Source organism: Hirundo rustica, chromosome 6 (assembly GCF_015227805.2).
Source record: "Hirundo rustica isolate bHirRus1 chromosome 6, bHirRus1.pri.v3, whole genome shotgun sequence".
Taxonomy (NCBI): Eukaryota; Metazoa; Chordata; class Aves; order Passeriformes; family Hirundinidae; genus Hirundo; species Hirundo rustica.
Genome location: NC_053455.1, coordinates 17,924,273 through 18,052,925, shown reverse-complemented (window position 1 = coordinate 18,052,925; position 128,653 = coordinate 17,924,273). Strand labels below are relative to the sequence as shown.

Genomic DNA, 128,653 nt, shown 5'->3' with positions numbered 1-128,653 from the left:
GGCCCTCCCAGGGCCTCGCAGCCAGTTTCCTGGTTTTGCGCCGCTCTCGGGCTGCCACCACATCCCCGAAGCGTGGGCAGGAAGCGGCGCTCTGAAGGTGAACATTGCAGCGTGCCGTCAGAAGGATCTTCGGTCGCCGCAGGGGATGCGGGGAGCGGCGCCAGGCTCCCACAGGCCCTGCCCGCGGAGGGTGCTGGCAGCCCGCGCCCTTCCCGGGGAATCCCAGTTGGCTCCAGTTAGATCCGCAGCTGCAGGACCCGAGAGAGGGATGCTGAAAGTGGGGTTTAAATCATGATGGGCTGAACGAGCTCGTTTACGCCTTCAGGGGTGCGCTGTAGGGCAGCCGCAACAAAATAAGAGCAGCCGAGGTGGTGCTGAGCCGTACGCCAAAAATTTTCGTGATGATTGCCAGGGTGTTCCCTGAGACTACAGCTCATACGAGCATTCGGCTTGGAGAAAAAGTAACGCAGACATCGCGATCAGCTTGATTATCCTATAAAAATTCATAATGGGGACCTGTCTTGTCTGTTGACCTTAGTATTTCGTAGAGGTGCATCATGTGCTCAAAGGAGGAATAAGGCATGAGGAGATGTAGTGGCTAAAGTCCTGCGTTTTTTAAGAGCTGTGGAAAAGCCCCGGTTTTGGACGTTTCTAACCATAAAGAATGCTGTTATTCGAGCCTCAGTCACTCTTATTGTCATTGTGTCTCTGCCGCTGTCATTGAGGGATCTAATGTCTCAGTGATGACATTATCTGACTGACGCTTCCTGTTTATTTCTTTTTAAATAACAATACCAAGCACTCACAAAACATTTTGCACTTTACAGCAATATCAAGTATTAACTAATGAACCTGCTCACACCCAAATGAGGTATATGATACCATTATTACGTACAGATGGTCAGAGTGACTTCCTCAGGGCTACGGTGAGTCATTGCCAGAGGTAGCATTATGCTCCTGGTCCTATTTCACATTCATTCTAGCAGACTGTACAGCTTTGCACACCTGGAAGGTTTGCAAAACCATTATGAATTATTAATTGATTCATTTTGATTGTTTCATTGATTCTTCCATCAATTTATTTCATGTTAAAGGCTTCAGCTGTGAAATTCAGTCTCTTACTCATAAGATCCTAAAATTGTAAGTTTTCAAATCTTATATTTGCAATCCTATGATGTGCTGAGCGCCCGCCCTTTTTGGTTGGTACAGAAAAACAATCTCAGAATCTGCTTTGATGGAAGGACAAGGATATTTTGGTGTGACTGTCAGCTTTCATTCTTCATCTTGACCTTGTGTTGAACCATGTTTTTTTCTTTATGCTGAAAGGAATGAGAAGGAGGTGTCTTTACAAACAAGCTGTGTCCCTGATGGATATGGAGAGGTGAAAGAAGTGGTGGAGGGAACCCTAAATCCCATAGGAATTACACTAATTGACACAGACTCTCACTCACTCAAGACTGTGCTACATGTCTGGATTTTGAGAGAAAGAACAGAGACACAAGGAAAAAGAAAAACAGTGGGGTTTATGCATTAGAAGAGGGAATTAGTCATTTTGGGAAGTCTGTACCTCTCAAGTACCTCAGCCAGTGGGGAAAAAGAGAGGGTAACGCAGCTGGGAAATTAGGATAAAAAGGAGACTGCATTCCCTAAAAATTTTGGGAGACACCATGGGGAATGCCCCATGACCTCTCCCTTTATTCAAATAAAGTCGCACAACTCCACTGTCTCCTTTTTGGACATAAACCTCTGGTGTTTGTGCAGTATTTTTTCTGACAACACCTTTGTTCATGGATCCTTTGCAAACCCAAATTTAACAAATAAACTTATTGAGGACTTACTCCTTGCTTCTTTTCTAAAGAAGATAGTTTTCCACTGTTAATGCTTTTCTATTTCAGGGTTGGGAGGGTATTTTTCTCAGCACACATGAATAACACCTGTTGTTCCTGGATGACTGATCTACTGTGTATGTCCAGATCTCACAAAAACCCTGGAAAATTGTGCTGCTTACATCAGAAATTAATTTTTTGCATATGGACACACTTAAGAATTCACTTTAACATACTTCCAGCTTTACTTCCAGCATACTTAATTCCAGAATGCGTAAAAGGCATCATCGCCTCTCTTGCTTTCTTTGATCTTGCAATTCTGCTGTCATCACAGCAAAGAACTGTAGAAATGTTTCAACTATATTTCTCTATTTCTGTAAATGATAAGAACTGTTTTTTCTTCAGCAAAGTATAGGAATGCTCAACGAAATACCAGAACCAGCATACTGGAGACTTAGTAGGTACCATGTTAGGAAAAGGCACGTGGAAAGTGATGAAGCAGGTCTTTGTCTAATGACTTTTCTCTCAGTGAAAATGAAAGTGTGACTGAAATTTATTTTAGAAATTTATCTAAGCAAGTGGTCTTCCATTCACAGGAAGGGGCTTTGTTTGAGAATGGCCACAAGTGTTTGATAGTTTAGGCTTCATGTAACAGTCAGATCAGTAAACAACTGCAGATGAAAAAGTCACACTGACTGAAAAAAGGAACCAAGGCTGTATACAGTGGTTAAATATTGTAAAGCTGCCTGGTATTCTCAAGGAAGTCAGTATGCCCTGATTTTAGAACCTTTCTTTTTGTTCTCTTTCATTTCTCCTTAGCATCTGAATCATCAAACCAAACAGTTTTGGTGTTACCCAACAGATGGACATTTCAAGTGAAATTGTACCCACTTTCTTAAAGCAGGATTGTATTGTTCCAAAGAGAATTTAAGGAAAAATACACAAAATAAATTATTCTGATCACAGAGGGGGAAGAAAACTAAGCTCATGTAACAACTTTCCACCAGTCTAATTGTATAGAATTACCTGTTAAAAGAATCACTCTGAAAACTGCATCCAGACTCAGATTTGGTTTATATAAAAATGCACATATGTGCAACCTGTCACAGTGCATAAAATGCTGTTATCCTTTGTTAAGTAGAACTATTCACAAACTTCTCAAAAATTCTGTGAATACTTAATTCTTTTTCCACAAACTCCTAAAGTCATTGTTAAACATTTTTTGACCTCTTCTCAGGTGGATTCCTATTTGATTCTGTGATCAGTTTGTAGGGAAAAGCAGGTGAGGTCCTTCAGTCAACAGAAAACATACACGTTATGAACATATACAAGAAAACACTAAAAAACCACAGCATTTTATTTTTGTCGATTGGTTTCTCTGCAGAATGTAAAGTCTCGTTGATAAGGGGTGTATAATATACTATGCTCATATTTTAAAATTTCAAAATTTTAATGAGAAAATATTTTAAATTAAACTTTTATAAAGTTTATAAAGTCTCTAAAAGTATTCCTATATCTACTGAGGTTGCTTCTATATCTTGTTCAACTTTTTTCTTGTGGATAACCTTAGATTAACAAGGAATTGGGGACAGGGAAAAAAAAAAAAAAAAAAAAAAAAAGGAAGCAAAACCAAGAGATGTATGAACTGCTGCCTGTTTATCTAAGAGCAGCTTCCTGTCTCTATCTGATCAAGCAGAAGCAGATACTTTTCTTAGAAGCAGATACGGGTTACACTGCCAGTGGCACAGCGGGAACGCTGCACGGCGACACGTGGCGCCAAGGTAAGTGCTCAGGATTCCAGGAGCCAGGGACACAACTCCATTCTGGGACAGGTTTCCACCTAGCTCTCCCTAATGGGATGCTGTCTTCCCCTGAAAGAAGGGACACAAAAGGGCTGGAAAAGATTGCTTTGGGGGAAGGATTATGTCAGCCCCAGCAAACCAAAACATGAGGCAAAAGACATCAGAAGACTGAACTAGGAAAGACATGCCTAGGATTAGGAAAGTAAGCTTGATTCATTCATTATTAGTTGTAATGGCATTGCCTTGATAAAATACTGTTGGTTACAAAAAGGGGAAGAATGGAGAAGGACTGTATTTGGAGCTGAATTTTTAACACTCTGAGCTGCCCCATCACTGCAAAAAGTGCCTTGGGCCCCACAGGAGGTTCCAGTAACTCTTCTATTAGGGTTCTTCAGTATTTTCAGACACTGTGAAGATACCAGTGCTATTTATATGAATATGCAGAATGCTTAAAACTTAGCAGAAAAATAAGCTCTGGTAAAAGTAGCTTCTTAGAATGCCAAGTGTCATGAATGTGAAAATATATTGTACATCTTTCTGTATGCATAGGGGAAAACATGATGCACTTAATGATATAACAAAATAACGCTTGCCCGCATTGCCTATATTCTAAAAAACATGGGGGTTTTTTCCTATTTTTTTCCTATGAATGTTTATGCTCAATGAAACAGTCCATAAAATATATCTTAAAGTCTTAAAGTATATCTAAAAATGGCTGAGCTTTTTTAGACCTGTTTGAGTTTCTACAGAATCTCATGGAGACTTGTGGGTGAAATTTAATGTTGCATGAGCAAAAATGCTGTTAATTTTAAGCAAAAAAGGCCTTTCTGAAAGGCATATTTCAACTCTCCTAAACTGTGAAGTTTTTCAGAATTGAGTTTTGAGATCTACTTGTGAGGTAAAAAGAATTAGCTATGGAGTATCTCCTGTACTTGAAGGACTCATCTTGGCAATAGAATTTAATTTGACAACACAAAGCCATCTACTTTGTTGAAATTGCTTAAAGAGAAAAAGGAAAACAATCTGTCTTTCCATCTTATGATTAATATACAATATCACCAGTACAGCAGCTACTGCACTAGCTCACACAGCATTGTTCCTTTCTTCCCTTACGAAGTTTTTTACAGATAAGAGTATGGGATATCCTTTTGTATTTCTGCTTATGGAAGTTTTAACTTCTTTGGGACTTTCAGAATGTCATAACTGAAGAGACCACATAAAGCTCTCTGTGAATCTGAAGAAGATGCTGTAGAAATGTATTGATACAAATACAGTATATAATGACAACTTATTTCTATAAAATCTCACAAGGTTCCTTTACAGGCTTGTTTGCATACAGTACTTGAAGTGCAACTTTTGCTAGTCCATTTCTCTAAATTTTATGTCTTACTGACTCTTCAAAATTCTTGTTCAGTGGGTTTTCTGTAACAAAATGACAGAGGCAGGATTTATGATAATGATTGAATAATGTGTCTAAAATAAAAATTAAAAGTAACTGTTAAGAAATTTTGGGGTTTTTTACTTGAAACATCTGATATGAAAATGGAATTAGTCACAGTAGGTTTGGACCATGAAAGTCAAACCATTAGACCATATCATTAAACCAAAATTCCTTGATGGTTAAAAAAAATATATAGTTGGGGAAAATTGTCAAATATATATATTTTTTAGGATAGCTGTAAGCCAATACCGTCCTCCTAGGCAAAACCAGCAGGTGTGCTCAGTAGCAGAGAGAAAACCTGGGAATGCTGCAGATCATGCATTCAGGTAAGAAAAATCATCTTGCATTGCAAAGTCCTAATTATCAGAAAAACAACTCAGCAAGAAAGTGTGATATGGACTACTTCCTCTGAAATAGGACCCCAGGCAATTTGAGTGAAAAGTGTTGTAATCAGAGCAAAGTAGTGCTTTCTGCTTTTACATTTCTGTGCAAGAAACTGCAGCATGCAGTTTCATTGTGGTGAGCTTCATTTGCTGGCTCTTTGACACATTTAAGTATAGGTCATCAACACATGCCAGAATGACACACTTCTCATTATTCCCATCATTGAAAGCATGTCCTCATGTAAGTACCATCAATGTGTCATCATTCCCCAGGTAATGCTCCACAGCCTCCAGTGCTGTGTTCATAGGAAATAATTAACATACTGGTTAAGTAAAAAACAAGGCAATGGGGTACAGTAACTTGTGAATATGAAGGACAGAAAAAACTTTCTGAGGTGACAGTTTTCATGTGGTCTCAACTCACATTTTGAATTTCATTTTTAATGTCCCAGCCTGCCATTAGACAATTACACCTTCAGATATTAGTTCCCTAAGGCAGATGGCAGAAGAGCAAAGCAAAGTCTTGCCCCAAAGAACATATGCAGATAAAAGCAATGTAAGGACTTATGATCAGTAAGATCAACAGAGCAAAACTCTTAGAAACAATGAGCTAAAATGAAAAGCTGTAAAAACCCCCAAGTGGTATGAGGAAATTTGCATGTTGATCTAAGAACAGATACTAAAGAGGCTGTTGTGAGTAATAAGAGAGAGGATGGGAGCTTAGAAGGATGTTGAGTCTGTAATACAACAAGGTAACTAACAAAAGAGAAAGAGTTTATGGGGGAGGGAAAAGGAATTCCAATTTCTCAGTCACGAGACTAGGAAACACTGCCTCATACACTTGCTGCATTACACACATGCTTCTGAAAGGGCACATTTCACTCTTAGACATGAAGAGACCTGTCATAAGAAAAGAGATGCTAAAGTGTGAGTAGGTAATTAATCTTTGATTCATCTGGTCTGCCTGTGTACATTTGATTTCCTTTTAGTAAGAAGTGGGTCACAAAACCCTAAGATCCAATTTCTAGGGCTAGATTTTTATTTTGTGATACTTGTCTATACTGATAAGCTTATAGCTTATTTATTTATAAGCTTATAACTATTTACTGTGTGGTTTTATGAAACCAAGCTGACATGCAGACATCTTATGTTTGTCTTAGGTATAGGCACTGATTTTTTTTTTTTTTTTTTTTTTTTTTTTTTAAAAAAAAAAACTAGTCATCATGTTGATAAAGTTCCTCAGTGGACAAAACTGGCAAGTCCTTCTCAAGAACTTTCCTTGGCTTTCAAGCTTGTGAATGAGTTTAGCTTTAGCTGAGAAGTTGGGCAACTTGATCAAATAAGGCAGTGGTAGGTAAAATTGAGTATGTGCTTTCTGGGTAGTTTTGTCATTGCTCCTTTTTTTTAATGAATAATAATGAAAGGGGCTTTTTTGTGGACAGGAGATCCATATAATAACCTCTCAGAAAAGGCAATAAACCTGTTTGGGTTTTCTGATAAATCCACAAATACATGAAACCTATAAGGCTGAATTTTTCTTACTGCATGGATAAGTTTCTGCACACAAGATGTATTTCATTGGAGTTCTTTCCCATGTGGGAACAGTTGCAGATGTGCTACCTTGCAACCTACTCATTCTTCACCCTCTTCACCTCCTCTGCTGCAGTCTAGGCTCAAAGCACATGAGCTATCACAGGAGTCTCTCAAGCAGTTAGTGTATTTGGCAGTATAACTGGACTGCAACCAATATTTTCCATTCTTGTATTTCCTGAGCGTAAGAATTAGTTCTCTAGAGAAGGGAACTGCTGAGTATCAGAGCTGTGATACAATCAGTGAGCACCAGCTGTCTCACAGCTATGGTTGTACACCCTTTCTTGCTGAAAGGTCAGCTTTTCTACGTGTTTCTGAGGCTCACACACACAATTCCTCCAGTCCCACTGCTTTAGTCAGGTCTGCCATTTTACTGATATTTTCATGTTGAAGCTGTTGATAACCACAGTCCTGGAAGTGACCAAGAAAAGTTTAATTGCTAATGGCTTTATAAGTTCATGCATCACAGCTGCAGTTTTTAGAGGGAAGAAGGTAAATTAAACACTGTACTCAGTCTCCACCTCACATGTTCAAAGGGAAACCCAGCAGATTGTCATGTGCATGCAGGAACCCACTAGTCTGGGAGGTTTCACAGGAGGGTTTCTGGTATATGCACTAAATCTTGCTGGAACAGCACAGTTGATGGCAAGTTCATTAATGGCAAGTTAATTTGGGATCACATACAGAGGAGAAGAGAGGAAGCAAGGATGTGTGAGGATGCAAAGAATACAAGAGTGATTTGCAGTAGGAAAATATACCACACACACATTTTCCTCTTCTGAGCAGATCCCAACATCCAGCCGTACCTGAATCCCTGTATTTCTATCCTTGTCTCTCCATTGCCTTACTAGGGAGAAGGTTATTTGGGATAAGAAATTCTGCCATATTCATATTCCCAAAACAGTGCTTACCAGAATAACAGAAAGTGCACATCTATTATTTCATTTGTGGTCCACTTTCTGATCTCCTTTGACTCTCCCAACCAGAGACCAGAGAGACCCAGGACTGCAGGACACCACCCCACTCCAAGAAGTGTCTTAACTACTCATCCTTCTTCTGCTGACCTTGACAACCTTAGATTTTGGGTTCCTCTTCCTTTGCATTCCTAACTTCAGGAGCATTAACATCCTCTGATCTCCTACGAACACAGTTTGTTTCTTCTTAAAAAAAAAAAGGAATTCCCTAGAAACAACAGAATGTTATAGCTGACATTTTCCCTTTTTGGTAACAGAAAGTTGGAATCTCGTCAGTCAGGTCCTGAAGAACTAACAGATGACAACCCATCAGACTACAACAGGGGGTTTTATTGCACCCAGGCTGGAATTATCTCAAGGATACTGCTGGGGTGGACAATGAGCAACAACACTCAGTGCCATGATGATCACACCCTGGATAAGTATTTGTTTCCATTTGTGTACAGCATTGTGATGATGATCAGTGTTCCCATCAACTGCATATCCCTCTATGCATCTTGCATTCAGGTGAGAAAAAAGAATGAGTTAGCAGTCTACATCTTTAGCCTGTCCCTGGCTGACCTTTTGTACTCTTTGATTCTGCCTCTGTGGATTGATTATGCCTGGAATGGAGATGACTGGAGGTTCTCTGCCTTGCTTTGTCAGATTTTTGCCTTCCTTATGTACATGAATTTCTACACCAGCACTGCGTTCCTTGCGTGCATCTCTCTTGACAGGTACCTGGCATTAGTTCACCCCTTGAAGCTCCAGTACTTGCGCACAAGAAGATTTTCATTGATTGTCACCATAATTGTTTGGCTTCTGGAAAGCATCTTTAATTCAGTCATATTGGTGTACAAAGAAGTGTTCAATGATCCTTGCAATTTCACTAATCATACGTTATGCTACGATAACTACCCCCTGAAAAGGTGGCAGGCGAACATAAATTTATTCCGGATATGCTCAGGGTACTTGGTCCCTTTGATAATCATTGTGTTTTGCTACCATAAAATCTACCAAGTAGTGAAGTATAACCAAGCCACGGTAGATGAAGAAAAGAAAAAAGTGAGGAAACTTATTCTGAACATCACAGTTAGTTTCATTGTTTGCTTCACTCCTTATCATGTTGTATTGCTCATCCGCAGCATCAAAGAACCTTCCATCTCTGACCCACATCTTTTGTTGTTGATGTATAAGGTTTACAGAATCACACAGGCCTTAACAAGTTTGAATTGCATTGCGGATCCCATTCTGTACTGCTTTGTCAGTGAAAGTGCACGAACAGAGATAGTGAATTTGCTCAGGTGTTGCTTGTGCCTACAAAAGCGTGAGGAAGACCAAGTGAAAGAACATGCTCTGTGCAGTTCTACTACAAAGAACACTGCACCGGTCACCTACAGAACTTCCTGTGAAACACAGTCTCTCAAAAATTCCTGAAAGAGCACATGCAAAGGAAAAATGGATAACCTAAAAAGAAAAGAAAGAAAAATTCTTCTCCAGTCTATACCTAGGAAATGCCCCAAAAGTCAGAGATACCAGTCCAAATAAAACCAGTACCTGGAGCCAGTGAGAACTTACTACAGGGTCAACGAAATCAGTGAAATATCAGCACGTATCTTTAAGTCATGTATGGTATATAAATCAGTGACAACAAACAAATGCACAGTCAAGACGGATGGCTGTGACATGCTGACAGAATTACTGAGGATCCCCCACAGAACTGTCTCCTGTTGCAGCTTTCTAGCCAGCCTGCTGCAATGTACTAAGCTGGAGGAAGGCTGAAGTCCTCTTCATCCTGAATAGCAAAGGCGCAGACAGAGGGAGGGTGGTAAATTTCTCTGTAATTTCATGGTGTTATTTATGCTGCAGTGACGGTTCTTGCATTTCATTAAAGACTCAAATTCTACTTTATCTTACTCCTGAGATCAGACACTTCTTAAAATTGTTTACCTCCTGTGTACGGGCACTTACCTGCCCTTAAGCTTTTGTTTTTCTTGAAAAATGTATGTTCTAGTGTATAACTGTTTGTCATGCAATTTCATTAAATATCAGTGTTGGGTTTCAGATAGTTGAAGGTTCATTAATTCAAGTGCCTATAAAGAAGCAAATTCTAGCCACCAGTGTTTCAAATTGGAGGAAACTTTCCCTGATAACACGCAGGGGAGGAAGAGAAGGATAGACAGGTGAGGTTTCACATCTCAGCAATGTAAAGGGGCAGCCTTCAGAGTTGTTTATTATGACTGAAATCTGGAGTGTGGTTCCATTTTCAGACTCATTAGGGTAAGGTTTGCATCCCATTTACTTAACTGCACATGGAAGCCTCAGCTAGAGGTTCCAGGGGTCTCAGTCTGCCAGTTTCAAAAAATTAAACAAGCCAGCCAGCAATACTGGCAAACCAGCGAAGAACATGAATGTACATGTACCAACAAACAGAAAGAATGGAAACAAAAGAACCCATATTTTGAAAGAGTTCATGCTAGCACAAGTCAGAAGTGCAGCTGTTAATTCAGGAGCTGTTCATGTGCAGGACCCCAGAAGCAGTTGCCTGGTTCCCTGGTTAACTGTCCTGTCCAGACACCTGACCCTCTGAAATGAGTTAAAACATTACATTTTTTTCTCCTCACACAACCTTTTTACTTTTGCTCAATTCCCAGGAAAAATTTTTGGTTATGGTGGTTTTTTTATTTCATAGGGAAAGAATTTTTCTTTCCATCAAAAAAAAAAAAAAAAAAAAAAAAAAAAAAAAAAAAAAAGGCACCACCACGCCCTCTAGAAAATTTGTGCAGTGGAAATATTTTGACCAGCACTTTTCAGCACCCTTTTAGGTCTAACATTATATATGGAGGATATGCATAAAATGGTCACAAGCAATAAGATATTTCTTATGAGAATACCCCTCTATTGTAAATTAAATATTCCTCTATTGTGCAAATTAAAAATTTCTCCATGCAAAGAGCATTTCCATTGTTTTCATGAGTTTCTGTGTGTGTCTAGACTTTCTGTTAATTTTACATTCTGAAATGGGACCTTTCCAGGCTGTGCAAGCTGAGCTTGTTCAGCCTGGAGGAGAGAAGAATTTGGAGGACCTAATGGCAGCTTTGCAATCCTGCAAAGAGGGTATTGAGAGGAAGGGGCCAAGCTCTTCACAAGAGCTCAGAGCAGGAGTGGTTTGTTTTGAGCCTGGCTGGAGATTAGGGCCCACGCAGCCACTCACTCAGCCCCCATCTGTCCCTCCACAGACAGGTGGAATGGAAAGGAGAATCAAAGTAAAACTTGTATGTTGAGATAAGAACGGGTTTATAATCAAAAATAATTTTAGAATGCAACAATAATGGTTAATTATAATAATAACAAAGATAATAATAAGGGAATAAACAAGTGACACACAACACAATTGCTCACCATCCACTGACCAATACCAGACCCCACTTCCTGTACCCAGATCAGCCACCCTTCTGGGTAACTCCCCCCAGCTATAGAGTGGGAATGACATTCTCTTGTGTGGAATATCCATTTGGCCAGTTTGGGTCACCTGTCCCAGCTCTGCCACCTCCCAGTTTCTTTTGCAAACCTCATCACTGGCAGAGCATTAGACAAGAAAAAAGTCCTTTACTTAGGATAAACACTCAACAAAAACCAAAACACATCAGTGTGTTATCAACACCATTCTCATTCTGAATTCAAAACACTGTAACAGCTATTTAAAGGAGCTCTGTAAAACTTGAAGCAAGAAGGGTCAGAGTTGATATAAGGAAGAGTTTCTGAGCTATGAAGAGCTGATAAGCAGTGGAGCAGGTTGCACCAAGATGTTCTGTGTGCTCCATCCTCAGCAGTTTCCAATACCCAGCTCAACAAAGCTTGAGCAGCATCTGGCCTTGTAGCTGACCTTCCCTTTAGCAGAAGGTTGCACTTGAGCTTCCCTGAGATCCATTCAAACCACAGTTATCGTGTGATGCTGTGGGTAGTCACTATTCTGGCTGTTGCCTTCCTCTTTAGAAAATTACATTCCTTATCTTTTTTGTTTCCATTTACTGGATTTTGTTTTGATGTGTGTTTGTGTTTCTGATTTGGGTTTTTTTTTTCCATAGTTCCTTCTTATATATTATGAAGGAAGAATTATGCAAGCAGCAGTGCAAGTTACTTCATCATGAATTTTTTCCACTGCTGACCTATGCATTTTGCAACAGAATGTGAAATTTCACAGTAGCATTGAAATAAAAGCAGAACTAAACTTCACTAACTTCACTGAAAAAAGAACTCAGTGGATCATTTTTAAATCTTTCACATGCCATAAAGGTTAGAAAGTTAATTCTGTTTGGGCTTATAATTTAAAAAATTTAAGAATTAATTTAAAAAATAATGAAAACTGAAGCTAAGCCAAAAAAAAAAAAAAAAAACCCCACAAACTACTGAGTCAGATTTAGCCTCTGTGTCACGGAGTAGTGAGGGCTGGCATCTCCCCAAGGTGCAGTGAGCCAGGAGCTGAGAGTGACAGCCAGGCAGTCTGGGCAGTGTCATCACTGCCCGCCACAGTCGCATGGCATCTTCTGCCAAAGTGGCAGAAGAGCAGGTCTGGCCAACTGTTCTCTGATCACCAGACAAACCTCTGGGGACAAGACAGGTCACAGGTCAAGCTGGGAAGCCGAGGAAGGCAAGGTTAGGATCAGCAAGGTACAAGGCTGGACATGGCAACACCATGTCAGCATCGGCCTGTGCACAGGCAGTCAGTTCCTAATGTAGTATGAGAAGAGACCACAGACTCCATTGATAAAGTGACCCTGAGCCTCTGCAAAAAGCTTAATTTCCACAAAATGTCACCCTGAGATTTTATATTCTTTAATATTCCACCAATGCTCGTGAAAGCCATAGCATGGACCAGCTTACACGGGTATCTGTGGGTGTTTTTCATAGCATCATTTCCTATGGTACCTGCCTGCATTGCTGAAGATTCACTTCAATATAAAGAAAAACCATGACATGACAGTGGCTGGCCCATAGGCTGGGGTTCATGAAAAAGCTCAGATAAGTGCAGGGTTCTATCTCTTTATGATAATAAAAAGTAGGTACCTAATTCCTTAGATTGCACAAAAATGCTCTATATGTTCAAATCACAGGCCTCTGGAGAAGTGAGGAGACATCTTGATGGAAAGACAACAGTGAACTGTACCTCAGTCATTTGTGCATTTCCCTTATTATTCTTACATAGAAAAAAATTTAAAGTTCTTTTCATTCTCTCTCCACATTACTTTGTCCCAGCTGAACCAAATATACTGTATGAATGTAGACATCTATGTTCTTTTTAAAATTGCAGTGTTACAGGAGAGCTACTTTTCACTATGCACAAAGGCATAGGATATGGAAAATGTCATCCAGGTTCCAATCCATGCTATACATTATTATCATTGAATATTCCACTTAGAATTCATGATGGCCCTGCAGGCAAAAGAACAAATGCTAATCTACAGGAACTCTTCCCAAGAAAATGGCATTCGTTGCACAAATGAGTTTAAGAAATTCATGTCTATTTAATAGCAAGAAGAAAGTCATGCATTCAAATTCCATTTTCCTCACGGACAATGCCTACAAACATTAGTGCATTATTTCAGTGAATCACCGTAGTTCCTATCTCACTTCAAATCTATATAATAGGAATGTGGACAGTTAAAAGGGCCGTGATGGTAATTTAATTAATATCCACGGGGTATGAAATATCAGTGCCAAGGAATATTGCTGTCAGCTTAATAGCAGCAGGGGTGAATTTGTCTATCAATAATTCTCTTAAAACAGAATCTGTCTGCCAAAAGTTCAGCAAATATATAGTTCAACTTCATAAGTTGGGGGATTTTCAGATTCTACCTAGGTGGTAGAATTCCAAACATCATGTAAGCTGTTTTTTGTCAGAATCTTAGAATCATTAATGTTGGAAAAGAGCATTAAGATCTTCTAGTCCAACTACCAACCACAACCTGCATCTCTGCAGATCGCTATTCTGTTCTGATGTAGCTACGCATAAGCTTCACTTTGTTAGTGTCAGCTCACAAGGTTGTAGGCTAACAGAGAGAACTGCCTAGCCTGTGGTTATTTTTTTTTTTTTTTTACTGTCTAACACATCTAACTGCAGAACTACTGAAAAAGGTGAAGTATGAATTTGAGTTATAAAGATGTATTCCACTTCCTGTTTCCATTCACAGAGAATGACGCTACTGAAATCATTCTGATGAGTCTAGTGGTAAGTCTTCAGCGATGTCACTCTTGATTAAATGCCAGTAGAGAAGGGAGCAGTTGGGCCTTAGTTTAGGAATGTGCCAATTTCCAAACTAACTACCAGTTTCATCAGTGTCATCATTAAGTCTAGGTCTCTGTTTTCTAAGGTGGTAAAGAACCAAAATATTCATTTGGTCCCACCTCCACACAGCAGAGAGAGAGAACAGGGGTGGGAGTATAAGAGTGCTTGGGACCAGCAGGACCACCTTGGCAGAAAATCAACTTGCCCAGAACAGGGCTGCAGGGAAGGAAAGCGAAGCATGGCACTGGGCTCAGCAGGAGCCAGGGGCAGCTGCTGCATCCACGGGCCACGACAGGGCTCTCCTTCTGCCTCAGCGAGCAGCTCCTGGTGGTCTCCAAGCCCTGCGAGATGGCAGCTTGCCCCTGCCCAAGGCCACCAACTCCTCCGCACCTGCAGGGTCCCCAGTGGGGTTGATCCAAGGTAGCATCTGATAAGTGATGCTCGAGCACTGAAAAGGGGAAAGAGCAAAACACATTGTGCATGTGTTTTTCATAAAGATTTTTTCTTTTATTGATGCACCGCAATGGCTGTGTTACTAACAAATTGCTAGCCTAAGCTGACACAGAAAAGTCACCAAGGAAAAGACTGCATCAGATATGTAAAAAGCCTGATCCAGGTGAATTACTAAGATCCTGCACAAGAGAGTCAGAAAAAAAAAATAGTGGGAAAATAGGTCAATCCCTTTTTTTTGTTTTCTTTTCATAATTAACTTTTTATATTTTGGTGATGGGAGCACAGACTCACAGCTTCTTTAAATGGCATGTGAGAGAAATAGAAAAAATAAAAGATGATGTTTCAACAGCAAAGGTGGCCGTTATTAGCATTTCGAGAAATATTATTGCCATAGCAAATTCTAAAGGTTCAATACAGGGATAAAAGATTCTTTTCTTTTGTTTAATTTTCCTGGTAAAGTCAAGATCTGTTACTGGATGAAAAACAGAGCTGGTGACAGTTTGGGTAAAAGCACTGTACTGGTGCCCAGTCACATATATCCTTTGTGGGGTGCTGGTGGATGAGAGGCTGGACATGACCCAGCCATGTGCACTCACAGCCCAGAGAGCCAAATGTGTCCTATCCTGCATCCAAAGCAGGGTGGCCAGCAGGGCAAGTGAGGGGATTCTGCCCCTCCACTCTGCCCTGGTGAGACCCCACCTGCAGTGCTGCATCCAGCTCTGGAGTTCCCAGCACAGGAAGGACATGGACCTGTTGGAGTGAGTCCAGAGGAAGGTCTCCAAGATGATCAAAGGGATGGAGCAGCTCTCCTATGGAGAAAGGCTGAGAGACTTGGATTTGTTCAGCCTGGTAAAGAGAAGGCTTCAAGGTGACCTAATTGTGCCCTTCCAGTACCTGAAGGAGGCCTATGAGAAAAATGGGGAGGGATGTTTTACGAGAGCATGTACAGATAGGACAAGGGGGGAAGGCTTCAAACTCTCTCTTCAAAGAGGGAAAATAGATTTAGATTAGATACTGGGAAGAAACTCTTTATTGTGAGGATGGTGAAGCACTGGCACGGGTTGCCCAAAGAAGTGGTGGATGCCCCATCCCTGGAGGTGTTCAAGGCCAGGTTGGATGGGGTTTGGAGCAACCTGGTTTGGTGGAAACTTTCCCTGCTCATGACAGGGGGGTTGGAACCAGATGGTCTTTGAGGTGCCTTCCAGACCAAGCCATGATTCAATGATGATTCTGCTGATCATTTAGCTATGGCATGTTGCTTTTCAAATGACTTTACTTAATATAGACAATTACTTGCACAAGTAATATATTAAACTTGCACAGCTTTTTATGAGAGATGGTCCTAATATCCCTAAATTTGTACTATATTTCATACCAGCTGCAGCTTTATTTTGATTTCTTGTGGAGTCTTAGCCTTATCTGACATTTCTCCCTGTTTAAAAAAATTCTTGCTTCCTTTTAACAGCAGGGGAACAAAAGTAATGGCTGTTTTACTGACCCCACATGAAGAACTACACCCAGGAAAAATCTTATTTCAAATTTCTAGCATTTTAGCATGGGGGTTTTTGCATCTCAGTCCTAATCATATCTCAGGCATATATTGAATGATTGGAGAAATTGTCACCCCGGTTTCCTTCATCTGATAGCTGGTACCTTACCAGATGTCCCAACAAGTACTAAATCCAGAAAGTGACATTCTAAAGGAATGTGAAACTGTGTTCTGTTTCACATAATTATATGTCTGACAAAATACTCTGGGGAAAATGCTGTTGATCCTGTAAATCAGAAATTCCTTAGCCTCATATCCTTAGGCTCACATCCTTAAATGAAATGAACTGGTGAGGCTGAGATGAGTATCCTAATTGGAGGTACCAGGTCTCCTATGTGTGAAAAGGTGGTCTGGCTTATGGTAATTCATCTTCTTAGTTACCATTTCACCACAGGAGACCCAAGGACTCTTAAACAAAAAGGGGAAAGGAACTGTTAACTACCGAATACCTACCAAGCAATTCCTGAGATTCATTGTTTTCTCATCATGAGAGCATAAACACATGGCTTCACTGCCTTTTCTTATCCTCAAGCAGCGCAACCCAATAAATAATCCACAGTAAACCAAAGTTCCTGCTCCTTCTCAGAATGTATTGCGGCAGAAAAAAAAAAAAAAAAAAAAAAAAAAGGTCCAACTGTTTTGCAACATAGGACTGCTGATGCATTTGTGGTAACCCCATGCACACATGTGAGCTCTCCTTCCTGGCACGCAGAGAGCAAGCACATGTCACTGTCTGGCAGCTCAGCGTATGTGAAGCTAATAAAGGCTCTGTGGAGCACAACCAACCTTGAAAAAAGCTTCATACTGAAATGTTATGCAGGGAAACAATGCTGCAGTCACATTTGTTACAGAGTTTGTGCCAGAAATGTGTGAATTACAGGATATAATTTCTTGGACACCTGTTCTGATGTGATCAGTGCCAGTCTTCCTTCCCCATCTGATGGCTGTGGGCTCACAATGCAGGGTCTCAACCCCATTCATGTATGACTCGGACCTCATAACATAACATAACATAACATAACATAACATAACATAACATAACATAACATAACATAGGGAGTAAGATACTACAGTGTATTGTGAAGTGTGCTGTGTATTGCCTGTGACTTCACATCTAACTTTGCATCGAATTATGCGGCTGTGAAAATTCCCCATGCTCTGTTTGACAAGACCATTTCATCATGAAGTCTAGTGTTCAAACTTAGAGGATGGTTTACTTCTGTGGAAAGCAGGAAATAAATTTAGGCAGTAGCATTTAGCAATTTTAAAATTAGACCTGTTTGGAGAAGAAAAAAATAAATTCTGAAGGTTTTTTTGATCCCTAGTACACTACTAGTATATTCAGATTTTGATTTTTTTATAAGCCTGGCGTATGCTCTTTCAAAAAGATCTAGAAAAATTCACCAGCAGCAAGCACCATAGCTCTATCTCCGCCAAGGTAAGTCAAGGAAAATAACTTTATCTGAGGGAGAGGAAAAAAAAAAAAAAAAAAAACAAACACCAACCAACCAAAAAAAACCACTGATCCTTCCTTTCTCACTGTTGTTTATACTCATGATTTCTTCAGAATCCTTTCATGTGGTTCTTTGAATGTCACAGCTCTTGTATTTGGAGGTTCTTTTTCTTATGTTTTATGTTCATAACCGTACAATCTTTAAAATGTTAATTTTAAAAGACTAAATGTAGGACAGGAGGACAGGAAAAAAGAATCTTAAATATAGTATATTTAACTGTAATTGATTTTTAAATAAAATCTTGAGTTATTTGCTAGGCATTTTTTTAAACCTTAATTGGCAGTTTATTTCTGCAATGTAACAGAAAACCTATATATGGTGTGTCATGGTGCAAATAATAGAAAAGTGTCTTGATCACTCAGATAAAGCAAAAGGAACCTGCAAAATGGATTTAGCTGGAAGCCTTTCAAAAACTGGTTAATGTGGTCAATATAGGTTTATCTCTTCTTTGTTGGGCATTCACTTCAATCCATTACAGACATAGTAAAAGTGAAACCGCTTCTGGATACTGCTTCTTAGCCAATTATGCAGTCTGTTTATTTTTAGGTATTCATTCAGAGAAACCGGGGTTGAGAACTCAGAGACCTTTTGAAGCACTACCTGTTCAGGAGACATAAGGCACCCAACACAGACATTAAATCTGACTCTTCACTAAAGATTCCTGTAAATACATTCTGAAGACAGTAAGTAAGCACCTTAACAACCGCAGTGAGAGCCGGTAGGAACACCTGTGCTTGGATACATATTATTTTATGGAAAATGCCTGTGTTCCTGTCACTTCAGCAAATACATTTTTCCTTAAATTCTTGGGGTTGGGGTTTTTTTCTTGCAAAATACTGTTTATCATTATCACTCAAATGCAGTGGACTATTACAGTTGTCTCAGTTCCATTTACAAAAGCCTTGTGTAAAAAGGGTGAGCGGAGAGACTATCCTCACTAGGTGGCGATTTTGGTCTGTTCAGGCAGGCTTTTTGGAAGAGCTTTAGAACGTCCCCAGTTTAAAGCGGTGTTTCTGAAACAAGAGAGGGAAGTTTGTGAACGGAGCTGGTCGCTGCTCCCGAGTTCCCGTGAGGCTGCCCAGAGCCGCCGTGGTCCTTTCAAGCCCTGCCCTGAGCTCCAGCGAGCTGCCAGGCTGCCCATCATCAGACCCAGGAGCGAAAACAAGAGGCCCAACAGTGAGCCTTGAGAGCTGTCTACGGTGGTACACCATCAGCTCTCATTTTTCTGGTTCAGTCGTGTGGATCTAAACGTTATATTTAACAAAGAAAAATGTTCAGTGTTCTGCTGTGCCACTCCAACTGGTATGAAGCCTTAGGTTTCTCGCCTTGGTTTTTCATCTGCCTCCATTTCACACTAGTTCCTTTGCTTCTTTTTTCTTTCTCCAGAGTTCATTCTTCTATTTTGCTCCACCCTGGTCCATTATATGTCCTGAAGAATATTTACAGCAAAATCTCTTATCAACTCCTCATATCTTTATTACTAACATAAGCAACGCTGAGCCATGGCACAGTACATGGAACTGTCATGTTTTGGGGAAGGATAAAAAAAGCTCACTGGGTATCGGTATTTTGGCTGGGTCGGAAAGGACATATTTACCGCAATGGCGGCCACAAGCAGGATTCAGGAGAATTTTCTCAGAGCTTAAATGAACTCCAGGGCCAACCACCATGAAGTTTCATATCAATGTGATGGCAAAATAAACGGATGTCATGTCACCCAGGTTCCTTGTTACTGCAATCTTCTGCTTTTCCCCCCTCTTTTTTTTTTTTTTTTTACTTTTATTTGGGCTATTTTTGTCCCTGTTAGTTACTTCTCTGAAGAGCTCTTAATAAGCAACTGAAGTAACCTAGAAAGTGCAGTTTTAAAATTAAAAGTTGTTTACTAGAATAAGCATGATGTCCTTACCTTACTTTATAGTACTATGAGCATGATCTAAATTCATACTGAATTTCAAAAAACTACTACAGACAGATAAATAAGCTCGATCAGAAAAAAAGAAGAAAAAACTTGCTAAGCTCTTACATCATATTAATAATTACGTGCAAATAAAGACAGAATAACTGTGGAGTTCTATGTCGGGCAGGACTAACAATGCTTACTTAAACAAGGTGATTTTTCCTCTTACAATGAAAAGCAGGGAAGAAAGACATTTTCTCCATATTTGCAGATATGAGTAGCAATGGGAAAATATTAAATGTCTTTATTTGCTTTGGTAAGCATTGCAATGAGGTGCTCAAATAATTATATGAACTATACCCATTTAAATGGTCTCCTAGCTATTGACCATGGAGCTTCATACAAGACACACAAAAAGCCTTTCCGTTCTTCCCTTTTGCAACCTTGGAATGGTTATGATGTGCAGAGCTGAATGCAGGGAGGATTCCTGCCCTCACCTAAATCAGCGTTGACTCTGTTGTAGTCCGTAGTTGTCGACAGTGCCAACAATGCTTATCAACAACAAAAGTAGAACTAATTATGTGTCAGGAGGACCAGTGCTCTGTTCAGATGCTGGGAATCCTTGTCAAGAAAACATGATTTCATCTTCAGGCTCTGTAACTTCAAGAATTGTTGAAGTGTTGGAAACAGACTTAGTTTCTAATCTCAGAATATATTTTGGTAATGTTTTCAGTAGCTCCCACCAATATTATTATTATTAAAATCACTATTACTATTGTTAGTAATGATAGTTATTATTATTATTATTATTATTATTTCCCACTTACACAATCTTTTTTCAAGAATAAATGGTTGTGTAATTTACCAAAAGAAAAACACATCCCAATAATTTTCACTCTGTGCCATTCAAGACAACACAAGAAAATACGTGCCCCAAAGCTTTATCAGTAAGGAAGGTATCTGAAACACTTGGTTCTGTGGGAACATTGTCAGGGGCTTTCCCCGACATTCAGGTGATTTCAGGGTCCTTTGCCCCCCTGCACAGCTCCGAGCCAAGCCAAAGGAAGAGACGGAGTTCTCAGGTTTAGAGTTTTCAATGTTGCATACTTCGTTTATTGTTTCTTATCTTACAATTTTCTCAGAGTCCGACAAGATGTTCGCAGCTGCATGGATTCCTCACGTCTCCCCCCGAGCTGGGCTGTCCTTATCTTTTATACTAATTACTACGTATTTCTTATTTACTATTTCTTACTAATGTCTATCACTATTACTAAAAAGGTCATCTTTACTTTGACCCAATCCTCACTAACTACTTTGTGCCACATCACTGCAGAAATGAAGAGAAGGAAGGAGAAGGAGAAGAAGAAGAAGACAACGCCCCAGATTCTCCATCTTGTCCCCATTCACTTCAATGCTAGGAATCTAAAATTACTATTTTTTCACCCTGTGATAAGCTAAACACACTCTTGTGGCCTGTAAACCTTCTCTCAGTGTAGGAAGTTTTTCCCATGGACTGAGATCAAAGCCAGTGTCTCTCTGAGCTCTGGTCCAGGGTCCCAGACCCCCCTGCCTAGGTTCCTGACCCTCCAGGGCAACCAAAGGAATGCCCTGGACTCCAACAGAACATGACCATATGAAGTAGATACTAAAGGAACAGAGGGCCCAGAGAGTGTGCTGAATGTCTGCTCGGCTGGAGTCACTATGCCCACGCTCTCCCCTCTCCTGCCACGCTGCCATCCTGCAATGTTGTTTCACTCTTTTCTGGTGTTGGGCATCACTTCTCTTGAGGGCACAATGCCTACAGTCAGCAGGGGAGCAGTGTGTGTGCAGGTACACACGTGCACACACAGACATCTAAAACTGTTGGAAAATTACTGTAGACAACCACTGTAGCCAAAAAATACCCTTCCCTGAATTATGGGAAGCCATAATCCTGTATTGCATGGCCACTCCTACCTAACCAGTATTATATCATCTTAAAGAACCATCACCAGCACAGTCCCTATTTTCTAATGCATTTAAAAGCAGATATTTAATGGCTGCTATTTTCCAAATACACTTTTTTTTTTTCTTTTTTCCTATATTAACTAATAGCAATTGCCTTAGCAGTGACTGTGCCAGACAGTGAGAAAAGGCTGTGGCTGAGCTGGTCAGCCACCACACCTGGATATAAATCTCCTGCAGCAAAGATATAAAGGAGATCAGAGTCTGAATACAAGTGCAGCTCAGAGTCTGAATACAAGTGCAGCGAGCAGTCCAATTATATATATATGTGTTATATATGTCATGCACATATCAAGTGTGATAAAAAAATGATGCCAAGCAGACAATACAGAGCTCTAAAAATAACTTCTTTGTCCGGAGATAATTGTATTTCTTCCTTGCTGTCAGCTATTTATGGAAAAGTATTAAATTTCATATGAGGTGCTAAACCACAGAGACTTCTATAAAGAGGATATTAAAGAAGTCATCATCTCTGCCCAGAATGGAAGAACCCCCTTGTCTCCAATGTGGGCTGTCATTTTTCTATCTATGGCACTTAGGAATTCACATAAAACATGCAGCTATTAGAAATTAATTGTACATGCTGACTTTTAACTATAGCGTGCACCAAATCAATAAATTAATTCAGCTAAGTGTAAAAATAAAACTGTTTCCCTTGGGTATGGCAACAGTGAAAGAAAGTACCTGTGGCAAGGTATATTTCTTATTTCTCTTTCTCTTCATCTTATCTCACCTCGTTAATATTTTTTCATGCAGCAACTATCTTTCCAAAATCAATGAGTGTACAAAAGGCATAATCTAGCTCCTGTCAGATTGTAAGGAAAGATTCCTGGGGAGTTTAGTGAGCTCCAGGCTATGCTCAATTTAATCAAATGGGTGGCACATGTGATATTAGTAATGGCAAGTTCAAATTTTAAATAGAAAGTAGTAGTTATTCAGTGTGATTCATTTTCCATAACAGTGTCATTGCTAAACATTTCATTTGGTTAGGCTGCTTTTATGGAGCATCAGTATTAATATATTGTTTGAAAACACTATATTGCAAGTGAAACTGTGATCTCTAGCATTACCAAGAACTGCCTCCTTCAATCAAATTCTGGCATTCCTGTACTTATCACCATTTCAGGAGATGGTGTGGTGCAGTGCATTCTGCTCTCAATGTGCTTGTCACCTCGCTCTCACTGACTGGTAACTGTGGGCATTTGGGGAGCCCTGTCAGTCAACCCGGAGTACACTCAGACACTCTCAGCAGTCATACCTGGACACGTTGTGTGGTTTCTCACTCTGGCATTCTATTCTGAAAGCCAAGCGCTGCCCTCGGCTGTTCCCGTGCAGCTGCTGTGCCGGTGCTCGCGCTGGGATCAGCAGCGCCCTGAGCACGCCTGCCTCCTCAGCGGAATTATTTTGGTGTCTGCTGGTGACTGCTACACGTGCACATTGCAGGCTGCTCCTGCTGGCAAGAAATTAGCCCCAGTGCTCTGTCCCAGTGTAAACCAGCGCGTGAGACATGAGCCACACCCAGATCCATCTGCTGGGATCCGTCTCTTCCCATCTGCCACCACGCTCTGTGCTTTCCATAGGACGTTGCCTCGGAATTATGAATCATCCTCTCTAGGCTCTCGATATCCTACTGTAACAGATGGGCATGACATATATTCCATAATAACCATTCTGGATACAGCTGCCCTTTGTTATATTAATGAGTTAAAAAGAAAAGAGCCAGCTAGCTGGCATTACTAAATTACTGACCTTTCAGGTAAAAAAGGCTAAAGTCCAAGTCTGCATTAGTAACCCCAGAGAAGGCACACCTGTGAAATAATGAATCTTTTCTTGGTTTGACTGGAAATCGATACATGAGGTACAATCCAAATCTTTGTTAGCAACACCAGCTATGGCAGAATAATTCCTAGAAAGAGTGAATGCCATCTTATGAGCAGCACTAAGGCTAAATAAATGTAATGTTCAACACTTATGACATTTTGGCAATACATCAGTGAAGAGAAATAAATATTTATTAGGGATGAAGCACACATGAGTCCACAATAGGAGAGAAGCATCTCTCTGCTGGTTGTTTGGTATGAGAAAATCTTACGTGCATGTCAATGTTTAAAAGATGTGAACTGCTTTCTGCTGCACAGTCTAAATTTCACAAAAGAGGATCCAGGGACTAGAAAAACATATTGCTCAAGGATTCAAAATATATGGTCACCCAGGAAGAAAGCTGAGGAGTAATTTGATCACCTTCTTACATGTTTAGACATTGAAAAGGAGTGTGTGACAGGAGGAGCTTATCTGCCTGGCTCTCCAGAAAAGATCACAGGTCCAAGTGGCTTAGAAGGTGCAGTTTGACATGTGGAAAAGGCCATTTCCTTACAACAGTGGTATTTAAACATTGGTAAGCTCCAAGGCAGGAGTGACACTTGGAGTCTCTAAAATGAGGCAAAATGGTTACAAAAAATCTATAATCTGTTTTTTCCCCGTAAATACTCTGCATTCAAAGATGCAGGCTAGATAAGCAGGATAGACTGTGATGACCCATGACTGAATCCTTGCCATTTATCCTGAATGCAAACAGAGATTTTCTACAGTGGCTGAAGAAGCTACAGCTGCCCCTCCTTGTGCACAGCTAGCACAAGAGTGTGCTTTATCTGCTATGTGCAACATGAAGGGGGGAACAGCCTGTGCCTTGAAGTTTTATTCCTGCTGTTCCCTCAGTATTGCAGCTACAGCCACCAGTGCTGAAATCAGTAACTCAATACTGAGGACAGGGACAAAAATGTGCAAGAGCATGAGGCTGTGTGTGCAGTGTGTGATTTAAAACTGTGCATTTATGATAAGAGAGAGAGAGAAACATTGTTTTGTGAGCTGTGGGGTCTTTTTTTCTTCTCTCTCTCTCTCTCTCTGTTTTTTTTTCCTTTTTTTTTTTTTTTTTTTTTTTTTGGTACCACATTATAGGCTAACATACAGAATTGCTGAGGCATTTCAGAATCAAAGAGCACACAAGGATCTTCAGGCCTCTCACTATGAAAATCTCTGTTTCCATTTGTCCAACAACAGTGGCAGGGACTGGTTTCCCCTGGGCTATCAGGTTTTCTCTCAGAGTTATTGTTTCCCCTGGATGTGAGGGATGAGGCATGTGGAGGTCAGATAGTGTTGGAGTCCAGGGCATTCCTTTGGTTGCCCTGGAGGGTCAGGGACCTGGGCAGGGGGGTCTGGGACCCCAGCCCAGAGCCCAGAGCTCAGAGAGACACTGGATTTAATTTCAGTCCATGGGAGAGGCTTCTCGCACTGCAGGAAGCATTGCAGGCCACAAGAGTGTGAAAAATAGTAGTTTAGTATATCACAGGGTGGAAAAAACAGTATATTTGGGGTTCTAGCATTGAAGTGAATGGGGCAAGATGGAGATTTTGGGGCGTTGTCTCCTTCTTCTTCCTTCTTGTTCCCTCACTCCATTTCTGCAGTGACGTTGGCACAAAGTGGTTAGTGAGGATTGGGTCAGAGTAAAGATGACCTTTTTAGTAATAGTGGTAGACATTGGTAAGAAATAGTAAATAAAGAATACGTAGCAATTAGTATAAAAGATAAGGACAGCCCAGAGACAGGAGGAGTCACCAGATGTCCGAGCCGCGGCAAACATCTTTTGGACACTGAGAAAATTGTAAGATAAGAACTAATAAACGAAGCATGTAACCTTGAAGACTCCGTCTTTTCCTGCATTTGGCACAGAGCTTTGCAGAGGGCCAGGACTCTAAAACCACCTGAATTCCGGGGAATTTAAACTCCTGAAAAGGAGCCCCCGACAAGATAGGTCACCAGAATACAGCAAATGGTTTCCAGTTCTGTTGAGGATAAACATTTCTTCAGCTACTTTGTAGATTCTTCACTGGTGATGGGATTTTCATCGACCCCCCAAAACTTCCAGAGAAACAGTTACTGTGTACATGTAATTGGTGCATATGCATATGGCACTTTAGTGGTGAAAGCGACAAAGCCAGGCTGCATTTTACATAAGCACATGATTTTTGAAGACAGTTGCCCATCTAACGTCAGAGGACAGAGGGCATTGCCAAATGAGTAGCTTCCTTGACTTATATCTACTGATGGCATCCCCATGAGAGTCTGCTGTCCTAGGCCCTTGCTTCCAGGCAAGTACAAAGCCAACTTGCTCTTAATATTGAAAACCAACAATAAAATGTGTTTTAGTGCTATGGCTGTGGTAAAACCTAAAGTTAATTTATTTATTACTCTTAATAAGTGACAGAAATCATTCTCATAATTTAGCAGGTTTTAGCTAAATATTTTATTTTGTTTTCAGTAACCTTATATTTGTGTTCAATTCCACAGTGGCTAATTAAGATTTATAAGCAAATCAAAAAATTAGACAAATTCAGCAGAATTAACTGATGTAAGAACCATAATGCATATTATTAAAATGCAGCTTTCTACTTATGAATATCCCTTAGACTATGTAATTCCAGGCTATAAAAAAGTGCTTTCCCTGCATTTATTTAAGAGTTGCACTAATGGCTCTAAGCATGGTATCATCATTAATAACAATAATAATTAGATTCATTAATCATTAAAGGAGTTATTTCTGCAGCATTTCATGCTGTTCTTTCACCTGTAAAAATCTATTTTTCTCTTACATTGCTGAAGGAAGGGCTCTGAATCCCCCTGTGACTTGCTTTTGATGGCCATTAGCAGCGTTTGCAGATAAAGCAAACCCAGTACACAACTTTCGGCTGAGTCACCAGAGGAAATCTGCCCTGAGGTAGGAGCTAGCTAGTGAGAGACTTCCTTTGCTGTGAGATTGTTCTTGATGTCACACTGGCACAGAGAGCAGACATTTTTTTAAAGATACTTCGACACCATATAGGAAAGGGTCATATGTTGGCAAGAAAACATCTCTCCTATATTAATAGCACTTTCTCCTCATAATCCATTAGGACAAAGAAAGAAGCAGCTGATTACTGTGGCTGATATACTAAAAGGAAGAAAAACTGGTTTTTTCACTATTCCCATTGCATGCCATTGCCACTCTCTAAGTGTGTTGCACTTTTGCAGGAGATAATTGACCTTCATCTTGTTTCTAGGGTATAACTTTCAAAGTTTTTCTGGAAACAGTGCTCTCATGATGGATTCATTTATTGAATAACCATGAGACACCTAACATTTCAATTAAAAACAATTCCTCCTTCAACCTGCATTCCTCCATTTTTCTTGAAAATGTGATGAAATACCTTTTGATAGAAATTATGTCGTTTCACACACATATGCACACATCCATCTAACATTTGGTTCAAGGTCACCATCAGTTAAGCTATGTCAGACATCAAAGAAATATAAGAGCCAGTTTCAGACTTGCTGTAATGAGAGGTAAATCCAGATCTTGTTTATTCATGATCTGAACTTTTCTTGATTAGGGCAAGGTACTGTCTTTTTGCAGGATTAATCTGCAGATATCCCACTAAAGGAAAAGTGTTTAAAAATAGGAAAGAGTCAGTTTAAAATTGTGATTTGGAGTCCAGAAAATATTAGCACAAGAGTGTGTATTCCAAGAGAGCTGATGGTAAAGGCATGTGTGAAATTCAGCTGTGGTTTGAAGACAAATCTCACAGCAATAAACACTGCAAGACACTAACACAAGTTTAAAAAGTAACTTCAATCTAACAAAAAGTAATTACTACTTCTGTTCATCCACATTGACAAACACGAGCCAAGTTCAGCCTTATTTTGTGCTATAGACTTCAACATGAACAGATCAAAATCCTTTATGAAAAACAATCAAACTAATGCTTACCACTCAAATCTCATGTGCTGTGGGCAGACGTGAGACTCTTGGGGATGGTGCTGTGCAGGGCCAGGAGCTGGGCTCGGTGATCCCTGTGGGCCCCTTCCAGCTCACCTTATTCCACCATCCTGTGGTTCTGGGACATACTAAGAGTTCAGAACTGCAAAGACTGAGTAGCAGAGTTGTTTGGGGTCCCTCATTCATGATCCATATTTAGAAATGTGATCCACAACTCAGATAGGTAGACTTGCCCTGATACTCTCCAGCAAAGGCAGGGAACGGAGAGCACCCCGCTGCCTCCCCGGGCTCAATTCTGCTGTAATAACCTCTGCAGCTGCACAGCTGTCCCCCAGATCTTCATAAATGCAATGAATTGGTGACATGGTGTGGGTCTGTTGCAAAGTTTTCATAAAATCTGTAAACAAAATCAAAGCTGGCTATTCTGAAAAGTAAATAATTGCCAGATTGAATTGGGAAACAGATTGTTATAATTAATTCACTTGGATGACACTTCAGTCTCTATAAGCATGTCACAAAGCCTCTTCATTCAGGAACACAGATGTGATTGTGTCTTTCAATTCTTTATCTATTCCGCCATAATTGAGCATGAATAATGTGCACTAAAAGCCAAATGTCACCCAAATTAATGCCATTAAGAAGGAACAAACATCTATCTGTTAGCTGAACTGTTGCTGAACCTGCAGGCTTATGTGATTCTTGTCACTAAACATACCATCAGCATTGTATAATGACATGTAAATGAATAGGAATTGTTCTGAATGAAAATGAAATGGTTTGAGAAATAGGAGGCAAAAAAGATTTGCAGTACATATCAAAGTATACGTCTAGAAAGTTCTTCTATTTCTGGTGGGGGTTGTCAGTCAGACCTTTTTGCAATTCACTTCAGATACATTTGCCTCTCTTCTTATTCCCTTCTTTTCCTGCTTAGGCAAGTAATTCCCACCTGTAACTTAACAAAATAGATATACTTAACTTATGTTTTGATAATTATTAGAAAATAATGCCTACTTAGATGAACAAGACTAGCTTAAATATGATAGATCTTTATTTTTTATGTAAACAGAAGAAAATTATAGAAGCTAACAAGAGTACCTGTTCTGCCTGTCCTCCTTTCTGGAAATATGTATTTAAAGGCCAAAAATGCTCCACAGAGGGAATTCATCATTTCCACTCTGAAGAAGGTGAAACCTAAGACACACTGTTCACTTCACATAAAGTTCATATGGTCAATCATACCTTTCACTCATTTTGCACAAGCATCATAAGGTTTAATGTCCAACTCTGAGCCCTATACACAGCCCCAGGGCTCACATTGCCTTTTAATCCACAGTGAGTCTTGTACATATATCCTTTTGTGTTTACACATAAATGTATATTTATACTTCATTTTCTTTCTCTGCCGTGACTGCATGCAAATAATACTTAGGATTAGCCAGAAAACTACAATTTCCACATGAGAAATATTAATTTTTATTAAATATTGAAATGTAAAGTTACAGTAAAATAACTATATAACCTAGACAACAAAAATAGCTCTGAAAAATGCTTCCAGACCCCCTTAAGCCTTTACTACTTATCCTCCTTATCAATAGGTATTGATAATTAATTTTAAAGCTGTCAAAGTGTAGGGCCAAGACATCCTCTTTGCACTAATGGCTCAGAAGACACTGCTAGTATGTTTATAGCCCTTTGCTGAAAATCAAATTATTTCAGCTTCAAACAGCATTCAAGTAAATTACTGGAGGCGCCCTTTGCCACTTAGTGCCTTTCTAATTACCAAATGCCATTAGTTTCAAATACAATGAAATGTTTTGGTACCACGAGGCTAAAGAGAAAACCTATTTGGGAGGAATGAAAGGGCAGAAAATGTCACACGCAGAAACAGAAAGACAGATTGAAGAGTTACAGCAGGAGTCAGAGGTCCAAAGCATAGATGAGCTGGTTCCCCCAGCGTGATTGCTGGCTGTGAATGAAATGGGATATTCACCTGAGATTCAGGAGGCTCTGCACAGTAAAGCATATTGAAGTAGATGCTAAATGTTTTGTGCAGCCTTCTGTGAGGCAGACAAAAGATTTTTGATTTTATGTGACAGTGTGTTTAAAATATATAATAAAAAAGTTTAGTTGAAAGAGCTGTGCTGTCAGGTTAATCTTTATGTATTTCAATAATACCCTTTAAATGTGTGAATATTGTTGAATTTCTTTGTTCCTTTGTCTTTTTTTTTTTTTTTTTTTTGTGAAAGGTCTATGACAGATTTACAAATGTACAGATTTACATTCTGTAATATCAGTACAACAATCTGTAGGTAAGAATTACCTTTAAGGCATTTTGCAGTCTAAACTGAAATAGTTTCAGATTAAAAAGTCTGGAGTCCTGTTTCCATGCGAGGGAGTTTCAGCTTGAAGAATAGATATAAGTTTGGAGCACACAGCAGTTGAATCTACTGCAAAACAATGAAATTATTACATATATGAGAAATATATGTAATATATGGGCTTTATAGGTACGCATATTACCCATCAAGTTGAAGAAACTGCTGACATCAGGAGAGGCTTTCCAAATATGTTCTCCATGATCTGTCCACAATTGTGAGTAATCATTGCATAAGTAACAAACAAAAATCACTAGCAAAATAAAGCATTAACAAAATCTATAGTAGTAAAACAATCTATAGTTGTTCTACTGGCTCTGTAGAACAGCTATAGATTTTATCTTTTGTTATTGTTGTCATTTTCGCTATACTTGGGCCTATTCCCCAGCACTGTCTCCCTTTGTCATTTCATTTTCCTCCAGCTAGTGATTTATGTTTCCCCTTCTGGCTAATAGTGTCTCATTTCAATTACTTCACTTCCTAAGTGCAGTTCCTACAATTACTTGACAAATGGCTGTTCTCTTTATTGCCCAGGGCAGGTTTTTTTACCACAGCATTCTCCATACTATGGTATCCCAGAAAGGCTTGTGCCTGCTATCTAAAGTTGTCTTAGGTGTACATTTCATCATTCACATTCTCTTTTCAGTTTGTATTCTCCCTTTCAAACTCTTGATACCTCATTAAAGACCCTACTTTCAAATAAAGATATCAAAACCTTGCCAGATCACTTAAAAAAATACTAGGACAGTAGAAATGTAAGACTGAAAGTGAACATATGAGCTTCAAAAGCGTGACTGCACAATGGTAGGCACAGCCAGATCCATGGAGTATAGATTCCCCCTACTGCCACACGCTGTAAAACATTTCCCCAAACCTCCCTCACAACCTTAAACCTTTAATAAAATACATACAGGCACAAATAAAAATTTAAAAATGGAGAGAGCAGGTGAACTCAAAGACATTGTTAATGCTCCAGCTTCTTTCCCAGCAGGGAATTGTACAACAAAAGAGATCCACGGGTGCAATGCCATCCTACACCACCATCTCCTACAAAGAGAAAACCATAAAGACATGAAGCACAGACCAGCCAGTTACTGCCACTAGGAGCTGGAGAAAGCTCCAATCATGAGAAGAATTTTTTAATCAGGTGGGGTTTTTTTCCCCAGGTTCACATTATACTTCTAATTGTGTGCGTGAAATTTACTAATAAGAAAACTTCATCAGCTGATGTGATGCATCATATAAAGTCTAATTACCCTGCAATATCTCTGTCATTGAAGGTTTATTTTATTAATATGGAGTTTAAAAGGAGTCTCCTTTGGAAAAAAAACTTTAATCCCTTGGTGTATGTGTGGAAAACTTGCGACCCAGGCTAATTTACTTGACTGAAGGAGTATGTTCAAGTTTTGCTGCAGTGCTGCTTCCCTACAGGGCAAACAGGGCTGCCTTCATTGAGAACTAGTCCAGTTTGCTGAGGTGGTGAAGGTAAGCTGACTTTGAAATCCTTTCACTGTGCATCCCCCATTTTCTCCCTCAATGGCAGCTTCTCCACCTGGTGGCACAACTGCTCATGGGAAAATATTTCATCCCAGGGAAGCAGATAGAAGTACAAAGACATGGTGACTGAGGGATTTAACAGGAGGTATTCAAAGAATGATGTGAGGCCAGTGCAAGCTTTCTCTCCAGTTAAACATGAAAATCCTGCTTACTAATACATCCTTTAACACAGCAGCTAAGAGCTTATTTTTCAAATCTTGCACCCGTGACAATGGCCGTCATAGCTGAAGAAGAAAGGCAAGGAGGGTATTCAATGACTCGAGTGGCTAAAGGAGTGGGAAAAGATTAATATAGGAAGGACCTGGGATGGTTCTCCATTCCAAACACTAACATGTCTGCCATATGTTCCTTCTGAGAGCTGATTGACAGCTCTTGGTGGCCAGCCTGCCAAGCTATGAAGAAATTGGAATAAAAGTACTGCCTTGTTTAAAACTGTCAGATCTATGGGTAAAAAGGGTTAAAACAGGAGTCAAACGTTTCAAAAGCCAAATAATTTGTGTTCATGCTTCCTTTATGTGCCTTTGATAAACTTCCCCAAAAGCCATTTAGCATTTCTAGAGGTAGATACATGTTTCTCTTTAGGTTTGATCAAGCTTTTAGCAGCATAGGGCAGCTAATAATCTGAAACTGTAACTCAGGAAAAATAAAATTAAAAATATAATTATTAACATCATCCTTGCCTTACTAGAAGGAAGAAGAGAGAAAGCCAGTGCTTTCACCTAAACTGTGCATAAATTCTCCTCCTGTACTGCAGCCAAAGGTACTTGTGCAGAAGGCTGAGCTTTGTCCCCCTCAAACCTAAGTCAGTGCTTGTTGTCGTTCATTGGCTGCACACTCAAGAGAGGATCTGGGTGATTAGGGCTGAAGTCCAGAATCAAGCGTGAAGTGATGGCTGTCAATGAGATGCAGAGCTGTTGTTAAGGGCTCCTGAGCTGCCAATCATGCCATCTAACCCACTGCTCCAATTTCCAGCCACTCCTCCTTCCAGAGTGATGTACATCGGGAATACTCTCCTGGAATCGGGTAAACAGCACAAAAGTCAATGCAAGAATAATGGCATAGACAATCAGACCTGTCTTTCAAGGGGCTGCTCTGGAAAGACAGCAGCCCTGAACTGCAGTATGTAAGGTGAAGAAGAACAAAACCTTAACAATAGTAGTGGGAACAAAGTAAACCACAGACAAAGCACATTTATCTCTCCGTAAAATTACCAATTTTCTAAACTGGCTTTAATGTGAAAAAGATATTTTGAAACTACAATTAAAAAAATAAAAAATAAAAAAAAAAAATTAGCAGCACAGCAGGCTTTGCTTTTACCAAAGCCAGTTATTTACTCCAAGTTGATTTTAAGTTGTTTCAAAGTGTCCTCTACAAAAAAATCCAAAAGGACAGGGACAGCTCCTGTAAGTGAACCAGAGCTTTGAACCAAAAATCAAAACCAGAATATATATCAGTTTCCTTATACACACAGTAATCATTAAAAGGAAAAGGGATTTTGATCACAGGAGGACAGCTGATTTTGGTTTTACACAGAATCAATTTTTTCAAAGAGTAAGAACCTTTCCTGTTTGGTAGATCATAAAGATTTGCATATCTTATAAGAGATTTTCTCTGTAACTATTCCAAACCTAAAATACATTGGAGACAGTGCAAATTCCAGAAAAAAAGGTTCAGTATAAATCTCTGAATCTTTTCTTTCCATAATCCCTGTTGATATTTCTGGTTATTGCATACAACAATTTTCTCTAACCTTTGCATAGTTTTTAAACTATTTCAGAATGGTATCATTGCCTCTGTTTTTAATAGGATAGGATAATGTACATGGGGAAACATCACTTTAAGTGACCAGGAAAACAAGTGAACCTAGCTAGCCTTCAGTTAATCAATAGGAGCATAATCTGTAATTGTTGCACAGAAATTCTATTAATTTCCCTTGTTTCTTTCTATCCTTTATGAAGAGGGCAGCTGAACAGTCTGACAAGCCATGAGCATATTGACTGAAGCCCTTGGAAACTGAAGTATCTAATGGCTGTGGTGTGGACAGCTGGAACCATGAGGCCTAATTTTTATACTATATCACACTAAACCTACAATGGGCTTAGTGCCACGTCAACTCATGTCCCTGTGCATCTACCCATACATCAATCACGAGAGCAAAATGGAAATAAAATATCTCATAAGGGTGTATTGAAACTCAATTCATCAGCGTCTATAAAACAATTTGACACCTGCAGATGACAGCTTACACATTAAATGTGTTAAATAGTTACTATTTTTGCAACCACTCTGAAGGACTGATTTCCCACTTTCTCTTCTATTACATTTGTATTTCAGTGGCTTTGGTGTTGGTCCTCAGCAGTTCCCAGGTTCTCATGTGTCCATGAGAGACACTTAAACACTGAACATTTTTCATTTTTCCATTTTCTTGGTGCATCATGTTGCTGCCATGGAGTTAGATATTTAATGTTACTTAGTATTGTCTGTAATATAGACTCAGCCTGTCCTGAGCTTCTTCCACACTTTCTCATGAAGCGCCACAACTGTCGAAATAATGAGACCGAGCTTATTCCATAAGGTATCCCAAAAATTATTTGGGCCTGATTTCTCATCTATTATGGCTCAAAACTGCATTTGAACCAGTGAACTGGAAGACAAATACTTGTTTTCTAGGCATTACTAGTTTTTTGATTCATCTGCCTCCTGGTTTACCATGGAAAATAATTATTCATTGTCATTATAATATTTCTGATCCATAATCAAGGAAAAACAATCCTGGCAGATGGCCTGGGACTGTCTAGGTACAGATAAACACCCCACACAAGATTGTGAAACTGCCTGTGCTGTAACCTTTAGCATTATGAAAGGATTATTCAAAACTGTACAATGCTTTAAATAAGCAAGACCACGTGACTTGCCTACATGTTACCTGCTGCCAAAAGAATATATTAAATATTCTGAGGAGCTCAAGCTTTCTGAAATTACTGAGAAATACTATGTCTTTCTAGACCAGTATCGTTCAGAATAAAAAGGCTAAAGAATCATTTCTTAACACAGCAAAAGCTTATCATGAAAAAAATAGTGTTTGACCAAAAAGATCCTTTTTAGTGTTTATAATTTTGTTTTGTACATGTGCTACCACTTTTTAGGCATCTTATTTGCCTTTCTAAAGAGTAAACAGAAGACGTCTAGTTAAGTTTAAATACAGTCTTCCTTACTTTAGGTCTGAGGCAGAAAGCCAGTAAGAAAAATTGCTGAAGACCAGGATTCCATCAAAACAAAAAATTTATTCATGACTTGTCGAAATTCCAGTCCATTTTTTCATTTCTTTACAAAGTATCATTTTTGCTTAATATTCCTGGGTTTAGTTTGTGATTGATCTTTCAGCATAAAAATCCTGATTTCCAGGAGTGCCCAGGACTCCATCTGGGCTCCAAAGACGCGTGGTATTCATCCGTCTTAGAAAACAAGTGCATAGTTCAATGAGTCGTGTGTCACTGCTTTTGTCATTTCTGAATAACCTAACCTTTGTGGTTAAGCTCTGACACTCTGAAGGCTGCACCCCCATTTTATTGGAGAGGCAATTTGCCCTGGATTAGGAAGAAAAGGTCTCCTGTTTCTCCCGTGCCCCTTCCATCACAACATGTGCTGGCTGTGCAGGGTGCGTGACTGTGGGGGCTGGGGGCTGAGCAGGTGACTGGAAGCTGCTCCAGACCCCAGCCCATGCCAACGGGCAGAAACATGCCAAACATTAGCAAAGAAGCCTCGGCACGTTAAGAGTCTTAGCTTTCTCCTTGCCATTTTGCTGAAAAACTGTATCCATATGTATTTCTGTGGAAAAATTATAAACCAGGCAGGGGAAACAGAAGGGAAAGCAGATACCCTTGTAGCACACTCCAGTGGAAACTCTCAGGCTAGTGTTTCAGCTCCAAATTGAATAATGAAATTAAATGGTTATAACAAAATAGCGGCCTCAAATGCAGAAAAACACCAAGAAAATTATGTTTATTCGACCATTTCTTTTCTCCGCAATGCTACCGCTGGAGCCTGACTGGGATGTGGATAATATGATCAGATATTATAGTGATGAGCATGAGGGGAAATCTGTAATTGGGGGGAAAATGGACTGCAGTGCTCAAAAAAAAAATTTCAGGCAACTCCTGCTTAGTGCAGTGGAAGGTTTTATGGATGCTGAGAGAAGGGCAAGGAGATCTCTGTCCACCTTCAAGCAGATATCCTCATGACAGAGCTCATGGCATCATTCAGTACCATTAAGATCAAGACAAAAGGGCAAACCTTTTATTATTGTAAATATTTCTTCTTCAAAGATAAGGCCTGTGGAAGAAAGCAGATGTCTGTGCTGCCTACCATGTTTACCTGTACACGTCCTGCCTGGATTGTGAGTAGCCAGGAGACCAAGTCTTAGTTCTCAGGTCTGTTGGCTTCTGTATCACCTCCCTTTTAAGATGGAGAAAGCCAGCTTAAAAATTTCTAGATTAAAATGGTCACACGTCTCCTACCTCACTTCTCAAGGGCTGTATACTTGCAGCTCTTACCAAAACCAAGCTTTCAGCAGTCAAGTATTTCTATTTGGATGAATTTTAGCCTTAATCTAATTAAGTATTATTTTCTAGTTTTGCATTTCAAAGACATTGCACTCCGCAAAATGGAGACTTTGAGGAACTTTCAACTCTTTTAAAAGGCACACATTTTGGCTTACAAGAGAAAAGAACTATTGAAATAATTTGAGCTACACAGATTTAATATATCTGCTTAGGTCAAATCATAAATTTTACCTTCACTTTCATCCATGCCTCAGGACTGTTTTTCAATAAATGGGAAATTGACACTCCCTTGGTGAAACATTAAGAGATGGAAATTTCATCCAAAAGCTATTTTCATTATGATAATAATAATGCTGTGGTTACTAATGATGCTCTGAAAACAATTCCTATGATCTATATAGGTATCTGGAAATCTAATTAGCTAACAAATGAAATTATTTAGCAAAATCATCTGATAGGTTTTTCAACTTAAAACCACATCTTTTCCTCTTTGATAGGATGAGAACTTTAAACATTTTTCCTCTTTTACTCTGAAGTGACATCTTCAAAAGATACCTAGCTTGTATGATGTGCAATTAAAGTCTTGATCTAAATCCTGTTAAAATTAATATGCCTTCCTCCTGAATTCAATGAGATTTATCTCTGACCACTAATCTGTAATGATTGTTACTAGCTTATTTTTTACCAGTTCATTTAAAATGATAAATCACAAAGTGTAATGTTGCAAAATATATCATTAAACGCAAAAGAAACTCTATTTCCTGCTGTTACCACCAAAGCCTCCCCATGAGCCAGCAGTCCTTAGACACAATTCTTTCAAATACTCATCTCTGTTTATCACATTCATTGCCTTTAATCAGAGAGAGGTGGAGAGAAGGAGAGACAAGGTTGTGTTTGTGATGTTCTTTCGGCTCTCTGCAAAATCCCTGCTTCCTACACTTCAGTAACTGAGCTCTGTGTTGCAGACCTCATGGAAATCTATTATAGCCCATTAGATATTCTGACATGGGCATGAAATACCATCTGGAATTACACAGCTGTAGGTGAGGATGCTGTTTTCCAGTTGTCTTCAGCTGAGCCCAGAGGTGCTGAAGTCTCTGGGAAACTTGCCATCAGATTCAAGGAGGCAGCTTTGTCCCAGTGTTTCCATAAAGTTCCTTGCAGAAGTAGTGCCTGTTGCAGTTTAACAGGAATAATTTACATGCAGCTAATTTTTAATCATGTGGAAAACTATCTTCTAGCCTGTCAGACGCTTCCTCCCTTAACAGGATTTTCCTCTCATTTTAAATAGAAGCAAATTTAATATTTCATTACCTTTCTTTTCTTATTTAATGACTGCTATTCTTAGGCAAAGAAAACTGAATTTTAGTCTCTGGTGCTCAGACAATTGAATCATCTGACAATTTCAGGAGAAAGAAATGCTGAACTAATGCAATGCTGCAGGTTATTCAGCTGAGTGCATATGTATTTGCAGGTGCCAGCACCACAGAATGTATAGTGAAGCAGTCAGATTTAAAAATTTTTCTTCTCTGGAATGTTACTATAAGAGGGTATATTATTGTTTACTATCAGGCATGTGTCTGTGAATAGTGCCTATTTCCATTTTCCTTGAAACCGATTGTGCTGGCTCATTGCACTGTCAGAGGATAAACATATTCAGAACTTGAATGAAGACAAGAAAGGGGCAGAAAAAAACACTGAGAATGACTCTTCATAGGAAAAATAATTAATTCCTTGTATCTACCAAAATATATTGCTTCTCTTGCTTGCATTACTGTTTCCCATCATCTGAGCTTTAAATTAAAAACATTTTAGCTTTGCCTGATATGTTTTATCATAAACAAGCACTCGATCGCCATGACAACCATGCTACTTATAGCAATGATTTTAACTTCTAGTGATGGGCAGGAAAAGCTTCATTTGCATTCTACAATTTACTTAATTCTTATGCTATTCACTTTCGTAGAGAGTTAATCAAATTTTTGGGGCCCTTTCCATTTTAGTCCATCTCCACTGCAACAACTCTGGTTCTACTGGAAATTATATTTTATCCTTTGTTTTCAAAGTGCAAATCCAAAGCAAAGATATCACAGAGCAGGGAACATAGAGGAGATGTATTCAGTTACTATAAAGTGCTTTTTTTAGTCTATACAAGTAGCCTGGATGCTCCGTCTTTAAGCAGTACTGTGATGCTGTGGCTGTGATTCAGAGCCAGATCTCATGGTGAGCAACGTTGGGATAGGCTCCTGTTTGATGGAGCTCCAAGAAACACCTACATGCTGCAGGAAATGGTGAGTCAGATGTCAGCAGCTTCCCTCTAAAACACCACAAAACAAATGCCTTAGTGTGGTGCAAGACTGATGGAATAAAAATTAAGTTAAAGCTTGAGCTAGATCATTTCAGATGTCACAGCTGCTACAGCCATTGCAGACAGAGGTGATAATCTGTGGTGCTGTAGGCTCTAGTACAGCACCTGGGTCAGTAAGAGGTCACTTCTAGCTGATGATGCCTCCAAAGTCTTTTGGCTGACAGGGGTTTTGTGGGGGAGGGTGTGCGTGGATTTTTTGGGCATGACATGATTAGGTACTAGCCAGTGTGTCATCACCACACTGCTCAGGAATTCAAACCTGAGGTTTATGAAGCTCTGGTGGTGATGGGTATAAGGTGATACTGAGGTGTGAGGGCCTTGGTTTTGACCAAAGTTTTTGGTTTGGTTTGGGGTTTTTTTGTTTGGGGTTTTGTTTGTTTGTTTGTTTGTTTTGTCTTGTTTTGTTTTGGTTTTGTTTTGTTGTTGTTTGGGTTTTTGTTTTTTGTTTTTTGTTTTTTTACCTAATAACTCTTTCATTTTTCACAGAAACATAGGTGTATCTGTGGACATGCCTGTACATTTCATAAGCCAGAATAAGTAGCTCAATGCCTGGAGCAAGCTCCCACTCTGCTGACTGTATAGCTTCTCAGATTCCCCCTTGAAGTAAAAAAATGGTTGTCTCTTTGCTCACATTCTGCCTGGTGTTAGGCTATGTGATTCTTCATAATAACTCAAAAAAAAACCAAACCCAAATCTGAGCATGGGTCCAGAATGAAACTCAGTTGCAGGGTTTTGAGAGACCACATTTCACAGCATCACCTGCCATTACAGACATGAAAGAACCATCAAACTTGATTTCTGCCATGACCTTCATAGACTTCAAAAGTGAGGGTGGCAAGAAATAATATTCATCCATCTGAGAGATAAAGAGGCTCTGATTTCAGGGGTCATTGAGAGTCCAGGAGGATCTGGGCCCCATCCTTGACACATTTCTACTCATATCACCTGCACAATGCAGCCATGTTCACTGGAATGATTTTCTTGCATTCACCAAGGCAGAACATCTCCCCACTCTACTGTAGTTAGGATGAGAAAGAGGAAGACAAAAGAGCATGCTTAAGGGTCTGCAGCAAATAATCCAGCTGTTGTAATTTGCTTGTTTAAGTATTCCTACCATTCCCAAAGACCTTTTGGGGCCAAACCCTCTTTTGGACAGACTGTGTTACATGTTAAAAGATCAGTGTTAGCCCAAGTATTCTCCAAGGAAATATTTCATATATTGCTGCTTTTGCTGGCAGTCAGTGCCAAGATATACTATAAACCTCATGTTATGAATGTAAGGACAGAACATGACTCCCATAACTAAACTCACACAGACAGCTGCTTATTTATTGCACTACATAGAAGTTTCATCCTAAGAATTATTCAGGAAAGAAAATCAAAAATATAATAATTAACAGATCCAAAGCTTTGCAATCTTCCAGTCAACAATTCAGGCAAAATAGAAATCTTCAAATTATTATTTAATGAAACTCCGCTTTCCTCCATTGCATACAGGAATTTTTAGTGTCACACAGCTTTTATGGAGCAGCAGCCTTTTTTATTCCTTACACAGATTCTTCTGTAGCCATTCACTAGGCACCTCTGAAAGCCATTCTCCAAATGCCTGCACAGAAAGTGCTTCTTCTGTACCAATGTTTTGCTCTAAGACTTTGCAAATATAGTCTGGATGTGACTGGAAGGGGTAGATGAGAGTCAAAAACTGAAAAAAACCAGCACATAATAAATATCTAAGTGCCTAATCTTTGTAAATAGGAATTATCTTAAGCCATTTGTTTTCCAGTGGTCTCTTCCATCCAGAAAAGATATTTCATGAAAATATGTATAACCAAAAGAAAAGCTTTTACAGCGTCACCTAACCACAGGTTATGGGTTTTTTGCTTTCTCTGGTGAGAACATGCATGAACAATTTTATGTGTCCGTCACAGGATATTTGTGTCTAATGTAGTGTTGAAACATACTGCATGATTCATTCATAAAGTCAACACATTCATGTGGGCTGTCTTTTGGGTCTTTCCTTACCTGAATCCAGTACATCTGGTCTAAACACAAATGTTGTGTGACACTTCCTTTGAGAACAGCAGGTGAACTCCTGCTTGCTGCACCAAACTCAACTTGAAATAAACATGCCTTTAAAATAAATGTAAATAAACAGAGCCTTGAAATAAACACAGCTTTTATTCACTTCCTCCTGTTCAGGCATGGAGTCTTGGTTTTGGTCTTGGTCTCCATGAGATGCCTGTCTATATCCACTTGTGCACTAGAAGCCAGTAAAGCCTACTGTTCTTTAACTAGATTTAATATTCTTTAAATTATTTTTTAATCAGAATTCTGCTCTACCTCATGTACCATGGCATTAGGATTTTTCATCTGAACCATTCTGTCCAGAGTTCAGTCTCTGAACACCAAGAGAGCACCAAATCTGCTGATTACTATACAAAAAGGGAGAAAACCAAAAGCATCTTAAACTCACATTTAAGAAAAAATGAAATTATGGAAGCCAGAACCAAGGTTTGGTGAAATGAGCAAGAGAAAAAGTGCTTTTTCAACATGCCCATTTGTAGATCAAAATATTCTGAGTTTCCCTTGGATTGATTCTCCAGTTCCCTTTTTGTCCAGCACCCAGTGACTATCTTCAGTCTGGAAGAAGCAAGCCTGTATGGGCTATTTCCACAGCCATCTTCTATAAAATAAATCCTCACAATAATATTCCTATTAGTCAAGATTTAGTTATCTCAGAAGTCATGCAGAACACTCATTGTTCTAGACACCAGACGGGTTACTGATTGCAGACGATATGTGTGGGCAGGATGGGGACAAAACAGCTAGAATAAAACAGAATGAACTTTCAAGCCAGCCATATTTGGTAACTGCACATTTGTGGGTTTAGTATTGGTTAGGAACACATTTCGACCTTCTAATTGTTGGCAGCTTGGTATGTGGAGTCTCACAACAGCCTTAGTCATGACCCAACTGCTTTAGTTGTGCAACAAGTTCAGATTCATGACTTCTGTTGCTCATTTCATTTCCCTTTGACAGCAATGTAAAGAATATATGCAGCTGCAAAGATATCCTTCTCCTCTCACTGCCTGGCTGGCCTTCTACCCTTTTCAGACTGAACTCAGCTGTGGAAAGTGTGCTCTAAACAGTCAAGTGTATTTTTCAGAATTTTGTTGTCACTCCTATCAATGGTTTTGAATTCTTTCTGCGGGAGCCTGTTGAATTTCTTGAAGAGCCAGGTGGAATTAACCCTGCGAGAGTTCAATATCTCTGAGGGTGTCCAGCATCTTACAGAAAATGTCGTAAAATAATTTGTGAGACGGATCTTCGGGGATGTTTTGTAAAGTAAAAAGTTTAATAAAGATAAAATAAGAAACTATATAGAACCAAAACAAAAGCTGAGCACAGATTTCAGAGAAGCCCCTGACACCTTGCTAAAACACCCCCAAAAGCCCAGAGCACCTCTGTACTCAACCACAGAATGATCCAGGAGGGTTCTACTGGCAAACTGCCAATAGAAACAGCTACGAGTTTTGACAAACATTTGTAAAGCCCAACCAGTGCCCCTGGGCTGGCTCTGGGCCAATTACAATGAGAAAGCCATGGAAAGTTCTCGTTTAACTTCCTTACATGTTTAGAGCTAAGCTGAAACTCTTTTCCTTATATAATCATTTGCTTGGGTGCAGAAATGCATTACTACAGGAACCCACAGTTGGGGCAATTGTTCCAGATGTGTAAAATGCTGTATCTGCAGGACAGGTACCTGGCATTAAGCATGACCTACCTCATCCAGACTTTCTGTCTGTGTCTGCATGCTCAACTAGAGAAGAGGCTCCTTTCAGTGGATATTGACAGATTGTCTCCAAATCCAAAACTTTTAAAGGAAAATCTGGACTAAGTCAAAATTCAGGCAGCTACTGGAAGATGAAAGAAATCGCATCCCAGGAAGATACCTGTCCTACCTCCTGGAAGGAAAGGTGGGGTAGAAGCTGAGGAGCTGCAGACCGTGGGGCGTCCCTGTTCCCCCAGGCTGGCCAGTCCATCCCTGTGGGAGGCTGTATCCACCTGCCAGTCATGGCTGCACCGCAGCAGGGATGCGACATGGAACTGGCGTGGTTGACAGCCTGTTCTATCAGGCCTCCTGGAGACAGACAGACAGCTTCCTTCAAAGCAGGCAGATGAGGCATGGCCAAGTGCCAAGAAGAGCACACTGTTAGAAATGCAAGGTTCAGTGTTATAGGCAGCACTAGAATGGGTGGTGGATACAGCAGGTGAACGGCTTGCAAACCCGAGGCAGCATTTCCCAAGGCAGTGTAGACACAGCTCCAACACCATCTAGACTTCAAAGAGTACCTAACCCAAGTGACTTTTGTTATATGTAAATTTTATTCTACTCTGCCATTACTGTTTTTCAAAGCTGCAATTTGATGATTCATCTAGATCAACGGTTACAATAGTAAATCTTTTAAATTAGTGTAGTATCTTTGTACTAAAGAAGTGGGAAGAGTAGTGTGAAGGAACTTACCAGCATATTATGGGATTTTTCCTTCATTCATGCCAATTCAAACAGCTGTATCAGTCCTGTGTTACCCATTAACATTTTAAGTGACAGAAGATATCACTTGCTGACATACAGAAAATATATAATTAAACAGCTGGCTAGTAGAGAAAACAGCTCACTGAAGAACATATTGAAAGTAAACTGCTGAGAAATACATTTGGAAGGATAAAGTAGTATATTAACTCATTTACATGATCCAGAGGGAACTATGATTTGCCTTAATGAGATACCTTTGGGACTTTTAAAGTTTTTTTTTTAATTTACCTGGCACACTACTGCAATCAAATGGCATTAAGTACTTCAGAATGCAAATTCCTGACCAATTGAATGATGTTTAAATCATGAAATTAACCATACTTTTATTAGAGTTCTGTACCAGCACTCCAAGCTGGCAAGACAAAACCATATTCACTTTCATATAGTTTCTGCTGGGAGACTTGGAATATGACTTTTACATATTGCAGGGAGGCATGGGAATTGAAGCCATAATGAAATTCAGCAGTTCATTATGATCAGAGAAGTAAAGATCATCAAATTTTTTACACTGAGGAATAACTTCATGAAATAGCTATTCCATTTGCAGTGTTTTCCATCACATAGTCAGGATTTCCCTTTAAATATTTCCCTACACTTATAAGAGATGCTGTCAGATACTGTAATTACAGAGTAGCATATTATACAGGTAAGCATAATTTTATATTCTGGATAGCTGGAAACAGTTGATGTAGTATTTAACTCTGCAAAATATTAAGTATGAATACTTCCATTTAAAGTTTGTGAAGATGTGAAAACACCTCTGTTCAGCATTGTGCTTTTTCTTAAGTACTGTTAGAAATTGTTTTCCATTGCACAAGTTCTCCACCAGTAAGCCACATCCTCCTTACTGAGAGAGCAAATACACACTGCCAATATAAACAGTTTTGTACTGAAGAGGAAAGTCCTCAACAGACAACCAAAAATGAACATTATTTTCTGCTACAAATGCAGATGATTATTGAAATAATGTCTGAGTATTTCTATAATGTACAGCCAGCTAGAGCAGAACAACATCATGTACCTGAGGTGGCCACTGACACCTGAAACATTGATCATTTCTCAATGATCTTTCTTCACTAAACTATAAGACTGACTTAGGGGCACTTCCCGTTTCCCTGCTCTATCTATCATGGAAAGACCTGCAATACTAAATTTAAATTCAAACTTAGTAATGCTAAGATATTCTTCCTGTGTTCAGTCTATGTTTAAGAATCTGTCCCTGTCAGCTGGCATTTCTAAATCTTACTGACACTTTCTAACAAGCAATCTATTGGATTTCATAAGCTATTTAAATATGAGACATCACTGAAATCTCCTTGATCTTTTATCTTTTTCTGCTAGCTATAGATATTTAAGAATATTTTCCTGTCTTTCCTTCTTTTCCTTCTGCTTGTCACAGAATTAAATCCTTCAAACAAGAACAGCATGACTTGTGCAACAATGATTATTATTCACAAGAAAATTGGCCCATCACACAGTACATATTCATTTTTGATGTGTAAATGGGGAGCTTTTGAGGTTTGAACATCACTGTAGAAAACCAGAAACCTAAGCATCTCTAAACTTGCTGTCCCTGTACCCAAATCCTCTGCAGCTTGGCCCTTGCAGAGGTATTTGCACACACTCAAACTGAGAGCAGACCTGCCTGGTGCTGTCCAGGCAGAGCTCTGAAGCGTGGGGTAGTGAATAACCATGTTTAACACATCTACCACATCAATGCTGTGGTCTGCTGGAATAGCCATCCTTGGACAGCGTCTCAACAAGTGAGAAAAGGTGAAATGTAGGAGAAAATGTCAGAAGCCTTCACTGAAAAGCTAAGCACAGGGAAGATTGCATTCAAAGATGGCACTAATAAAAGTGAGATTCAAATATGCCTGGCCTTAGAGGACATTTGCAATCACTGCTGTGCTACAAAATACACTGCTCAGATTTACCTCACTCTGAGACACATCTTCTCCTGAGTTTCTGCTTCCAATTCAGATGAAAAAGGCTGCTCAAGAAGTCTCTTTAAAATTTGACCAACTGAATTCCATAGCAGAAAACCTGACCTTTCGCAAAATTTACCCTGATTTTACCTTTTATTTAAATGGGATTTTAAAATATTTACTGTAAGACAGTAGTATTCTTTATTGATCTTTAGGGGAATTTTTTAGACTTTTTCAATGTTGACCTAGAATACATGTGAAATAATTTCTAAAGGATAAAACTTATCAGGGCTTGTTAAAAAGCCTCACTCAAATCTGTATGGACAACCTTGCCTGCTATGATGGTGGGTGGAGAAAGATCATAGGCAACCTGCTCCTTTACCCAGTGGAGAGGTTGTGCTAACAGCCTTTTCTTCCCTGCAGCTAAATACAGTTGCTTAGGGAATGAAGCAACAGACCCTGTTCTCAGAAACAGAGCCATTTGTGACCCCAGCAAGTCAATACAAGCAGAGTTTTCACCACCCTCTGTAGTTTTTCAGTTGGCTCCTTTTCCTGTGTAGACAGAAATATCTATAATTCTTGCAGTGTCCTTCTGAATCAACCTTGTGTCAGTACACTGGTGGTCCAGAACTGAAATGGGATTAACCTTTACTCCATTCTGCAACAATATCACTCTCCTCTGCTGGAGTGCAGGCAGAAGCTATTTTTTGTCTGGGTTTTGAACAACTTAACATCATATCATGAGGAGAAGAGAGAAGAAAAGAGATTATATAAAGAAAAATGGGGTAAGAACTATGCTTCTATTTTGGGGTGGGGGGAAAGAAGGAACTGTACAAGCAGCAAAGAGCAAACTTTTTGAAGAAGGAAGAAATAAAAGTATCTGACTTCTAGAAAGCTTTCTTTTAAAGAAGAGAAAAATAGACTTCTTTGGGGAAAAAAAGAACACGTATCCATAAAAATGACACACACTTCAGAGGCGGTTTTCAAGATAGGTTTCATGGTGGTATATGTTTCATTATAACATATACCACTGAAGACAAAGACTCCTTTGCCATATCACCTCAAAATATAAATCTGATGTGGTGCTTTCGATACAGCTAAAAAGCCATGTGTGACACAGAGGAGCATTAGCGAGGTCAGCACCCAAGTGTCTGCACAACACAGTTCCTGTTGCTTCACTCAGACAAGTGTAACCTGTATTTGAGCTCTTACTTCATTCCAGAACTGGCTGGGCCTGTTCTCCCTAAGTTCCTAAATTTGTGAAAATGTCAGCCACAACAACAAATCTGTGGCTTTGCAGCGATGCCAGGAGCACGTGCCCATAACAGGACTTTCCAAATGAATCCTTGGAATGCAGTTCAGCCAGACTTGAACTAAGGGTAGCATATTCCCACAGTCACTCATGTTGAAGTAGGTTTCCCAAAGTAATTTTAATTTAAATTTATATGACTACTACTTAAATACTATGTATATACTTCCTGTGAATTAATTATCAGCTTAGTTGAATTGAAAAATTATTATCTCCATAAAACAATTAATTCCCCCAAAATCTCCCTTTCCTGGTCATTACTGAATGCAGAATAGATCTGCAAAATTCATCAAAGTAAATATTGCAATTAACCACTATTCAGGAAAGCCTTGGGGAGTAAGAGGTTCTTTTGGATTTTGACTGTGGCCTTTTGAACACAATTCATAAGAATCTGGTCAAAACTTTTGTTAGTTTTGCAATAATCATCTTTTTATTCAAGCAGTTGATGAAATTAAGGAGGAAATTATACAAAGGCCTGATTTTGGACATTCCTATAAATACATTAATCAAAAAAATTTAATGTAATTTATTACATAAAAAACATTAGTTCTGCATATATATCTAATGCTGTAGTATTATTATGCAGCCTAACATGAGTCAATCCTTCCTCTCCCTACACTTCAGCTGAACCATATCAGTCACCTGTTTTATTGCACATTTAGTGCTTTTTCTCGTGCTTTAGTTTCAGTAGGCTGGCAGTTTGCATACATTATGAAATCATATTTGATGCTCCATGGTTGAGACTCATGCTGGATGAATTTCATCTGCACAGATACTCCATTAGTTTAAAAAAAAATAATTTTTTTAAAAAATAAATTTTTAGTTCATTACCAAATATGAAAATCTCATTTGGGTAATTTTTAGTTGATAGGCAAAAAAAAGATATCTTTACACTGGGAGGAGTCATTATGAAAACATGAAGAAAAAAACCAAATTGCCCTGTCTGCCTTGAACAGACGACTTCAAGTCTATTATTTAAAAAAAAAGTAATCCTGAAGATTAGAACTAGTCTGCTTATCAACAGTTTGACGGCTTAGTTGCACCCTCTGATCTCTGTAATTTTCAAGTCCCTGTTAGTGGTCAGGCAGTAAGGATGGCTGTGCCCAGGCACAGCACCCCTGTGGCCCCAGCCTCGGGTCAGTCATGCTGGGGCTCCTGCCCTGGCTGCCCCTCAACTCTGCAAGCCCAGCAGCTTGGCTGAGGTTCAGCGCTAGAGGCCCAGACGTATATGGGTATTCCTCAATATTGCAAAACTTGTGAGGCATGCAGATGCTCGTCCCCATGTGTTAAGAGTGTGCACAGTTCTACCCCCAGCATTTCTTAGGTGCAATATTGGTGTTACAGTATTTCAGTTCACTGTTTTCAGATATTAACATTTTCCCATAAATTTGACATGAAATCAGTTCTGTGGGATTTTTGGGAGGAAAAGGCACATTGATTCCTTTCTTTTTGTGTCCCCAGCTCATGTCTGGGATCAGTGCAGTATTTCAACTTTGACAAAGAGAAGACACTTGTAACAGGATTAATAACTGCCTTGGGATTAGAGGAAAAAAAATTAAGTCTAGGTCTTTAAATAAGCTGTTTAGCATCCATGAGACTAAGAAACCACTGGATGTCACAGCTTTGAACATGAATCTGAAAATATAGGCCCATAAATTCCTTTGGGCAAGTTACCTAAACAAAATGAGTGATATGTATGTAACCGCAAGCATGAAAGCTTTTTACTTAAGCGGCCAAAACAAAAACTTTTTATATATATATATATATATATATATATATATATATATACACACACACACACACAAATAACATTCATAATGTTCCTCATATGATTGTATTTTCCTTCCTTGTAATGATCATATTCAAGCAGAAGTCACCTACCCATGGCTGAATTTTTGAGAGTTATGAATTTTTGAGCCATTAAAAGCAAAGCAAACAAAGTTGTGTCATGTCAAGGAATTGCACACAGATTTACCCAGCAAGGCAAGGAATTGCACACGAATTTACCCAGTGCCTTGGCCAATGCACGGTTCTGAGGACTCTCATTTGGCCACTGTAGGCTTTTCAGGCTGGAGTCTGCAGAACACTCAGGTCCTTCAGAGTCTGGGCAAGACCTAACATAAAGAATAAACCAAGAATTTTTAGATGTTTGTGACATTCCAGAGTGATGAAGGCTGAGATTTCAATTGCATTTTATGTTTTTGACATTATCTGGCCTCAGATACGATCTTTGCAATTGGAGACAATTTCCCACAGTGAAGGCAATTTTCATAGAGCAGCACATTTATCTCCTTGTCATTTGTTTCCTTTCCCTAGGAACCAAATGCATCTAACCCTGATAAAATTCTGGCAGAGGAAAAAGAGACATTGAAATTGTCCCCATATGTGTGGGCCTGGTATTTCTGTGTCTAAAGAGATTTTAGCCTGCTAGCAGCTGATAATTTTTCCCAAGGGAAAAGTTCTCAAGAAAGCCTCTTCTCAAAACAATCTTGGTAAACAACTATCCCTTCCCAAAACAGTCTTTCTCCAGGTGGTGTTTTGCTGAATGGAATTTAACCAATGGGATTGGAGAGGTGTTGTTCTGTTCACCAAACATGTTAAGTCTGTATCAGAACACCTTATAGAAGGTGGTAAGAATTAGACAATAAAGTTTTGCTATACTCTTTGCCTTCTGAAATATTTGGAGTCTCTCATCTTTCTTTTGTGTCCTACAAAGACACCATATGTGATTTAAATAAAGAATGACGGAATGTATCTTCAAGCTAGTGTGAGACGTAGATTTGGACCTGCCTGAGCATGTCCACACACAGGAGTGCACGTTCATGGCAGCAGGGATAGGTGTCCTGCTGCTCTCTCCTGGCATCACAGGTAAGAGCAGGTACAGGGACAGTGCAGACACATGCACTCCCACACAGCTTTGCAGGCCGAGCACACTGAGAGTTTCCGTGGCTGGAGATGTTCTCATTGGCACTAGCTGGTGTACATGTTGCAGTCTCCTGTACCTGTAACAGAGCCCTCACCCTCATTTTCTAGGTCTGCTCCTATTTACCCGTCCCAGGTATTATAAAGCTGCTACCTGGAATTGCCTAGCTCTCCTGGAATTGCTTCTAACATATACTTTTAACACTAAAAAGTTCAGTCAATGTGTTATCTTCCAAAGTTCCAGCTCCTGCTACTCGCAGCATCAGAGTAAAAATTTAAATTCTTTTCCTTTGTTTTTTCACTCTAATGCCTTGAGCCATCTGAATGATGAGCATTAATATAAATGATTGCTTCAATTATTAACACTGGTGACCTTTGCTAAAATGCAGCAAGGAGGAGAAAAGTATAGTCAGGGTGCATTGCTAATAGTAATAATCATCAGGAGGTCTCAGTGGGAAAGGTGTAGAGTTATATTATCTGGCAGTTCAAACAAGGAGGAGGAGGAGAAGCAGAAAGCAGGAGGAGAAGGATTTGAAGCATGTTCCACTTCTATCCCATGGTACTGGCATGTAAAATATTGCAGAGAATTTAGTGAGACATGAAGCCAAGAGAGACACTTGGTCTGGCCCAGCACAGCAATGTTCTTACTTGGTTTGAAGAGCTGAAGCATATTTCTAAAATGACCTGAATGCTGTGATTCCCAAACAGACAACTAACTTCTCACGTAGTGCTCTTCAGTTTATTTTCCCTGGGCTGAACCTTTGACGACCACACCCTGTTACAAACCACTTGGGTTTTGCCAAGCTTCTTTCAAGTGTTTGGGTTTATGACAATGCTCAGGCAAGGGACTGAATAGGTAAGCAATCTTCTCCCCATGAGGATGATGGCCTTGGTCTGTGCAATGTGCAGAGTTCCCTGTTTTCTTCTGATTGCAATCCCTGTGCTGAGCAACAGGTAGGGGTGATAGCACAGAGGCGAGAACAGCTGGTCTCCTTCCCATATCCAGCTACTTTCACTCCACTTGAATGCTGTAGCTCTGTCTTAATCTCAGTCAGGGCACAGTTCAAAGAACACTGTGAAAATTAGCAAAATAGGGGCCCAATATGGCAGGATGCTCAGGCAGAGAAGCTGCTCCCCTCCCCAGAGAACTTAGTAATTTTACCATCTGGTTGTTCTCCCGTTCTCAGTCAGTTTCAGCCACACGGTTTCCCCAGGGAATATGGCAGCAATTAATGGTGATTTTCTCCAGTGGAGACATTTCTGTAGTGTTGTCACTCATGCATGAAGTCCTGTGTGCTGGCTGGAGCAGCAGTGGCTTGGGTGATTTCCATGCACTCATCCTGAAGAGTAAAGGCACATCTTTGCTTCACAGTGCATGGAGCCCTGGTAGCTCAAACACTGAACAATGTGAGACCACCAGGATTTTCAACCTATGTTCCAGGACTTCTGGCACAGAATTTTGGTGCAAGACTAGAAGTGTACTGGGTGAAATACAGTAAAGAGTTTAATTAGGGTTTATTTACTGAGTTGTGAAAAAGTCTCTGTTCTCTTGTTGAGTGCATTGGGTTTGTTGCTACCAGTAACATCACTGTTATAAATAGCTGTGCTGAAATAGCCCAGGGCACTTGAGTTTTTTACCACCCACAGTTAGAGCCATCTCGCATCTTTAGTTCCTTCCCCTAGCTTGTTCAAGTCTCTAAACTAAGGAGGAGCACCTTGACCAGCCTGGAGTGTATTAGATGGACCATCCAAGCTAATCCAGGCACAGCAGCTGTAGGGAGAGCAAGTACAGCAGCGCACCCACCACTGGCATGGATGCTCTCTGCTGCTGCAACGGGTCTGAGACACTTGGGAGTAGTTAAATCTCCTCTGCTGAACATTGAGGGTTGGACGTCCCAGACATGAGTTTTTATTAATTCAGTCTCCATAATTTTTATGGACGAATCATGTGACTTGATTTGAAGTGCCAATCCTGCTCCCCCAGCATTAGTTATCTTCTTTGATGGGACAGCTTAAACTGCATTAGGCCCTTTGTTCCTGAGGCAAATAATTAAGAGATGCTCATCACTTGAAAGTCTGTCTGCTCTCTGAAGGACTCCACTAAGCACCTGAGAAAGGCATTTCTCACTTCTTTCCTCTCCTGGAATAGAAAACCTTGGCAATATTGCCTTGTGAGACCAAGGCTCTCCCTCTCCCTGAATTGAACAGGTGGTGACTGTCAGCAGCATGATGGGTTTTACCCAGGAGGATGCCCACAAGCACGTCCTAGCAATGCTCCCTCTCCTTCTAACCCCAGCAGGATCTCTGTCCAGACACCATCTGGGTGTTCAGTGACCTTCCCCAGGACCAGGTGGCTGCTCTCCGCAGCTGCACTTTGTGCAGCACCAGGCTCTGCAATTAGCCGTGATGTAATTAGGAGCAAGAAGCAGAATATACTGTGCAGAGATGGTTTGGGACCCTGAGGCAAAAGGCTTTTGTTTATCAGCTGGTGAGCTTAGTAACTTAGAAGTTCTTAAATAAGTGGTGCTGGGCTCTAGAAAGTATTCAGAGTGTAAGAGAAGGAATTTTTTCTCTGTTTCACCTGAAGGAAAAAAAACAATAAAGGGAGATAATAGGAAGTTCCCAGGGGCTTCTTTTAAAAGAAGTTGATCATAAACAGTGTGAAATAATATCAAAAACTTGTATATAAAAACCAACACAATCTGACCTGTGTTGGCTAGAGATTTTGATAGCAGAATAGTTGAAAAGCGATGTTAAAAGGAGGTAAATAAATACTCTGAAAGGTATGGCCCAAGGACAAATTACCTCACTGCTGTGCTTCTGCTGAGTTCAGACAATGCCTGTGGTTCTCCCCACCCTGAAAGAAGAGGCTTTTTCCAAGTGACTGGAAGAGCATCTGTTATCCTCTCTGTCCTTATTGTGGGAGCCATGAGGACACAGGATGGAAAGGGCGAGTGGGACAGCCTGTGGTGGGGAGGAGCTGCCACCGCAATGTGGGTCAGAGGAACACCCAGGGATGCTCTCACTAAGGGTTAGCAATAAGGCCCAGAACCACTCCAGCACATGGAAAGGCATATTCATGCAAAAATTCTCATCTCACCTCAGGGAGTAGATTCTGTTTTCCTACCATCTGCTTGTTCTATATTTTCTGTACAGTGAAGACTGAAATGCATTAGAATAAGTAAGTAAAAGACCAAGCCAGATGAGTTCCAGAGTCCTTTGAATTAGCTGCAGGCTCATCAGGAATCACTCAGATGTCTAGGTGAGCACTAAGACCTTACCAAGCCAGTGACACTTGCATGGAGATAATTCCTTCTCTCTCTTTCTCCAGTGTATCCCCCAAGTTTAGGAGGAAGCCCAGCATTTATTTCATCAGTACTGAGCAATCCCACACTTCTAGGCCACAGCTCATCAGCACTGAGGACTGAAAGAGGTACCAGAAGCCAGTACTACACTAAGCAATGGAGGGCAGAACAAGTTTGTTATCTCCTTGTTTGCCTAAAACCACTTCACCACAAAGCATCTGAAATGCACAGTAGCATTGCCACAAAGGACAGCAGGTCCCAGGTCCTGTGCCAGGTCTACATTTAACTGGAGACCTCATCCCCTCTCCTGGCTTGTTACCAACTTCACACCTCACTTGCTGGATGCTTTGGTCCTCATGACAGAAAGTCAGCACCTGCCAGGCACAGTGACAGTACAACCCTCTAGATGAAACAGCACAGGCCCCTTTTGAAGTTAATCTTCAGTAAAAATGTATGAAGTCCTGAGAGGGGGAGGGAGACAGGAAACATCTTGGGTCCGTTGAGAAGGGCAGATGTGAATACCTCTAAGTGACAAATGTGAATCTGATTCATTAACAAAGGTCTTTGTTGCCTTTGTACCTGCTTAGGAGACAGCAGAAAGGAGGCATTGCTGTCAGGCCATTATGCTCAGGCAGGAATCCACATTAATCACTCCACACTGGCTGCTGACCATCTCAGACAAAAAGGGGCACACCCCACTTTGAACTAGCATGATGGTTAGAAGCCACTTGCAAATTAGTGCAGATAACCTCAAAAGACTATGGCTGGCTAACACAGATGTGGTGACTCAGAAAATGAAAAAATGAAAGGAGAACATTATCAATAATTCAGAAGATTTCCTGAATGAGATATGATCCAGTGTGCTCCAAACCCTCAGCTCTCATCTATTCTCTTTCTGCTTACAGCTCACTGAAGCAAGTTAAACATTTTTTGCTCCCTTTGATGCATATATAAGCAGATAACTCATTGAAGTGGCATGGTATGATAACATGTATTTATGATACTGGGCATGCACAGCCCTATTTATCTATCACCATTAGCAAGGATCCTCTGAGACTTATTGCCATATTGTAATGAAGTCCCCATTGTAGCCAAGGCCAGTCCCCATCCCTGACAAATGTCACACTGGCTCTCTGGCTCTGCCATGTTCAGTTATCAGCTAAACATGAAAATGCAGCGCATAAAGAAGCCTTTGAAAATGCTGCTTCAATGTCTTTGCAATTTATGGCTGTTAATATTTCCTCATGGGACTGAAGAGTGAACAGTGTTTCCATTCCTCTTTGCTCACAGAGGTTCACAAATGTTTACATTAAATTTAAATTATTTATATAAGAAGTAAAATTCAAAATTTACTCCACTGCTTCCACCACATTTTTCAAAAAGGATAGAAATGTCCTTTAATAACACTATGTCCAAGCCAATTCTTCAATTTGAAATTGAACTAAACATTTACTGTATAGAAATCCATGGAACAATCAGGACTCTTTGAAAAGCTTTATGTTCCATGATTAACAGGCTGCTGAATTCAGAAATAAAGGTTTTCAAAATCTAGTATTTTTGGAGCCGGGCAAAAAGGCTTTTTTTTTTCTTTCGTTCCACATCCTTTCAGTTACTACACTTACAATAGACCTTGAAAAGTTACAGGATGAGCCTTAAATGTTCTGCCCTCTTCATTTTAGGGAATTATATTTTTGCCCTAGAAAAGACCAAGTTGATGCAAAAGTGACTCAATCTCTAAAGCAGCTGGTAAACATTAGGTTGATAGTGTGGTTCTACTCTGACAAGCTGCTATATAAAACTGGTAATTGCACCTATCCATTTTGTGGTGTGTATTCCAAGCCATAGCAAAGCAGTGCCAAAGCTAAATATCTCCTACTTCTCACCCCTGTTAGCCAAACACAATTAATGCAACCAAGGGAGAAGGAACTGCACTAAGGCTTTTCTGCATTTTACTTGGGCATCACTAAGATAATGGAGTGACTCAGCCATGACAGGAAGTTCAGCTGGAAACAGCCTATTAAGGCTGATAGACCTCTAATAAACAGACCTTCAATGAGATACTGAAATAAAGAAATGACTGTGTAGTGTTCCAGATCAAAGACTTCAAGACCTCAGTCTGCCAGAGCCATTTAGAAAAGTAGCTTTTTTTAGTAGAGTTGCCAGAGGATGAACTGGGGCACAATTATGGCCATTTAAAACAAGCAAACAAAAAATCAAATAATCATATAACAAAAGAATAATTAATCAGGCTACAGAAGAATAGATGCACTAAAGAAAAAGCACAGATTGCCACTCTATTTAGAAATAATTATGTACAACTTGAAGGAAATACGGTGAAGTATAAACAAGTGAGGTCAAGCAACAGATTCCCAGTTTCAAAGCAAAATGTGCTGCACTATTTTAAGTTTTTAATGAAGATTACAAATGTGCAAACCAAATACTGTTCCAAATAAAATCTGTAATGAGAATTGATTTGGGAAATAAAAAGATATTTTCCCTGGAACTTCAACACAGTTTTTTTTTCTTCCATTGTAGAATGAAAAAGAAGAAAAGGTAAAAGGTTAAGTCTACCTGAGCTTATAACTATGTACAACAAAAGGAGAAAAAGAAAAGAAGATTGTTGCTCAGAGTTAAGCTGTTTCCATAAGGGTATCTGATCATAAAGGACTTCTCAGGGATGGGTGAAGATGGGTATGGATAGGTCTAGTATATAGGAATGGCTTCCAGAACAGCTTTAAACATCAAGCTTAGAGGAAAATGTTCTACACAGAACATTCTATAGTGTGTATAGAAGGACAGCATGGAGTCAAACATGAGAGCCCCCACTTCCTGCAAGATTGTTCCATAAGCAGCAGAAGGGGCCGTGGGGTGCAGAGCCCACTCCCTGGCTCCTGACAGGCCAGACTGCCTCGGGAGGACACTCCTCATACCCTCCTGTTATTCTCTCTCCTCCCAGAAGCTCCTGTTCTTTTCCCCTGGCCAGGACAACTGACCATATCAAAACTCTTTATCTTCTAAGCATCAGCTTCACCAGATAGCACCAGATGAAAGGACTGATAACATCTGCATTGGTAACATCTGATGTTCACAAGACTCGGGGGAGGGGAAAAAAGGGTACTGCAAAAAACATTGTGCTTGGCAAGAAAAAAGAGAAAAAGTGTTGGAAAAAAGGAGACTGAATGCTGGCATAGTAGGACTCTCTGGAGAAGTGTCCTGTTTCAGGATCTTCCTCACTACTCCCTTGTTTCTCATTAACTGATGGAAGTGGGGACAGAATGTTAAGAAATGTGATGTCTCAGTGCATTGCCCATGTGAAAGACAGTCCCAAAATTGAGCCATTGTTTCCATCTTTGATCAAAGCATTACTCAAAATTCATGAGCAACTCCTGAAATATTTAAGATGGAAAAAAACCCAAAATATGGTGCCTTGTAGTTGCAAAGCCAAAATAAAATTCTGCCTGAACAAGAGGAGTGCAAACTGTGCTATTTCTGAATCAGATTGTCCCGGATGCATGTGGGTGCTCCCTTTAATGCCCTTTTAGAAACCTGGAACCCCATGACTTTCTGGAATACTTCAACTGGGAAATTGCCCTTTTCTTGTATTGAGCTTTTGATTAACTACAAAATGCTATAAGTTTGTGGAAATTTTTGTATTTCTTGTACTACCTACTGCAAAATTAAGATCTTACACGAGGATTTAAATTGAACTGCACACATGAAATATTTTCTGAAACAGCCATGGTCTTATCTATGTACCCTTCACTTTTCTCCACAGCTTGAAAACAAAGCAGCACAAACCCAGGGCACAGAAAGGCTGGCTATTCATAATATATCGCCAAAAGTTCACTCTCTTACCAGGGAAATATTTGCATTATGGTACTGTTTTTCTTTAGCTCTCTATGCTGTATTTCCTTTTTACAGGTGAATTAGTATCTTCATACACTGATATTCCTCTTTTGCCATTGCTCTAACATGGGTCAAGATATGCCAGGCTTTTTATCTGATGATCTTTTCAGAACTTGAAAAGAACTTCAGGACAAACCCAGTAACCTCTTTGGCATCTAAGAGGTTGTTGCTGTAATAGCAAGCATTCTTGATGCCTTACCTAATACTAGCTTCTGTGTTGAATGAAGAAGAGTAAGTCTCAAGTGTCATTCCTCAAGCATTTTGCTTCAATGAGAACACTTCTATCCTTCCAGGATGTGGTATCTGTTAAAAAAACTCTGATACAGAAACTAGAAGAGGTCTCTTGGTTTAGGAAATTAAATGCCTGCATTCTTTCTCCTATATCTCCTTGGAGATGCTGAAGCCATATAACCAAGATTTTCAAACATGATCAGAATCTGTTTCATCCTCAATTTCTGGACATTTACCCCTGAAGCTGTTATACCCCAAGGTGCTACATAGTACTACAGTAAAATCTCAGGTTCCAAATTCCTCAGACTGAACCCATGGTGTTAATGGAAAGATATTTTTGTCCTCCACTCTGCCCTCTGAGCAGAGGAACAGCACTGCCCTACCTCCCTGCAGGGCCCCTGAAGGGTAGTCAGTGCTTGTGAATCATTCCTGATGCGCATGTGATTAACACTACTGAAAAGAACATGAGAAAAGATCAATCTAGATTGTGGGTGGAAGTGCTCTCAGTAAATAAGGCCAGGGTTTATGTGGTGAATGTGAAAGAACAGATAAAGTACTCAATAGCTGATCAGAACACACGTCATGAGACAGTAAACCTATGACAAGTATGAGGTTATGTAAATCAAAGATTGTCCCATAAAGCAGACATAAGAGGAATTAATGTGAATTAATTAATTTGTGAAAGCCTGACTAGAATTTAGCAATGAATTAGAAAAAGAGTACATGGAATACTCTCAAAGTTTAAACTGGCAGTTTATTTATAGGAAAACTGTACTTGAGCCATGGTATAGTCAAGAAAGTATGGCTGGTCAGCTGCTAGGGCACACAGTAACAAGTTAAAGTTAAAACCCTTGCTTGGACACAGGTTTCTGTGTAACCTGAATTATCTAATTCATTTCCTATGCTATAACGTAGGAATAAGAATATTTCCTGAGTATTTAGACAATAATTAATTTTTATTTCCTAGCACATGAGAGCTGGCAAGGAAGTGTTTCACTGGGGAAAAAAAAAAAAGTAAGTCAATATTAATCATCGCATCACTCACTAACAACACTACAAATGTTCTGCACTTCACATTCTCCTATCTTCCTAGTGCTTCATGTAAATTCTCTGACTTCCAAAATACAACACAGTACATTAAATATGAAGCTGAAACAAAAGCCTCAAGGAAGAGAACATCCTCTGTCTAGATTTTAAATTAATACACAGGTAGCACTTAGTATGCTACCAAAGTAATTTAAATTATCGGGAGTTCATACATGCCCTAACCTTAGCATTGGCTACTCAATGGAAAATTGCTTCCTTACATTAAACTCCTAATGAGAAAAGTTTGTTTCCAAAACACGTGCTTGTTTTTTCTAGTGATTTAGTAATCGCGTTCAATGCACAGTTGTGGGAGCAGGCTTAAGAGCTGCCCAGAAATTTAATTGAAACAGGAAAGAACCAGCCTGCTCCTACTTGAGCTATATATGCCTCCTACTGGCTAAACCATCTGATTTCTCATTTGGGTTGATGAACCAAATTCAGTTGAATTATATCTTGGCTATTCATCTGAAATTTAAAAAAAAAAAAAAAAAAAAAGGCTTTTTTTTGCCTTTATAAGCCTTTGTTTGTTTGTTTGTTTGTTTGTTTGTTTGTTTGTTTGTTTGAAGTAATAGATGGCTTCTCTAACTTTCAGGGAGTTCATTTTAAATGGAAATGAGACATTTGCTTTCAGATTGAAACTATAATTAATTCTAATTGAATTTGACTGGAGTTGTTCTACTGCTTTTGTATTTCACTGAGAAGATATTACTACAATTTGCAATTTGGTTTGACCCACAAGTGGTGCTGCCTTTTTTTTTTTTTTTTTTTGGTCTTCCAGAGGTTATCTTTGGACTGAAATATCAGTAATTCTGAGCTCCAGTTTTACCAAGATTCCATCTCTTTTCCAGTCTGTTTTTAGCCCAGGTTTGTCATTATTTTGCTAGTCTTGTGCAATTTTCTATCTAATTGTTTGATCAAATCCCTATTTCAGATCTGATCCAAACATAGTATCCCTTAATTCAGTCCATTCCTATTTTACTTTCCTAAAATACATTTTAAAAAATAAATATTATTATTTGGCAGAGTTTGCTTCTCTGGAAATCTACTCCTAGTACGCATCAAGATACAACAGAATTTTTTGTTACAATTAGATGGTAAGAATTTTGCTGTTACAGTTATTAAAATACTCAGAAACAAAGTGAGAATTTCTGTCTCTAAATGGACCCGAGATGCCAAAGAAGGGCACTGATCACAGTTGAAGTAATCCCGTTTCTGCCTACTCTGCAGCACTCCTCATTTAAAGCTGGCCCTGCAGTGTCCCCACATCCACCCATGTCACAGCGGTAACATGTTCACATCTTTGCCTGGCCCAGGGACCCCGACATATCCAGATTTGTGGCTTGACAGGCTGACATTTCAACCAACATTTTCTGACTTTCTGCACCCCTGACACACGTTGACTGCAACACAAGTTATTGATGATTACATTAATGGATGTGAAAACCTCCTCCAAAGCGTCTTCACTTTCTCCCTATAAGACAGTTTTCCTTTCCAAACCATATAGCACTGTAAAACAAAGTCCCTGAAGAGCCTGAAGACCACAAATATGACGGTTACTATCATATTTATAGAAAGTACCTCCATCTTCTTGGCGTTCACAGCTTGACCTTACACATAAAAAAAACATACTTCAGCAACCCCCTTAGAGAGAACTCAGATTAAATTTACTGTAGGCAAGCCCCTTGCCATGGGTGTTAGTGAAGAGCAGACAAGCAGGAATTAGAAACCCAGGGAGGGATGTGTAACTAATGATGGGCAAGAGAAATGGCCAAGCACAGCCAGAACTGCTTTTGCTGTTGCATTAAATTTGGGAACTGCCAAATGAGAGCTAAGGAGCTCGGTTTGCTTCATACTGGATTGCAAGTAGGCAGGGCTAATTTACTAGTACTCAGCCGGAGGGAGGGAAGTCCATTCTACAGAGAGGGAGCCACCTGCTTTCATAGATTAGTGAAGGCTTAGCAAGGCAAGAAACTTAAGCAATCAAAAGCAGGAATGAAATTATTCATTTAAAGCTCTTGTTAAGCTGTGGAATGTAAAATTGCTTCCTGCTAAAAAGGAAGCCATAGTTGCAGGATAAGAGTAAAAATTTTATTTTCCAGTTTAAGACAAGCCCAGATTTCAGAGAGATTCCTCCTCTTTTCCTTCTCATGAGAAATGCAGTCATACACCTTTCTTCAAACAGCAAGACTTGCTGTTTTTAAGCAACATTATAAATGCTGTTATAAATCATTCTCAGCAGGAAGCTGTGCTGAAGGAATCCAAGGGGAAAAAAGTGACAATTGCAGCCTTTAAGGGTTTATTTGTTGCTGTTTTGTATTTAGTTGGGGTTTTTTGTATTTAGTTGGGGGTTTTTCTTAGCTTGACAAAATATATTTTCTTTGTCAAATTGCGTTACGTCAAAATGAGAAATGTAAATGAAAGAATATAGCTGACTTCACAGCATAGCATGAATTCCCCACAAGACGGACCTGCTCTAGGATAGAGTCTGGGCTGAACACTTAAGTAGGCTGCTGTTTTACAGACACGCATGTTTAGAAGATTAAACGCTTTGGTGTAAATCTGACAGCACAACTTGTACCTAAGGCATACCTGAAATCTTGTTGTTACTCAGGGAGTGCCTATTATTTCCCTTGTTACAAAACACACAGTCATCATTCGTCTGTGCTCAATCTCTCAAACGTCTGCTGCTCTATTCACTGTGGAGGAGTTATCGATTAGCCCCGCGCCAGCCTCTCCACGCTTCAACAGATGTGACAATGATTGCCAGGGCTCTTGTTTTTCCTGCGGCAACATCTTAAAAGCCACTCCCAGGTCTGTAATTTGACATCATAAAAATGATCTCATGAGGTTCCTCTCTGTATTTAATGACTCTTTGTAAAACAGTTTCAGTTTGTCTGCTGTTTTATTTATTTTTCAGTAAGTGTTCCCTGCTCGTGCCCTGGAGCTCACTGTGTGCTTCAAAGGGATGTGCAGGCCCAACCTCTGTCCTTCGTGGAATTTTTTGTTTCTCTTTTCCTGCCGAGATACTCATGCAAGGGGGAAGCAAGTTCTTCATATGCACAACCAAGATTCACATTCACCTCATGCTTTGGAATGTAATACGATCATAATTTACCACTTTATTCTTCCCAGTCATATAATTGTACTTAGAAGGAAATAGTGGCACAGGTCCATTTTGCTAATTGCTTCAAGTCAAACCTATAGTGTCTATCCATCCTGTTTAAAATGCATTCAGTTATGACATTTACATTGCTCTGCTTCAGAAATGACTGTCTGAAGAGTTCTCCATCAAGAAAAACATCAGCACCTTGTGCCATAGTGAAAGAAAAGGACAACGCAGAAGCAGTCTCCTTCAATGGGGAAAGTCTCCAAGGTGCCTCATGGAAATGATCTAAAGCTTTGTTAAAAAATAGTGACCACTGCCAGGCCAAAAAATGTGCTGTGAAATCTCTATGGGATACTCCTTCCTTCACTTTTAGAATGTTATATTAATATTATATACTAATTTATTGTTTTTAAAGCAACTTTAATTGGTTTTCTACCATTTAACAGTTTGTTTCAGAAATAGTTGGTATTATGTAAAATGGCAGACTGTACTGAGAAAATCAGTTTTGACAAAGAATCTTAGTGCAACCCTCAGCATCCTGCATATAGATTTTGGAGAAATAAAATGTATTTCACAATTTGTCACACATCCACCTTTTGTTTTTTGCTGGATTTTCGGGGGTTTGTTCTTTTCTTTGTCTTTCTCAATCACCTCTTGGAACAGTGACTTGGGTCAGTTTGCTAAATAGATCAATTTGCTGGAGGACTCCAGAAACTTAAGTACCATCTCTATATCCCAGGCAACAGGTCATTGCAAAGTCAGAGCAAACAGTTGTAGCTTGATAAAGTCTGGACCTGGAAATCAAGTGAAGCAGAATGTGTGCAAACTAGAAAATGGAAATAACCATGTTTGCATGAAAATTAAGAATTATACAGAGTAGCTAAAGTAGGTCTAATTAAGAGACTCATGCTTATAAGGGAAGAGAGAGAGAATTTTGGAGACTGAGATGGGCTTTGGAGAAATATGTATTGGCATGTACAGTTAATACATAACAAGTAGCAAGAATCAGTATGGACTGAGTAGCACAAGCAGCATATAAAAAGTATCACAAATACAAGGGAGATTTTTTTGCTCAGTCCAGAGAAGGTTTTTTCTTTTTCTCAAAGTCAAGCCAAGACTTGGCCATGAGGGGTCTCTATACACATTCTGCAGAACTATGAACCATGGTTCAAGAATTTGCACTCTCTGTGAGTGGACTGGCCTGTGTTGCAATTTCCCAAGTTAAAAGAAAAACAAGACATGAGGGAATCAGAGGCCCAGCATAGAAAGTAGTCAACACAGAAACATCAAAAAAGCTGCAAAAAGATAAAAGAATTCACAGTGAAAGACAAGCCCAACCTTGTATGTGCTTCCCAAGGTCAAAAATATTCACCTCATCTCTCTATCCATAACTTCTTTGAGTCATCCTGGCAAATAATTTTTATGTAAAGAAAGTTTTGATTTCTTGCTTCCCTATTGACTGGCCACTAAATGCAGAAATAGCTATGTATGAGTAGAAGTATGGCTGGAAATTTGTATGTCTCTTTTGAAACTAGCCCAGCCCCATGGCTTCCCAAATTAAACACCCAGGAAATATGGAAATCTGGATAATCAACCAGGGAGAAAAGGTAGAAGGGACAAAAACAATCTCAAGGGTCCAGCAAAAGTGATATTACCAGCAATGCACAGTTTTCTAGAGATATACAAAAGAGGTTAATTATGGTTCCTCTCCCCTTTCTGGATGATAAGACAACAACAACAACAAGAAGAAAACTACAGGAGATGTTTTCATTTGGATGGTTCTTAGTGGCGTTTTTTTTTTTTTTAAACCTTTTAATATGTTACATCATAAAATAAATACAATTGCAGCAAAACTTATCAAGTTGGTACAAGCACATTCTGCTCTGCACCCTGGTAATGACAGTTCTGAAACTTTCATTTTTCTGAGAATGCCTTTCTAAAGCACCATTGAATCCTACAGAAAGAGTGATAGAGGGACCGAGACAAGAAAGTAGATAGAATATCCTTGCAAGTGGTTTAACTGATTGTTTATAGTATAATTTAAAGTTGATCAGGAAAAAATAGTAGAACAGCATCCCAAAAATGTTCCCCCAAATTTTAAGAAACTTCTTTTCTAAACACAAAGCTGAAAATTACTAATAGTGGATTTTCAGTACTGTCCAAGGTCCAGACCAAGTTCTATTAGAATCTGGGAAAAAAATCACTCTAAAACTACATTGATACACTGCCCTGGATAAATTTAAATTGTTGGGAAGATATGATCTAGACACAAACTCTGCTTTTTTCTATTTGAAATTACTGTAGGAATCCAGGATCTGAGAAACTGCTAAATTATAGGCTGAAAGCTGGTGTGTTTGGCTTATATCTCACAACAGGCACCGTAAGCATTTGTCTTGAGAGCATCTAACTCTCACAATAAAAAGGGCTTTGGGAATAGAATGTATTTGGGAGACAAAATAATCCTCTCCCATATGCCAAGTATCACTTGCATTTGCTTTGATCTCAAGATCAGCGAGGGAAAAGAGATCCGCTTTTCCTCAAAAGGCTAAATTCCAGAAAATAGAAATATGCACTTTCCCCCAGAAGCAGCAGCCCTGCTTATTTCCTGATAAGTCCTGATCAGACTTAGTTCAGATATGACCTGGAACCAGAGAGGAAGGAGCACAAGAAGTTCACATCTACCTGCATGGAGCGAGGAGGCATCACCAGTAAATCTGTGTGCAAGAACCAGTTACGTGTGCCACGTGAGGGGTGTTAGCATGGGGCCATTCTTCATCTGGTTCCTGAGAACTCACCAGTGTGGCAGATAAGGTTTGCCTTTAGAGTGACCCTCCCATCCCACCATGATCCAGCTCACAGGCTATGCACTGGCTACATCAGGGCAACTCCAAATTTGCTTTTGCAACTGCTTCCTCGGTGATTTCAACAGCACAAGTCAACAGAGACTAACAGTGTTATGAACTGCAGCTGCAGTGACAGGAGGGAAAATACAGTCCAGTTTAGAAATAGTATTAAGGAGAGAAACTGTTACTGATAGCAAAGAAGCTGGAGACCTTGGGAAAAATTCAGCAACCCAAAGGGATTTTCAGATCTACACTTTTTGGTGATACATTTCATCCAACCAGTTCCATACATTGGTCTACAAGCCTTTATTTGAGTTCTGCAGATTTGTGATAATTTGCCTTGTGTTTTCATTCATAATTAAATGCTTAGGGAACTGTTTCTGAAGCTGAGCTTATTTGTGTTTTGTATTGATATAATGCCATTCCAGTAAGTATAAATTGCACAGTAGAGATGAGTTATAACAGCAGGCCTTTGCTATAAAAAGCTTAAAAATAACAAGCAAGCTTCACTTTACTGTACAGACTTACAGTGGCAGATTTTGGTCTAGATTAGACAAAAACATAGAACAAGTAAATGTACAGGGAGGACTGAAACAGTCCCCAGTTACCTTTCAAATTCATATCTGTTTAGTAGGACATAACATTTTGCTTGGTCTTTACCTGTAATTTATTTCTAGTGGACAATGGGAAAAATGAGAGTAGCAGACATCATGCAACCTGGTAACACAAATAAACCCCTGAGAAAACCAAAGCTGGCAAACAAACAGCCCATGTCCAGCATAAATATAAATACTTCAGAAAAATGAAGGGCTTTTAAGGACAAGGTCTTAATAACCTGAACTCAGACATAATTTCATTTATTATGGGTTAGAGATTTTTGCAGAAAGTCTCTGGTGTAGTCCCTTAATGGCTTTGGAGGAAGCAGACTGGTACTAGACACATCCTAAAGCCAGGCAGCAGAAGCTCAGGTGATTTATAATTTCACGGCCACAATCCAAATCAAGTTTCATATATATAAATCACTGTGGGGGGGGATTATTGTATTTTATTTACTATTATTTCTAGGATTTATTAGAAATAATGTTCCCTATTAAGTGGTAAAGAAATTACAGATCTTTTGAAAACCAGTATCTGCAAAAGTTCATCAATGCTTATGATGGTTAATGGTTCAGGAAGATTCCAAAAGTGGCATAGCAAAATTCTCCTGCACAAGGCAATGGAAAATGGAACTGCAGAGCTGAAAGCTGTAGGGATGCAGCAGCTGAGTCATTCTCTATGTGTGAGGGCTGCAGCTACAGAAAAGCCATGTTTCCTTTGTTCTTTCAGGTCCCAAATCCCATGTCAAGTGATGTTATGCTCAGGGCAGGATCGGAGTTAAAGTCAGTAACCCACCCTTTTGTTGGACTTCTTATTTTCAGGCTGCTGGGAAAAGGCCTAATTTAGAGAAAGAAGTTTTGCATATGGTTCAGACTATTTTTGCTAAAACTTTTCTATAATAGTGGAACAGCCTCACTAGAAATAACATGACAAGTTTTTTACAGGTGTTACTAAATGCCTGAGTATGAGAATTTTAGCCATAAAAACACTTGATGTTTAAACTGAGATTCTCTCTCAAGCTGTTGCAGACAATTAAAACCAAGGGATCCCTTGAAAAGGGGAAAAGCAATTTAGCTCATTAAAATTTCATTTTAGGTGTTGAGATGTTTCTCTCTGGCCCCCTATGAAATACAGCATTTGCACTTCCCATATTATAATAAAAATTATGTATATTGAGGTATTTAATAAGCAGTCATCTAGCAGAAAATATTTACTCCTGCAATAGCCTGGCAACATTCTCAGCAAGTTTCACAGACACAGAAATGGAAAGGAATGAAAGAGCATTTTGCTTTCATATAAAAGGTCATCAAATGCTCTGGTCAGTATCTCACTGAGAGTTTATTAAGCATCACCTTTTGTCCCTGAACTATTATATCCCAAACCACAGGATGCTGAAGAAACAGCTGATAAAATGTCATCCAGGGGCTCCTGCATGGCATGGCCACACAGAAACTAGAGTGAGATATGCACACACCATCACCTAGAATCTGGACAGGGGACAGACTGAGAACTCAGAAAGTTAAGATTAAAACTATGCCAAGACATCATTGTCCTTCTCTTGCATCAGAGAAAACAGTTCTGAATTTGCCCAACAAATTTTGCCTCCTCACATCTCCATGTTGACTTGTTTTCTGTGATTTGCCTGTTGTTCAACTCCCTGCTCACACAGGCAATTCCTACAAGACAGACTTTACTTTCCCTGACCCTAATCAGAAGAAATGCCCTTGCTATGGCTAAACTTTATATTTCGCTTACAGAAAATGCTTCTCCCATATCCTTACAGATGTCTGTGTGACTATGCAGAACTTTTCTATTGCAAGCAAGTGTTTCTTGTGAGAAGAACTCATCTGAAGAACAGATGATGCTGCATGCGTGATGTTGATCTTGGCATTTGGCAACCAAGGAAAATTATTTGCAAAACCGAATGTATTGCATGCTTTCAGAGTCAGATGAGATGCTTTGGGGTGCCAGATCTTTCACAGATATAAAGGATGTAAGGAATTACTTCAATTCTCAGACCAAAGTTGTATGTTTCAGCAGTTCTGAACCTTTTCTGGAATTCAAAGGCAAATCTAAAATGTAGCTCTCACTCCTAACCTCCTACCAATAAAGCATCAGCTCTGAACAGCCTTGGTGCATCTAGATATGCTTCATCCACCTGGCAATACAGAATTTGTGATGCTCATGGATGAAACTTCAGAACATTTGCTCATATGTGGCAGTCAAGGCCTGCCCAGAACCAGCAGTAACAGGCAGGGTAAAGAGCTCCAGTGCTTGAGGAGACATGCACCTTGCTAGTGTCTGCCTGGGGCTTGAGGAGGATGGGATGTGAGGGTGGTCACAAGCCACCATCTGCGTGTTTGTGCAGCCAAGCATAGGGTAGTCTGGCACAAAAGTCTCCAGAAGCCACGGCAGTTCTGGCATTAAGTGGAACCTTCCCCAGGGTCTGAGCTTACTGCCCTGTCTCTGGTAAGGTGAAGCCAGAGTGCAGCCCTGCACTGCAAAAGATTCACTGATCAAGTAAGCAGAATTCAATTTCTCTCGGATCTTATTGGGTTAGAGCAATCCCAAATGACCTGACATTTTTCAAACATTTTTCATCCTTGATTTTCAGACAGGTAATGAAATTAGAAAGATGATAAGACATTTCAAGAGAAGTGAACCAGCAGAGAAACATACTAAGAACATCTTTCCTCCTCTGCACTAGTGGAATTTGGCTCACCCCTGCAAATCCAACAGTCATTAGATATGCAAATATGTATATCAAAATTTGCATTCACACTGCCATGCTTCCATTCATAGCCATGGCAATCTTGAATTCTGGTGGCTAGTTTGATTTGGAGTTGTCTTATTGTGCATAAAATCTCAGAAAGTATCAGGGAATGATACATGCATTTTTGAATGCATAGACATCAGCATGCAATTCCCAAAGTCCGTGTCTGCAGGACCTGTGGATGTCTGCATGTTTGACTAGCTTTCAACTCTCTGCAATCAATATCCATGCTTGCCTTACCTATAAGCCTACAGTTTGAATTGCAAGAATATTTAGGATTTTGTGAAAGCTCAGGAAAAGCATCGCTGGTACAATCATGTATCTCATTTCCAGCATGCAAAATCTCCTATCTGCAATGGCCCACCCCGTAGCCCACAGGCTGACACCATAAAAAAATTTAGTATATTTTGTAACTCCCATTAATTATTTTGCAGCATTTTCTTGGAAATTTTACTGTGAAGTCTAGACACAATTCTATTTTTCATATCCTTATGCCCTGATAGCACAAAGGATTTTTTCAAAATCCTTTTAAAAATCCAAAGTTTAGTTATATTTCAATTTAGTCTAGAAATGCAGAGAGCTCATGTTTAGTTTTTATCAATAAAAGGGAGAGCAAATTTCCAACAAAGATAGTATTTGAAAGGAAATAAACCAAGTAATTCAAAATACTTGTTTAAGAAGTTACAAAATAGGACATTAATGGCACTTAAAGCTATAAGCACTTAAAAGGTTACCACAATATTTTTTTTAATTTCTTTTTTCTTTTTCTTTTTCTGAGATTATTACAGCAGCTTATGTCTAAACCAAACCCAGCAAAAGGGAGCAGAGAGCCCTGAGATTCTATGGTAGCCCTGGCCCTCATTTGAATCAGGTATATGCTCTTATGTTTATCTTTAAAAATTCAGATTCAGCTAGAGAACAGCAGTTTGCTGACATGCAAAAGCGATAGCTTCCCCTCTGTCCTTATAGTTTTACAGCACTAAAATAGAAGGGGGTTTCAGTAGTAGAAATTTTGAATAAGAAATCCTTTCAAAACAAAGCTGGCCTGCTGTTTTTCACTTTTAGCCAAATATCATTAAATAGAAGTTTATCTTCTTTTAAACAAGATAGCATGAGATGTTGTATTTTCTTCATGTGCACTTTCTTGCTGTGACTTTACATTGAATTTTCCTACATGAGAAAAAAAATCCACATTTCTTTTCTTTTTTTTTTGTTTTTTTTTTCATTGCTTAAGATAAATACCCACAGAATTTTGTTTTTTGTTTTGTTTTTTTCTTTTTTTTTCTTTTTTTTTTTTTTTTAATGAAAAGATCAATCCAACCCTTACTTATGTCTGTGTTGATTTTCCAACCAGCACCCAGCTGCTGGCTGTGTCCATGGACATTCTTTTGGCATTTAGAAAGATAATGCATCTGACTCAAATATAGGAAAAAAAAAAAAAAATCTAGCTTGGATCACGTGCCAAAACGTAAACTAAGCTTTACTGAAAGTTTCTAGTTCACTCCAATCATTTCTCCTCTTTTTAATCACCAGGGGAAGGCTTTATGGATGCATACTCCATTATGAAGATAAACTGTTTTCAATCCCTTTCATAGGCTCTTCTTGCATAGCTGCCCTTTGTCTAATATCACACCATGGTAGGAGCCTTCTGGTGGTACTGCCATGGTTCAATCCCTTCCTCTATGTCTCGCCCTGGTAATCATGTACAGGCTGAAATTTCCATGTGCGTAGCTTTCTGTTGCCATTCTGCAGTGCTGTGTTCCTGATTTGTTTTGGCAGAGCAAGCTTGAGTCTTTATGGCACAGTGAAATATTCTTCGATGCTATATAATTCAGACTGAATAAGGAGTCTGTATAAGGCACGTGTCTCAATATATATGTATATAAAAACACCAACATTGTTAATTCAAGTCAAGCATCTTTTACATTTAACTTCTGTCTTAAAGTAACACTTTGTTTTTATGCTCCCTTTCTTTGGCTTCATTGGGAATCACTCCATTTTCCAGGTCTGAGTGCTGCTGGATGCAGCTGGTCAGAACTGCAGTGTTAGAAGTGTTCTTGGAATTACACATCTTCTCTTTCTCCTCTTCCTTTTTTTCTTCATCCAAGGAATAGTTTCTGAAGGTCTCATAAATTTTATGCATATCCTCAGGCATGGTTTTTTTGAGGTCTTTGTTTTTTCTTTTGGTCATCTTAGCGGATGATCCGAATTTGTTAATGATGTTGTCCTCAGATGCCCCCTGCCCATGCTTGTTGAGCTTATCTGACCCTTTAAGGCGCAGGTTGTTAGGCCTGTTGTTGATGCTTTCCTGAGAGGAGGCCTTGAAGCGTCCTGTTTCCAAGGTAGCAAAGACGGAGCGCTTCTCAGGAGAGAGCATGTCTAAGGAGTGGGCTCGCTGGTCCAGGCCCAGGCGCCTGCGCTCCATGCTCCGGATGGTGGCTGCCCGTTGAAGTTTGTCATGGATCTCCACGCTGAGACGCCTCCGTGTCTCTCTGAACTCAGCTGTCACATTTGCTTTCCATTCTGCTGCATGGGCTTTTATTTCTCCAACCTTTACAACATGAAGAAAGAGAAATTAATTTAAAAATAAAAAAAGGAAAATCTTTCCTGTAGAGCAGTAGCACAAACACTTTCTTCTCTGGCATGAAACTGGGGACTGTCCCATCTCCACTGCATCCATCTGGACCCAAACTTCTGTAGCAAAGGACTTACACTGTGCAAACTCTAAACACACCAGCCGATGGCTTTGGTGACATAGAACTCATCTGCCTGTGTCACTTTGCCACCCCACAGATTTTATAGCTGTGTTACGTGATGGGACATGTTCATGCTAATCCATTCTTCATTAAGAACAAAATCCCTGACTCATAATGTCAGCAGTAAATGGTCAAGAGTGGGCAAAGTTAATCACTTATAGTTAAACCAATATACTTCAGAACAGCACAACAATCAGTGCAGCAGTACAGGAATGTGTTTTCCTGTATTGCTCATGATGCAGCTTCAGTCCCACTGAAGGTTCTGTTCAGAGCCACAGTCACAAAGCAGTTAATGTTAAATACCACTAGATGATTTCAGTGGCCCTCTGACTCCTCCAGTCTAGGGTTCATTTTCAGGGATAAATGTAGCTGTCTTTAATGGAAGTTTGCAACACACAACTGTCCAAATACCCCACTGTCAAGCCATCAGGAGGAGTTTTCAACACATTCTGTATGGGCACTATGAGCATATCCTTGAATGTCCTACTGTCTTTCTCTGGTTTACTCCTTTGCACTGGAGGCTGGAATAATGGCTAAGAATAAAGCACCAAGTGATGGCTGTATTCAATAAATACACCTTCCAAAATGAGAAAAATCAAGATAAATGACCAAGCAATATTTCAGGTAGACCAGGGCTTTCTCAATGTTCAGCTAAAGAAGAACGGATTCAGGAGTACAGTGTCTGCAGGAGCCCACCACAGTCAATGATTTGCTTGTGCTGCTGCAGGCTGAACTCAAATTTTTGTATCCAATAACCCTGAAGGAGTAATCTTGTTTTCTGCAGGCCAGATGTGCAGGTGTCCCTTTAACACTGTGACAGAAGGCACCTTGCATCTATGTGGGGGACCAGATTCCCCATTACAGGTGCCTGGTAATAAATGAAACAGTCACACTCTCTGCAGTGCCCTTTATTAATGGAGATGCATGGGGGAGGCCTTAGGTGGTGCAGATTCCTTCAAAAATTAGAAACAGCACTGCCCCCCTGCCAAATTTTGACTGCTCTGGTTAACTCTGCCAGGTAAGCTTTGCTAGTAAAGCAGGAGGAGATTACCTTAAAATTTGAAATTATATTACTAACATTCTCCACCACAGGCTTCAGCTCTAGAGTCATGGCAATTGCCTTTCTATTTTCCACAGTTATTTGAGTGCAGCATTAGCAGTATCCTCTTTGAATCATGGAGGTTTCTTTGCGAATTTAGTCATGTTCTCCTTGATGCTGACTACTCAGTTTCTTCAATTTTTAAAAATAGAGTACACAGTAAGGGACCTGAATTTAAACTTCTAGTCAGAACCATACTCCCTGGCATAGAAAAGACAGGAAAATCTCCTCATTTTTAAGGAGAGGACGCTGAAATTTTTAGTACAATTTCATAGCTGGTTTCCGAGTAAAACTAGACTGGTGTCTCATTCCATAATTGCATTCCTACTGATGTGTTCTGTGTATTTTTGAGTACTGATAGAGTTGTAACAACCTTGGTTGCTTTCATTGCTTTTTTTCTCTTCCTTTGTGAAGGAGCTAAAGATCAGAGCTAACTGTATACCAAAAACAGACAGTGAAGTAAACCACAGGGCATATTGAGCATTGCTCATGTAAGCAGCATCCTTATTTAGACAATCAGGAATCAGGCACTTAAATTTCTCTTGTAAAATGACAAACCACTGAGAAATTACTGATCATACCTCTTCTTGTGTCTTCTTGGACAGGACTCTTAACCAGTCTCCAATCATACTCAGGACGGCAGCAAAGTAGGCAAGGCCAACAAGAATCCAGAACCACACTAAGGGTTTATACCACTCCATGTATTTGATGTCAGCATTTCCTCCTGAAATAAGTATATACTTATGCTTACAAATCATGAGGTGCCAAAATTATTACAAGATATCTGCAATTCTGAAAAATGCCTAGAAGTATTTATTAACTCTTGTCAACAGCACTGTACTTCTGATAATAAGACAAGAAGCCTGTCAGATGGGAGGAACCCAGTCTGTTTTAATTTAAAAGTCTTCAAAATTTCCTATTGTTCTGCTGCTATGTGGCCTGCCAGAGCACCCAGTACTTTTCTTTGTACTGCTTATATGCTGGAGCAGCTCTCAAATTCTACTTTGATAGTACTTGCAACAGCACAAACACATGCCCAACAAAAAAATTTAATACAGCTAGTCTTCCTCATTCTAAACTGCCTGCAGCCTCATAGTTGAGAAAATTTACAGATCAACCCCCTTAAGTTATAGAGGTTCCAGACTTTTTTGGTTTTAGCTACAGGATTGAGAGATCTGTGTGCAGAAAAAAGAAATGTAGCTTTGTCTTCCAAATCAGGGTATCTGACAGGAAGCCAAGCATGCATTAGCCCTGAAAATAAGGCTATACATTTTGTTTGGGTACCATTCAGATAGAGGCATTCTCTGGCCAGTGACTTCATAAGAGATAAGGATCAAACCAAGCAACAAATATACTATATTGTTCTTCATGTAAGTCTGTGGATGAACTGGAAAAATAAGAAGTGAAGCATTTGGCAAACCTAATGGACTGCAAAAACCCTCAGATAACTGTGGGAGCGGCCAGATTGCTGCCTACTGCAGAGTAAAATACAGAATTTTTTACAAAACAAAGCAACCATAACCTCACTTTCAAATCTCTCAGTCCCAGCACAGTGCTATGTGCACTGCAAGAATGAAAGCCAGTGAGAGGCAGGCAGAGACCTGAGTGGAAGAGAGTGAGCAGCAAAGAGTCTGCAGAACCCCATGGGCACCACCATAGCCCTCAATGCAATCACCTTGGTGGTACCTGTGTAAATTCCTGCCTGAAGAGTAAGCCTACCAGGAGACCCAGGCAGATGTCTACATATTTCCTGGACTCCAGCCTTGGTTAGAAAGAGGTAGACACCTATGCCTCTGTATGACCGCAGAGAGATTTTAGGGGTTTTCCCTGTTAAAATCCCCAGACAACACATTTTCCCTTTTGCTTTTTGCAATCTGAGACATTTCTATGACTCTTTAATTTTATCAAGTTCTATATAAGTGTAGTTACAGTGTTTGAACACCCACGTGAAAGGTCAGACATTTGAGAATTGGCAGGGACCCAAATATTGGTTTTGATGTTAATCTCTCCCCACAGACTGCATGAATCACACTCTTTTTTTCCCCAGTCTTTAACAGTCTGAAACAATGGGACTGCTGTTGCTATGGTACAAGAAGCCTCTTCTGATCACACACGTCCCTGAGGAAGCTCACTAGGAAACAGATTGTCTAGATCTATCTTGCAGAGTAGTCAGGTGACTGAGAAAGTATGAGACCACTTTTTTCAGCCTATCAGATACTCTGTTTTTTCAGGCTCCATGCAGAATTTTATTTCCAACTGTAGTACAAAACCCTTCCAGTTTCCCAAGAGCTGGGATTTGTTCTAAGTGGAATAAGCCAGCATAGCTCCTTTGACTCTCTTTTAACCACTAAGATATAGTATTTTTGATTTGCTGTTGAAGGAACAGAGATACTGAGAGATTAAAGTGGCAGAAAATAAAAGGGGCAGAAAATCTCTCCCAAAACCAGCAATAAACCCCAAATCTCCTGGTGATCACCTGCCTTATACTCTTATCATGAAAATGCCTCTGAAGTTTTCTTGTTCAGGGTCTTCCATATGATTTTTGAAAAATCCTGCTTGTTACTAGCCACCCAGCTGTGGGTTATATTCTCCTAATCATGTGGATATATAACAATTTAATATTCAGAGCTTTTTTTACTATCACATTATTAAACAATACTTAAATGTGTTACTATTAAGAAAAATACTATAAATTATTTTTATTTCACATTGTGACACCTCAAAGAATATCAGTGAATTGCTTTACATGTCTAAGTGGTTAAAATGGACAAAGCCCACACAATGACTTCTGTAACTGAATGCTTGTAAAACTTGCTTTTTTATATCTGTGTCTTTCTTTGTTCAGTGACTTTTTTTCTCAATAATTCATGTATTCTATGCCAGTTTGTCATAAAAATGAGGATTAGAGTCTTCTCCACAAAAAAAAAGACTTGTCTACTATTCTTCAGCAAAGAAATTTTTGTAGTTTTATTTGATGTTTTTAACTCATTCCGTTTATAGGGACTAAGAAGCACAATATGACTGTTTTTTAACACAGGCAACTTAATACCTTTAATTAGGATCACTAACAGGAATGAGAAGCAGAGGTCATGCACTGATAGAAAAATAGCCACTTATTTTAACCACCATTTTGTTAGCAATGCAGTTGTGTGAAAAAAATATATGTCTCTCATCTCTCCAGCCAACTGTCTCAATTCCCTCTTTGGAAATTGTATATGGGTAGATATTTATAGTTCCTGCTCATACTGTGTTAATCTTGGAGAGTCTCCTCCAAGCATTGAGGTACATACCCCATTAGTCCTTCTCTCCTACAAGAGTTTTCTTTAACAGGGCAACTACAATGTCAAATTTTTTGCCAAGGTTAGGAAACAGAATGCAGGTTTTGAAATGCTGCAGCTCCTGTAGTAGCAGCCCACTACTACATTTGACCAGAGAATTCTACAGACCTATGGCTCAGTCATCCTTTGTAAAAGCTTCCTCCATTCATCATCTGGGCTACTTGCTTCTGCAGTCAGCCTCAGATTGAGAGCTAATGGACTAATACAAATCTTTAATTCAATGGGAAAGTAATTTTACTTTTGCATAATTCATTGTGTGATAAAGGGTAATTAGGACTTTCCAGGCTCCCGTTATCTACACTGCTGAAGGCCCACAATCTACAAAGGGCAAGGCACCTGGACCTTAAATCAGCCTGGTGTCGTACTGCACAGTAATCCCAACAGAAACACCCAGCATCATTTCACTGAAATATACTGTGAAGAGCCTCCTCTCTATCCCAGAAAACAAATTCTAAGAGCCGGTCCTTGTGCTCAGCACCTGGGCTCAAAACTGCTCACCTGCTACGAAGTCACCGAAGCCAACAGTGGTTAGAGTAACAACTACAAAGTAAATGGACTCCAAGGCTGTCCATCCCTCGATGTATTTGAAGATAAATGCAGGAATGGTCACAAAGACGATGCAGCCTGCCAGGATGAAGACGATGGTGGAGATCACTCGGATCTTTGTTTGACTCACTTGTTTATTCTAGAAAAAGGAAATAGCAGAAAAAAAAAAAAATTAAAAAATGGAGCTTCAGTGGGTTTCTGGAACTGTGTTCTTCGTGAATGTGTGAATGACACACTGATTGTGCTGGTGTCACCTGGTATGTCTCCTTCTGCCTTTTGTGAGCTTGTTGGGTGGAATACAATCCTCTCTCCCTGACAGTGAGAGTCCTGCCCAGGTAATATTAAACCCTCATGTCTGGCCCTAGTTTATCATGATTCCCATTTTCTATGCACTATGAAGTGACTAATCTACTCCAAACACCACCTGAAAAACATTCCCGAGCTTCAGAAAGGCATCAACATGCTCCATATCAGGTTCAATGTGTAAGAAAAAGTGGACATTCACACCTCCATACAAGTATGTGTACACTCACATTGCCTCACCAGCACCAGGCATTCAACAAACAGGATCAAGTTTAAAATGAAAATAAACCCCTTGTCCCTCACTGAAAAGCTGCAATTTTGTGTAGAAATAATTCATGCTTTGGGTTTTCTAGGATCAGGATTTACAGCTTTCATTCACAAATATGAAGGTTAAATCTCTTTTTCAAAAATAGAAAGTGGTATTTTTGGTTTACTTCAGGAAAAAAAAAGGATTTATGTCAAATATGAAACAGCCTGATATAGAATTACCTACATAAATTCACACTGGAAAGCTCTTGAACAAAGAGTATGTGTTACTGGTTTCTATAAACTGAATTCAAATATAGTCAGTGTAATTGTAAGATTTTACATTCCTAAATCATATAAACTCTCAATATATTTGATATATACTTAGACTTTGTTTCTATTAATATTGATGCAAGCCTGGATTAACACAATTGACTCTGGCAGATTTATTTCAGATTTTCTCTGCTCTGAATAAACTCAGCATCCAATAAAGTTTCATGACAAACTTGCAAATTACTAGAAACCTTACTGTGGATTAATTTCAGTGGCAGTGCAAATTCTCTGTTTATCCTGGAAAAACGATGTGGTGGTCACTGTAAGTCATATTTCCAAATTAGTTTTTCAAATCAAGCAGCTCCCTTAACCCAGAAATGAGATCTCATTTCAGATTAAGGCATTGCCTAGACAGGAAATAAAATCTCAGAAGTTATCTTTGTAATATATAGAAGGGATATTGCCTGAACAGGTTAATATCTAACCAGTTTGTGAGCAATACTGTGCTTCCCCTAATAACAGGAGGATTTCTTTTAGAGGTGCAGTGTCAGAACTTTGTTAAGTACTCCTCTGATCTGAGATGCAATCAGAACCAGGTAGCATAAAAATACCATGTTTCATAGATACTTTTAGTTCTGAAACTCTTTAAAATGATCCCTACACTTAATATTTTATTTGTGTGTGTGCACTATTTTCTGTATGTGGATGAATAGAAATAGTTCAATAAGATTAGTAATATAATGCCAAATATAAGACATGGAAGAAACTGCCCAGTACCAAGGGGAAAAACAACACAAAAATATAAAACCTGAATTCATTCCTTATTGTCTCTTTTTCCAAAGAGCTCTTTTGAGTATTTTGTAAAATGCCAAAGGACTATCTGTCTTCTTTGAGAGGTAGGTGTAGAAAATGCCTCTTGCTGCTGAGGACTCCAGGATGGTGTAGATGAATGTAGACAAGAGATCTCTGAAGTTAGGTTTTAGAAGAAGAGCTTTTTTGTATGGGATCTGAGGCCTTGCTCAGAGCCGCCAGGCGCAGCTGTAGCATGGCCTTGGAAGGTGGGGGTAGTGAGAGATAAGGAAATTCCAAGAGGCAAGAGAGAAGAAAACAAAGAGACAAGAGGAGAGAAGAAACAGAAGGAACAGAAGGGAGGCCCACTCTCGCAGCCCCCTGACAAGGGGTCTCGAGGTGGGCTGTAACAGGGTTGTGCCAATGGGGTTACAGATACCTGATACTTCAGGGGGGGGTTAGATGTGTGGGATAAATCATACATTGGGGGTTGCTTTCCTAGGCATCCAGCAGCTAGGACATCTCAAACATCAAAACTTACTTTCAATTCTATCTCAGTTACAGGTTTCACATTCTCAGAATCTAAGCAATCATATTTGTAGGGCTTTCTGGCTTCATCCTTCCCAACAGGTAGGGAACACACATTCACAGTGGCAGGATTTCAGACTTATTGAATGAGTAGTGAAATGAAGATAACAGATCACATGGATCAAGTTACATAGTGTCCTACATTGGCACTCTTGTCTTTTGTCATTGAGAATGAGGATTTAACCAAATTGATGTTTATTTTCTAGTTTGACCAAGGCAACTTGTTTACTTCTACTAAATGCTTCAGTTTCCCAATATGTAAAAATGAAATGTCAGAAACCTTGCCTTGTGGAAGTTAGGAGACAAGTGCCTCTTGGGAATCCTTGAACAAAAAGTAAGCCCAGCATCAAAGTTATGAGTAGTAGTTCCTCCTCCAGTCCCCACATATCAAAAATTAAAATGCATTTCAGTATGTGTCAGAATCGTCTCATGAAAGACACAGCAATGAGAAGAATGGCCTTCAAATCAGTAACAAATGTTCAGGAGATTCCCTTGTTCATGAGCGATAAACTCAGCCGAAGGTTGTTGGTTTTTTTAAGTAAAAATGGTAACAATGTTAATGAAAGGATCTGTAAAAGGCCTGACTCATGGTTATTGTGTACCTTTGTCACTCACACAAAAGCAGAGCAGCTGAGGGCACAAATGAAGGCAGATAGCAATGGTGCATCAGGCACAGCATTTGTAGCGCTGCTGAAAAGAGCACAAAAGCAGGACTCAGAAAAAGAATTACTTAATGAGCAGTAACACATGAAATGCAGGATGGACATGAAAAGGGGGGGGGGGGGGGGGGGGAGGATCTTTTTATAGCTGGGTATGCATTCAGAGGAAATTCACAGTAGAGTCCAACTGCTACAGATTTAAAAAATGCTAAGGCATAATTGTATTTACTAATCAAATATGTACATTGTAAAAAGTACATACTATGAAAATGTAAACTACTGCAGTGTTACATCAAGCCATTATTAAAATAAATAACCAAATAAATAAATAATCACTCTATATAACACCAAAGGCTGAGAATTCTGAATAAGTTCGGACAAATTTCTCTTTTAAACAGTGTTTTGCGCTTGGAGCCAAACACTGTCAAATAACTGAACAACTTCTGCCAGGCTAAGAAATCATCTGAACCCATTTTGTGGCATGAATACAGAATTTTCTGTAGGTGTCAAAAAGAAATAATAACAAACCTTTTCCTCCAGGAAAGGCAGCTAATCTTATAGCTATTTAAGTAAAATTAAAACACTTTTTAAAGAGAAGTTTTCCACTCTTTTTCTTTTTAAGTTTGTTTACCCACAAGTTCTTTCCACAGCGATGAAGCAGGTGATTTGTAAGACATTCTTCAAATACAAATAAATTAGTGCCTGGTAATGAGACCAGTTTAAATCCACCTAGAACTAATCTGGAAAACATCTAAGAATCTAAGAACTGAAGAGTTTTCTGTGTACCCATCAGGGTCATTTCCATTTTCCAATGACAGTGCTGATTTTATTATAAAGGGGGCTAAGTGCTAAACTGGCAATATTACTAATATCATCTTGCTTACATGAATTCAAACAACCTACTGTCAATCTGCTCTAGTGCCAAGAGGAGTAAGGACAGAGAGAGTAATAAAAACACCCTTATGAATGGAATTTAGTTCTTATCCATCTTTTCCATCAATAACTGCAGCTTTTCTTTTTCCTAATTTTCTATTATATATACAGGGGGGTTGGTAGTTTTGTGTGGTGGTGTGCGTTTGTTTTATCTGTTTAATGTAATTTATATTGAGTTTTCTGTAATGGTTTGTTCCTTGTACCCCCCTGTTTTTAGTATTGGTTGTAACCTGTCTGCCCGGAGTTAGAGAAAGTCCGTTATATGTCAGTCATCTCTTCCGCCTTTTATACCTAATTGTCAATCTCCTCTCTCTCCCCTTGGGCGCCCTGTCTGTCACCCCAGGACCCTTCCCTGGATCCTAGAAAGCTCCAGGGAGGGGGTCGAGTGATAGGCTGGGGCCCTGGCAATCCCCTCTCTTCGTTTTTTGGTTGGCCCCCAGTTATTAGGTTTACACCCCCGGTTATACCCCTCGTTATTGTAATTGGCTGACCGGTTGTCGCCACCCTGGTCCCCTCCCCTGTTTTTAAGCTCGTGCACACCTGCTCCCGGGGCTCTTCTGGGCAGGGGGTCAGAGAGTGCCGAGCTCCGTGCTCCCCCTCCCTGCAATAAACACCGTTATACCCTGCCTAGAGGAGTCGCCCTTTCTTCGGCCGCCGCGGTTGCGTTCTCCATCGATCCGCTCGTCGCCGGCGTGGGGGAATTGAGGACCCACGGGGAGGAGGCGGCTCGCCCGACTTGCTGCCCCGACCCATCCACGTTGCTGCAGTGCATAAACTGAGCTGGCCTGTGGCCACGCTGGCAAGCGCGAGGACAGACACTGCATCAGTTTTGGTCTTACCTAATAAACTCAAGAGTTAAAATGAACCCTGAGTTTTTTAATTTCTTTTTTCTCTCTGTCCCAATAAATCAAAGCCAGTGTAGTGGATTATTTTATGTCTCCTGCTTTCTTCAGATGAATTAACTGAGGTACAATTTTTCTGACCTGATGGTTGGCAATAAAAACACCAAACAGTGTTTTTAAGTTTGCAGACTGAGACTGTGGAGTTGATATATATTGCTATGAAAAAGGAGCATGAGGCATTAAGTAGGGGATAAGAAGAAGCTACAGTCATTTATCAGACTAGACTAAATGCTAGATATGTGGAACATATACATTTCCATGAACAGCATGTTTCATATAAGCTTATTCCAAGATTCTGTAGTGTCACCTCTCCTTTCAGAGAATGCTCCCCCAGTATACAGTACTACTAAACCAAAAATAGCACTGGAACACTTGCTGCTTCACAGTGAGCTCAGATGGTTTTTCCATCTTCCAAACTTTTCCTTTGCTGAATTCCTGACAAATCTCCCCAAGGCTCCAGGCAAGCTGGCTAACTTTTTGGCTAGATGACCAATGGCACAGTTTTAGAGATAATGTAATATATCTGCATGGAAAATTCTGTCCTCATCTAACCAAAAGGCTCTATATTTTGGAGCAGAGAAAACACATTTCAAACAAAACACATTTCTTTATTATTTCTTTTGTTCCCTTCACTTACTCTTAACTCTGTGCCCTTCTCCATGCTGCCAACTATTCTCAGAACAGATTGTCTCTGCCTGTGTACTAATTAAAACAGCTTGTCTTCTAAATCATTTTCTCCAGACCAAAATATTTTAACACTAGGAATGACAGTCTTTGTACTTAAGCCATAAACCAGAATATCACCTTTATCATCTCACAGACATTTGATATGTCCTTAGTCAAAATACATTTGCAAAGCTAGTGTAGATGGTGCAGTCATAGGTTCACACTGCTTGTCTTTCAGCTAAACCAAATGAAAGCCAGTCCTGGTCCAGAGCCTGGCACACACCTCAGTAGGTGTGATTCCCTTCGCTCCAGGCTATGTGGAAAGACTGGCACAGCATCAGCTCATAGAGCTCCGTGGTCACCAGTGATTTGGTCACATCAACCTCTTTGCTGCCTGTAACAGTCACTGTGGATGTCATTATAACTTGTCCTAGCTCCTTCACGTTCAAAATGAGACTGAAACTAAATGTATTTTAAATATCACTGACTTGGACATAACACCTAAGAGCAATACAACAATATTTTGTTCTTCTCTATTCTCTGACACTGCTGGTTCCTGCCAGCTCCGACAAACCCACCTCAGGGCACTGCTGAGCCACTGAGATGACGTGGTGGCACCTGTGGCAAAGTGTGTTTGAGAAAGGGCAGGAAGTCTGGACAGGCAGAAGACAATGGAACTGAGGAGAGACCAAGGGAAAAACAAGGTCAGGTGAGTGGGAGCTTCTCCATGGCAACACAGGTAGTGCAGCCCATGGAGGACCAGCAAAGTTCTCCCATGGAGGACTACAAAGGAAAAGAGTTAAGAACAGCAGAGAAACCACTGTGTTCTGACCCCAACCCTTGTGCCATTTGCTGCTGCACCAGAGGGACTAAATGTGACCCCCATGGGTGGAGGTGAGGTGTCTGGAGTGAAGTGAGCCTAGGAGTGAAGCTGAGCTTGAAAAATGGGGAAGAAAGGCATTTTGAATGTTTGTGGGAATTTTGTTTCCAAACATTAAACTCAGTAATTTTTTATGCTAAATTTCAATAAATTAATTTGAATTCCACAAGTCAAGTTTGTTTTGCCTGTGAGAATGTGTGGTAAGTGACTTTGCTGTCCTTAATTTGACCCATGAGGTTTCTCAGAGAACATTCTATTGTTCTTCCCATGTTCTCTCCATCATTGTAGGTGAGTGAGCAAATGGCTGTGTGGGTGCTTGCTGCCAGCCAGGACCTACTCACCACAGCAGTGAAGAAGACAACACTCCTTGAAAACAAGCAGCAGAATTATAATATATATTAAAATATAGATGATGTTTCAGACACCTCTGTGGGTCATGAAAAGGGGGTTGAACCATTCTACTGGATATGGGCTTCCCTTATACTCTAGCCTCTTGGTGCCTCAGTTTTATTTTAGTTCCCATGTTTTATAAAGGATGCTGCTATAAGAAGGTGCAGAATCCATCCTCTGCTTTTTAACTGTAATAAGTACCAGAAAGAAGACAGATATTAAACGCTATAAGCAGTCACATTTATTACTAAGCTTAAGAGAGACAATCCTGAGCTCAAACAAGACACAGGTCAGAGTAAAGAAGGGTTTCTTTTTGTTTTTACATAATTTTTTCCCCATTAAACCACATTTCTGTGGGGTGTTATTCTAGACCCAGATGGAATATGCAACAATCTTCTCAGAGCAGCAGTTTTCTCTAATGTCATTTTTGTAAATCTCTGTGCATGGATCTTGCTGCAGTCATGATGTGAGTACTGCACATGAACATACAGAAACACTGGCTCAGACATTTTCTAGTCTTGTTATACCCCTTTCCAATCTTCTTTCTCTCGCTTGAAAGCACACCTAAGGTTTTCTGATATGTACCCACTAATTTCTGCATGTTGCTTATTACAAAAATTAAAATTATGGTCCCAAACGTCTGTTATGGCTGATCTGTATTCAGCCCAAGGGAAAAGGGAAGAAGCAAAAAACCAAATTGAATAAGAGGAATCCATGTATACATACGCTTTTCTCAAACACTGGAGCAGAGAAAGGACAACAGAGGTTGATGTCATAGACGTAAGCAATTTTACAGAGGTGGGATTGGTAATGTATTGCTCCTCCCTTCCCTCCTTCAACTCACATCTGAGTTACACCTATATTCCCCCACCCAGAAAGTGCAAGAATGGGTTAATAATGATTGTTCCACAGAGCTTCCCTGTACCTGAATGGATTTGATCTTGCTATCCCTTGTTTAACATCCTCACCATCAAAGACCAGAGGATAAGAACAAAATTAGCAAAATGTCTTGTGGTGGTGCAGAACTGTTTTATTAGGTTTATATAAGAAGTTTATGTTATGGTTCATTTCACTGTATCCCCAATTCTGTAACCCTTTTATGTTGTCTGTATAATAAGGTGTTTTGTGTCAGTCCTCCCACTCCTCACCTGACTTGTTACATCCCCTCTGCCCCAACCCCCCTCTCTGGGGCAGCTGTCTATCACTTTGAGGAGCCCTCCCAGGTTGCAAAATCTCAGGGAGAGGGCTTCAGGTGATAGGCCCCCTGGGGGGAATTCCTTTAGCTTTGGATTTTAGTGGTCCGAGGCTTGGGGGTGGGCACACCTTGTTACCCCCTGAATCCCCTGATTTGTTGTCTTGTTGTACCCCCCCTGGAACCACTCCCCCGCTTATGAGGTGGCAGAAGAACTCTCTCAGCCTCTCAGCTGCTCAGCTCAGAGCTCTGAGCCTCTCTGCTCCTCAGCTCTTGAGCTAATAAACATCTTTTAACCTGCTAAGCTGAGAGCCAGCCTTTTCTCTTCTGCCGCTGTTGCTGTCACGACACTATTGGTCCAGCTGCTGAGAAGCCGACCAGCAGGTAAATAGCCTGCGTGCCCATCCGAACTGGGAACTTCTGTGGCTGTGTTGACTTGAGCTAGCCGGAGGTCAGCTCCCGCCCAGTGCTGGACGGAACCAGACACAATGTCTGCTACACTTAAGTTGCTTTCTTTAAAGGGAAATTCCTGTAAGCACCACTAACTAAATTAAATACCCAGTTAGAGGGCCTATAATGTCAAAATCTGGGATCCATAGATGTTCTAATTAGAATTTTAGTACCAGCTTACTAGTACTTAGAAAAAAGTACTAGTAAGTACCTTTTTGTGTAGCTCAAATATAATAGAGGGGGTAAGCGATCCAAAGAATAAACCAAACATACTCAAGACAGTGGTTTAACATAAAACAGAATTCAGAGACAAATTTGTCACTAGTTTATGAGGAGTCACCACCTGAAATGAAGTCACACCGTCACCACCAAGCCTACAAGCACCCCTATTTTAACTCTGCTCAGGGAAATGTGACTCTTAGAAGGATCTTTAAGGTGTAACAGGCAAAAGAACTGATTATGAGCTGAGATTGTTTACACGCATTTGTTCTGGGTTGTAAATCACCTCTGATCACTGATTTTTGTTTTGGTGGAAATGACTCAGCAAATTGTTAGGCTGAGGTCTGAACCCTGAACTTTCAGCTCATAAACCTTGTATAATTTTGGAATAATACTGTGAATGTGCAACAGTAGGTTGAATTTCACACCCTGACCTGACAGCTCTGTCCAGAGACAGGATGCCAGCAGATGGCAGATGGATCACTACATCAGACAGTTACTCTGTGGAAGTTGTTAAGCAAATATATATATTTAATTTCATTTTTTTTCCTTACAGAAAATCACAGTAAATAACACTATATTTATTTATTTATTTATTTATTTATTTATTTATTTATTTATTTATTTATTTATATTTATTTATTTATTTTTATTTATTTATTTATATGGATATATATAAAGTTAATATCCTCAGTGTGTTGTTTTTAGCAGCTGATGTAATAAAACACTGATGCTGGCTAGTAATGTGATGTAATTAAGCAAAATAAAAGAGATTGTCTTGAACAAAGCAAATTCATGAACAGAGGGGAGACTATGAAAAAAGACTGTATTTTTGAGTGTTCCTCCTCTACACAGTTACTGTCTCATACTAAGTTTTTTTCCCAGATTCTGTTTTCCATTCATTTTCAGGGAAGGAATTCCTGTCACTTTTGCAGTAAGACATCAGAGAAGTCAAAAATATCTAAAAAGGAGTTGAATCTTTAAGTGAAAGAGTAGCTAGGGTTGATCAGATGTATTCAGAAAGGCAGACAATAATGTTTAGGAAAGGTTGACTTTGACAGGTGCTAAAATAAAGCTTTCCACCAGCTCAGTGGGACTACCCTTACTGCCACCCCATCCCTATCTGCCAGCTACTTTTCCTAGGACAATTCCAAGATTAGGTAATGTGCACTGCTGTCTTTCAGAAAAATAGTAAGTGTAGATCACTTTCACAGCAAGTCTCTGAAAACTAGAGTAAAACATGTTCTCTAAGCTGAAAACCTGAAAGACAGGTAGCAGTTGTGTCTGTACTGACAAGTCCCTGGTTCAGTGATGCACAAGTTGCTTACAGAGGCATTGCCTCTCTGCACAAAGCAGTCTATTATCAGTGATGCAACCTTGCCACCCCTGATGTCTCTGGCTGCTTGCTCACATCCCAGTATTGCAATTCACAGTCTACCAGCTGTGCAGCCAGACCTGTCTTCTGTGTCCTGCTGAAAAGCAGAGGAGTGAAAACAGCAACCAAGCTCAGGAACTGCTCACATTGGCTTCACCTCAGAAGACAGAAAATCCTGGAGTGCTCTCAGAAACGCATTGGGCCCAGGCTGAATTCCTGCATCTGTACTAAACTGCAAGATAAGGGAAGATCATTCAGGTTATGCTAAACCCATCTACTTCTGGTGAGAATCTAAACACTCATTCAAGGTTTGAAAAAAGACTATCCGAATTGGCCTATATTTAACTCATGGCAATAGCAGCTGCTGCGTTCTGTAACAGTGTACTCTGCCTATGGAGTGCTTTCTATCTTTAGATGCTTGCAGACACTGTGTGTACAAAGCAAGCCAAAAGAATGGGGCTTTGTTCTACTGTTTATTATAGAAACATTCACAGGTTGTTCATAAGATCCCTCATCTATGTAAGCTAAAAAGACTATGTTTATGGCATTATGTCACCTTGAAATGCTTTTTTCATTTCTGTTGTGTCTGGAAAGTTTCACTGGGTGAAAATCTATTAATAAAAATTATCAATTTTTAAAACAATTTTGAGTGTATATGTGCTTATATGTGGTCTGGGAGGGCTGATTCATCACCGGACCCAGAAATTGGATGCTTGTGACCAGTGTATATAGTGAATCTGGTTGCCTTGTACATATTCGTTCCCTGAGGAATCACACTTGCATGCATGTGAAAACAGACTGAGACCCAGATTCTGCCCTAGATTATTGAAGATGGAACATGCAGGAATAATCGGAAGCTGAGAATACAGAGCTTTTGTGTGGGGGAAGTTTTGGTTTACATCTCTGACCTGGTTGATGCTTATTTACTTGTATCAAATATAATCATTCCAGTCAGACAGATGGCATAAACTATTCAATATGTGGTGTTTGGGACAGCATCATCCTGCCAGTGCCTCCATTTCCTAAAATGGTACATGAAAAGTTCCATTTTTTAGAAATAGAAACTATTATTTTGTAATGAAATATCTCCAGCCCTACCTACTCATACATGAGTAGTTGTTTTCCTGGCTAGTTACACATTGAAATAATGATAACATTTTGGATTAGATGAGTGGTGGCATGTGCCCAGCTCCTCTGCTGAAATATTCTGTCAATACTGTTGGGGTAGTGTGTAGTTGATAAGAGCAGAATTTTTTCTCACTTTATGTAGTTCAAATTGTTCTTAAAATTCCCACAGAATGCGTGGGCTAGTTACTGCAGTAGCTACATGTGGGATTCCTAGGCTCTAATTTGTGAAGTTAATTAAGGTAGGGTTGGTGGGGCTCTGCACAGGTCATGTCAGAAGGCAGCAGAAATGCACTAGTACAAGTCCTCGGGGAGGAATCCTCCTTCCATCTTTCCAGATATGTCAAGGAATACCAGAGGCAAGCTGTCCCTAATGTGGCATGGGCTCCATGCTCACAGATACACTGTTGGATGGAGCAAGAGACCTGTTAGGGAAATGCTTTGGGTGAGAGGACTGCGGTGACAACAGAAAATTCTTCCTCTCCTTCCCACCTGCCAGTGTGTGCATACTGCATCTTATCTAGCTTCAAAAATTATCCCAACCACAATGTAAGATCAAGTTGCCTTCAAGTCCCTTCCACCTGTACAGGTAATGACAAAGTTGCAAGGATTTCCAGAACTCTCTGCTGCCCTGACACCAGAGTGCAACATTCGTAAGAGTGAACAGCATTTAAAAAGGCAACTGGATACATACAGAAGAAAGAGTGCTGAGGCATATGAACATGGAAATTTGATGCATTATACACATGATAAGTTTCTTCCCATTCTTTTCACAGGAAACTGGATTGTTCCATATTGCCTCCAATTTGTGAGGACAAATAATTCAGGTAGCTAGTTTGCGCTCTCCCTAGAGTGTTGATGCACTAAATGACTCAGCCAGCTACCTCCAGAAGATTTGTCAGGCACACCACCCAAAGTTTTATTAAGTTTTTCAGTGGTTTTTTAGCCCATGTTTGTTCCTTTTAGTTAAGTAGTAGTTTAACTACTTTCCTAATTTTTCTGTCCTCTCTTTAAAGGTGATAACAGATTGTTTTACACCCACGAACATGCTGAATATCCGTTCATTAAGGAGATGGTTACAAAATAAGAAACAAGAGTTACACATTGAATTAAACTTTGCTGAGTGCTCAGGATTAAATCAAGAACTGTTATTCTACAGGAGGCTTCATCTGATTAGGTCCAGATATTTATGATGCCAAACAGTGTAAATATAATGTGATAATAAATTACATAATTACTAAAATGATAATGATTATATCCTGCATATGCCAAATGCCATGTAAATAATCACTTAAAATTAAACCACTGGTATTAAGACTAGTTACTGAGATGCAGGTAAATTCTAAACTCTATCAGAAATATTTCAAACAGCTGAAACTCATTACTAAGAGTAACAAAAGAAATTGTGTATAACCCTGCTCACCAATTCACAAAATAATAGATGTAATGAAATGTAATGAATTTATGACAATCAAAATAAAAGGAATAAACACACATCTTGGCTAAACAAGAAGACCACAATCTCTAAATTCCTTTGGAAGCTGACAAAATACCAAGGAGGAAAACAAATACTTTGGATGGCTATAAGCAACAAGCAACTGCATAAACTCAAGAAAATGTAGGAATATTTTGAATACTGAAAGAACTCACATGATGTGCCAAAGGGCTATATTCTGTATGAAACATTAGTATCAGCAAACATCCGTGAATCCTAAAATACTTCAAGTAAAGCATGTATTATGCTTTAGCAGGGAAGCTGGACTAGATGATCTCAAGACATCCCTTCCAGCCCCAGTTATTCTGTGATTCTCTGATTATTTTAATAATAAACTATCATACCAACAGTTTAATGGTCTTGTCCATGTCACTCAGAAATACAATACTCAGCTGACAATTAATCAAAGACTTTCTGACTCTCAATCCATATCATTACTTCAAGATTGTCATCTTTCTTGGACAGAAGCAGGCTGGAATGTTCAGAGATTCCATTGAAGTGAAGCAGGTGTAATAAAAAGACAAAAAATAAACTAGAGATCTTAGCTGTATTTTTGCCAAACTGAACTGAGACACTTTTCAAAAACATTATTTTCCTTAAATGAAAATATAAGCCTTTTGAAGTGCTCTCCAGACAGGCATGTACATGCTTACTCACCCATAATCACTAGTCACCTTTTCCTACATTTATTCTGATATACTATTTATGTCTGGTCTGGGACACCTAAAAGTCATTTAATAAAAATGGAAAGTGCTCATTCTTCAGTCTAATACTTAATTACTTCCTTTCAAAAACAGTTACAACTAATTTGCTCTCACCTGTGGGAATGCTTTAGAAAGAGATGTCTATGAAACTAACCAGCTTGACAGCTTTTCATCCACTCCATCCCTGGAAAGACTTACCTTCAGTATGCCACTTCCAAAGGAAGTATCACAGAGGTCACCTCTAGAAGTTGTGCCTCAAAGAGAGAATCCCTGAAGTGAACCACTAGCAAGTTAGCAAAAGAGCATTTGCCAGGTCTGTGGCACTGCTTGTGAAAGAACTGCTTACAGCAATTCAGACTCAAAAGCAGAGGGTACTGGCAACATAAAGGGAAATTACATATGAGGAAGTCTAAAATTTAGGGTGGGGTGTCTTCATGGCAGGCAGGGCAGAGAATGATCATGATTTCAGCTAGTGGGATTACAGCAGTTTTTGCAGTAGAGCTGCAGATCTACTCCAACATCTGGTGCCCTGCACTGAAGGCATATCACTCAACAATCTCTCTTCCCAGGTTCACATTCACAACAGCAATCCTGCTTTCCAAGTCTTTAAGCCTGTATCAGTAACACAGTCAGAACCTACTCCACATCCCTGTTCCTTCAGGGAGCCATTACCTTCTCTCCATTTCCAACTAATAGATGTACATATCTAAAGCAACTTGTGTTGTTTTGAAGACAGTTCTACAACAATTCCTTGTAAGGAAACTAACTTTGGAGATACATTCCCTAGCAATACCCTCAATAAGGAATTTCAGACTCAGATCTATAACCCCTGCATCATCATCTAGAGAAGTCTTTTTCTCTCCACTGAATACAGAGATCGTTACAGACATTAACTATCACCTCAGCTAAACATGTAAATGTTTCATGGTGTCCAACATGTAAAAAATGCCACAGGCAATAGCAACAAAATTAAGAGCAGGCTATACAACACAAGCAAAAAAACTGTCAGTGAACTTACTCTGAAAACCTTTTCCACCCTTGCAATACCCTTCCCAAAGATGGTTCCAAGTTGATCTCCAATCCCAGCAAGCAAGAAGCCAAACAGTGGAATCCCAAATAGGGCATACAAGATGCAGAAAACCTTGCCACCAACAGTGCTTGGGGCCATCTTCCCATACCCTGAGGAGAAAAACAGTTGTCAGACTCTCAGAACTGTATACACAGTTTTTTAAAAAACAAACTAGTAAGTTTTTAAAATGGCTCTTCCTGCAGGCATACCTTTGTTCCACCTACAACTCCTATTTATAGACTTTCAATGACATGATGCCACTTCCTGGCCAAGCCACCCTCTGTTATTCCATTTTTCTTGAAGCCTCAGTTACCCATCTTTTCTGTAGATTCAGTCTGTCTGCAATTGCTGTTTGCTTCATTGATCTAGCTGATGTCACAGCACAAAAATCCCTCCATGCTGGCCTGGTGCGTGCATTCTGTTGCTCCTCTTGCCCTGTGCCAATGGTTTTCTGACAGGAGTGTGATCCACCTGACAAGGCTCATTTTCAGTGGCTGGCTCATACTTTCCTCAGCCCCTCATCATACTTACTAGTTGCAGCCTCCAAACTGTACCAACACTATGCAAATCTGCCCTTGAATTTTATTTTTTTTTTTTCACTGAAGCACTTTGACTCCAGTAGGCATGGTATTTCTGTTAAAAATGTTAAAGAGAAAAAAACAACAAGAATTGTGACAGTAATAATTGCACCTTTTTTTTTAAGATCTGGTATTTTAATTGAAACTTCATAGAGATTTTGATTTTAACAATGCATAATTACTTAAATATTAAAAATTATCACACAATCACAAATCACTGATGCAAAAAGCATCCAGAGAGGAGGAAATCTATGAAAGTGTCAGGTCCTATTCCTGTTGGGTAAGTGACACTGGCACCAGACATATGTCTCTGTCATGGGATAGTTCTGAAAGAACTATGCTGACATACAATAATGCATGTCCCATAACCTACTGTCCTTTTCACAGGTGCGTCCATCATCCCAGATTTCTCCTAAAATTCCATGGAAGTCTAGGTTCCATGGGCCAATGGATTGAGATTAACCAGGTAATCTGCTGAGTTTCTGCCTAAGAGGAGCCCTAACAGGCCTCTGGTGAATAAACTAAAACCATTTTCATGGCCTGAAAAAATACACAGAATTTAGGCAGCCTATAAAAATCTTATTCATGGAGAATTTAAAACAAATATGGGCAAAAATACAAGGTCTTTTCAATAAGTTATTTAAATAGCAGATGCCAATGAATATGCCTGCATAAACTATGCCTACATAGTGGCATTTATTTAAAGAGTAATTCAAAAGCTTCTCACTTGGGTCTATTGAGTAAACAAATATTAAAGGAGGGTTTTCTTACGTATGAATCAGAAATGTTTTCTTTCTTGCTGCCCGCTGGTTTTATGCTACCATCAAAAATACACAGTAATGTAGCTTAATATAGAGGAACACAGATTGTACACTCTATACAATCACTCCTTCCCCCTCACTTTAGCAGCAAAGAAAAGGCAGAGCCAAAGGCACAGACTCTACTGTTAGAGATGAACACCACAGCAAGATTTTCAACAGCCACAGGAGTTTTTTGTTGTTTTTATTGTATCATCTCCATAAAAAACCTACAGAACTTAGTCAGATTGTCACACTTTATTGAAGGGTCATGTGATTAGCAAGTTATTTGTCTGTACAATCACCAGTGTGTCCATCACAGCTGTAATGTGGAGAAGCACTTTATACAATATTCAAAGTAGAATAATGCTCATAGAAAATGTAAACAAAAATCAACAATTTCCCAGTGATTTCCAAATAATTGGATCTCTTGATTTGATTATTATGACAGCACTGAAATCAAGCTTAAAATTATAAAACTACTGTATAATTGTCAGCAGATTAACTTTATCAACGTTATTGGTTTATTCTCTTTTTCCTTCGGACCATCTTCTGAAACCCAAGCTTGTTGAACATTCTTCAAGAGAAGAACTGGCTCAGAGAGGAGAAATTAAAAACCTTGGCTTGTCTAAGGTCAACATTCAGAGATCAAATACTAAATACATTGAACACAATACATGGGGAGAGAGATGATAAGGGCCTGAATACTGATCTTATTGAAATTAGTAGTTCAAGAAAAGTGAATGGAGCAGTTCAGTATACTCTTCATCTAATACATAGAAATGTGTTAATAGTCAAGGCCATGAATTTTAGAAAGAAAAAAACATAGTGTTGTTTTTTTTTGGTTGGGGTTTTTTTACACGATGTATCATTTGTGGAAATCCTTCCAATTGTTAGTATGAAAGCAAATAAGAATTTTACAAAGGATGTAATAGTTAGGAGAATACATTTCCACTTACGAGGAGTAGGGTATGAGAATAAATTCTTCTATCAAACTTCAGAGCATAAGCCAAAATTAATTGATGTACTTAGGAAGAAAGTTACATTTCTGGGCAAATTCATCTATAATATTAAAATCCAAATTCCCAACAGCCATAAAATATTTGGTACAGCTTCATGATCTTTTTAATGAAAATTGAGACCAACTACACCTACATCAAGAGCAGGGTTATAAAGCTTGCATGAGTGTTACCTGTTTTCAGCTCAGAATTACTATTTTATTCTAATTTTGTAAACAGCTTCTAATGCTTATCCAAAGACTCAGTGCCCTTGAAACATGCTGGAGTCATGTCTTCGGCTAACAGAGGAATACAATTCAGCTACTTTATTTCTTTGTTGTCTACCTTCCTCAAATTTATTTCATTATCCATGTCTCAGCATGACTATGTATTTAAAAAAATAAATAATAAATATACCTATAGTTGTGATGACTGTTCCAGCAAAGAAAAAGGCACCTCCAAGGTCCCAGTGACTGCTGCTGTTAGAGGAATTTCCGATGGGACTGACTCCTGCGTTATCAGCATCAACAGCATGCTGCAAAGAAAATACAAAAAAACAGCATTATGCATGCTTATCATAGGCTATGCAAGCTGGTATAGGCTCCAGGGGGACCATGGAAACAGCTTCAATTTAGGTTTTTAATATGTGCTCAACGTATAGTAGCCACTTCTGTACACATAAGTTGAATTTATGACTGAATTGAATATGCATTAAGGTGGAAGAAAGATACAATTCATATACAAATGACAAAAGATACAAAGCAATTGAGAAGCAGAGGATCAACACCACAAATTCATCCATAAATATCATTCTTGTAGCAACTACTGCCAAAGGAAAATTTGCTCAATAGGAATAGCTCATGTTAGAAGTAGCTAAAAAGGTGGAAAATACAAATAATGTTTGTTAAGTCAAGTGAAGCTAGTCAACCAAGTATTTAAATTCCCAGACAATCAGTAATTTATTAAGTCATATATATTTTATACTAGCTAAAGAAAAAAATATGGTACATACATATAACCTCTTTGAAAAGAATAAGATACCTATTTATATCCATCATAAAAAAACTCTGTGACCAGCTCAAGCTTCCCAGTTGCCATACTTCACATCATCTCATGTCCACAAATGTAGCATGATACAGATACTCCCAGACAGTGCTTGAATGAAGTATAATCTGAATGGAAGCTGAGGTAGCTATACTGCTTCCTGGTCATGGTCCTGTGTCCCACATAGTACTGAATCAAATCAGGCAGACACATCAGCCTCCTGAATGTTTGTTGGGAATTTCTAAAATGCACCATATTTTATCATGGGGCATACATATTCACTTTTCATTGCAGCCTTACAGTCCAAAGGAAGACAGAGTTGAATATATCAGCCTACAAAGCACATAAATAAATCTCTCATCAGCATCTGGTATATTCACCTGAATTGCTCTAAGCTGAATTTTGAGATGCCCTTCAGCATGTATTTTCAAGCTGCTCTTAGTTCTCTTGCAAGCTATTCTTCCTTATAGAGAAATTCAGACCTCACTCTAGAACAGCAGCCGAAATTACTGCCTTTCTGCTTTCCAAATGTTCCCAATGAGTCTAATTTCCATAAAACCACTGCAGAGGAACCAAGATTCTCTTTTTCTGCCTCTGAAAATTTCCAGCTCTTTGCTTTTCTCCCATTCTGCTCCAACCTCACTTCCTGTTGCTGTTACCAGCTGCTCACACTACTGCCAGACCTTCTCCTTCTCTTTCTTTAATTTGCTCCTCCTCCTAAATATTGCCATCAATCTTTAGCCTTGGTAGTTTTAGTGAACTTATTGCTGGGCTCAACAAGTGAAGAAAAGTGCATCCTCTTTTTCTTTGGCTTTGTTCAACACAGAACTCCTACCTATCAGCACAGGTTTGACTTTTCTTATTCCATTTCTTTAACTAGTTCTCTTTGCCTCTGATTTATGATCTATGAATTTTCATGGCAGTTTTCTATTTCACCTTTTCCTATACAGTCCATGTGCAAAGCAAGGTTAGCCATTCTATTTTATCATTGCCTCGCTTCTTACCTGATCATGTCTTTGAATTCTCTCTTGAGCTTCTCTATAACCTCATGTTCTCTTGTGGGTTTAACACTGACTTTTAAACACATCCATTTAACATTGCTTCTCTCCCTAGCCTTCATGATACTTTTCTCTTCGTTAATCTCTTTCCACCAATGCCTTATTTACCACATTTTTTCTTTTCTTCCATTTTCTCACTCATTTTTTTGCCTATATTTCCAACTGACTTCATGGTCATAAATGCTCCTCTACTGCTTTTTTAGTCTGGGTAAGCTTCAGCTAATCTGCTTCCCAGCTTTTAGTTATTCATCACATTGTCTCACAAAAAGGGAAAGGAGTGGGAGGGGAGGCATATGGTCAAGAACAGAGACAGCTACATCTAGAGAGATCAGTATGGGACAGGCTTTTTTAAAAGCAGAGCTACTACATGCCAGGCTAAGCTGATTGTGAAACTATAGCATGAGCAAGCTCCAGGCTGGACTGGTTTCATTCCATGTGGGCAGAAAACCAGGGCTCCTCAGCACATGTCCATACCTTAAGAAATAGCAATATAGAGAACAAATGTGTTTCAGACCAAACCCTTTGGAAGGGGTTCTGTACCAGTTCCTGGCATGTTGCAGGTGGTGTGAAAGCAGAGATCATTTGTTGGTTTATGCAGAATAGCATAAATCAGCCTAACAGACAGGTTGCCCGTTTAAATAGGCCATGACACACTGTCAGCTACCCTGGTTGCTTCTGCCAAGGAATGCAGTCTGCCCTCCCCTTGAGTGTATGAATGTCAGCAAGCTAATTACATTTAAATCACACTTGAGTTTACACAGTTTAGCAAGTCTTTCAGGGCCAAGCACTAACCCCTGAAGTGAAGGAGTATCCTGTTGCCTTAGATAGCATTGAGATTCTCAGGCTCCCTTCTCATCCAGAACAAATTCATTTTTCTTTAAAGTTTCACTGACATCATTCATTTATAAATATCCAACTATTCCAATGCTGTCTTTTAATACACAGTATTTGCATACAGCGATGGAGGACAAAAAGAGAGCAGCAAAACAAAAGCAGCCAGCAGCCTGCACCTAATAGCACTTAAACAACCAATTTCAGCTCATGCATGAGAAAAGGATGCCTTACTACTGCCACTACAAGTCCACCTACTCAGAACTATCCTGCTAGATGAAAACTGACAAAATTCAAACGACGATACTGTTACTGGCAGGACTCTCTCAGTTCACACAGATCACGAAATTTTACAAGTTTCCCATCTGGAACTTCAGACTGACTTTGTAGCAATGACCTGAAGAGCTGCATCCTCAGGTTATCTCAGAGTAGGAAAAAACTAATTTCCAGAGTGCTAAACACTACGTTAACAAGTTTCACATATTTAAGATATTTTAAACCAGTAGTTTCAGCTATTTTTATAGTTGAAATATTGTTGAAAGTAGCAGGTCATGAAAGTACTAAAAGCTGCTTCACACTTGCTGCTTTTCTGATCCCTTTTTCCTTCTCCAGAGGAGCTACAAGCACAGTATACTAGAACACAGTATTTTTTCAGTACAGTCTATGAATTGAAAGTACAATCTTTACTGAATAACTAACGACCTATGACATTGTTTTCTTTTGAAATGCCACCCATTCCAGGGAAGGCAATAATTCAAAGTACCTCAAAGGGCTGAAATTGTCTTTCTGAATGTTCAAGTAATGGATGTATGCTAAAGTCAACAGGCGGGCAGGAGTGAAGAGAATGACAAAGTTACTGAAGTAAATAAAAGTACTTGATATTATTTGTTTTTAAAAACATGCATTTCTGATCACAGCTTTCTGTTTTGCTCCCTATCATTCCATAGATGTGTGTTTCATTCTCAGCCCTTTTGGTATCAGCACAGTACAGTCCTTCTGTAACAAAAAAAACATGGCCTGGTGACATGGTCTGCATGGGACCAAAGGCAAATCCCAGAGCAGAAGCCCAGCATTTGTGGTGATACTGGGACAATTGAGTCCTGTATTCCCAAGGAAAGTGAAACCAAACTGCATCTCAGTACACTTCATCAATTCCACTTGCATAAGCAACAAGATAGCTGGAAGCCAATGGAGCTGATGAGGAGAGAGGAGCAAAACAGACTACTGATCTCTCCATGAAGGTTTTCATCTGGTTCATTTGTTGATGTTTCTGTATTTTCTCCAGTTAGATCCCAAGTATGAGGAAGGCAAATCTTCTTCAAGGACAAGTGTAATATTCACTCAAGTGATGAGGCAATCAAAGATGTACCTACCCTTGTTAGTGAGGATAGGAATTTGATAGGAAAAGAAACTTCTTGTCCTTTTTTTGCCTAGCTCTATTAATTCCTCTCACAGATCCTTTTAATCCAATAATAATTATCTCCCTCTACAATTCTTTTTCCAAGCAGATTCCTATCAATATACAAAGAGTTGCTTCAATTGCCTTTCATGCTCTGGTATTTCTCTATTAGGATTATTAGGATGTTTCTCATTAGCAATCAGCTTTTAATAACTTTTTTCTATACTCCTTAACTCTCTACTTATTCTCACCACCCCTTATACAGTGATTAGGGACCATCATTATAAATTCACATTTATTCAATTTATTCTCACCACCCCTTATACAGTGATTAGGGACCATCATTATAAATTCACATTTATTCACTTTTCCATAGCAGCATTTTCTAAGGACCAAGGACAGCAATTTTTTTTCGGGTTGAATCAGAAGCAACAAGCTTTCAAAGCCTATTCTTTAAATATTTCTGCCTATCCCACGAAGGACTTTAGGAACCAATCAGCCAGAGAGTGATCTACTTACACTTAAAGTGATTTGATAGTCATGCATACGCTGTGTCTGAGGGTAACCTACAGCATTCAACAAGGACTATGCACAGAGAAGTAAGTCCAAAAGGTTTAGCTCCCTGTAAAGATGTCAGCTAAGTTCTGGAAGCAGCATAGCTACAGGACAGCTGCAGATTTGTGAAGCATCTTGGGCTCAGTCTGTCTCCTACACAGCTGGAGCAGCTCTGGGCTGATGTTACAAATCAGTGTGCCTGCACCAACTAGGACATGACCCAGGACATCTGAATCCTTTTTGCCTATCCTTTTAGGAGGAATAGGGTAAAAAAAATATAGGGGCAGAAGGGAAGTTGGGACAAGATGACCTCCAGAGGCACAGGTAGAAGGGTCAATAATCAGATACCACTGTTTTTCCTCACAGTTCTAAGAGTCTTTTCTTGTCTTCAGCAACATGCAAGTCTTCTCCATAGTTAATTCAAAGCACTATTTTTTGTCTGCTCTGTCTAGAATTTTCTTCCAGAGTTTGAAAATTCTTTTCCTTTGACATGGAAGCAGTCTGGAAAGAAAAGCTGGCTTATGACACTAATGAATCGAGCAAACAGCAGCAAAATGAAACATCTCCACAGGATGTCCCTTTTCTTACTTACCTTCAGAGCAAAACTGGTTCAGAACACTAATCCAAAGTGCCTATCCAAAATATTAATTCTTACTAACATAATTAGGGAAGTAAAGCCTGACTAGCTTATTTTCAGCTCTACTTCCTTTTCAGCTGGCAGTCTAGCTCTAACAGGTTGCTGTAGGCATTAGTGGACATTAATAATATGACTTAGTTACCAGGTGGGTGATTATTTTTTAATATACCTATATACTGTAATGTTACCCTGGTTTTTCTGAGCCTTTTGATTTTCTTAAATGGAGTCAGATCTTTTTAGTTATTGTACAATATTAAGAGCAGTTTTCTACCTTTTCCCACAGAAGTAACATAAACAAATCCTTTGTTTTTCATTCTCTGTCCTTTGTTTGCATATTTCTAACCTGAAAACAATTGTAACTGACAACTGGTCTGGCCACTGAGGCTGAGGGGTGGAAACCCCAAAAAGCCAATCTTCTGCTGGACCCACAAATGTATAAAAAGTAAGAAATAAACAAAGGGTTCTCTTCTCTCGGCTCTCTCAGCTGTGAGCGGGAATCGGAAGGACCTCTGCCTTGTGAAAATCTCTTGTCTGCGTGTGACTGCTTTGTGTGTCTCGGTGACGCTGTAATCACTCACACTCCTAAATAATACCCTGATGGATAAGGAAGAAGAAAGCAGCCTGACAATAACGTAAGTTCTTAAGTAGCAAGCCACCCTATCTTGCATAATTTTGCAGGGTTCATTGTGAAAGCAGGGCTCATTACACAAGTTTTTACTCATATACAGTGCACAGAATATATAGAAAGAGTATGAATGCCCTTATCAGGTCCATAGGAATTATTTTGCTAAAACACAAAGATGGTCTTTCTGTGACTGGGATACACAAATCAATCACACGGAGTCAAGAAGATTTTCACAGGGCAGAAGGTTCCTCCAAGAGAGCCAAGGCCAAGCCAAGGCGGAGAACAAGGCGGAGAGCCCTCTGCCTGTTTATTTCTTACTTTTTATACATTTGTGGGTCTGGCTGAAGATTGGCCTTTGGAGTTTTCACCTCTCAGCCAACTGGCCAAACCAGCCATCAGTTACAATTGTCTTCAAGTTAGAAATATGCAAACAAAGGACAGAAAATAAAAAACAAAGGATTTGTTTATGTTACATATGTGGGAAAAAGGTGGAAACTGCTCCTAATATTGTACAGTAGCTAAAAGGTCTGACTCCATTTTTATGAACAATCAAAAAACTTTAAAAAACTCAGAAAAACCAGGGTGACAGTCTTTCTATCTCTCCTAATGACAGATAAAACCTGATCTTTCTGAGAAATGTAACCTCCCTGTTATACACTCTACGTGTGCCTTATTAAAGGCAACATGACTTTGTAATAATGCAGTTAAATAATGTGTTTTGAACCCAGCTATTAAGATTATTTTATAACACATAATAACAAAAAGAAAATGTTTGCAGTATGTTAGCAGATGTATCTACCAATGTTATTTTTCTCTTCAACTCTATGTCCAGTCACCTAAGTCCTGTCATCTTCTGCTCTTTGATCTAATAGGTAGAACGCAGCAAAATGTACTTGAAGAACCTGAAGTTTCATTGTCTCTTAGCATGTTCTAGGTTTCATTTTCTCTAACTCTGAAAACTCAAAATTGTTGAGATAGAACACACAATGTTTTCATTTTCTTAACCTGGTATTCACTATTTTGCCAAGCTATAGGTCACCTACAGCCTTGAACAGTGTACTGGCTTCACCACAACAAATATCTTCAGATGCAGAAATGGGCTTTGAAAATTTGCAGTTAAGACCTTCCACTTGAGGTGGCTTTAGAAAATTTGGACTGCACTATGAAACACTTAACATTGTTATGAAAAAAATTACCTGTCATTGTGTTAGTATTAGATAGACCTGAACAAAAATCCCACAGTCAAATACAAATTTAAAATTTGAATCTTACTAAGAATTCGCACTGCTTTCATCACTGTATTTCTTCTGAAGTCTATGAATGAACTTCCAAGTCTGGACTCAGGAATTCACATTTGTGCTACCAGTGCTAGTATTTGCAATGAGTTTTTGGAGATAAATATGAAAAGGATATCTTATTCCCACAAAATTTTAACAGCTTCCTCATACAGTGCTATACATCTTCCTTACATGTTTTCCAAAGCAGAATCCCTTGAAAGATTATAATTTAGGAAAAGGTATACATTTCTCAATCATTAGTCTTGTAAGGACCATAATACTACTCTGGTCTTCTTAAAAGGTTGTTCCAGAGCCATTCCCACAGTAAAATAATACAAGTTAGTTCTAAGGTTTCCCTCTTTGTATTTTTCCACATTCTCCAAAGCACAGAGGTGAATCACCACAGTCATTCTGCAGAGTATGACCTGTGTTCATCTCAAGCTTTCAGGTAGTGAAATAACATTAATTATGAATAGATCCTTTAGTGGTACACTGCACATGGCACAGCAGCTAGGACCCGTGGAGGTTGCCACATCAGCCTGAACTCACAGCCGTAAAGGCAGTTGCAGCATTTGGTGAAATGCAGAAATGTGTTGGGCCAGCCAGGGGGATGTCACTTCTGAGATCATTGACATGAAGTTGTGTAAGCCCAGTGTTAACTCCAACATTATCTTCACGCAAGTTCATTCACTACTCTTCTGCACAAGTCAGTTACAATCAGTTTTCTGGTTAAGCATACCCAACTATATTCCTGGAGCCAGTTTCACCCCCAGACATACAGAAGAATCCAAAGACACTTTGGACAAAACTATTTCAATATTTCAAATCACTTGGCCTTAAGACATTCACATTCTAAGCTGCTAAACCCATTTTAATTTACTTTTGTACAATGACTTCCAGTTACCCTCAGTAATGCCTGAGGACATACTGAAATCTCGGAAGACTATAAGATTTGTCCAGAATATCTGTCTTCTAATGACAAAGTATGTGTGTTCTTTATTTTAGTATCACCACTTCTGAGATGAAAGAAGAAAAATATTGTGTAAAATAAAGAATTGGTGTTGGTCCATAACTTAGACTAGAGAATAAGGGCTGTTACTACTGCTGTTGGTATGCAGAACTCCACAATCTGCTGAGGTGCTTTGCTTGTTGTACCTTATATGAGTTCTGCTTTCTGGTGGGAAAGCATGTATTTTGCATATCTTTTACTGCTGAAAATCCCACCAAGGGAATAAAAGCTTCTTGGTTTTAGTGTTTTGAAAACATCTTTTAATCATTATTCCTAAGGAGTAGAGGGAAATACAGATCTCTGCAACACTACCAAGAGAAACACATCTGGACATATCCCTGCATCCTGCCAACCTAACATGTTCACCTGTCTTTTGCAGACAGGATCAAAGATGTGATCCAAGCCATCCTTGATCCGAGCAATACTACTTCTTGCTAAAGCAGATTTGTCTTGTTAGTTGTAGCACCAGGCTGCCCAAAGGTACAGGTACACAGTTTTTGACTTAGAACTGACCTGTCTCCTGTGAAAACAGAGCACAAGGAGAGACCACATCTATTTGCAAAGAAGTTTAGGCTGAAAAGTAGGAGAAGGCCTTTTCTATCACATCACTGAGATATTGGAACATCTTATTAAAAGAAATAAGCTTATAAATTTGATTCACCTGTAGAAAGGCATTTTTAACACAGCTGACTTGATGGACACAAGAATTCAGGGGATAGCTCCATGTTCTTTCAAACAGACTGAAATCAACAACAGAGCTCTGGTGCAACACCCCAAAGGGAAACACCATGCTCTTGGAAGGCTGGCACAAATTCAGATCTGAAATATGAGGCTGAAGTTTGAATACATTCCTTAGGTATGTCAAATTTTTTATCTAATCTTTGTTTTTGCTGGGCTAACTGACAGGCTTCCACATGGAATCCCAGAAGATACTCTACAGAAGTATCATAAGATGCAAAATACTTTCCTTGTCTAGAATTTTAATCAATGACAGATAAATCTATCCTTGATAGACCTTTCTTGCATGCTATTAAATTTTCTGCTTACCCTTGCGCACTTGATAATCATTTCCTTCAAAACTGATTCTAAAACTTTTCATACTACATCAGACTAAAAATTCCAATGCTTTTAAATAACAGTTACTTTCTATTTTGATTTGTATACTTCATCATCCTTCATTTATTTAAAAATTACAACAGCAAGCCTATAGGTTCAGAATTCTTGGCTGAATATTTATTTCAAAAATCCCACCTATCATATTCTATGTGCCCTCCTGGTTGCTGTGTTTAATTTTGAAGAAAGAACTAAGAACTTAAGACCACTTGAAAATTTGTAGAGATGAGGGTATAGGTCTTGCAAATCTGTTACCTCTCTCAAATCTTTTTTCCAGATATTAGGTTCTACTTTTCTTCTCACACACCTTTCATTATTCTAGTGAAATCAAGTGCCAATCTCTTCATTCTCATGACCAGTGACAGGACTCAAGGAATGGCCTGAATCTGAGTTGGGTGAGATCTAGGCTGGATATCAGGAGAAATCTTTTCACCCAGAGGGTGTTTGCAACTGGAACAGGATCCTCAGAGAAGTGGTTACAGCCCCAAGCCAGCCAGAGTCCAAGAAGCATTTGGATAATACTCTCAGGCACATGGTGTGACCCTTAGGGTGTCCTGCATAGGGTCAGGAGTTTGACTCAATGATCCTGATGGGTCCCTTCCAACTCAAGCTTATTCTATGATTCTACATTTACAATATTCTGGAGGCATAGTTTCTGCTTCTCGGACTGTAAAATGACTGGGAAAGAGCCTATGCTCCATTTTGCCCATTCCAAGGCCTCTGTGAACAATTTTGTTCCCCAACAACTCAGCTGGTCAATAAAGCTATTTCTCCTGGCCACTGAGCTGTTTCTCCTAACTTCCAAGAAGTACCATCTTCTTCACATGGCCTACCTGAATCAATTTCTCCAGCTCTAGCTCAGTTACACAAACGTGCTCCCGAAGGAAGTCAGCCTTCTCTGTCGCGATTGTGTTCTTCTGCCTGCTTTCAAAGGGCTGCTCCAGGGCACGGAAGACAAGTCCTCCAGCCACTAGGTAAACTACCACCACAATAAAGATGGCCATCACTGCTCTCCAATCCATGACTTTCTGCCGGCCTTGAGAGGGGGCTTCCATGGCAGCAACAAGAGTGGTTCGGGAGGAAACGGAGAATTGTGGAGGTGGGTAATGTCCGTTAGTTTTGGGCTCGGGCTCAGGCTCACAAGCCGGCACTGGTGAGGGAACAGCCACTGAAACACAAAGCAAAAAAACTTATTCAAAATCAAATCTCTTAGGGTATGACTTGATTTTCATTAAAACTTTCCTAAATAACATTTTCAAGCATTTACATAAATCAGGTTCTTCACACACAGATATGGTTCTTCTCATCTGGAAGGGTCCATGTCTGCTTTGTCCATCCATACACAAGGGTTTGTTTTGCCCATTACCTCTAGAACTTCACCCCTTACCTCTAGAACTGGACATGCCAGTTACATGTGCAAAAAGTTCAGAAATATGCACAAAACCATTTATGCAAAATGAACATGAAAATTCTGACCAGCTAAATCACACATAGTGGTGTTTGATGAAGGACCCTGGCAGTGATTTACATCCTTAAATCATAATACTAATAGTATTAATAGTGCTAAGAAATTGAACTGTTAATGAACACTGATCATGCCTGACATGGTATTGACAGAAACAGAAAATGCTTTGCAAACCACAGTGCTATTTGGCTCGCTAACATAAACTGGCCCATACTATTTACCTGGATTCACAAAACCATCACTCATGAAAACGTCCTTATAGCCTGTAAGCTTCACAAAGTTTATCATAAATCATGTGTCAGCCAGCATATACAAGATGTCTGAGGTCAAATTTGCACACCAAGTACAACTGTGGACCTCTCACCTTGGGACTGAGACACTCTGTAGCCCAGATGACCTTTACAATACATCAGAGCTAACAAGTCCCGACCTCCAGTTGGACTTAATAGCCTGACCACTGTGTCAAGCTACCAAGGCATGTAAATCAAAGCTGAGTCACCTCCAAATAATTCAGGTGTCCCATCATCAGACTTCCCCACTCTCTGTTGCTAGTGTTAGCAATGGAAAGATGAGATCAAGTTCATCAACATCCACTGCCATAATTGTACCATGGAGAATTTGATAGGATTTGAAGATGCTGGATTCATTTTAAAAAAAATTCCTGTGTAGTCTTACCATGGTGCAACTGCCACTGGCCTGTAATTTCTTTGAAACAGATTAATGTTTTTTGTATATAAGACCTAAATCAGATTACAGTTAAAATAGAGCTACTTTAGCTGCATTCTCTGAACTTATTCACAATGTGTCCTTGCTGTTTTGCTTAGAAATTAAAGCAGAAATATTTTAACATCCCATCAGAGTGGAATTATAACCCCATTCTCTAAAATTTAAAAATACAACATCATTATACCTTGAGTCTGAAGAGGGCCACAACTCTTTCCCAACAGAAACCATTTAATGATACTGAATAATTTAAGAACTCAGGTGTTTACTGCAGTCATGTTTTCCTACAAGCAATACAACTCTGAAGTATTGCATGGAGGATAGAGCTCCCAGCTTACCTGATAATCAATAAACTACAGAAATCTGTAGTTGCTTTACACTTAAAGTTAATATTTTGCTTCATATATGATTTAGAAGTTCCAGATTCCAAATAAATTAGAAAGGATCCAGGAGCAGAGCCAAAGCCTTCGTGGTTGATTCCTATTTTTTTTGTTTGCAACCCCATGTGGCAAAGCTATTCAGTTTGACCATTAAAAGACCTTTGTGGTTCCTAATACTTATTAACCATGATGGGGTGACATCAAACTCAAAAGGACATTTTCTCTTACCTCCAAATATTTCATGTAACTATTAAGAACTTTGTGTGACAATAAGAAGAAGAGTGACAGTATTAGAAAGAAGTCACACTTTTTGTAAGATATCAGTATATTTCAGTTTCCTGACAGTATTATTGTAATAAATACAGTGAAATTCAGCAGGAACCACCAGAACAGTATGCAGAAGAAACATAAAACATTGAGGTTGTATGAAGAAGTTAGAACTTCCCTTTCTCTATAGGCAAGTACTTTAAACCTGAGTCACAACATCGCCTTACTGAACTAAATTTGAGTACTCACAGAAATGGCTCAGATGATGTAACCCACTGTAACATAGCTTCCATAGATTCCATAGAAATCATACAATTTGAATTAGTTAGAGCCCATTAACTACTGTGAATACTGTAAACCAACACAAAATCTGTAAACTTGGGGGCTGACTTTTCACACTTCAAATTACTCAGCATCAGGATCCAAGGCTCACATGGTAAGAAGAGTAAGAATTCATGTGACAGGATGTTATAATTTTTTGAAAGTGGTATCCACCTTACCACAACTGGCATAGTCTAGTGTAGACTGAGTGAGCCTCTCAGTGGAAAACAATGCCTGCCTTTGATATGACACAAATAAGTCAAGAAGATGGAAGTCAAGAGCTGGTATCATTAAAACAGCATTTGTGAGTTTTCTTTTCCTGTCTGCTAGTATAAATGTTTTTTTCTTATTCAAATAATGTTTCTGGTAAAGAGTTAGTAACAGCTTTACAGTAAAATCATTGCCTGTTTGATTCTGTTTTCAAAGAAAAATGTGTTGTACTGATTTAAGAACAAGATGGGACATTCACAGTAGAGAACATAAAATGTTCTTATAAATATTTTGTCACTTAAACAGCTCAGTGGATTACTGTGCTCAGCTTGCTTATCTCTAAAAAGAAGAGAACTGTCTCAGTTTTTCATTTTCTGCTATTACTAATAGCTATCCTAAGTGAATGTAGAACTGTTGATCCTAAAGTATTTTATATTATGTAAATAAAGTCACAGGAAGACTGTAGTAAAGCAGCTATTAAGCAAATGATGTGTAACAGAAATGGACTTCTTACAAAGCCAGTGCACAAGGCACAACTGCAGTCAATACTGCAGACATTTTAAGCAGGAGTTAGGTATTGGGAGAACAGTGTAGATACTCCATCAAGGAGCTATCCCACTCTTTACAAAACAGTGGGGTTAGTGACTTAAGCACATGGTAAGAAGTAAGAAATACTGATTTCTAATTGGAGCACTGTCTCTGTGAACCTGTACTCTCACAAAAGTGCTGCCATTTGCCCTTAAACCATGGTTTCATCAACTGCAAAAAGTGAAAGTAGTGCTTACTTTTCTACAATTGTCCTGGGAGTGTCCATTTCTGAAAATAAGAGCTACATGAAATTCCAGAAGTTTAACAAGTAGTTTTACTAAAATCAAAAGATGAACTACCTTTGCAATTCAACAATGTGCAGAGGTGCACAGCTTAAAAAATAAAGAACTTCACAAATTCTTCCATTTGTAGAGACAGTTTAGACCATAGTTTAGGATAAACTTGGAGTAAAAGAGAAGAGGATATGTTTACAATAAACGCAGAACAATCCCTACTTCATTTGTACATGTTTGTTCAAAACAAGCTGCTGTCAGAACAGGCTTTTCCCCAAACAAAGCCTCATCCATATGTTTGTTAAATTGTATCAACGAAGACTTAATCAGCCTCAGTGAAAGCAATGATAGATATCCAATCACATTCATGCACTATATTAGCTGACAGCTAACCTCATAGGTACAGGAACCCTCAAAGGAACACTCTGGTGTTTCAAAACAGGCCTTATCCCAGTAAAAGGATGCCAAAGAGGGCAAAGAAAGGTAAATTCCTGATTTTTCGGATAACCTTTTAAATTAAACAACTGAAGATATTAATGGTACGAGTGAAATTGCAATGTTAGGATCTGTACAGTTGTTCATATCTGAGATCACCACATTTCCTGCACTTGTAGAGGTGAACATCACCACCAGGGCTCCCACTGACATGTGAAGAGCTTAAATACCTCATATTTCTGTTAATGTTAATGAGAATTAAGGAAGCAAAACTCTCACTCATCATCAAGATGATGGGGTAAAACTTAATTGGTTTAAGTTGTAGGCAATTCCCTCCCATGGAGAGCAGGGGGCCCGACGAGCTGACCAGGCCTAGCCCCTAGCAGGGTGTGCTGCCTGCTGGGGCCTGGTCACGGACATCACCAGGACACTTCCCAGCCTGCCATGGCCCTCAGAGTGCTGCCCCTTCCCATCTGCCACGTAAGGGGACGAGGAAACAGCAGCACATAGTCCAGGGGCGATCAAAAAGGACTTCAGGGCCTTCAGATGTTTGCTAAGGGAACCTGGGGTGTGGGTTATAGTCTCCTCTCTGGTTACAGTTGAAGGCAACAACATGGGAAGAAATGGACAAACTGAGTTTACGGCTCCACGGCTGGTGTCATCATCAAAATGCTGGGGGTTGTGACAATGGAATGGTCCTACACAGCCTCAGGCATGCTGGCATCAGATGGGATTCACCTCTCTCAGCGGTGGAAGAGAGTCTTTGCTCAGAAACTAGTGGGACTCAGTGGCAGGGCTTTGAAGTAGATGCGAGGGGGTAGAGGGGCAATATGAGGCTTGTCCCTGGCAAAAGTGAGAAGATATCAAAATAGACAGATAGAGGGACAAGGTGCTAGGGAGGGTTCTTTGCAGTGACTCTGAACTGTGCTAGCCACGCTGGGCCATGTCTGCAGTCTTAGGGAGATGAGTCAGAGAGTCCTAGCAGAAGCCCCAGGGAAACAATAGGGAAATATCTGAAAAAAATAACGGGGTGTTCCTCTAGGAAGGCAGCCTGGCAATTCCCAGGGGCAAGAAATCGGACAAGGAAGGCAAGAGACTGGTATAACTGAGGCTGAGTAGGGAACTGCTGGTTGAATTAAAGGTAAGGAGACAAATGGACAGATAGTGGAGACAAGGACATGTAACCTGGGAAGAGTAGAGAGATGAAAGGATGGGGTAAGGAAGGCTAAGGCAAAGATGAAACTGAACCTCACAAGGCACACCAATAATAACTGGTATGTTAACCAGAAAAGGGAAGTCAAAGGCCCCTGATAAACAACATTGGTAAACTGCTAACAACAGATGAGGAGAAGGCTAGAGTACTCAACAACTTTTTTACCTCAGTCTTCAGTGACAGCCTGGGTTCAACTGACCTTTGACTACGAAAACATCAAAACATGACTTTGCCCTGTGACCTGTATCCTGAAAACTATCTTACTCAATATGCTAAGAACATATCAGATACAAAGAAACCTGGTTTTGGAGGAGAATTTCTTAAATGGTTTAAACCAAATAATTTTTTTTTTTTTTTTTAATAAACATGTCCTTCTCTGTGTTAGTGCTGTCACAATTTCTACTGTGAAAAAAAATGTAAGTCAAGTTTAATAGTATCTTATTTAGTACTTCATTTTCTTCCACATTCCTATGTTACACAGGCACACAGCAATATATGTACATTTTAATGAGAGAATAATAGATACATCTAATAAAAATGCTGCTTTCACAGGATTCAACACAGAATTACATGGAGGCCATATGCACTTACACATTCATAATAAACTCAGCAACAGGCTTTAAGTTTGAAACATGAGTTGATCAAAAATGAAATGGGACATTTCATCTCCCATTTTAGTGGTGCCATCAAAGGAAGGAAACAAAATACTTCAGCTCAAGTAAAAAGGTTTGTTGATGTGTGTCTAAAGGTACGTACCAATATTTTTTCTCCAGATCATCATAATACAACAGGAGGTTTCTTTAAAGAAAGGAATTTATGCATTCTTCAGACGTGTTCATAGTTGAACATTCAAAATTTCCCATGAAGCCTTTCTTATGTTTTTATTAAACTAGAAATTTAGTTAGAATTATAAAGTAATCTCATCATGTAGTCCAGTTTCACTGAGAAAATGCAGGAGCAAATAGTCTTCCCTACAGCTTTTACAAGATCCTACATTGGGTTATTGGCACTTTGACATTCTTCCTGTAGTACTACTTAATAAGCCAGCATTCCTTCTTGAACTAATATATAAATACAATTCTTTTGTCAAGTGTAGTGTCCTGTGAAGCTGCAGGACTGAACTCTCACACAACAAAGCTCGGAAATGTCTGTGAGGTGTTAACAAACTCCACTACATCTTCCCTGAACTGATCACTAAACAGTAGGTGGGTCCACCTTCTTTAGAATGGATCATAAAGGACTGGGGGATGAAAATACTTCACTGGCCTTAATTATTTTAAAATCATTTATTTCAATTTAACTGGACAGGGTTTTTTTCCCCCTGCCAGTCGTTCTTCTGAAATAGCCACACACTGAATTTAACATTAAAAAGCTTCCTGACTGAACAATGTAGAAAGGCAGGGAAATGGGCAGCCCACCAGTGGATAACATATTAATCTTTCACTCCAAGGCTCTTACTCATCTCCAACAGAAATTCCTGGGGGATGTGGGTATCTAGCATTTGCTTCCAATCTCAAATCTTTCCCACAGACTCCCCAGGTTCTTTCCTTTCAGATAAGGTCTCCTGGAGCTAGGATAGCAGGACTGTGCCTGGAAGTAATAGCAAGTATAAGAAGTACATTAGGGAAATAGTGGAGGCAATGAGTGTATTAAGCTATCACCTATATGAACTTCTCAAGAATATGTCACAAACAGAAAATGCATGCGATTCTACAAATGAAGGGAATTGCATGGTCTAGCAGGAAGCAGGTGAAAGTAATGAAACACTGAAATTTCTGTCCATGTGTTACCAAAAAATCATTAAACCATCAAAATTTTGTGTTTTGAGGATATGACAAATCACTTCCATTACCTGATTTGCTTGTTATTCCACTCCCCCTCACTCCCCATTCATCTCTTTCTGTTGTGGTTTTTAACAGGTTTTGTAGAGAGCATCCATTTAACCAGCACAATGAATGCTGAATTTTTATAACTGGGCATTCAAAAATCTGATGCTGGTTTAGAAAGTCTGGCTTTTAGAACAAAAATCCCAGTGGATGATGGTCATGTTTGCCTTTGTGTTTGTGCAGCATCTTTGCATGATGTGGGCTAATTAGCAGGTGACACTACAGCTGTGATCAAGAAATGGGAGAAAAATCCTGCCTGCAGGCTATGATTACATATGGGGCAGAACACTAGTATCCCTGTGGTAGTTGTTCTGGATTGAGGAATAAGAATAATAAGAATTGCTGCCTGGGGACCACGGGATACATACAGTCATGGATCAAGAAAACTGTTATCAGTGCTGACATGTTTTACACCAGTTTGGCCCTGGTCCTTCTGTCTATCCCCAAGGCACACAAATTGCGCAGTGAAAATCATCACAAGCTTGCCGCACAAGGGGAGTTTCACCCTACTGTTTCTATGGCGTTTTGCTGAGAACTGCCACTGAAGTGAGAAGCATCACTATTGCATTTACTGTTCATGAAAGCAAAGCTTGACATATTGTTTGTTAGGAAAACATGGAGTGTCTCTGAGCATAGAGCTTTTCACTGCAGCAGCACCCCCTGGGTTAAATCTAACGGAGTTTTCCCTGAAGGGGATTCTCTAATGCAGCATTAGTGCTGCTGACTTCAGCAACATCTCAGCTGTCTGCTGCAAATGCAGTCATCAGCAGCAAGGCATTCCATGGAGTATGAGACACAGGTAAAGGCAGAAAGGGCAATACACATTAAACAAAATAGATTGAATGAGTGTTAGAATGTTGTTAGAAAAAAGTAGAATTGATTCCTCCCAATTGCTCCTTTCCCTGAGTGGGGTGGTGAGAAGGGAGGAGTATGTTAGGTTACGAATGTGCATGAGGAATAAGGGCACTGATTGCTTCCTCTTACAGAGTAATGTTAGTGAAATAGAGTAAAAATTCCTAATACTGAGTTGTCTCTGTTGGTGGGGAGAGAAGTGTCAGTAATATGTATCAGAGGGAATTATATCTGACCATTGTTTTACCATCCCTTGCATCAGCTTTGGGAAGTATGTTATACCAAAAGGGTTCTGCAATTTCTGGACGATTTGTCATATATTCCCATCTAGTGCTCAAAGTAATGATTCTCAGTAAGCTTCAAAAAAAAATCTACATAATTCCACTGCATCAGTTATAATTGAACCATACTAATTAATAGCTCTTGGAATACCCCCCAGCTACTTAATTGATCTGGAACACAGTTGTTATGAGAAAACAAAAAGGCACTATTTTATAAAGTTTTTCATTCTTTTTCATTTGAAAACTATAGTTTAGGCAAAAATAAAATCTTAAACAGCCTTAATTGGAACATGGTAGAAATTAAGAAATCAGTATGGTCTGAGTAAAGGTGTCTGTTTAGAAAGAGCTTTCCAATTATGAGAGTCTTCACATAGTGGTGGTGCTGGCGGTACTGCAAATCATCAGAACCAAGGAGAACCTAAGCCTCTTGTCTCTTCGCAAAGAGCTTCTTTAGTGTCAGACAAGAACTTAGTTATGCCGTAAGTAATTAGAATGAATTTTACCTTCCACTGAAGGACAATATCACTCCTATCTGAAACCAGTTTTTCCAAAGAACAAATCTTGAGGGAAACTTCTCCAGTTTCTACTGTTCGTACTCCCAGAATATATACTGCTCCCATTTACGTGTGCAGCAAGTGCCTGACAGAAATAAGTACCTGGCTCTGGTGTGCATGACAGTGTATTTCACTTAGGTGGCAAGGTGATGGGAGCAGGGTGGCTACAGTGGTTGTCTCTGTGGAACGTCTGGGGCTGCCCCTTTCTAGACATAGCCAGTTCCTGCTGATTCCAACAGACCCACAACAGGACACAGCTGAGCCCATCAGGGAAGGTGGCAGCACACTTTAGAAAAGGAAAATATTGTGCAGACTTTGAAGAATGAGGAAAAAAGTGTGAGAAAGGATCCTAAAAGCACCAAGGTCCGTGAAGGAGAAAGATGCACTCCAGGAGATGTAAGGAGATATTCCCATGCAGCCTGTGAGTTTTGGAAGAGATCATGATGGATTTGGTATTTCCCTGGAGTTCATGGAGAGGATCACACCAGAGCAGATATTCACACTGCAGCATGTGGAGGATCCCAATCCAGGGCAGGTTGGTATTTCCTGAAGTTCTGCTACCTGTGGAGAGACCATGCTGGAGGAGGTTTATCCTAAAGGACTACAGCCCATGGCATGGACTCATGCAGGAGCAAGGAAAAATTATAAGGAGAAAGGTGCAGTCTAGAGGAGCTAGATCCACCAAATACCCTTATTCCCAATACCCCTTGCACTGTGTGAGGTGGGGAGGAAGAAGAGTCAGGAATGAACCAATAAAGTTGCTAGGAAAAAGTAAAGCAGGGGAGGGTATTTTAGCCTTTGTCTTTATTTCTTACCACCCAAATCTATTTTAATTAGCTATAAATCAAATAAATTTTCCCCAAGTCAAGTCTCATTTCCCTATGATGGCAATCTCTAACTGGTCTCCCTGGCTTTATCTCAACCCATAAACTTTTCCAGTGTTATTTTCTCCCCCTCTCCTGTTGAGGAGGAGGAATGAAAGTTGCTAGGTGAGCATCTGGTAGCCTGTCAAGGTCAACTCACCACAGAGAGTTTGCATGGGTGCAATAAAGATGAGGACACAACTCAGACTGTATTGTTCAGCAATGCTTTTCCTCTGAGTCTCACCAATTACTTGCATATGGATTTGGTGAAAAAGCCAACAGTCCAAACGCTAAGAATATCAATGTATAGATCAGGATTTAAACTACAATGATGAAACAGGAGTTAGCTACAGAGACAGCAAACATCCTTCCAACAATAATGCATTTTTGTCACTGTCTACTGGAGCTGGGTCAATTTGGAACAAAAACATTCATTTGTCTTTTTGAGTGGATTTGAATTTTTCACTTTTTATTACGTTTCATTCTAATTTTCCCTTCTCAAACATAAGTATTTTATATCACTCACTTTCTACACACATTTTAGAAAAAGATGCCAGAAGCATACATTTTTGCATAAAGCTAAATGTCAAATTGATTAAATGTTTCATGCTGGCAGGAAGTGCATGCATACACAACCAATGAAGTAACAATGCAACGTGATGTCTCTGACAATTCTAAAAAAGCATAAGAAAACCTCAATCTTCTTGTAGATGCTAAATGGCTTGAAATTGGGTGCTGAGTAGACCTGACAGGTTGGATTACTTATTAATCTAGTAGTAATCAGTTTATCAAGCATTCAAAAGATTAAAAAGTCTATGCAATTATCATTCCCCTGAGCTATGCTATGTCTGTCTTCTTTGTGAGGCTGTTGTAAAATTCTCTGCTATTCTATAATTTAGCAATTCTGAACCTACTGTCCCTAAAGAGATAGAAAAATGTATGTATCAGCAAATTTAATTTTATTCAAAAAAGTGTAGTGAGAGAGGAGAGTCTGAGTACCATTTTCATGCTTATTCTATTTCTGAAAGACATTCTGCCATTTCTAATTGTGAATGTTTTAAAGCACTGAAGAATGGCAGTTCAAGCATCTCACAGGAGCTTTCAAAGCAGGGAAGGGGAAAACTCACAGTGATGGCCTAGGAAAATAAGAAGTCTGAAGGGCTAAAATCTAAGGGCCCTTAACCATATAAACCCAGAAAATCTCACTATGCCAATAAGTTTGTTCCTAAATTAGTTTTTGTATATGTCCTTATTAATAGTCAACAGAGTCATCCTTTCAACTTCCTTTTCACATCAATTTCCATTGCAGCTTCCAAAGTACTTGCTAATATAAATGAAAATGCTGTTTAGATTATATGTAAAAAGATGATGTGTAATCTCACATATGACAATAAGACACTGAGTAACTAAAGAGAGTTTTTTAGTTGATGATGAATTCTTTCCTAGATCTCTTAAGAACAGCTCAGGAAATAATGGATTCATCTGTACCAAGGTAGTAGGGGAATAAATATTAGGAAAAAGTCTAGCTACAAGGAGAGCTAAGCATGGGAACAGCCATCAATATATTGAAATGTCCTTTACTGGAAGTATCTAAGAACCGGGCATAAAATCACCTGCCAGAAATTGTCAGTGTTATCCATGTCCTGCACATTCCTGTGAATCCAAGAAGAAAAGCTGCAAGCGAAGGGCAATAGAGAAAAATAGCCTAATGCTGTTATACAGAACAACATACAGAATCTAAAAAAACCCCAAAAAACTAATGAAATTTTAAAGTTATATTAAAAAAAAAAAAATCATTCATCTTTACAATCTAGTCTCAACTCCTAGCAGGAAAATGCTCTTGAAATATTTTTCCTCCCTTTCACTGTAAGACAATCAATCACACCTCAACATTCCTTTTTGTATCAGTTGTGCCAAATCTCATAACATTTCACAACCAATAGATAAAACCCTGTGACACTAAGAAAAAGCAACAATGTATGAGTTCACAATTTGCCTCATGTAAACACTGCCATAGAGAACTTAGCAAATTAATCAAATTCAAGAATAATTTCATTGTTTAATTTGTTTAAACAAACTCTTCGACATATGTGCATCAAAAAGGTACAACAATTTTTCATCAATGTATTAGCAAATTTTCAAGTTCTTTTAGGGGACATACTCTTTTCCACTACACATTACAGAATGCCATTATATCTGTTATAAAATTATAGACAGCCATAAATCAGATTCCTCTCTTTTGTTGGTTATAAGGGAAAAATATGATAACCACATGTAAACTGCTTGTAAATGATTATTTACAAGCACTTCCAGATTTTGACCCAGCCTCTCCCCTGTCAGAGCAGCAGTCTGAGTGTGCTCATGAACTTAGAATGGGCTCCTCAAGAGTTACTCTCTTGCAGACACAGCTTTAGAGCTCCTGCTCCTGAGGCTATGCAAATGTCAGGGAAACAACAGTAAGCCCAAGGCTGATTTGAGCAGGTATCTCCTGACCAGGACTTATCCACTGACATTAAAGAAAAAAAAAACTCTGCAAAAGTCGTGGTCATGGGATGCTGGGATACTTTCTCCTCCCTCCTCCCTCTCCCAGGCACTGCGCTATTCTAATGCATACGTGACAGCTCACTGATCAAAAGAATGGATGTGCTAAGGCAGGACATGAACTCCAGGAACAGCTGAAAGCATCAGGGGTGTTTTTCTAGTTTGGCTTCAGGACAGCAATCCTCAGAGAGGTTCCTAGCTAACACTGGCATTCACATGAAGATGCACTACTGCTGACACCATTTGTAGCACTACTTACAGAGCTGCCAAGTCCAGACGAATACTTGATAGAGGTTTGTCTTGTGCTGGAGTGAGATTGTACACTCACTGCTGAGGGCAGTTTGGATTTTGTTTCCCTGGCTTTGCCTTCTCTCTCTCCTGACCTCTCTTCCACCGTGCCCTCCTCCAAATCCATCCATCTGCTCTTGTCCCTCACTTCTTTCCAACTGTGCTGGCAGCACTGGAGGCAACACCCCTCCAACTCCCTGCTCAGTTCCTCTTCTCATCACTGCCCTTCCCATAGCCCCGATACCTGAGCCCATGTTCATGTGTGACAGGGCTCATCAATGAACTTCAGGAGAATGAAAAATTGAGCAGAAGAGCAATACAATGAGGAGCAGGAAGTACTGAGGGGAGATTAGAAGTGATTGACAGGGGCAAGTCCCAAATATGGAACCCTCCTGCTTCAAGATTGGTGACTGTGTTTGTTCCAATGCACTCATTGGCAGCAGAGCTAACATCAGCTTTATGAGGCTATTTATAGAGGAACTGAATACGGAGAAACCCGGGAAAAATTCTCACCTTTCTCTTCCTGAAATAAGACTAAAACCAATAGATCATGAGAAAACTTGTTTCCCTAGCAATAGATTGGTAATTCTTGCTCCTGCTAAAATTGAGAGTTCTAGTTAATGCAGGTCTCTGCTCTGCAAAATAGGAAGCAAGTGCTTTTGGCTCAAGATCTTGAGGTGTAGAGATGAAAAAGAGCTCCTATCAGAAAAAATTAACATAGCATTGTTTTTCTTCGTTAAGTAACATATAGAAAAACTGATTTTTTTGTCAGTATGGTACAAGCACCAAGGAATAAACAGCTGCTCTCTGGCTCTCTGCAGATTTCACTCTTCAGTGAACAGCAGACAGGTTTAACAGTGATGCTGCTATTTATCCATAATCATCTTTTTACAGACTAAACCAAAATTTTTCATTGCATCATTATGTGCTTTGTATGAAACAACTTGTTTAGTTTTCCTCAATAGGAAGTGTCCCAGGATTCCAGCAATATTTAGAAAGAGTCTGAATCTCCCACCACGTGTTTTCAATGTGTTCCACTTCAAAGTACTCACAGGATGATGTAGGGTCAGGGGTTTTGCTGGGAACTTCCAAATATCCTATCTCACAGATTCAGAAAAGAAATTCAGGCAGTGGTCTCATGGTCAGACCAAATAGTCAAGGAAACCTAAGCCTTGGACTTCAGCATAAGAAGGCCTCTGTACAAAGGGATGGACATTCTTATTGAAAGAAACCTAGTGGTAAAACAATCAAGTGGAAGAGACAACAAAGCAAAGGCCATGTTGGCCTTCCTAGAAGGAAGCTATCTAATCTACATTTGACATATGATTGATGCTGGCTGTTCGCCAGAGGTACAGCCTTACAGTGGAGAGAAGGAACTTCTGGATCATCTCAGTCATGAGAAGGGGACTTTATCAGCACCACTGACTGGACATCAGGCTAGTGGTGTCTCCCCCAATCTCACTACTGATTAGGATCTATAGAAAAGTACTTTGAATTTAAGCAAATCTCATTAGTGATTTACCATTTCAATTAAGAGATAATTTCTCAAATTTTCTGTGCCACAGCGATAAAAGTGAATTTTTCCATGTGGCAATGGTCAAGAAAACTTGTAAAAAGCACATTGCTTGGGCTCTTTTTTAGTTCACTGAAGCTATACTATTTGCATAATCTGAGGATCCAATCTATTTTGTTAAGTTCTTATACACATTAACACTCCTAAAGTGAATAAAAGCCTCCTAATACTTTAAAACCCTATTCTGAAACAGCATGAATATATAAGACAGGTAGGACAAATTAATCTGTGCAGAAAAAAAATTCACAAAGAAGAGAAAGTTGCTGTTTGAAAAGTATTTTTTCAGCATAGGCATTTTTATATTCTCTTGTTCTAAATTCTTTATAATATACACATTTTTATTTCACACTTCCTGTGTGTAAGTCAGCAGAAACAACCATTGTCTCATTTCTTTTCTTGGCTGTAACTTGGAATACATCCCATTAATCTGTTGATACAGGTGTGGTCAAATCAACCAGTGCACCCTAGAAAGAGTCTGCTGACCCCAAACAGACTTTTACTGAAAATTTCTCCTGGCTCCAATAACTGCATTTGGCTATAGCTCCCTTAACCATAGATGATCCTTAGAAACTTAAAATTCCCTAGAATTTCAGATACTTACTTATATTTAGCTATTTTATTCTCCAACTAAGTCACACTCAAATGGTGTAATTCAGTTGCCCATCCTACTACCAAGTGAGAAGTTATGGGATAATCTAACTGGCCTTAAGCTGTGCTCCAGAAGTGCAGAAGTCTCCCTTAGGTCTATTATCACATATACCTACCTATACAAATATCTCAGCTACCTTAAAGCCGCTTAAATGTCAGCAGATGCCTATTTTTAGAAAACCGAATCAACAAAAAATGTCAGGTAGCAGTGAGAAATTGAGGTCACAAAGTTACATGTCAGTATATCATTGTAATCCAATAAACAGACTCTTATTTCCTATGACGACAAATTAGGCTGCGGGATCATGAAGAGGTGACTGGTGTTGTTTCTGCAGTTGTCATGATTACTATTACTCAAGGCGTCTGCCCAATGCTTTCTTGTGCAATCCAAACTTAGCAATGTTAACATTTGAGTAATCAGTGATGGATCTGGGTTAACCTAGAAGAACATCTTTCACATGTTCCTGCTTTTTCCTGCATTTCATCTGGGAGCTTCTGCAGTACCATTTCTTTCATAATTCTTTCATCAATGAGGTCTTTCACACACAGTAGCTAATGACTGTCTTTTGTTTCTCTAAGATGAAAAGCTGAAATTTGAGAGGCTAAAAGCCCTGGACAAGCTGCCAGTATGTATTTCCTGTTTTCAAATCATGCTAATGTTATTATATTACAGTATCAAATAGTAATAATAATAATCCAAACACCCTTCAACAACATATCACTGAATCTTCAAAAACCCAGTGGCACAAGTGTACGGTGCCAAAATCCAAAATCCTCATCCAGTAAAGTCAGTGGCATGTTGTTTTTTCTTCCTAGGGAAGAAAGGATGAGTCAGTCCTGCTGAGATACGCACATATGGCCCTAACAAACCTAGGTACTCAAAGCCTGGTGCTTAAAGCACTGTGATGATCCTCTAGGATAGTGATACCATAATAACTTGTGTTACTTTCTAAGAAGATTCTTTAGGGTGTTGTCTTTCAACATTCCCTGCTAGCAAAACAGTCTATTGTCTTTGGCAAAAAAAAGTGTCACACAGTCATGCATAATACACAGATTACCAGAAAAAGAACTGAAGCAATTTAAAGATCTATTAAATGCATCCACTTGGGGACAAAATAGAGGAACAAATGGAAGAAAAATTAAGCGTGTTTCTCCAATGAAAGACTAGTCAAATAAACAGATCGTCATCTATGACAGATAGTTAATTCATGAGATAAAAATATTTTGTAATATGTCCACAAATAAGTTATAATATGATTTAGTTTTGCTCACAGAGGAAGACCTTGATACATGCCTGAGGCACCAATAGAGAACACAAAGATAGTTCCGGGATTTTTAAAATACGAACTATGATACATGCCTACTTCTAAAAGTCAGAAATAGCATCATGTGCTTGAAAACAGTGAATTCTAGTCGGAGGCAGCCAAACTCATCTTTATGTCCACACATATATTTTCTTTTCACAGCATTTTCAGCCTTACCACAGGTACAATCTGTTCATTCTGCATTTTCTGCACTTCTGTCAGCAGATTTGACCCTGTCACACTTTGGACCCACGCATTTGTAATCCATATTTCCTGGAGCAATTTATTTTATCTCTCTTTGTTAGGTCTTTATTTTTTTTCAAATGCCTTCTAAAATTTCAAATAGCAAACTCTCACAAAATGCTAGGCCTAAGTATGTCTGGATTTCAAAAAAGAAATTGAACCACACCCAGATTTTGCAAGTGATTACTACTCCTATTCAGGACTCCAGATCCTAAGTGCAGCATGTTTTCAGCCCTTTCATATATGCTGTATCTCACGTGACTTGTCACAAGTCCGGTTTCCAGCAGGATGTTGCCCTTCCATTTTAAAAGCAGAAAAATAAAATTAAGCCAGTCTTGTGCATTCTCTTCCACCTTTTTATTCCTTCATACAGGTTTTGATAACAGATTCTATCACCCTACTAGCTTTTATTTCAAATTCCAACACCATGATATACCCACATTGAAACTTCTACCCTTACCGCAAAATTGCACCAATGTTCTCCTATATTCATATTTTAGGACAACTGAATAACACATAATAACACATGTACTTGATACACTTCGACAACAGTAAGATTTCTAATAGCATAAGAATTATATTAGCAATTAAATAAGAAGATGAAATCTGAATTCTTGGTTTCAACATTCCCAAACCAAGGAAACAGCCCCTAAATTCTGTGACTCATTAACATGGTAAGAGATATATAGTTCAGTTTTGAAGTATATATATTTATGTTTAAATACTCTGAGTTTATATTTGATTGTGAGAAAAGCAGCCCAGAAAGTATGCTTGGAGAATAATAGTGGTCCATGGACTAAAAATGGTTGGTACTACCACCCTGAAGTATACAGGTGTAGGAATATGCTGTTCTCACCTGTTGTTTTATCTCATTGGGGTAACCACTGAGAACTGCATGGCACATCATTTATGAAAGTCAGCAGGTTCATCTTAGAGCATGTTTCCCATTACATTACAGACAACAGAAGTATAACCAATGTCACCAGTGTCTCAGGAACTGGGATACAGGCAGCCTCTGTTTGACAAAGGCCAGGTCCCAGGCTGTTTTTAACTCCTACAGAAAACAAAGACCAGAGATATTCCTATGAAAAAAGTATTTTAAAAGTTATTATTTGGCCTTTTGCCAAATGTCACTTCTTTTATGTAAAACTTCTGTATAAAAAACAGACAACTGTTTAGCATTCATATTCTCTGCTTCAGCCCTTGCTATTACACTCAGATTATTACAAAATAAAGGTTAGGAACTTGCATCACTGAGCTCTTTAATAGTCTACCTTGAATACTAGTGTGTTGTTTATCCCTTTCTTATATTGACCTCCTCATTTTTCCCTTCCCATTTCACTCAAGGTGCTTACCCTATTTAGAGCACAAAACCTAGGGCCTTTGTTTTCCCAGTAATTCCAGGCACCCCTTTATTCTTAACTCAGTAAAACCTGCAGCAACAACACGGTTCTTTTAAAATGAAGAATTGCATTTTGCTCACACTGAAATGAGTGGTAAAAGTCCTAGCCCTGGATTAAATAAAGAGGGCAAGAATTAAGCTGTATCATCATCTATATGCAATCTTCTGTCTGAAGCTGATATAGTCCACGCACTAGCTACATAAATCTACATAAATGCCAAATGCCGAACCAAAACCTGCCCAATTACAATTGGAATCATATATCTTCACCCCAAGAGCAAACTCCATCACTTCAGGCAGCATCAGTTTTTTCAAGAGTTGACCAAGGGACTTTTCTGTCCAAAAGCTGTTAACAGATTACTCTTGTACATACACGGCAAAAAAGAGCATTGGTATTCTTCACTGAAATCATAATCCTGTCCCAGCCTCTCCCACCAATGTCAATTCTATTGCTCTTCCTATCTCAGACTTGTGGACTCCCATTGCCTTTGATTTTTTCCTTCCCTTTTCCTCACAGAACAGATGACATCTTAATGATACCCTATCCTCCATCTTTCTCCCCTTGACTAGAGTCTTCCTTCACCATTTTAAGAAAGCTGCTGTCAAGTCTTTTTCTCTGCCACTTTCTTACTACTAATTTTACTTTCCTGAATCTTTCATTTTACCTCTACCATTACCAGGGCATCCTAAAGGCAACAATGACAAAACTAATAGCTGTCTGCTGTCTTTCTTTCTCTCCTAATTCAATTGTATCTTTCTATCTCTTACCACAGTGGCACCCACATTACTCATCTGTCGTCTCTGCAGGCTCCACATAGCCTTTAGTAAAGTTCTGATTTTTTCATTCTCTTATATTAGTTTTCCAAACTCTTGATATTTTCCACCTTACAGTATTTGGTGCTATTGTGCCTACACTATGCACTTCCAGGAGTGTCCTCCTGTTTGTCCAATTTATATCCTCCTTCAGACATCTGATTTAAATAAACTTTCTACAGTGTTCTACAATCCCTACTTACTAGGCACAGCAGGGTCCCAGTTTATCAGATGGGTGGGGAAGTAGCCAATACCACTTTGTGACGCAATTAGCATAGGGTCAGTAGCCTCTGACCATGGGTCATTGGCAGGGATCAGACCTACTTTTTCACACATTGCAGCTTCCCAGAACAATCTTCATCTATTCAGCTAGTAACAACCAACTTGCTTAGTGGAGAAGGACTTGTCTAACTCACAGTTGCATTCTACTTCATTTTACCTATCTTCCTGAAAACAGAGGACAGAAACGAACACCTTTATTCTACTCGTCTATGCCTTTCTAATCAAGTTTACCTTCTGCATAGGTCTTGTCAAACAACAGGACAAAAAAATCAGGTACTGCAACAATTTTTAACACTTCACCAGCATCATCAATTCAATTTGTACTGAGTACTGATGTTGAAGATTTTCAAGCAGTCATCAGGGGATGGTCCAGTACTGGTGTCTGCATGAAAGCATTTGAGACTCAGCTCATTGTCCCACACAGAGGTGTCCAGTGCTGCTTGAGATGTCTCAGATGAAGTGAGAAAGGTGACAAAGGACCTATGGAAGATTTGAACCTCTCTGAAGCAGCAGCTAGGGAATATCAAAGGTGTTTAGATATTTCTAATGGGAAACTCAAGTGACTGTTCAGTGTCTGTAAAGAAGTGTAAGTGATACTGGTTTCCTCTAGTTGTAAAGTGCAGAGACAACCTTATTTCTTAATTGATGTGATCTGTGTATGATGACGGGCTGTTTTGCTCCCTCCTAATTGTTTTAGCATTTAATTGCAATGCATAAGCTCTTCTTTCAATAGCAGATTTTAGATTGCTCTAAACAAGTTAATTATATTTCACAACACCCTTGTGCATTAGGGAAGTATTAATATTCCTGTTTTCTAGTCTAGGAAAAAGGGAAGACAAGAAAGGGTAAGAGGATTTCTGAAGGTTAAACAGTGTCAGTAGCAAAATTTAAAGAGGAACTCCAGACTCTCAACCAGCATTTGAATTTCCCACAGACCATTAACTCCCATGCTAAGGTAAGGATGGTAATAAATAGGTGATTTTAGAGTTTCAAACTGCAAACAGTGCATTTGTGAAAGGATCAGGAACTTGAATGAAAACTTCAGAGTTCCAAAACTTTAATTTGAGGTAAACATTGAGCTGGATATCCAAAAGGCTCTGACAATCAATTTCACTGCAATGACAGCAGAAACTGCAGGCACAAAGAAACAAACAAGACTGAATTCTATTTGCCCCCTGCTAGGAGCATCACAAGACATCCTTCCCTTGAAAAAGACATCTCACCCTCACCCTAAAACACAGTCACACTTGGGGATAATTTCTAAGCCTATTTGAAACGGTCTTTTTTTTCTTTTTTTTTTTTTTTTTTTCCTACAAAGAAACATGAATTTTAGGCTGATAATTTTTACTAAAAAAGTTGATATGGCTGTAACATCCAGATGTCTCAGACAGGATGAGGGACACACTGTTTTAGGTACTGTATAAAAATATATGTGCAAAGACATTATGAGCTAATTCAAGCACAGAAAACAGGTGGGTGTAACAAACAGCAGGAGGACTGCAAGAAAGGAGAGATATGAACAACATATGTGAATTAAAGTCTTCATATGCTGCTAAAAATCCAGTCTTGTATTTTGGAAAGTATTGATGAGAGGTTGTATGAAGTATGAAACTGAAAATCTGGTCTTTCACTAATTTCAGTTATTACTGCTTTATCTGAATTCCACCTAATGTGAGAAGTGACAGTAAGAGATTGGCAGATCAAATGTTTTCTGATTGAGTACATACGTACTGATTCTACCAGTAACACAAAACAGCAAGCTTGTTTTTTAAAATGTAAGGCCAGGTACTATGATATCCTTTAGTCCTGCCCAACATTTCCAGTGCTCCCTAAAACATTCTTGAAGTACCTGCTTGGGGTTTTTTTTTAGTAATTTCTTACCCTATTCACTCACTGAATATAAATTGCATGGGTTTTAATCAATATCTATCTAGGGCATATTTCACATTCGACTGTTAGGGCCAAGTCTCAATTACTTTTGTGATTGAGTTTGATCTGTTTGTTAAGGGGTTCATACAGTTTGATTGCCTGATGTAGTATGGGAACTTCATCGTAGGAATCTGGACCCTATACACTTCCAGATTTATGAAATATTTGGTTTACCTAGAAAACACACTCAGCATTTACATTTAACACAGAGATACACTTTATACCCAAGACAATAATGAAGATAATACAAAACATGATAAAATCTCTGTTTCATTTCCAAGCCCTGCTTGTACCAGTTTAATGTTAAGAAATCAGTCTCCCATTACCTGTTAGACTGTTCTTCATGTTAATTTCATTCTTTTAAACATCTTCTCTCCACAAGGTCTTTCTATGCTATATTGATCTTTGCTGATGAAAACTGAGAATACCAGTTCTATGCCAGATGAAAGTTACCAGCAGCCCCTAATCTATTTATCTATGTAAATATTTATAGTTTAGTCAGCATTATGGAGCTGAGCATTAATTTGTTTCAATGACTATCATTCTGACCTGGGTTCAAGCCAGCAATATCATCAATTCCAAGCCAATCATATCTCCACAAAAAGGGTCCCAGCCTTTAGAAATGTGTATGATTTCTAGAAAATATTGCCTGGAATAATCAGGTCCAAACAATCTTAGAGGTGCCTTAGCTTTCACTTACATCCTTGGGCTGCCAGCTACCTTGCCAGGAGCATCAGTTGATCTATTCCAAGTACTGTTAGCACAAGTTATGGCAATTCCTACTAGACAAAACTATGGAAACTGCATGTTCTCTGGCTGACAGCCAGAACAGTGCACAATCATAAAATACACTCTGAAATGAGCCTGGTATTAGAATGTGAATACTAACTGGACATGAGCTGTGCTCTCATATTTAAGACTCTGCATCCCTTCACCACCAGGTTTCTACACATCGATCTTTGCATCTGAGAAAACTACTTCCACCCTTCAGTCCAGAGGTACCACATAGGATACAAAACATATCATTCTTGTATGTGCAGAGAACAGACTACATATGTGAATGTAAATCAAATTAATTTTAGAGCTTTCAGTTATTTCACGTAGATCACAGCTAACATTTGTATCTACATAAATATATTTTTGTTTCAAAAATAATCAAACTCTGATCTACTTTATCTTCTACACACATAATTCTTCAGTGGGACTATGTGAGTACAATGTCTCTGCACTGTTCCTCTGTTGGTTAAACGATTAGGACTTAGACAGCTTTTCCTTGCCAAATTGCCTTTTTTCCATTCCATAAAATATTATCTATTTTCTGAGTCTCTTGGAGAATTAGAAAATAACTTTTTTTGTTTCCTCCTTAGCAATACATCAGCATCCTTTCTGTCTGCCTAACAAAGTCAGTACACTGAGGGGAAATAACTGGTAGGATTCTGAAATTTTTAGCAAGCATTCAGATTGGTGGAGAGGAAACCTGCTGGGTTTGGGGTCTTTTAACTGCTACAGTACTCTATGGTTTTGTCACATCAGAAAATTATGGCCAACCACCTGTTGGATCCGTGTGCTTTAAAGCTGATTGCCAAGCAAAGGAGCTACACACAGAATGTCATCCATACATCCTCCTGTGTGCCTTGTCAAACAAAAGAAGAAAAAAGATTTTTTATCAAAAGACATTTTGCAATTCATAAAATGGATTTAAATTAAGCTGCGGCAGACCCACATTAGAAAAGCACCTGGGTAGAGCAAGTTTTCACCACAAAGAATTTAGACCCTAGGCTAAGGAATATACTGTTATTTAAATAATCAAATCTCAGTTAGCACTACTATCCATGTGTTCATTAGGAGGATGAGGGTGGAGGAGGCTGATGTGTCAATTTCAGCCTTCACCTAATTAAAGATGTACTAAGGCTTAAACTAAACCTGAATTGTGTGTACAGCAGATTGTTCTGCTGTATTCCTTCTATAACACAAGAAACCCTTTCTAATGTTTCATTTTGTAAATGTGAGGGCATGGAGTATGACAGGCAAATTGACCACTAAAACCAAACCTGAGGAATAAAGAGGAATAATCAAAGCTTGTGTTATCACTTCATAATTCCTGCAAGCTCTGCTGTACAGCAACTGGCTGTTCTGCTGCAAACCTGAGCAATGGCTTCAAGTTGTTCTGCTCCTGTACCAATGCACATAAATATGACACACCAATGTACAAATTATCAACAGAGTTTTTTCAGTCACTTCTGTAGGATGCAGATGAACCTCTTCCCCATGTCAGGCAAGGAGATTATTTGACTATGGTTTATTTTTAAATACTACTTGGATCATCCTATTGAAAACCACTGCACTGGCGTAAATCTCATTCCACCATCACACAAACACATTCCCTAAGACTGAGTCCAAATGTACCTATGTAGTTAATCAAACTATCCACTTGGGCTGATCAGTCGTTAATAGGATACAGTAAAGAGCATAAAGGTCCCTTTGGGCTTCCTTATTTAATGTGTCATTTTATACCATTTAGACTAAAGGTCTGTCCACACTAAAGGTTATATTGCTGCGGCATTCTGCTCCTGCCAACAAACATGTGCCATCGAGGAGCCCCAAACGAGCGCTCACATCTGTGTCCACTCCTGTACCACCCATTTAGCAGAGACAATGATCACTAGAAACAACAAAGGAGCCACTGATAAAACAAACAACGCTGTGAGCCAGACATCACTGCCATGCCACCTAAGTTTGCCTTGAAAATACTCAAGAAAAAGAGAGAGGGGGAGGCAAGAGAGATATCTAATATAAAACTGTAAAACTTACACCTAGAAGAGGTTTTAACCATGCAGCCACCCTACCCCATATCTGAGTAGCATTTTCTAATGCACTGCTATAGGACTGAGCGAGAAAGACTGAGCTGTGCTCATGGGAAGCAGACAAACATCCAACGCCTCCTCCCATTTGGAGTCACACAGTCTCCTATGAGTCAATAGACACAAGGAATAATAATAATTGTTATTACAGTAGTAATGATAGTAATAGAGAATCACCAACCTTGAGGATCCCAGTTCACCTGTTTTCTTGGATTCTCAATTGGAAATTTCATCGCTTCCTTTTTGCAAAGGGAGTAAAAAGAATTAAATAAATTCCCAACCTTCCTGTCTCGATGCTGCAGTCAAACAAATTAATTTCAAATTATAGGGAGCCTGCGCTGTTTGACAGAGGGAAACTGGTGGTTGCCAAGGAAAGAAATACACAAATAAATCGAAGAAGGTGGGGAAGGGCGGGCAGGGGAGTGGAGTGGAAGGGTTTGCAGGCACCCCAGCGCAGAGAGGGGTATAAGGGGTGGACTGAGGACCGGAGAGAATCTGGAGGAGCAGAACGGAGCAGACCGAGGTAGGCAGCGAGTCCAGGGTGCTGCTGGCTCCTGGGGAGGCTCCCGCAGCTGTTTCGCCCCGTCCACCTGCAGATGTCAGGGTGGCGGGGTCCCCGCTGCAGCGCGGCCCCTCTGCTGCGCCCACCCGAGGGGGACCCGCGCTGGAAAGAACGCAGGCTTGCAAGGATCGGGGAGTCGTCCAGCCCCCCACGCCCCCAGAGACACCTCCCACACGTGCACAAGCTCCTTAGCCTCAGCCATCCCCCAAAAATGAGCGCACCTCAGTTCAGCCCCGGGCACTAGAGGGGTAGCAAAAGTCAGCCGTGGGGCGTGAGCCGCAGCAGCATGGCTGGGGCGAGGCAGGGGCGAGGCTGGGGACCACCCCGGCTCAATGCAGCAGCAGCCTGGCTCGCCCAGGAGAGCCGGAGCAGGAAGAAGAGAAGGAAGAGGAGGGAGCCACCCTGGAGCTTTGGAGGGAATTCACAGAGCCCCTCTCTGCGCTGGCATAAAAAGGGGGTGGGGAGAGCCTGCGAGTCCCTTTGTAAGAGGCAGTGGCGGGGTGCTTAGGGAGGGGGCAGGCTCCGGCTGTACTCACGAGGTATCCTTCCCGAGAGGGGGATGCGGGCTTGTTTGGCGGAGTTTGCAGCCGGAGACACGCTCTACTAAGCTACGAGCAGCAGTAGCGGCGGCGGCAGCACATGGCAGGAGTACGGCAGCATCCAGAGGCTCTGCAGCGCAGGGGGAGGGGAAGGGCAGGGCATCGTCCGAGCCCCCTGGGGCTCTGGGGACCAGGATCGGGTACCCGAAAGCAAGGGGACTCCCGCTCCCCTTTCTGTCCCCGATCCGCACTGTGGACAGGGACGACGCTTCGCGTCAAGGCAATGCCTGGCACAGCCGGGCTGGAAGATGTGGCCAAGCTGCGGGGAGGGGGCAGAAGGCTGGAGGCCCCTCGAAGCCCTCCTAAGCTCTCAGGGGCCTTCGGGGAAACGGAGGACACTTGTGCAATTACCAGGCACTTGCTTCTTTCCAGATATGTATTCTCCCTCCTCTTCCTCGTTCTCCAGGCTTTCCCTCAAACCCAAAACAGGCTAGTAACACCAGAAAGGTCTCCAGTTCCAGTTACAATACATGCCCCAGCTCCCCTCCTTTAGCCAGGAAAACAAAACCCCAACCCCTCTGGGGGCCTGAAGGAAAACCGTGTGAGGTTAACCCTGTCCTGCCTATTCTCTTCCACAGTGGAAATCAAGGCTTTGTGTGAAGGGGATCATCCGCGGGGGATGGTTTAGTGGAGAGATCCCCAAATTCTCGCATGTCATGCTCAGAGATTCAGATCAGAATCAGTCCAGAGGTCCATAGACACTCTGAATAGTCAGGAAATGTGGTTGGGATCTAAACCTGGTGCCTATGATAATTTGTGCCCTGCATTTTTCCCTGTACTTTTTTTCTCAAATGCCCTTTTTCTGTTTTTCTTTTCTATCTGTTGCTTGAATGTTAGCTAACCTTGTAAGACCAAAAAGGAGAAATCTGCCCTGATGAAGAAGAAAAAAAAAAAAAAAAACAAAAAAAAAAAACCACCAAACCCAAAGCAGTCCAAAATGTCAAAATGTGTCACTCTCCTCGGGAAACTCTTACTGTGAAGGTTGGCACACTGTTTTTATCCACATTGTGAAATTAAATTCCTGCCTTTTCCCAGTCTTTGTTCAACCCTAAACGGGAAGAAGAAATCAGTACTGGTGAATCCACACTTGCATTTAGTGGTGGTGTGTGAGGTCCTGTAAAGCAGCATGTAGTTTGAAGAAACTAGATGGAAGTAATGCAGCAAGTTTTCTCAGGGGAGGTGCTAGGAGTGTCTCCTTCCTCTAATCTGAGCACCCCTGTGGATCTTGTTTTGTGCTGTACAGGAGGAGGAGGGAGAGGCTGCTCTAAGGGGGGACATGGTGAGAATGATAATGAGCCTGCTCAGTCAAACCTCAATTTGAGATGATTGCAATGATGACATCAGGAGCACAAGGTATTTCCTTTGCAAGCAAACCATGATGCATTCTGAACACGCTTCGGGATTTCTGTTGACATTACTTTGGCAAACTGAGTGGGAACAAAAGCGAGGGTTTTGAGCCTTTGCTAATTGTGCTGTGTAAGTGCTTGAATTATGGTTACAGTAACCTAAAAGCCTTCAGAAGCTTTCTGAATCCCCAACAAGATCAATTATCAAATATGTATCAATAAAGAACAATTCATGCATTTATACACACACATGTGTATATAATATATGTATTGGTGCAAATAACTTTTCCTTAGCATATAAAAGTTTCCAGCCTCCTGGCATCTTCCTTGTACATTACCTGGGAAAACAAAGCATATAGACAAAAATTACTCAATTGTGTCACCCTAACCCAGGCACTATCCTGTCCCTCTGCCATAACTATCAGCAGTTGAAGTGTGTATTCTACCACAGACACCTGTCCACTGAGAACTCACATAAGATAATCAAATTGAAACAGTCCACTGATAAGCTGGTAGCATTAAATTCCTGCTAAGACATGCAAGAAGTCTGTAGTCTGGAGGTTCATTATCAGAAACACATCCTAATTGTTACTGTCTAAAGAGGAATTGTCATGAAAATGACATGATGGAGACATATTTGTTTGACTTACTGTAACACTAAATAGATAATAATGACACAATACAATATTCATGTTCCTTGTATCCCCTTAACATTCCCATAGTCCCAAAAAATGTTGTAAGCTCTGCCTACTTGCTCTAGTTATATGACTGAAAAACCTTGTGGCAAATCAATTTTGGTCTATCAGCTACATAAATGCATGACATCATTTTTTTTTTAACCATGTTATTATCAAGGAAAACTTACTTAATTATTTCAATGCCTCAAACCTGCAATTTTATTGAGTGGGGTAATTTATTCCCAAAGTAACTCATTTAAAATCAATGAGGTTACTCCAGAGATAGATTTGGCATCTTTCACTGACAGCACAGCTGCTGCATAGAAACGTAACTATTATCTTATGCAAATAAAAGGCCTTTCACCCCTCGGTGATGTCATATTCTTATGACAGGGAGAACTGGTGCCTTGAAGCTATAGTGTTTCAA

The 128,653-nt window shown here is 39.6% G+C and overlaps 2 protein-coding genes across 7 annotated transcripts; one reads left to right on the top strand and one right to left on the bottom strand.

Moving 5' to 3' along the window:
* The first annotated feature begins 3,527 nt into the window (after positions 1-3,527).
* On the top strand, positions 3,528-9,911 carry GPR65 (G protein-coupled receptor 65). Of its 4 annotated transcripts, none has more exons than XM_040067504.1 (3): positions 3,528-3,607; positions 5,330-5,395; positions 8,274-9,911. In XM_040067504.1, the coding sequence occupies exon 3, from the start codon at positions 8,395-8,397 to the stop codon at positions 9,430-9,432; it is 1,038 nt and encodes a 345-aa protein (XP_039923438.1). In that variant the 5' UTR covers positions 3,528-3,607; positions 5,330-5,395; positions 8,274-8,394; the 3' UTR covers positions 9,433-9,911. The 4 variants fall into 4 exon arrangements, 3 of the variants coding, with proteins under 3 accessions (XP_039923438.1, XP_039923434.1, XP_039923436.1); XM_040067500.2 differs by having other exon boundaries at positions 5,300-5,395; XR_009207936.1 differs by lacking the exon at positions 8,274-9,911 and adding an exon at positions 8,029-8,165 and having other exon boundaries at positions 3,537-3,607; positions 5,300-5,395.
* A 58,359-nt stretch (positions 9,912-68,270) lies between these two features.
* Positions 68,271-126,223, bottom strand: KCNK10 (potassium two pore domain channel subfamily K member 10). 3 transcript variants are annotated; one of them, XM_058421036.1, is made up of 8 exons: positions 126,141-126,223; positions 125,224-125,281; positions 101,721-102,055; positions 91,757-91,874; positions 88,916-89,076; positions 74,661-74,847; positions 71,406-71,548; positions 68,271-69,520 (listed from the first exon to the last, which is right to left on the bottom strand). In XM_058421036.1, exons 2-8 carry the CDS (start codon positions 125,273-125,275, stop codon positions 68,909-68,911), a joined length of 1,608 nt encoding a protein of 535 aa, XP_058277019.1. In that variant the 5' UTR covers positions 125,276-125,281; positions 126,141-126,223; the 3' UTR covers positions 68,271-68,908. The 3 variants fall into 3 exon arrangements, with proteins under 3 accessions (XP_058277019.1, XP_039923466.1, XP_039923467.1); XM_040067532.1 differs by lacking the exon at positions 125,224-125,281 and having other exon boundaries at positions 68,343-69,520; positions 126,141-126,189; XM_040067533.1 differs by lacking the exons at positions 125,224-125,281; positions 126,141-126,223 and adding an exon at positions 125,826-125,934 and having other exon boundaries at positions 68,343-69,520.
* Between the last annotated feature and the right edge of the window lie 2,430 nt (positions 126,224-128,653).

Bases quoted from the DNA above. Each gene is read 5' to 3' on its own strand.
- GPR65 (XM_040067504.1), top strand. From the start codon at position 8,395: ATGAGCAACAACACTCAGTGCCATGATGATCACACCCTGGATAAGTAT.
- KCNK10 (XM_058421036.1), bottom strand. From the start codon at position 125,275: ATGAAATTTCCAATTGAGAATCCAAGAAAACAGGTGAACTGGGATCCT. The intron at 74,848-88,915 runs GTAAGTTCACTG...TCCTTTTTCTAG, and splicing joins GGGTGGAAAAGGTTTTCAGA to AATAAACAAGTGAGTCAAAC. The intron at 71,549-74,660 runs GTGAGCAGTTTT...TACTTATTTCAG, and splicing joins CTTCGGTGACTTCGTAGCAG to GAGGAAATGCTGACATCAAA.